Source organism: Oncorhynchus mykiss, chromosome 26 (genome assembly GCF_057628025.1).
Source record: "Oncorhynchus mykiss isolate SJ-2025 chromosome 26, ASM5762802v1, whole genome shotgun sequence".
NCBI lineage: Eukaryota > Metazoa > Chordata > Actinopteri > Salmoniformes > Salmonidae > Oncorhynchus > Oncorhynchus mykiss.
In genome coordinates this window covers 23562719-23671066 of record NC_143047.1, presented here as the reverse complement: position 1 = coordinate 23671066, position 108348 = coordinate 23562719, and the positions used below count along the sequence as shown (strand labels likewise).

The 108348-nt window shown below is 41.4% G+C and overlaps 2 protein-coding genes across 10 annotated transcripts; one reads left to right on the top strand and one right to left on the bottom strand.

Annotated features, from left to right (window-relative positions):
- Positions 1–17718: 17718 nt before the first annotated feature.
- Positions 17719–39867, bottom strand: LOC110506652 (kinesin-like protein KIF18A). Of its 7 annotated transcripts, none has more exons than XM_021586430.3 (18): positions 39669–39867; positions 38941–39276; positions 38517–38674; positions 38238–38342; positions 38000–38110; positions 37675–37872; positions 35076–35255; positions 34765–34839; positions 34546–34655; positions 33530–33692; positions 33209–33373; positions 28639–28760; positions 27562–27815; positions 25171–25230; positions 19390–19795; positions 18864–18953; positions 18646–18743; positions 17719–18096 (listed from the first exon to the last, which is right to left on the bottom strand). In XM_021586430.3, the coding sequence occupies exons 2-18, from the start codon at positions 39251–39253 to the stop codon at positions 17960–17962; spliced, it is 2745 nt and encodes a 914-aa protein (XP_021442105.2). In that variant the 5' UTR covers positions 39254–39276; positions 39669–39867; the 3' UTR covers positions 17719–17959. The 7 variants fall into 7 exon arrangements, with proteins under 7 accessions (XP_021442105.2, XP_021442107.2, XP_021442106.2 ...); XM_021586432.3 differs by having other exon boundaries at positions 35076–35252; XM_021586431.3 differs by having other exon boundaries at positions 39576–39771.
- Positions 39809–97245, top strand: mettl15 (methyltransferase 15, mitochondrial 12S rRNA N4-cytidine). 3 transcript variants are annotated; one of them, XM_021586435.3, is made up of 6 exons: positions 39809–39965; positions 40550–40798; positions 76142–76278; positions 83788–83979; positions 87425–87603; positions 93148–97245. In XM_021586435.3, exons 2-6 carry the CDS (start codon positions 40553–40555, stop codon positions 93579–93581), a joined length of 1188 nt encoding a protein of 395 aa, XP_021442110.2. In that variant the 5' UTR covers positions 39809–39965; positions 40550–40552; the 3' UTR covers positions 93582–97245. The 3 variants fall into 3 exon arrangements, with proteins under 3 accessions (XP_021442110.2, XP_036819190.1, XP_021442109.2); XM_036963295.2 differs by having other exon boundaries at positions 39827–40263; positions 92454–95135; XM_021586434.3 differs by having other exon boundaries at positions 39953–40263.
- The last annotated feature ends 11103 nt before the right edge of the window (positions 97246–108348 follow it).

Genomic DNA, 108348 nt, shown 5'->3' with positions numbered 1-108348 from the left:
TGCTTATAGTCTGTAACACCTTGGTGGCTCTACAGTCAGGACAAACAACAACCAGCCGCGATTTTCACAAAAGCCTGTATAGATAGAAAGACAGATATACGCAATACCCTCCCCCGGACAACGCCATTAGAGGTCTTGCGTGATTGAAATAAGCGAAGGCAGTCAAGTTTATGAGGGACCCTAACTGACCACTCAATGAATACAATCTCAATTATTTAAATTAGGCTATGTTTGCACAATAATGTTCAGCCCCCCTAACAGTTGTACAATATAAGACATATGCACGAAGTAGCCTAGGTTATAGCTTTTGCTGCCTGTCTATTGTTACTACTCAGGCAATATTACGCAAAGCCGGCACAACTTTTAACATTTCGATTTTTTTCAATCAGAGGTGGGATGATACCCGATAAGACAAACAATTCACAATCTTTTATCGCCCCTCTCGCTAGTGAGATGATGTTCTTTGAGAACTTGTTGCTGCTAAAAAAAATTAACTAGCGTTGAGGACGAAACAGAGCCAGACTCATATACTTACATTTGCAATATACTGTTATTTGCTTCGTTTTCAAATGCCTAGAAAAATCTGAAGTGAATCCACGTCTTCAAGTAGCCTAAGCTATGCCCTAAACTTCTAGATATGTTTAGGTATTTTGTTGTAGCCTACACCTCAATGGTTTAAATCCTAAATGTTTCAGTTTACAACCATTAATTCCAAGTTCAAACGCGATATCTGTTTTCAGTAAAATTCCATCAGTTGCACCGCGAACACTGAGCCATCTAATTGTTATGCAGTGACGAAGCGCTATGCTTGGGGTATTCGTCACACCTGTGACACTTCTATATGCGCTACAAATGTACTGGTAAGTAACGTGAGTAATAGGAGATATTTGCCCAACTTTGAACCAGGATTCGAACTATCTAGGGAGTTGTAAAATAAGTGAAACAGAATGGTATTAATAATTCGTCGCTCATGGCAAATACTGTAGGAATGGTAGCCTATGGCTACATTAGATCTCTAGCATATGCACACTGCACGCACCACATAGGATACGTGGACCGTTGGACTAATTAGACAACTAGGTTTAACAATGTAACACATAACTCAATCAGAGGGCTGCACCCGGAAACACGATGCCACTGACACTTGCATGCATAAACCTCATCTAATTCTGATTCTGTACATACTGTATGTCTATTTTAACTTCCAGTCCAAGAGACAACTTCTAGAGTAAAGAGAGATAGCATTCTCCAGGTAAACATACATCAATTCCATCAACCTGTGTGTGTGTGTGTGTTTGTGCATTTGTGTGTTACTGTGTGTGTGTTTGGGGTGGGTTATGGAAGTCAAGAGGGCTGTGCAAGACTATGAAGTCCCTGAAACCAACTTGATACACTCAAAACATCACTTGTGCACAATCAGATAGCCTATTCTTTTTACAGAAAATGTATTTTTTACATAGCTCATCACATGTCAACTAAACGTGGATGTAGTTTCCATACCTGTTCTACAGCAAGGCTATTTATTCCCTAAGACTGTTTTTGTTTGGCAAAAATAACAGCACACAAAAATAAATCCGTCTCCCTCTATGGCAATGGATACTACATTTTCTTTAGTTTAATTCTCACTTATTTTAGACTCCAATCAGCTCCGTGCTAAATTAAGGCAAACTGTGGATGAACCACACATTATTAGATCACTAAGTTGGATTAGTAGTAGCCCTCCCACAACCACATAGCATAGCTTTCTAGAAGGTGGTACTTCACCCGTCACCTCTCCGTCTTCTACCGTCATCCTACTCTGTCCTCCTTAGTCCTCCTCATAACATGGCAACTTGACTTACATCTACTTGTCATGTTGTTAACGCTTCTTCTGCTCCCACAGCTTTCACACACTCTGCCACTGACTCATGCTCGCCCCTTTTCCACTATCCATGCCCTCCCCCGCACTCTGCACCACAATATCTTATGGCTGACTCCGAGGTCACCAATTGATCACTTGATTCCTGGACTACACATTTGTTGGCATGGAATTCTCCCCTATGCCATGTGCCCTACCCTACAATATCAGTCACCTCTTGTCTACAAAACATGCACATGACTTTAAGTGTTGTAGATTAACTGGTTTGTTAGGATTATTCTCTTCTTATCTTTCCAAGCTGTGATTGGACAGATCCAAGACTGATCAACATCAAGACCATTCCAGGAAGTGATTCCTACAATGGGGCCATGTACCAATAACTTAATGTTTAAAGCAAAACAGGTCAGTTAACAGCGGGGACCGTACATATTAGCAATCTTGAAACAAAAGTCCCAAAGGAATGAAAACCAATCCGACAATGTTCCATTACAGCATATTCACTACGCACACAAAAATAACTACATTTCAGTCAGGACAAAAACTCAGTATGAGCAAAAAACATTGTAACAAACATATGAGAATTTGTTACTCCTAGTCAACACATTGATATGATACATTTCCAGTTCCTGAATCCTCAATGAACAGAAACTAGACCTACTCCTGTGAGAACTACTCACAGGTCCCACCATTATGGTGGGGGTCAGGGACGGACTGGGACCTGAAATTGGCCAAGGGATTTCTAATGCACCAGCCCATTTTTCCCTTGAGGCTCATTATTAGCCAAATAATGATACTTCTGTACAAAACCCCCTATTTAGACCTGCCCACTGCTAAAGATTGACCAGACCATATGGCATTTGCCCTAACTGCCCTATGGCCCGTCTGTTTCTGCAGGGAGTGAGCAACTCTTCACCTGCAGCATCATCAACTAACTACCTGTAGGTTCTCTATCCAGGATTCTCTCGTATTATACAATAGTCACGAAGGCTTTAGTTTTTTGTTCATTTTATAGCAACAGTACATAGTTTTGAGTTGCAATATAATTTTTACCCTGATTTGATAATCAAAATCAAATCAATAGATCCACAGTCTGGTAGAATTCAATCACTTTTTTTTCTTAAAAAAAAAAATTGTTTTGTGGGTTTGTAAGATAATTTCCTCAATAGATTCCTCATGCATTATTCCTTATGCATGTAGTGCAGTCCTTAGAGATGTGTGATTACATTGGGTTTCTTTCAGTAGGCTCCAACAGGTGAAATAATGTCAGCATTGCAGTGCTAGCTTGGAAAATGCTAAGCCAAAATACAATCCTTAGCTCGTTTACCTGTAGCTATTTACTTAGAATGTGTGTTTCTTTATAGTTTAACATGTGTTTTAGGTCATCCGGCTTTCTTGTTTACGCCTGTTAATTACATTTGGGCATAGCCTGGTCTCTGAAATCATTACTAAATGTAAAGTGCCCGCCTACATTTTTTTTGTCCATCAGCATTTTCCTTCATTGCCTGTAACGACAACTATTATGGGTGGATGGGTCCTAAGAGGATTGCGTATCATTACTCTGTCTTAATCTTTGTTCCATAAATATTGATAATGAGTGCCTCACGTCACGAGTTACTAGTACCTGCGCTAAAAATAGCGTGCACACTGATGGTGGGATATCTCTAACCCTCAGATCCCAGTCCATCTCTTCAACTTCTCTCCCCATGTCTCTGTTTACAGGATGTTAGGCTCTACAGATGAGCGCATACTGAGCACATGGATTGCACAATTACTAGCATGACAGTGAAACTGTTTCACTCCCTTTTTATTTACCATTAATAATCCAATATGCAGAAAGAGTAAGTATTTTTCTGTCACAAAAGGACAGAGAGAAAAGAGAGAATTGCTTTAAATTATGCTTTTGTAACGCAGACACCCCTCTCGTATTTCGACTGCCCTTTAGGAAGAGAACACTAGCAAAACCTATTTATCTTCTCATCACGGTGTGCTGAACTCTTTGTAGTTCTTCTCTGTCATGCTGCACTGCAACATCAGAATCAATATAGGTTTATCAGATTACATGTCCCCTCCCCAGTCTACTTGCTAGTGTCATACTCGAGTCATATTCTGTTGGTCCAACTTGTGACATAAAGTGACTGGCCTTCATGGCCAAAACCCTGAGGTAACCACAATGATATGGGGTAAAATAAAATCTATCTCGATGAGGAACAGGAATGATCGGCATAGTAATTACAGACTATCAGTCATTTCCTTCATAACAATGTATGTTTTTACTCTTTCTTAACTCTCTTCCTTGTTGTTGTCACATCCCATAGGGCACAGACGTCAGTTCAACTAACATTACCTCAATGTGAAATCAACAAAAAATGTCACCATGACGTTGCATTTAGGTAAAAAGTTGGGTGAAAAAAAGTACTTTTTGCAAATCCAATCAGTTTTCAACGTTGACTCAACATCATCATATTTTTGTTGTTGTTGTTGAAATTATGTGTAAACAATGTTGATTCAACCATTTTTTTCCCAGTGGGGTGATATGTGTTTGTTTATGGCTCTGCTAGGGCCTGTTGCATGCTGACAGCTCTGAGCTTGTCATAAATCATACCCTGTCAGGTTTGCCTGAGCTCATCACTAAATAGCAACATTTCGGAACCAACCATGTACATTTCAAAAGAAATTAAATATGCATGTTGCTATTACTTTTGGGGCTTTTGCAGGTCTGTAGAGCTGCTTGCCCTCTCCCTGAGCTGAGGGTAAGAATGAACACACCCATTTCACTAGGGTAAGAATTGCTCCTCTTAATAAACAACAATATACAGACAGATACAGTGATGGTATTGCTCAGTCCATAAGCAGTAGTTCATTGGCCCATGTATGTGTACAAAGAGGTAGGTGTACATTTGAATAAGTACATTTGCATACTGTTCCTTAGCCAGGCCAAAGGCATTGCAGGCTTCCGAGGAGTGCTGACCTGATCATTTGCATTTATGACTAGCCTGACAACCCACACAGTCCATTACACTAATATAAAAAAAAAAATTACCTGAAGTGTAGTAGATTGGCCCTCAATTCTTACAATATAATGATATTAGTCCAGTAGTCAGAGACACTGTCTTCCATACTCATGAAAGTTTCTGCTGGGGGCCAAGTTCAAAGCTAACTACTCCCATTACAAATAAGTGAGAGAGAAATACTGGTCATACCATCCCCTTTTCAGCACCCAACTTTCACACCCCTAAAAGCTATCTGTTACGCTATCTTAAGCCCTCACTCTATTCACTGGAGTAGGACTCATATCTATACTTTTGTCTATGCTATGGGAAAAGCAGATCGGTTGGGCTCTATTCATAATATTGTTCACAGAAGGCAGCTGAGATGAGAGAACTTTTATTCAAGCATACAGTCAGAACAAAGCTGTCAGTCAACACAAAGTCAACACCCAATTACAGTGTTGGGGCCTTGTGTAAATCTCACACTTCTCTGGCTCCATGCAGATACTTAGCATTTTTATATGATCAACTTATACCTAAGAACATGACCAGACCCATGCAGCTGCTGTGTTTAAATCCATTGGATTTACAAACAAATATTTTTTAACCTATCAACATGTTTCCTTTGTTTCACCGGTGTGAGCAATTTGCTACTGATGTTGAATATAATTGAGGAAGAATGTTTGTCTCAAAACTTGAAGTCCTTTTAAATGCAGGCAGGTGCAAAGATGAATGTCACTATAGGACAGCTAATGAAGCATCAACACAGGGCTAATGTGTTTGTGATGTGATGCTTCTGTAGCATTACTCAACAATTCCTAACATGTCCCTCACTTCAACCGACTATCCACCCCCAACAATAATGTCATACAAAATTCCTCATTACACTTGAGAAACAGACGGTAGGCACAAAGGTTCAAAGTTAAGGTCTTAAAGTGAATAAAGGCTCTCCAGTGAATGGTGAGGAATTGTTAAGGATGATACGAAGGAGTGGGATTTCTCCTGCATTTGTCCACGGGGGATATCACAGCCAAAGTTTCTCTATACATCAAAGGGCCGCGGCAAATAAAAGCACACTTGTCAGGGGCGAACAAACTGCTTCCTTTGTGCATTCTACCAGCCAAATTCAGGGACACAAAGCCTTTGGATGTAATACACTGCAAAGAAGACTTACCATTCAGATGACATGCTTTGCTCTGGCAGTTTGCTGTGTGCTTTTGTCTGCCCTGACCAGGACAGATATATAATATCACTGCATCAGAATCCTTTCAGTCCCTTTTACAACCTGTTAAAGACTCCAATTACATAACTTAAAAAATGTTTTTTTTTTTACATCAAAGTAAACTTGATGCAGCCAGATAAGACAGGGACTGTTAACACTTGCACCTCTAAGGCCTGAGGCCTAAAATGAGTGTCAGGTTCTTACTGGTTTTAGGAATGAGGTACTCTCAGATCTGATCGGATTGGACAAATACACAGTGTTGTGGCAGCTGGCAGGGAAGCTAAGTCCTCTTTTTTGTTGTCCCATCCTGAAAACCTATGTTAGATGCATGCTCACCCACAGTAAACTGACCTGCAGCGCCACACCAATTACCTAATTCACTATATCATAAGAATATGATTTTACTTCAGAGGTTTTACAGATAAACTCGCTATTTTATCTATTCCATACACAACATATTTATGATAGGCCATCATTGTAATTGACTTGCCTAGTTAAATAAAGGTTACATTTAAAATGTAATTATTAAATTATTTCCAGCATGTACTTCTTGGTTGAATTAGTATTATTATGCTATAGCACACCATAATTAACCGTGGTATAACATACAGGTAATTTGACATGAATGACTATTTTAAAGAATGACATACTGTAGAACTGTAACATGCAATATGCTGTGTAGATCATGTGTTTTGCCATGTGGTAATGCCATTGTAGCCACCCCAGTATGAGCTATGTCACCCAAGTATGACACAAGCTTCTGAATGATTTACAAAGCTGTTATGTCATGTTTGTGAAATGACTCATTATTTATGCAGGCTTTATGATTTGCACTTCTATAAACATGACTGATATGTTTGTTGTGCACTAGAACATGAGGGGAGTTTCCAGGGGAATGTACTTGGGAGGGCATTTTTGATAATAACCATGGCCCCATGGTCGCTGTTCACAGCAAAGCTTTACACCATTCTTCTTTCTCAGGGGCGCCTGGGCTTGGAATGAAAGGATTTTTAATGTGCTTTAAAAAAGTCTTTAAGCGAATGGTATGAGTCATCGTTAAGGTCATTTGCCTATCGCTGTAAATGAGTGTGGGTGTCTCACTAACTTGCAGATATAAGCTGGATATTGTTTTTATTATTTAAGAGCTATATTTGTCCAAACAAGAAGGGATTTGCAACGCCAGTAAGATGTTGCAAATGCAGTTGAATGTCAACAATTACAAATGTCTGCTTCTCCTGATGAAGACATGAGCTACCCAGATGTCTATGTAACCAAAGGAACTCCAACTGACATCTTCTCCCTTCACAATTCTAAGTACACATAAAAAGCCTTGCCAATGCAAGGACAAAAAGTACTGGAGAAAATAGTATTCTCTTGTTCTGTCAAACATAAGGACCTTTTAACACCAATAATACTAGTGTAGCCATGGTTTGATAAGGCTGCCATGGCAACACAATAGGTAACTCTACGTTCATCCCCCGACATCGATGAGACTTAAAGTGATAGTTCACTCAAATGTGTAATTGAACTAAGTATTTTCTTACCCTAGAGAGACTATAAGTTTCCATAACGAAAGTCCAAGATGGCTAACATTAGCTTCATTACTAAAATCGTACAGATAGGCTACCTCAATCCAACTTCTATAACGACAAATTATCACTCCTACTAAAGGGAATGTTAGGAACAGTTGCTTTTTTCCATGTGTGAGGGGTCTCAATAAACAGGGAAGTATAAAAGGAAGTATAATACTAAGGGCATAATTGGAGCATACATGCTGTGTATATCATGGAATATTTGATAGGACTGGAAGCGTTGTTCTCGGATCAGCTTTCTGTACTCCAATCATGACCTTAACACGAAGAGTTAATACACAGTGTTGGCACTGCGCCATGTCTTTGAGAGAAACCTTTGGCCTGTGCTGGCCAACATCAGCCACCCCAGTCATAGACTGTTCTCTCTACTACCGCATGGCAAGCGGTACCAGAGTGCCAAGTCTAGAACAAAAGGGCTTCTCAACAGTTTTTACCCCCAATCCATAAGACTCCTGAACAGGTAATCAAATGGCACCCCGGACCACCCGAATTGGGCCGACCAACCAGTGCTCCCGCACATTGGCTAACTGGGCTATCTGCATTGTGTCCCGCCACCCACCACCCACCACCCACCAACCACTCTTTTAAGCTACTGCTACTCTCTGTTCATCATATATGCATAGTCACTTTAACCATATCTACATGTACATACTACCTCAATCAGCCAGACTAACCAGTGTCTGTATGTAGCCTCGCTACTTTTATAGCCTCGCTACTGTATATAGCCTGTCTTTTTACTGTTGTTTTATTTCTTTACTTACCCATTGTTCACCTAATACCTTTTTTGCACTATTGACTAGAGCCTGTAAGTAAGCATTTCACTGTAAGGATGTATTCGGCACACGTGACAAATAAACTTTGATTTGATCAAGGTTAACCTGTTTTGATAGACTGTCCATGCACAACAGCAGTTCATCTTTCCAGATGTGCATGCTTTACGAAAAAATGTTGATTAAATACAAATACGTATTGCCCTGTTACAATACAATTTACTTATCAACCTATTTTGTTCCTTTTGGATATCTAGGTTCTTGGTAACACTTCACATTAAGATACACTTATTCTTGTGTAGTAAAGCAGTAATTAATAGCAACAACATTGTATTACCATGTTGTTGCATGTTAATTTAGTAAATGCTGTGTAATTGGATAGAGAAGGTCAGGTGTTTTTGTTTTTACACTATTTGAATAAGGAAAGGTTGAAGGTTGAGGTTGAGAAACCGACTCTGAACAGTAATCCGTTCGTAATCCCTGTGTCAAACACCCCTTGAGGTAGAAACCATACAATATACTGTGTTTGTGGCACATATACTGTCATTACAGCTACAGATTCTGTTTTCCTTTCACAAAGGGCCTCTTTACCAGGTGAAATAGTTCATTTTCAAATAAAAATGGCCGAATATAGACATCATCTACATAGCATTCAGTCTATTTTGTCTAGCATGTTTTTTTGAAGATCCCTTACTCAAAACCTAAACGCTTATCAATCTGAAAATCCTACTCAGAAGGCACGATTCAGATGGTGAACAACATTGTGGCAAAGCTGGGGTAAAGCTGTAGTGCTGAAATGCAAGGCTACATGCACAATACAACACATTCCCCTGAGGGTGAGTCATCACAAGCTCTATACATTTTGGGTCTGTTTTGGCTGAGTTCCTGAGTAGAGGTAGCAGGGCTGAGCATACTGCTGAGCCATCACAGCTATATAGTGATTTTATGTCACTTTATTTCACAACAGCAGACATTACCTGGTAAAGAGATTATTTGTACCCCCCCACCCCCCCCCCACCCCCCATTCTTCATGAATCATGATGATGTGGCAACAACTTGCTTTTTGAAAAGTTCTATATCTTGAAAACTTGATTGCTGACATGCAACACATTTTGGGACTCTATTTTTTTCATTAGTCCACTGTTGGACTAATGAAAAAAATTTATACTTTTGAGTGGATTATTCCTTTAAGCAATGGTTCCAGGACCAGGATACAGTATATGGGCAAAACACTGAATATATGCATTAGGATTATCCTTCTTATAACCATTCTAACAAAACAACCAACCATTCAGCCAATATATTATATTTGAATACTGGTGTAGTCAATCTCCTAGCTAGACACCCTGCTAAGATCTCTCTGCAAATTAACCACCAATAAATCAAGGCAGATTCATGGTACCTGATGATACCAAATAGGAGTTTCAAATCAAAATCAAAATTAAATGAATTCAATCCAATGAAATGAATCCATTCTAATGAAGTCATGCACCATAATATACATATATAGAGTAGAAACTGACAAGACCTAACAAGCTAATGTACAGCTGTCTGGAATATTGTATATGACCTATCAGACCAATAATGTTACTGATAGCTACAGGAAACCAAAATAATAGAAACACTCCACTTGAGTGAATGAGGGATAGTATATTGAAAGCAGGTGCTTAAACACAGGTGTGGTTCCTGAGTTAATTAAGCAATTAACATTAAGCAGTGCTTAGGGTCATGCATAAAAATGCTGGGCAGGCTGTTATTTTGGCTACCATGGCTATGCCCCCATAGGATGACAATCCCTCCATCCACAGGGCACGAGTGGTCACTGAATGGTTTGGTGAGCATGAAAATGATGTAAACCATATGCCATGTCCATCTCAGTCACCAGATCTAAACCCAATTGAACAATTATGGGAGATTTTGGAGTGGTGCCTGATACAGTGTTTTCCACCACCATCAATAAAACACAAAATGATGGAATTTCTTGTGGAATAATGGTGTCACATCCCTCCAATAGAGTCCTGGACATTGTAGAATCCATGCCAAGGTGCATTGAATCTGTTCTGGCTCATAATGGCCCAACAATCTATTAGGACCCTTTATGTTGGTATTTATCTTGGCAGTTACCTGTATAGCTTGCTTTAGATCACTCACCTTGTTTGACAAAGCAGATCTAAGGTCATCCACATGTACTGTACTTATGAGGCCAGTTGAAAATGAGACACTAACATCTCCATTGAGGTTATCAAGTTTGACAGGAAACCATGGAAAGATTTGAGTCATAAAATATGGTGAAACACGATCCTGTGGTGCTATTCTACCTGTGCAATCCAAGAATAAAGGAATCTGTGCAGCAAAGCTTACCTTATTCTGTAGCTAAAGTAGGTGTCACTTGTCAGGCAACTGCCTATGGACTGCAGTATCTCCTAGTGCAGGCCCAGATCCAGAAAATAATATATCAGAACCCCAAATCAATGTAATGCCAGGGTTCTGTCCTGTTCTGTTGGTAGGGAGTGGGTCCCAGCAACCATCTTCTACTGCCCTGCTTTACATTTCAAATCCAGGGTGCATGACAGAAATTTCCATAAACCCTTTTTAAATATTTAAATTTAGCAACATGGGACAGAGACCAAAGCTACCCTTTATAAAAAGCCAGTTTCACTGGATTGATAATGATAATTAAAACATGGTAATAAAACATCATCATACTGTATTACTCTTCTCCAACTTACTCCAACTTTTGACTTCGGTTTACACCCGCAGCTTCCTCATCATCCTTTCAAATGCATTTATTTATGTCATACAGTTTCCAATGTTGCAAAAATGCAACATTGGGCTTCAATGGTAGCAACAATTTGTGGTCATAAATGATATTAAACTCACATCAAAATGGATCATAAGCATTTACATGTAATGAAAAATATTGTCTAATGGTATATACATTTAAAATGAAGTTATATTTTGTCTGAAATAGCCAAATTGATCAACTTGAACAATCCAAATGTTTATATGTTTTAAAGTACACACTATTTTTTTTTGTTTTCTGTGTGTGGAGAACATATAACTTAATTTGAGTAATATCTTATTGTCCTTTCTATCTTCAATTGTAGAGAACTTTCAATCGAACTTCTCTACCATAAAGTGAATGGTCGTCAACAGCACTATTCTGACCTCATAAACCACATAAAAAAAGACGTACAGTTTTGTTATTTAGATGTGTAGAGAGGGCATCAAAGTTACTCTTGAAGTATTTGGTTGTCCATATTTGCAGAATTTGTAAAATAAACTTGTCTATCAAAATATGATTGTGGCCTTACACTCTTAGAAAAAAGGGTTCCAAAAGGGTTCTTCAGCTGTCCCCATAGGAGAACTCGTTTTGGTTCCATGTAGAACCTTTTTTAGTTCCGGGTAGAGCCCTTTTGGTTTCAAAGTAGAACCCTCTGTGGAAAGGGTTCTACATGGAACCCATAAGGGTTCTTCAAAGGGTTCTCCTATGGATCAGCCGGAAAAAACCTTTAAGCTCTAGAGAGCACCTTTTTTTCTAAGAGTGTTTCTATCAGTGTGTCAACCCTTCAAACCCAATTTAGCTTTTTTTTGCAACACTTACAAAACTGCCTCTCGCTCTGATTCAGAATGTTTGTTTCTAGATTTAAATTTTTTGTACATAATCACTACATCTTATAAAAGACAGGAAAACATATTTCATGTCATGTACATGCATGGATGACCTACAACATATGCTTGTGTAGGGGCCAGTGTGGTGTTAGATGAGTGGACAGTTTTCACATTTTCCAGAGGCTACTGACGCTACAGTAATCATACTGACACTGAACAAATATTATTGTAAGATACATCTACGGAGATGCACTATGCAGTGTTTGACATGATTGCAGGATGCAATTAAGAAAACACTGTAGGCTGCTACCAGCTCTCACGTCTCACATCAGAATTAGATGTTCATCCATGTTTCTCAAAAGTCACATTTCAAAGTTGTTCCAAAAGACAAATTTGTTAAAGGTTAAGTTTAGGCATTAATTCCACATTCTTAAATTTAGGCATTAATTTCGAATGCTTAAGGTAAGGGTTAACTTTCTATTGCTGGATTCAAACTTGCAACCTTAGGAATCAGAGGCAGTTGCTTACACCCATCCACTATCCCCGTCCCCAATACCTTCTTGAAGGTAACAGCGCTCACTGTTGCCCCTAGTGGCCGGTTTCCATGCCGTCTCCCGACATCCTCAGACATGGATGGACGTCAAATACTGACTTGTATCACGGGTGACTTGGCTGGTATTTTTACAATGTTGGGTCACACAGGGTTAATGAGCATCAGAGACCAAATGCCAACTCAGTAGGAAATAGAGAAGCCAGAGTTAAGTGCAGGCAATTGAATTTCAAATGTGAACAGTTCCAATCTCTCTACAGTTGAAGAGATTAACAAAAACCCTGCATCACAGTTGTGTGGGGTTGTTGAGATCGAAAAGGGAGGATGGCAGGCCCCCTACTTGGCAGGGATGGCTCAAAGCTGTTTGCTTGGTGCTGATGCTGGGATAGAGCTAATGCCAGCAGACAGGATTCAGTGTAAAACGTTTATTTAGGCTCAGGAGAAAATAAGTTTACTGATAAAAAAAACCCTGCTCAAAATAGATTTTAAGCTTTCAAGAGAAAAGCTTGATACTATTTTGTCTGTTTTCCCTCCCTGATTACCAAGAACAGAATTCATTCCTACCTTCACAATCACTTTTGAAAAATAGCATTGTTAATTTCTACACTGCCGACACAATGCTATTCTGCAGAGTGATTTACAGTAGCTTGAATGGTAACCAGAGTCTTAATGTATTGAAGTGTATGCAAGCAAAGAGTAATTTAGTATTATATAGTAACATTTATGACTAGATGATGTTTCCACAAGGTGCATTGAAGAACTTGACTTCTATTTGTCTGTTGGTGAGTTTGTGTTCTGTTGACATGCTCTTGTTTTGTGGTTTATAATGATTGTTATTACTTATTTTTATACTTGTACTGGACCCTCCTGAGGATGAAGTGGTGAATCTTAAGAGGTTTTCGCCACCCTTCTTTTTGGTAATATTTTGGGGTGATAATGTCTTTCATACACGTAGTATTATGTCACCTTCCGTGATCTCTACGTTTAATATATCCTTTTTGGATTTGGGTTGAGAAACAGACTTACAGAAACACAGCCACCCACAAAAATAAACCAAACCAAGACACGCCACAGAGAAAAGTGTAGAAAAGTAAAAGCTGAAAATCTACTGGAAGAAAGAAGGGGGGTGACTGAAACAATAAAAAGCAACTCTCCACTCAAGAAGAAGTCTTAAGTCTTCAGTTTCTCTAATTATTCAGGAGACTAAAGGATCACAGCTGTGACGCGCTGCCTTGTGGGAGACGGCAGCATTGTAGGAGGGGAGTGCATATGTTTGTGTGGGAGTCTGTGCTTGTTTTCCTGCTTACCAGTCATGGAAACAGAAAGCTGCAATCTGTCTAAAACTCCAGCATCTTCCCCCCAAACCATGTTCTCTCTCGCGCTCAGCTTTATCAATAGTAGCCTCCCTTAAAAGTCCAGCCAAACTCACCTCAGCTGGAAAATCTTACAAATATACAAGATGCAACCCGACAATAAAAAACATAGGATCTAGGAAAGTATGGGAATAAAGGTTTCATTTTGTCATATCAATGTTTTTTAATAGTACAACTATAACTATAGCAGTTAGCAGTATTCATTTGATAATAGTAGGGCTGCCCCATTATTCTACAGTAGAAAATCTGGCCGTTGATTAAGTACTATAACACATTTATGTCTCAATTAAGGAAGGCATTTTCCAATGGGTTGGCAGTATACACTCAGTATACCAAACATTAGGAACACCTTCTGCTCCCAGAACAGCCTCAATTCGTTGGGGCATGGACTCTACAAGGTTCCACAGGGATGCCAGCCCATGTTGACTCCAATGCTTCCCACAGTTATGTCAAGTTGGCTGGATGTCCTTTGGCTGGTGGACCATTCTTGATACACACAGGAAACTGTTGATCTTTAAAAAAACATCAGAGATGCAGTTCTTGACACAAACAGGTAACACCTAGCACCTACTACCATACCACAGGAGGTTGGTGGCACCTTAATTGGGGAGAACAGTAATGACTGGAGCGGAATCAGTGGAATGGTATCGAGTACATCAAACGCATGGTTTCCAGGTGTTGGGTGCCATTCCATTTTCTCCGTTCCAGCCATTATTATGAGACATTCTCCCCTCAGCAGCCTCCACTGTACCATACCCCGTTCAAAGGAACATGCATATTTTGTCTTGCCCATTCACCCTCTGAATGGCACACATACACAATCCATGTCTCAATTATCTCAGGGCTCAAAAATCCATCTTTAATCTGACTCCTCCCCTTCATCTACAGTGATTGAAGTGGATTTAAGGTGACATCAATAAGGGATCATAGCTTGCACCTGGATTCACCTGGTCAGTTTATTTCATGGAAAGAGCAGGTGTTCATAATGTTTGGTACACTCAGTATAGGCTTTGGGTATTTATTTTATTAAATTAAAAGTGGTCTGACTTAAAGGGACATTGTGCAGTGACGTTATAAAAGGAAATAAGGTTTTAATTGAAGTATAAAAAAATACTTCTAATTATTTTATGCATTTAAACAGATGTCATCTTCAAAAGTCACAACACATAACATGTATTGTCTCTCTGGGAGGTGAGATAAGACAATGATACCAACATGATCCTAGATTCTACCTGCAGTTGCTAAGCAACATCCACCTACAATCTCTCAATCTGTCCCATTGGTCGGTGGGTAAAACGCAGTCGTCACCTCATTGGCTCAGAGGAAGTTAATAAACTTTAGTCAAGACCTGCCTCTCCTGGAGAAAAAAGCAAAATGAAGAGTTTCTTGTGAATGAGAGGTGTCAGTAATTGCGCAGCAGAGTGTCGATATTTGCATTGAGCAGCACATTGCACAGACATTTCAGGGGTGCTCAAAATTAAACGTTTTCAAATAATAACTTAATATATTTATGATCTTCCAACTCATGATATATGGCTGGCAGGCTAGTGGCTCGTGTAGATATTTAAGTGGTGGTGAGCTAGAGTCTAGACTCCCTGTGTTGATGCTGCCCTGACACGTGCAACTTCCAACTGAAGAAGGGATGGAGTCGAGTCAGAGGGTCGTTGATTCAGGCGCTCTTCTTTATTCCTTTCTGCCTCTGTGCTGCGCGTATCAGCCAACCAGACCGAGTATTGATGACGTAAATCAAGTATTATCGTGTGTTAATGAAGTGTTATGCTGCTGTGGTAGCTTGCAACACACACTTGACCAGTGACCGCATCTCAATCAATGCAAGTTTGGATACCCGGCGTGCGCAATCTCCATACAGCGCAGACTTGAAAACAGGCGCAACCCGGGCGCGCCGAGCTCTGTACAGAGCAAACCAACAGGCTATCTTGACGTCGTGACGACTTGCGGGCAGTGGGTTCAGAACAACTTTACAAAACAATATACAGTGCCTTCAGAAAGTATTCACATCCCTTGATTTTGTCCAAAATACATGTTAGAATCACACCTGCATTGTACAATATTTGCCCATTATCCCTTAAAAAAAATATTCAAGCTCTGTCAAGTTGGTTGTTGATATTTGCTAGACAGATATTTTCAAGCCAATTTAAGTCAAAACTAACTAGGCCACTCAGGAACATTCAATGTTGTCTTGGTAAGCAACTTGTGTATATTTGACCTTCTGTTTTATGTAATTGTCCTGCTGAAAGGTTCATTTGTCTCCCAGTATCTGTTGGAAAGTAGATTGAACCAAGTTTTACTCTAGGATTTTGCCTGTACTTAGCTCTATTCTATTTCTTATATCCCCAAAAACTCCTTAGTCTTTGCCGAAGACAAGCATACCCATAACATGATGCAGCCACCATCATAATTGAACATATGGAGTGGTACTCAGTGAGGTGATGGATTTAACCCAAACATAACACTTTGTATTCAGGAGTTAATTACTTTGCAGTATTTTATTGACTTATTGCAAACAGGCTGCAAGTTTCAGAATTTTTGTATTCTATTCATTCTCATTTATGTTAGTATTGTGGAGTAACTGTAATGTTGTTGCGCCATCCATCACAGCAATTAAACTGTTTTAAAATCACCATTGGCCTCATGGTGAAATCTCTCAGCGGTTTCCTTCCTCTCCGGCATCTGAGTTAGGAAGGGTGCATGCATCTTTGTAGTGACTGGGTGTATTGATATACACTCCAAAGTGTAATTAATAACTTCAACATGCTCAAACGGATATTCATGTCAGTTTTATTTTTTTTACTCATCTACCACTAGGTGCCCTTCTTGGTGAACCATTGGAAAACCTCCCTCGTTTTTGTGCTTGAAATTCACTGCTCGACGGAGGGATCTTACAGAGAATTATGTGTGGGTTACAGAGATGTGGTACTCAATTAAAAATGGTAAAAAACACTTATTGCACAGAGTCCATGCAACTTATTGAGCACATTTTTACTCCTGAACTTGTTTCGGCTTACCATAAGCTTTTCATTAATGAATTTGTAAACATAATTCCTTTTTGACATTATGGGGAATTGTGTGTAGACCAGTTACAGAAAAAGCTGTGTGTGTGGGGTGCTCAGCACCTGGCATTGAGCTTCCTGGCTAAAAATAAAGATCAACATTGGATGCTGTGCAACAGAAAGACTGAATTCAAAGTGATGAGTTGGCTTCTTTCCAGACATAATGTAAGTCTGATTTTTTTTCTCTGACGATATATACAGCCATTACAAAAGGGAGCTGGTATCAAAGTGCATGTACAACACCTATTGTTAGAGCTGGTCGAAAACAACATGTATTTACTTTAGAGTGGCAACTAGATGGGGCTCAATACAGCTCTGAGTAGGAATTCTTAACACTGTTCAACATTTTAACAATATTTTATGAGCCTTCATTTCTGTTTATGTGTAGCCTGATATAGAACAGTGAAAAAAGTTCCACAGGTGAATGAGTTTCCCTATACAGATGGGTTACAAGCGGAATGAACGAACATCACAAGTCTCCATGTCAACAGCATTCACATGCAAGGCCACATGACTTGACAGTAAAACAGCATGTCTAATAACTCAATCTACCCCTTCCGTTCAATTTTACATTGAAAGGAAATATATGTACAGTAAACAGGGAAAAGCTCAGAAATGAACCATTCGAGAAAAAAAAAGATTGGAAGAGTTGAATTATTCATGGTAAAAACCATCCACATACATTAGTAGTTAAACATTTTATTACTAAATAACAAATTATTGGTACAACAAATGTTAATGTAGGAAATAATGTAAAAACATTCATTCTACAACCAAAAATAAAACTAAGAACAACTTCAGAATCATACACAATTCAAGCAAAAACGATTCAAGAAATCCATAGGACTTAATTTCTCTCTCCATAGCTACACACAATTCCCCAATATCTATACGACATCAGCAACATCTGGTCAAAAGCAGGTCTCACATCCTCTTTGTCACACTCTTGAATTTCTGGGAGGTTTTATAGAATATGGACTTCTTCCTCTGAACATCCATGAGGTGAAGATTCCCCTCAGAAACACTCCTCATAACTCTTCTGGGCTCGTTCTCCTCTGACCCTAAGGAGAAACACAATGCTTAGATAGAGCCCCCGTCTCTATGGAGAGCTTCAAATTAAACGTTTTTCCTTTGCAGTGTGAAAAATCCCATCATAAAAAAGTTGGTTATTTTAAATTACAAAAATTGAATAATAAAACAAATTGCTGTCTAAAACACATCACATCAAAAGTACGCAATCTGATGAGAAACCAAATTCTGCAGTTGTCCAAAAGCCAAACAAAACCCTTCAACATAAAATACACGCCATACGTAACAGGCAGACAAGCGCCTTCATTGTAGATTAAAAACAGCTTGGTTTTCTAAAAGCTTGTGTCCTTCATAACAGGCATATAAAAAAGCATATTCTGGCCCTGCCCTGAACTTTGTGTTGCAGCTGACAGATGTAGGCATAAGCTCTGCGTGTAAGCACCACTAATTGAAATGAACATGGGGATTTTAGAGGGGGAAAAAGCCACACATGAATATATTTTATAAATAGTGAATGAAAGCAAACTACACTGTTTCCCTTGGTCACTTCAGGGGAGAAACACTGGTATTGTTGCACTCACCAGCAAAACGACGCACTCTTAGTGGTCTGCTTGCTACTACTGTGGGGTCCTGCTTTATGCGCTTGGGTGCTGAAATGATTTCCTGCTCTCTGCTGCTGCTACAGGGGGAGATGGAAACACAAGAGATGAAATACATTAATATCTGAGCAGCACAACACTTCCTTCGCTGATCCTTCACTAAGAAACATTTATTTTGAGTATGTCACAACCACACCTACCAGTTCATTTTGCGTTTGCCCTGCGCAGCCGAAGTCATGGCCATGTAGGTCTTGCCACGTCGGATGTCTAACAGAGATGGTATCTCCAGTCTGCGGGAAACAACAAGTCAGGCAATGTCACTTTCCTTCTCAATATTTGAACAGTCTCTGACATGTGACCAAAACATATAAACAGACTGGAATGAGTACAGCACTCTGATACGTTAGACAATTCTGAGCTCTCCCACTGCCACTTGCTCGTACCTAAAACTTAAAAAGACATGGCAGCTCAACGTTTAGAAATAAGTACTTGGAGGGGCTCGAACCCGAATACAATTTCTGCCAGTCTGTCTCCTGGGACAAAATGTGTCAAATAAAAATGTGAATCGTTGTAATAGTAAGAGGCAAAATAAATATATATATATATACACACACAGAAAGTCTTAATCTATGAATGTATGCATTGTTTTACGTTCAGCAGCTAATATTAAACTGGACTGTGGAAATGCCGGAGTATGATGACCATCTTTGACAATACCACACCCACCTTTTGGGGGGTTTGCTCATGTCATTGGCTCGGGGAGCCTGCTGTTGGCTTGGACTCATGGGGCACAAAGTCTCAGCCTGATGATTGGGGCTACATTGGTAAAGGATGGCGGTAGCGTTGGCAAGAGCTGCTTCATTGTCTCCATCTTCAATGTCAAATGTCATGTTGGGGTCATTGACTGCAGAGTGCTGGAGAGGCAGGAGTGAAGGCCTGTTGAGTGTACTGCTGGCCTCTGGAGTGTAGAGCAGTGGAAACATCCCTTCCTGTTTTAAAACCTCCTGGAGGACCATGGGAACCTGCGCTGAGGCGGAGACAACACTCCCAGGGTTTGGTGGAGACACTGCCAGCTTCCTCCTGGTAGGTTTCTTGGGAATTGGTTCCATCACTGTCACCTGGGCCGCTGGGCCTAGAAAACAACATCAATAGGATTTATTTTTTATGAAGAAGCCAAAGAACCAAACAAATTTAAGCCTATACATGATCAAATAAATTGCTATCAAGTTACACAACACACTTCATCAAGGTCAATTCCATTTCAATACAGTCCAATCCATGTACTGCAAATTGACAAGGGGATTCTTTTCAATTTTGGCCTAGCTCTACAAATCACTTAATGAATTGAGAGGTCAAATGGAATTGAAATTGAAAAAAAATCATAAACATCCTCCACCAAGCACTTTTACATGGAAGTATTCAGTGAGGTAAGACCTTTGGAATGTTGCGGTTATAGAAACGTATAGTAAACGTTTTACTTGACAGTCACATCTGTTCTACACACATTTATATGGGGGCGTTCTATAAGCTTCTTCCTGAACAGGGTTCAGGGTTCATCTTGTTCAGCCAGAACACTTTCTGTTAGTGGTTGGTGAGGTCTTGCTACTTGGTTTACTAGTTTGAGCTCAAGTACAAGATAAGAATGCATTATCCAGTCTAAATCACAGTAGGCTGTCAGCTTCAGCATGTGGGTATTCACGAACAACATGGCAGTAGTTTGACATAGAAATGTCATACATGGACCAGGGATGAAAGTTTATTTTTTAATTTTATATCCCATGACTGGAACTGGAGTCGATCTTAGATTGGCAGGAAAACGTTTTGCCTCGAGGTCCACATTGGGATGTCAAAATTCAGAGTGCTGCACAGATTTTTTTTATGACCGATATGTTTGTCAAAAATAGATTTGCGGTCATGAAAAAGGGCAGTTATTTGAAAACAGATATGTCCATTACAATTTTTCACATATGTTCTATCTAGTCTTTGACATTCAAGTGTGGTCTGGAGTGTTTTTATTTTAACACCCCAAATAATCACCCTCCTGGAGAACTTTAACCCCTGCATGGCCTTACCATCTGTTGAAGCACCATACTCATATTTTAAGAAAATAAATCACATCTGAATAGATCTTAGGTGGCACCGGTATAAAAAGACAATATCACCACCATTGAAAGATGAAGGAATAACATCTCTGTAAAATACTGAAAGGAGAAGTCGATGTCTGCAGTAGGCCTAATATGGGTTCTCATCTTTTGGCAGTTGGAGAAGTGTAGAGGGAGCCAAAGAAAGTGAACCTGGTGACCTTTACACAGTGCAGACATTAATCAGAGGTGTAAGGGAGTAAGGGCCGGGACACATTCATGCTCACAAATTGAGTTTCACCAGTCCCGACAAGCCCTGCTACTGTGACATGGAAGATGGCTAAGTAGGGGAAAGAAAAGGAATCAAATGAGGCAAAATAAAAATATAATTCGATGTTTCAAAGAAACCAAGACTTAAAGCCCTCAGAACTGCCTCAATTAGTCAGGGCACGGACTCCACAAGGTGCTGACTGCGTTCCACAGGGATGCTGGCCCATGTTGACTCCAATGCTTCCCACAGGTGTGTCAAGTTGGCTTGATGTCCTTTGGGTGGTGGACCATTCTTGATACACACGGGAAACTGTTGAGTGTGAAAAACCCAGCAGCGTTGCAGTTCTTGACACAAACCGGTGTGCCTGGCACCTACTAACGTACCCTGTTCAAAGGCACTTAAATCTTGTATCTGGCCTATTCACCCCCAATGGCACAGATACACAAGCCATGTCTCAATTGTCTCATAAATCCTTCTTTAACCGGTCTAATCCCATTCATCTACAGTGATTGAAGTGGATTCAATAAGGGACTATAGCTTTCACCTGGATTCACCTAGTCAGTCTGGTCAGTGTTCATTAATTTTTGTACACTCAGTGTATATTTCCACACCACGAGGTTGGAATAACTGTTTAATAACAGCTGTTTGAAAAGACAAAAATGTAAGCCTGTTTTGGTGGGATGGAGTTTTGGCCTGCCCTGTGACGTCGCCAAGCGGTAAACTAGTTAATGGACCAATAAGAGTTCCAAACCACTCTGCCAATAACAGCTAGTTTTCCCCCTCCCCACTCAGACCACTCCCAGACAGTCCTAGATAAATTCTTGCTTGAGAAATTACTCTTTGCTAAGAAGCTATTTTTGCTTCTTTTTGACATTTATGGAATACAATCACAGTAAGAGGACTTAATTGTTATCCAGAAATTATTTGATACCGAGATAAAATCTGCTGCATTTGAACTTTAACGAAGGAAACATAACAAGGCCACATAAAATCCTTATGGAACACAAAGCAAGGAATGAGGGAAAACAACGTATGGCCGACAAAGCAGGAGTGGACATAGGCCTAACATAGGATAAGTTATTTCATGGTATAAGTGGTTCACAATCACTAGCCATAATGGATGACTCATACGCTTAGCAACCTGTCGTACAAAGGATACAGCTACACTGAATGGATCACCATATTAGTCATCAGTGAGGATGAGTCATACACACTACATACTGTTAATTATTGGTCATTTGATCAAGACTAAGATACAACTAACTTTACATACAACTGAATAAATGGGAATAATTGATATTGGCTACACAATACATTTCTAATATACACCAAAGTCGTTTTAATAGAAAACGTGTCTTCCGTTAACCGGCCAAAATGTTATGAATAGAACTTTGGGATTTCATTCTGTAATAAGAGCTTAAATGTATTAACATGAATAAATATGTTTTACGAGAATAGGAAGACTATGATAAAACCTGGCTGAGATTGACGATTGTCACCTAAAGAACATACGTAAGCAGGGTTGTTCGAGGTTAATGGCTGGTGTGTAAGAGTCAAGTGGAGAGCATCAGAGCACGAGGCAGACTCACTTGTTGCAGTGAGACACTGCGGCTGCATCATTTACATGCTGCTGACCACAGCCCTGTGACACCGCTTCCTACCTACTACATTTTACTGAGGAGGAGGCAATTCCCAGAAATGTGAACTGTGGTGGTGGTGGATTTGACATATTAATTTTCCTACCCACCACCGCACAGACAAAATAGGACAACCAACTAAATTGTTTAATGTAGAAGCTTTTAAGTGACAATGCTCACATTTTTTAACAACATTCTTGTGTATCATAAAAGGGAGGGGGGATATGGAAGATTAATGGACCTATTTATTCATACGAAGAGCAGAAAGCAATATTTAGGAAATTTGAGTCACAGCTCAGATAGCAAGGCAGGATGAGGGGACAGTGATAAATGGTACCGTTTCTGATGGAGATCTGGCCCGGCAATAAATGGCAGCCAAGTTCTTTCAATCACATATTTTTGGCTTGTAGGATTAATACATGCATGAGGTGCTATTTCTGGTGGAGACCGCACCGTATTAGGGTCGCTTGGCTGCTGCCTCCCACTTTATCGCTGACGGGGAAGGGGCGTTTACGCTTGCCTTACCTACCATCTTTTCTTTTCTTTTCTGCAGTGAATTAGCATTTTCATGAATGAGGTTTGAGCAGCCTGGGTTGGGAGGGCTGGAAGCTGGATTGACGGAGTACAAAATATGGAGGAAAGGGGGAGGGGGCAAGGAGGAAGAGAGTGATCGAGCAGGAAAAAGTAAGACTGGCACAGAATGAGGTAGGAGAGAAAGAGAGAGAAGAGTGATTGAAATTGTGTGGGCCATCCTGTGCTGATGGGTACAAGGCATTGGACTGGTGGGGTGCAGAACCCTATTGAGAGGGTCATGTGTGGTGACCTGCCGTCGTATCCACTTAGAGATGGTGCTGTAATGAGAAGGTTGGAAGAGGGAGGATCTCCATACTCAATCATTATCAAGCACTGATGCTAGTTGCACAAACACAGAATAAAACAAGGAGTTCACACTAAACAGGTAACATGACTTGGACAAGATCTTATTTCATATCTAAAGTGTAAACCATAGTCCACAGACACAGAAGCGATAGTCCAGCGTCCCATTGTGACATAGCTACCTGGATCTGAGACAACCATCTGCAGGGGACACAAAGCCAGAACGCGCACCGCTCCACAATTCCCAACCAACTTTCTGGTCTGGTACGCGTCCTCTACTCATTTGAAAGTGTTGACAGTTGGCGAAACTGCTTGAGGTGCTCTCAGAATGAGAAAAGTATGAAAGCCAACGGTCCAATACTCTAGAACACTGCAGTGCGAATGTGTACTGGTTTTGGACTATGATAAACCCTTAAGGCCATTCATGTAATGCACAATCACAAAAAGCCACTCTGAAGTAGATAAGACATGCAAAAGAAATAGGGCTGTGACGGTCATGGAATTATGGATGACGGTTATTGGTCAGCCAAATGACCGTGGTCACCATTATTACAGCTCGAATAGCAAAATAAAATACACACATCTCCTCTGCTCTGCTCCTGACTGTATGTGCTGCTGCCTGTTTGCTACAACACCTTGCTTGTTTCAGCAAGGAGTAAAGTTATTACATTGTTAACAGTCCATGTTACCGTAGAAACAGACTCAACCGTACAAATGCCTGTCTTCAGCCAGCCGTTTCATAAAAAAAGCTAAAACTTACGAGGGTTATTTTATTTTCATGACGGTTAAACAGTAATTGTGCCAGCCCTAGTAAAAAGTGTTTTAAAGCCATTTCCTGTTGCGCTGTGGTCGTCCGGTGTTGTTTTCTTTAAAAATGTAGCCGACGTTTCCCACAATGTGTTTCAATCAAGTGTAGACCATCTGTTCAGCAGAAAATATCATTACAAACAATTTGGACAGCCATATTTCACATACTTCCTTATTGTACTTCCCTAAAGGTTTTCCCAGTCCTTTTCTTTCTCTAAAGGGGTCTCGAGTGTCATTTCATTTTCACAAAATATCTTTAGTTCCAGACCAGAAAGTCTGCAGTGCTGCACAACTGGAAATCAAATTCTATTTCATGTCGGAATACTTTTTGAAGTTTCTGTAACAGTTTGCCTATTTTATTTTTCCTCGTTTAAGAATCAGTTGAAGTGCCAATTGATATCCCATCATCTCCAGGATGGCAGAAGGGAAATTAAGTTGTTACACTAAACACCAGTGATCAGTGGGAATAAAACAAAAAACACTGTTAATCCACAAATCAATATTACTAATTTCTCACTTCAGTTTGAGCACTACAGTGGGGATGTTTAATATTGTCAGTTCAATATTTTAACCATTTCAGTCCTTGTGGTCTTCTGAAACAAGCCTTCTCTGTTAACATCCCAAGTTTATACTAGTGAATCCTGAAACCAGTTTTAGCACAACTGAAATTGCTGATGAACAATTAACAGCTGAAACAGAGCTTTTACCACAGGAGTGATGACTTTGATGGACATATTTGATCCCCTCGGAGTGTCACTATGAAGGATTCCATGTGGCAAGCTGTTAGATTAATGACCAGGTTAGCAGGCCTGAGGGAGAGTAAAGACAGGTTTACCTGTCGATGATGGATTGGGTTGAAGGCGCAGCGAGACTCTCCTCTTATGTTTCTCAGCACCTGAGTGACAGACAACAGTATGTTCAACAACACCGCCTCCTTCATGAATACCATGCCACCCCCGCAGTTATCAGCACAACACACAGCATGACTAGCATCACAGCTCAGCCTGCACAGTTATCAATAGAACAGACACAATCGTGCCTCAGCATTTGGCTGTGGTAAATGTGAATAATCATCATGAACTGTGTAGCAACGTCTGCGATTGTACACTTGCCTGGTTAAAAAAAAATGGGTAGCCCTTTACACTTGTATCTGTATATGGGTTGAAAATGTCAGCTTTGGACATTGATAAGCTCTTAAATTGGAACAGTACAGTGACATGCTATACGTGACGTCAGAACTCAGGCTCTGCACTTCACAGCTCTGTATGGGTTTTGACTGACAGCCGTTCTGAACTTGAGCACCGCACACGACAAGAAGTTGCCCCCATCCCTCCTGCTAATTGGGCAACTTTAGAAAATGTTTTGTCTGAGTGAGGGAAATGCTGTAAATTACAAGGACTCTATGTATTTTGAAAGATGTGACGCTAAGGATTATAATAAATACTGCTTTGATGGCATACAAGCAAGCCTAACACCCATGAGTCCTAATGTGCACTTCACATTTCCATATCATAAAATGTATGTAATATACATTGTCAACGTTTATGATTACTATGTTTGATGTACAGTTACAAGATAACATGGCGTTATACCCCGAGTTGCCCTGAACAGAATGAGCCTGTTTGTTGTATTGTGAAGAAAATTTGCCGCGAACCATGTATTTGGATTTACTCATGAATCCATTCCGTGCGCATCAAAATTACAATCTGTTTCTCTGAATTGCTTTGTGAAAGCCTAACACTAAGATCTTATTTTATCATTTTGCTAGTCATGTTGGCAATAGAACGAGCGCTCAAATTTCACCCACTTGTCCAGGATTGTTAAAAAACAAAACAAATGTGGCGAAAATTACTGTAAATTTAAAAATGCTCATAAAATCAACAGTGTAATGTTTGGATTCAGTCTTGTGTCAGCTGAACGGTTGGCCCCACCTTTAGTCTAAAAATTTCCTCATAATCTCCAAACTGTTCCCTTCTAATTTCTACCATATTTATGCATTTCCATATTTTTTCTTTAAGAAACATTTCAATTTAGCTCTATCCCTATCCAATTCCCACAAGTGTAAGGGGTTAAAGGTTCAATGCAGCCATTTTTAATCAAAATATGAAATCATTTCTGGGTAACAATTAAGTATCTTACTGTGATTGTTTTCAATTAAAAATGGTCAAAAAGAAACAAATATTGCTTCTTAGCAAAGCGCAATTTCTCAAGCAAGAAGTTTTCTAGGACTGTCTGGGAGTGGTCTGAATGGAGAAGGGAAAACTAACTGTTATTGGCAGAGAGGTTTGGAACGTTTTCTAATTAACCACTTGGTGATGTCACCAGGCAGGCCAAAATGCCACCCCACCAAAACAGGCAGACATTTTAGACAGTCTTTTCTTAAACAAAAAATGGGCATCATCATAATCTTTACAATTTCATAGTGTAAATATATATATAAAATGCAGGAAATCAGGTTTTGATTGCACTGGGCATTTAACTAAATGTTGCTTTAAATATATAATAACAGTAGTCTTCAGGATAGTCATTGCAAGGTGAAAACAGAGGGAATAGAACAAACAGACGGGACCTATTGAGATCTGGTATCATACATTTGTGCTCATGGCTTGTGAAAGGAGGGTCAAATTACAGGATATCACTCAACTACAAGCACAAGTGGACAGGGCCAAAAATACAGGTGCAGGGGGACAGGTGCGGGGTGCACCTGCTGACATATGATGGACAGCAACATAGTAATTAAGTATTGCTGGCCAGCTTTGGTTCACGCTCCATTGTCTCCTAGGGGCTGAATGTCATGAAAGGAGGCCTGATGGCGCACTGGTGCTGGGTTATACAGGGTGTGATAGGACCTGGAGAATGGTGGCTCCCGTGTGTAGGCTCCCATGATCAACAGTAAATAGAGCCCAATAGCCCAGGGCCACCAGATATTGCTGTATGGCCACTGGTGGCCTGAAAATAAAGCACTACAGGGGGGTATACTACAAAGCAAGATCAATGGCCAGCTAACTTGCCAAAATATATTTTGATTTTCTAGAAAGAATGGGCATGGTCTAATTAAATCATCAACCAAAAACACATATTGAACTTCAGCTTTCTCGATGAAGCAGAAAGTCAATAGCTTTGTAGTTTACCCCTCAGGGGGAAATTACATGTCATCGTTGTCACTGGGAGTTGAAGCTAAGTCTGCGGTTTAAAAAAAAACATAAGATGTGAAGTCATGACTTACTACTACAGGGACTGTTTTGATGGGGACAGATGAGGTGTGAAAATGACAGGATAGGTACGAGCTCTGGCCTAAGCCTGGAACCCTCAGCCTGGGTCTCGTCGTCCTTCTCCTGATCGGCCCACACCACACCCCTCTCCCTGAGGACCAGGTGCTCCAGGTCCTGGTTCTCAGCCTCGTCGGCAGCTGTGACCAGGCCCGACCCCCTCAGCGTCCAGTACTGTCTGCTGTAGGCAGGCAGCAGCATGTGCACCATTCTGAACAGAAGAAAGCATGAAATTCAGGCTTAAAAGATGTTCTGTTGAGTCAGTATCACAATCTAGAGTGTAAAGTTGCCAAAGTGAATTTTGTTGCACATGTATGCAACACCTAGTATAGTATTATTCAAAAGACTAATAGTCTCTATTCACTAATTCATATAAGTAAGCGATAACGACACTGTACATTCTCTGGAGGTAATGTATGACACAGGTATGGATGGCACACAGCCATTCATACTCACATAGTACAGTGTGAGTCACATGACTCATACTCCATTTTTCATAAATATTATTTCATATCACTCCCATCTTAATATGTCTGTGTCTACCTGACCATATTTACCCCTTCATGTAGGATTGAGGCCTGAAGATTCCTTCTAAAACATGTAGCAATATCTCTACAACAGATGTTGTGGAGTATTGGCTCAGATTGACTTAAGTCTACTTGACAGGTCTGAAAAGTCTGACAAACCCCTTTAAGACTATCTTATAGTAATATCACTGCATTTCCACTCTGTCTTCAGTGGATACAGGTGGATGATTCAACTCTGATACGCAATGCCAGGCTTTTGTTCCAGTCTTGCTGTAGTATACCAGACTCCAGCAATCAGCTGCTCAACAGGAACAAAAGCCTGCACACCCAGTAGCTTCCAGCTGGAGCGTTGGCTTGGCCACATGTTTTACACAGTAAGTGAGGTATTTTTCAACTGTGGTATCACTGGGGTGAAGAGTATCAAATACAACAAAGAATATCGGTATGGAAGTCCAAGTTTTGGTGACAACATTACGTGTTTAATACTGAAAAAGAAAAATGACCTACTTTTTAGTCTGTTTGTTCTCCTGGTCCTGGATGCCGATGAGGTGGGTCATTTGCTCAATGTGCTGCTTGAGGTCCTCTACCTGTAGCTGGAGCCTGTGGCAGCGAAGGTCCTTCTGGAGTACCTGGACGGGAAAGGGGAAAGTGGAAGAGCTGGTGAAATGACCATGAGGGAACATATTGAGTAACCCTGACCACAGTTAGAGAACAAGCTGGCAGGGAGTCATCAGTGACGCACAAGACAATGAGTCTTGAGGGGTTTATTTTGTGCCATGCTTCATCTCTGAGAACCTGTCTTCTGGGTAAAAAAAAAGAAAGAAGCTGTCATCCAACTCTGACGTAAAAGAGTATACGAAACGACAGCAGAGAGAACATTTGACAAGCGGATGAATCATTGTTCTGTGCCACTTCCTAGAAGAGGGATGATAAAGAGAAAATAAACATCTACATGGTTTTAGGTAACTGGCTGTGTGAGGGATGCATAAAGATCATTGATCCATTCACCTCAGTCATCCACCAGTGTACAAGAGCAATAATAAGCACAGTTCTAATTACCTGGAGAACAGATGGAAGAAAATAAACTGTCACAACAAGTTGGGATGTATTTGCAAAAAATAAATATATATACACAGCTCAAAAAAATAAAGGGAACACTAAAATAACACATCCTAGATCTGAATGAATGAAATATTCTTGTTAAATACTTATTTTCTTTACATAGTTGAATGTGCTGACAACAAAATCACACAAAAATTATCAATGGAAATCAAATTTATCAACCCATGGAGGTCTGGATTTGGAGTCACACTCAAAATTAAAAGTGGAAAACCACACTACAGGCTGATCCAACTTTGATGTAATGTCCTTAAAACAAGTCAAAATGAGGCTCAGTAGTGTGTGTGGCCTCCATGTGCCTGTATGACCTCCCTACAATGCTTGGGCATGCTCCTGAGGGATCTCCTCCCAGACCTGGACTAAAGCATCCGCCAACTCCTGGACAGTCTGTGGTGTAACGTGGCGTTGATGGATGGAGCGAGACATGGATGTTCCAGATGTGCTCAATTGGATTCAGGTCTGGGGAACGGGCGGGCCAGTCCATAGCATCAATGCCTTTCTCTTGCAGGAACTGCTGATACACTCCAGCCACATGAGGTCTAGCATTGTCTTGCATTAGGAGGAACCCAGGGCCAACCACACCAGCATATGGTCTCACAAGGGGTCTGAGGATCTCATCTCGGTACCTAATGGCAGTCAGGCTACCTCAGGTGAGCACATGGAGGGCTGTGCGGCCCCCCCCAAATAAATGCCACCCCACACCATGACTGACCCACCGCCAAACCGGTCATGCGGGAGGATGTTGCAGGCAGCAGAACGTTCTCCACGGCATCTCCAGACTGTCACGTCTGTCACATGTGCTCAGTGTGAACCTGCTTTCATCTGTGAAGAGCACAGGGCGCCAGTGGCGAATTTGCCAATCTTGGTGTTCTCTGGCAAATGCCAAACGTCCTGCACGGTGTTGGGCTGTAAGCACAACCCCCACCTGTGGACGTCGGGCCCTCATACCACCCTCATGGAGTCAGTGTCTGCTCAAACGGTCAGAATCATGCACATTTGTGGCCCGCTGGATGTCATTTTGCAAGGCTCTGGCAGTGCTCCTCCTTGCACAAAGGCAGAGGTAGCGATCCTGCTGCTGGGTTGTTGCCCTCCTACAGCCTCCTCCACGTCTCCTGATATACTGGCCTGTCTCCTGGTAGCGCCTCCATGCTCTGGACACTACGCTGACAGACACAGCACACCTTCTTGCCACAGCTCACATTGATGTGCCATCCTGGATGAGCTGCACTACCTGAGCCACTTGTGTGGGTTGTAGACTCAGTCTCATGCTACCACTAGAGTGAAAGCACCGCCAGCATTCAAAAGTGACCAAAACATCAGCCAGGAAGCATAGGAACTGAGAAGTGGTCTGTGGTCACCTCCTGCAGAACCACTCCCTTATTGGGGGTGTCTTGCTAATTGCCTATAATTTCCACCTGTTGTCTATTCCATTTGCACAACAGCATGTGAAATTCATTGTCAATCAGTGTTGCTTCCTAAGTGGACAGTTTGATTTCACAGAAGTGTGATTGACTTGGAGTTACAATGTGTTGTTTAAGTGTTCCCTTTATTTTTTTGAGCAGTGTATATATACTTTTAAAGTAGCATAGAGTTAACTTCCTGTGATGCGTTCACATCCCTTCTATAATTCTCTCTGGGAGATGAAAAAATTACATATTAAAAAGGGATAGTTCACCTTAACTATAAGTAGAACCATTTCTATGTATAATTAGCAATTAGATTATTATATGGATTATATGGATCTTATCCAGAGAGTCAGCAACTAAAAAGAAGGCTTAGTAGCTTAAAATTAAGCTGCATTGTCAATAAATCTTCACAATCCCTCCTGGATTTTGTGAGGATTTTCTGTGATATTTGCGGGAAACAATGCACTGACAAGGGAAAAAAAATTGTGTTGACGTGTGGCTTGATTGAACCATATAAATGTGCATGACTGTTTAAAATTGAAATTCTTTGCGGACTCAAAAGGAACACCTACAGTTGAAGTCGGAAGTTTACATACACTTAGGTTGGAGTCATTAAAAATCGTTTCTCAACCACTCCACAAATTTATTAACAAACTATAGTTTTGGCAAGTCGGTTAGGACATCTACTTTGTGCATGACAAGTAATTTTTCCAACAATTGTTTACAGACAGGTTATTTCACTGTATCACAATTCCAGTGGGTCAGAAGTTTGCATACACTAAGTTGACTCTGCCTTTAAACAGCCTGGAAAATTCCATAAAATGATGTCATGACTTTAGAAGCTTCTGATGGGCTAATTGACAATTGGAGGTGTACCTGTGGATGTATTTCAAGGCCTACCTTCAAACTCAGTGCCTCTTTGCTTGACATCATGGGAAAATTAAAAGAAATCAGCCAAGACCCCAGAAAATAAATTGTAAACCTCCACAAGTCTGGTTCATCCTTGGGAGCAATTTCCAAACGCCTGAAGGTACCACGTTCATCTGTACAAACAATAGTACGCAAGTATAAACACCATGGGAGCACGCAGCCATCATACCACTCAGGAAGGAGACGCGTTCTGTCTCCTAGAGATGAACATGCTTTGGTGCAAAAAGTGCAAATCAATCCCAGAACAGCAAAGGACTTTGTGAAGATGCTGGAGGAAACGGGTACAAAAGTATCTCCATCCACAGTAAAAACAAGTCCTATATCGACATAACCTGAAAGGCCGCTCAGCAAGGAGCACTGCTCCAAAACCGTCATAAAAAAGCCAAACTACGGTTTGCAATTGCACATCGGGAGAAAGATCGTACTTTTTGGAGAAATGTCTTCTGGTCTGATGAAACAAAAATAGAACTGTTTGGCCACAATGACCATGGTTATGTTTGGAGGAAAAAGGGGGAGGCTTGCAAGCCGAAGAACACCATCCAAACCGTGAAACACGGGGGTGGCAGCATCATGCTGTGGGGGTGCTTTTCTGCAGGAGGGACTGGTGCACGTCACAAAATAGATGGCACCATGAGGCAGGGAAATTATGTGGATACATTGAAGCAATATCAGTCAGGAAGTTAAAGCTTGGTCACAAATGGGTCTTTCAAATGGACAATGACCCCAAGCATACTTCCAAAGTTGTGGCAAAACGGCTTAAGGACAACAAAGTCAAGGTATTGGAGTGGCCATCACAAAGCCCTGACCTCAATCCTATAGAACATTTCTGGGCAGAACTGAAAAAGCGCGTGCGAGCAAGGAGGCCTACAAACCCAACTCAGTTACACCGGCTTTGTCAGGAGAAATGGGCCAGAATTCACCCAAAAGACTAAACATCTTCTTCTGCAACTGGATCCTGGACTTCTGAATGGGCCGCCCCCAGGTGGTAAGGGTAGACAACAACACATCTGCCAAGCTGATCCTCAACACGGGGGCCCCTCAGGGGTGCGTGCTTAGTCCCCTCCTGTTAACCCATTTGTACCTTGTCAGCTCAGGGATTTGAACTTCCAACCTTCAGGTTACTAGTCCAACACTCTAACCACTAGGCTACCCTGCCGCCCAGTATATAGCCTATTTAATGTTATTTTATTGTGTTACTTTTTTATTTTATTCAAGAACTCTTTCTTGAACCGCATTGTTGGTTAAGGGCTTGGTAAGCACTTCACAGTAAGGAATACCTGTTGTATTCGGTGCATATGACAAATGCAGTTCAAATCAAATTGTGAGCCCTCTTTAGGTACTGCGGCGATGGGTCAGCTTTGTGATAACATTGCAATGTTTTTACTGTTTTATGCAGAAATAGTGCAGTGATTTGTCAAATTTGTAAGCCCTCACATAATATGCAGGGAATTGTTGATTTAGCAAAAAAAAAAAAAAATACAATCACAGAATCCTGGAGGGACCATCTTCCTCTACATTTCCCCTACCAGTACATGAACAAAATAACCCATATACCACACCACTAATACCACCCCTGGGTCAAGAGCTACCATATCTCCTGACCCCTCCAGCATTTGCCTCACCACTGGTGGCTGGGAGTCCTGTCCCAGTAGCTTCATCTCATTCTCCACGCGGTGCAGCCAGCCGTTGTTCTCAAGGAAGCGCAGCTCAGCCTCCTCCAGCCTCTTGCGGATGTGCTGCTGCTGTGTGAGCAGGGAAGCCAGCTTGCGCTCGTGCTTGCAGGTGGCCTATTCAACAACAGAGCCTGTCAGATTGGGATACGACAAAGGAGTGTATGCACTTTAAAACATCCATCTATCACTGGTACATCATAAAAGACATGCTCCTTCTGGGACCATTTTCTGGCTAAAACAACATGGTGATAAGGAGGACCTTTAACAGACCTTCTCAGTCTTGTCTTTGGCACTGAAGAGCTGGGCCTGCTGGTTGCACTCCTCGCTGTGGCGCTGACGTAACTCATTCTCCTTCAGCTGGCGCTCCAGAACAAGGTGCTCCCTCCTGATCTGAGTACGGCTGGAGAAAATGCTCTGTAGGGACTCTGACACCCTATCCAGAAAAAGGAGCAACCAGCCAGTTATCATTAAATTGAGTCTTTGCTTAATAATGGAGGGCAAATATTTATATAAAAAAAAAAAAAAAGTTTCAGTGTTTGCCCTTCCTCAAGTAAAAATGTAATGTCATGTTATTGTACAACTCAACAGGTTGAACAGTGTTCAAATCAGGCAGCTGCCCTGGATCACCCCCAGCAGCTTTGATCTAATAAGGCAGAGGCCTTGCAACAATGTCTCATTCTAGTAAAGGAAGAGGGGTATGCAGGTAAATAAATAAACAGACAGTGGAGAGCAGCCGCTGAGATGTGACTGCACTCTCCAATGTAACCCCTGTGACGTAGGAGCCGCCGTGGCCTTGCCAGACTGATGAATTTTTTATTGTGTGAGAAGCATGCTGCCTCTCTTCAGAGCCTCACATTGTGCGAGTTGTGAATTCTGATGCCGGTGAATGAAATGCGTGGGAATGAGACTCATTCAGCTTTCCGCCCCCCCCGCCCCCCTTCCCTCTCTCCCTTTTTAAACAGATGCCACTGCAGCCCTTAGAGGGGACTGAAGGAAGGACATTTTTTTAAAGCTAATATCGATATATTGTGTAGCTTTATTTACGTGGCTCACAGCTGCCCCTATCAAAAATGCAGAGCAAACTCTCCACCCACCAGGTCCTTGGGCTTTGTACTTTTCCCTCAACATTATAAATTATCTATGGATTTCAATTAAAGTGTACAAGTTTAAAGAACAACACTCAAGTGTGGTGCATATTATGCATAACAGAACTTGTATTACTATATTAATACAAGTTTTGCCTTTTGGTTGTTGCATGCACATTGGCACAAGAAATAAGTGCTTACTTGTGAATCTCTGTTTGGTTCTGACTGGAGATGGTATTAGAGCCTCCAGGAACAAGAGGGTCCATCTTCCTCTCCTCATATTCTTTCAACTTCTTCTTCAATTGAATGATCTGAAATGGCATAAACCATTGATAAATTGTGAAATCTATGTCCACACCTTTTCTGACCATAAAGGCCTCCAGTCTGTGTAGTAGAGATGGGTGCTTCATCTTATATTACCTCTTCTCGCTGCCTCTCACATATCACTGCATACTGGCCGATGTGACTGTCCAAGCTGACAACATTCCTCTTGAGCTAAAGGACAAGTAGATGCATGTAAAAATACATGGAGGGAGAAAGAGGCATTACAAACAGAAATATTGTAAGAAATGCCATGTAGTACAAGTTTCACTGTCAAAACCACCTCTGAACTTATGTTTGGCTTTTAAAAACAGAGTTTATTACAAGTGAAGGTACACCAAGGAGAGCACGGCCAAAGAGGCCTAAGTAAATCCTATAACATTGCTGGGATGGGTGAGTAGTTTACTGACCGATGATTTGATCTCTTTGGCCCTGTTGGCGTATTTCAGTGTGTTGTGGGTGTCGTCATAAGATTTGGAGGAGGGGCTAATGTTGGCAATCATGACCGTCCTGCAGTTCCCGCCAAGAGAATCTTTAAGGAGTCGTGTTAGCTTGCTGTCCCTGTATGGTATGTGGGCTTTCTTACTCTGCTAAAATAAAGAAAGAAAAAACAACATTAGCCCGAGAAGAGTAAAAGTGCAAAACAGGAAATGGTTAGGCCTACACATTCAGGTTTGAGGTGGGGAAAGGTCTGAAAAACCTCACTGGACATTAATACTTTTTTATTTATATCAATTAATTCCAACTTGCGTGCGTTAAAATGGAATTGACCACAGTCCTATGACCCTTTGGGACTCAAGGCATACAGTAAATGCCCAGTGACAATGGGACAACACACAAATAAGGCTGTATAGGGGGGCATTTTAGAATAGCCAAATACACTGAATGTACAAAACATTAAGAACACCTGCTCTTTCCATGACAGACTGACCAGGTGAATCTAGGTGAAAGCTATGATCCCTTATTGATGTCACTTGTTAAATCCACTTCAAATCAGAGTAGATGAAGGTGAGGAGACAGGTTAAATAATTATTTTTAAGCTTTGAGACAATTGAGAGATGGATTGTGTATGTGTGCCATTCAAAGGGTGACTGGGCAAGGCAAAATATTTAGGTGCCTTTGAACGAGGTATGGTAGTAGGTGCCAGGCACAGAAGTTTGTGTCAAGAATTGCAACACGGCTGGGTTTTACATGCGCAACAGTTTCCAGTGTGTATCAAGAATGATCCACCACCCAAAGAACATCCAGCAACTGTGGGAAGCATTGGAGTCAACATGGGCCAGCATCCCCGTGGAACACTTGACACCTTGTAGAGTCCATGCCCTGACAAATTGAGGTTGTTCTGAGAGCAAAATGGGGGGGTGCAACTCAATATTAGGACGGTATTCTTAATGTTTTGTATATACACATTCTTATTGGCAGACGGTAACTATTTGTTTCCATGAAAACACCCAAGCACATTATCTTCTGCTGGTGTGAATGTGCTATGTCTGAATTCAGCCTGGCTTCACTAATGGCACAGATGCGTCTTGAGTACATTACATCTGTTCAGGTGAGTCACAGTCGCATGGAGATTCAAATGGCAGGAATTACCAGGAACTTGCAGAGGAAAAGTGATCTGCAATGGGCTGGGGGCTGCCCAGCTGTTCTCCCTGGCCGAAACCTACATCTGGAACCAGGAAACCCTTATATTTCCAGCTGATCCTATGGGAGCTCAAAGTTTGCAGCTAAAAGGAGGTTGTCCCAATTAAGCAGAGTGAGTCTTTCGCCGGAGCAGGATTTACAATGTACAGAGTAACAGCCTGAGAGAGAGGAAATGGGCCAATGGAGAAAACCACAAAGGCTAAATATGCAACTGCAATTCATGGCCATGGGACCAGTCCAAGCTGGGACATCAAGGTGTCATTCCCTAAAGCGAACAACGGTGCCATAAAAATAAACAAAACAAAACATTTCAGTACAACGGTGGCATGTTTGTGCAGCATTTCCTAAATGCAAGTGGCCTGCTTGTGGAATCCCCAGGGACAGTGGTAAACCGGGACGACTCAGTGACAGGTTAATGTATGCAACTGGAATGAAATATTACCCAAATACTTGGCTTGCTAACAGACCAAGCAATGCTCCTTGAATCACAGGGAGCTGCTCACTTTTTTCTGGCAACGACTGAGCAGGGGAGTATTGCTGCCAGTAGGATGTAAAATTGCAACCAATTAAACAAAATACAGACAAATTGAAGACAGAATAAATTAGACTAGACCGACCTAAATATCCACAACAAGAAAAAATATTATCTTAAAAAATGCAGTGTGACCACAGAAATCAACTGGCAGAGAAAATGAACGACAGCAAGGGATAACCCTAACACCATTCACTGGCGGGATAAACATAAGAAATCAGTTGTAACGCCAGGGTAGTGGGTTCAATTACCGGGACCACCCACAAATAAAATGTATGCACACGTGACTAAGTTGCTTTGGATAAAAGTGTGTGTGTGGGGGAATGAATTCAATAGTTTAAAATGACTAAACCAAATGGAAACTGTGTAGAAATGATAATGATCCTACATTCATGCGGTTTCTTGACTGTGGTAGCTCGCTTATAATCCCCAAAATGAAAGCCAGAAAATCTGGGAGCATTGAAAATTCCAAAAATGATAGATAGATAGATGGAGCACTATCTTTAGCCAATTTTGATGGCAAGGAAATATAAGTTTCAGTGCATCCCTCTGGACTTCGAACACCGAATGCAGCCCCCAGGGCAAAATGAGTTTGACACACCTGTCATAGTGTTAAATCTAGACAGAAGTTTGTGTATTCTCAGTGGTGAGGAAGCAGCACCAAGGCCTGCTCAACATTGTTTACGAGTCACACAGAAATGCCTCTGGGTTTTATTGTCAAAAGATCAACCAGTATTATGAATTATATTGTATTCTATGAGCAGAAACATTTCCTTTGAATAATTTAAGGTCCTATTCAATCAGAAACATGCATCAAGATGCTTTACACATACCTTAGGGTCAGCCAGAGCGTTGATGACATTTCCCAGGGCAAGGAGTGAACGGTTGATGTTAGCGCCTTCCCGTTGACGTGCTCCCTTTGCATTAGTGGCACTTGCTCGCTCGGAGCCAGCGAGGTCAATCAGACTCATTTTGGCCACACGGACATTTGGATTAAGGCTAGCCGTCCTGTCCTGTTGCTTCAAGTAAATCTAGTGGGACAAGAACACCAACAATTTCATCTTCACCTGTCCAGTGACTGCAGTGGGTAAACCTGACAGACACAACATCTGGTAAAGGAGGAACGTTAGATGACGCCACTCTATTGAAATAGCCTACCTGAAATACAGCATGGGACCGTGACGAGGTGGCATTCATGTCAGTGGGGTGTTGCGTTCTATTCCGATTGCCATAATCCAAAGCTTCAAGGATGTGCTCAGCAGACTTAGGCTACAAAAGAGGTCACATGAATACTTTTAAACAAATAAAACCAGAACACATAAATCAAAAAGAGATGTAAAAAATAAAAACTACAACACACCTGACAGACACAACAAATAACCTGTTGATCACTAACCTGGTGCAGAGTAAGGCCTTGGATAACCACTCCTTTCGAGGGGTCCTCCCTCACTGCAAGAGGGCCCACATTAGCCAAGAGGTCCCGGATCTGCTCATTATAGACCTGCAAACCAGTTATGGCAAAAACTTGACTGATTTCTATTGACAATTTAAATCCTGATTGTTCATGAATAAAATGTGTTTCTTTAATTCCCAGCTTTGATGGAGGAAGATATTTCCTTGATTTCTGTGTAAATGTATTAATTGAAAAATCAGACAGACAAAATCAAAGAGTTACCTCAAGATAAGAAAATGCTACATCAAATATTTTCTCCTCCTTGACTTGATCCATACGGTTGAAGAGCTCCGTCATGGTGCGATACATCACACCCGGGTCATTGCTTGAGCCCAACATGGTGTGTGTCTTGCCTGCTCCTGTTGCGCCATAAGCAAAGACTGCAACATTTCAGAGAAGGATTAGTAATTAAACATGATCAAAACTTCCACTCAAATTAAAATAAATCAGATTTTGGTAGGTTTAAATGTAACACCAAATGTATTGGAATTTAACTGCTAAATGGAGTACAATGTACTATGACATTCATTTAAATTAAGCTATTTGAAACACTGTTTACATAAAGTCCGTCTCAATGTGCACATAGCCTTACTAATCAGATGGTATAGTCCTGTAAAGATTAGTAGGCTTAGGCCTATTTTATTACCTGTACAGTTAAAGCCATTCAACACTCCATCAAGTATCCTTTTAGTGGTGTTCTCAAAGATATCCACCTGAGAAGAATCCTCCCCAAAAACATTATCAAAGACAAATTTCAGGTCCTTATTGGCTCTCTTGTTGACATCTCTGTTTCGAACTCTTGGCCCCCCCCCGAAAGCTGTCATTTGCTGTTCCTTGGGGTCAAATATTAGCATGTGGTTGTCCACAACTTGGACCACATTCCTGAAGTTCTCGCACTTCTCATTGTCGTTAGTTGGCCGCACACGAACAACCACTTTGACATGGCTGCACACGTCCATGACTCTTCTTATTGTGTATTGATCTAGTTGAGAGATCACAAGGAAGATGCTTTAGCTGACTAAACTCCAAGGTGAAAGATGTTTCTGATATACTCCAATGGAATGGCGCAGAGGCCAGGCTTTGTGGAATTGGGCGTGGCCAGATGTAATAACATAGCTAGCTACTTGCATTCGACAACATTACATTTTAAGCAGTGAACATATACAAATATGTTGTTACATAAAGAACAGGGCGACTTGAATGTCTCGTGTATTCGTCGCCCGTAGTGCCTTGTTGTGGCTAGCTAACATTAGCAGTCAACAAAGAGCCATATAAACTCACCTCCGAGCGAAAACAGCAAGTGCTGCGAGTTGTAAAATACATCGTAAACATTACTTTTGCTCTGGAGCGAAGGATAATACACCCACAGCTTACCTTAGACTCTAATTGTCTCACATTTGCGGCTTGTTAGCAAGTAACGTTACAGCCACCGCTACTTTTTCTCACAAGACGAGCGCGTCTTTTCAAAAACAAGCCCCCTCTTCCTTCGCAACAGCTGATTGGCTATGCACCTTGAGTGACGTCGGTGAGCTTGGTGTTGCAGTCATTTGATTGCAGTATTGGTGTAGGAAGTGGTTTAAAAACTCTGTTCGTATGCCAGCTATTATCTAGCTTTTTTTTTTTTTTAATAATGTAATTGAAACCATTATGACACATAGCTAACATAACAAAGTAAGTATAATATTGCGTCAATACCAATGTCCTAAGTACGATTTGCATCGTCCAGTTGCAAGCTATTCAAGGTGTTGTAACCCTAGCTACTACAGCGGAACGGAACTCACATATCCGAACACTTTTCCCCGGGAGTTTTTTTATGAAGATGCACCTGAGAATAGCTAGCTCGTAGCTGTCTTACGCGAGTAGCTTCCAAGTTAGCTACACACATAATTGTTTCGAAGTTCTCCACTTTGGAATTTGACAACTCTTCAACGTGGTTTCTTCTACTGAGTACTGTACTCTACTGTAAAAGGTGCCCTGTAGCCCACTTTGATTTGGTTTACTGTGTAGTTGGCTAAGTAGCTAGCTATTTACTGTAGCTGGATAACTAGATAGAAATAACGGATCAATGCTTTATATTTTCCGATACCTAGCTAGCTTAGGTAGAAATGTTAGCTACATATTGTAGCTCTCTAATACCATTCTTTATGACTTCCATTTATTGCATTAGCCACTAGCTAGAATATTATCTTACAAAGTTGCTGTGTGTTTGTCATGTCACTTTCATCATATGTCTGTCCCCTCCCAATTCTCTTCAGACCATGGCATGCCAGCATGTGTTTGCTTGTCCCACCTTGAGATCATCATGGAGAGTGGCTCTTGATGCTGCTTGTAGAGTCAGCCAGCCATGGAAGGGGAGTAGGTTGTCCTACTCTGGCTTTGCTCCCATGGAGCCTGGTCACCAGGACAGACGTAAAGATGACTCCACCATCTTGGCTGAACAGACACTGCACACACCTGTCATGCTTAAAGAAGTGCTCCGATGTTTAGATATTCAACCTGGCCAGGTAAGTCTTCTCTAATACGCTGTAAGTGTGTGTCAACCCACCTTCTCTTAGTGAGCCCTTGATGGTTAAATATTCTATGGAACAGAAGGTAAGGCTTGTTGTGCATTTTGCCTGTTTTACCCCAATGAAGAATCATATGGAAATCGGCTTTCTTTGAAAGATGGTTCGTAGCCTAACTTCGCTTCTCAGGTCATAAGATGAGCTACTTCTCTTGAGAGGGCACATTAAGTCACCAGGATCCCACTACCTTGGCTTTCCCTTACATACTACCAGGACAGATGGGCATGAGTCAAAGGCCTTCTGTTTCTGGTGGGCAGTGCTGATGAAGACTTTATGGGCCCCCTGGGTGGCCGAGAGATGCTGCACGGACAGGGCAGGTGGGGGCCATGGGTCAACATCTTAGTCAGGCATTGTGCCACCGTAAAGCTGTTGGCAGGACATAGAGTGCTGTCTGCAACACTCCTGCCTGAACTTTAGCGCCTCTTACTGTAACTCCTTCAATGTCCGCCCATTGACCAACTGTCCCAATAAAGCTTGCCAAGAGCTTGCCATTAAAAACAAGTGTTACATGGATTTTTTAAATGTAATTCTAGTCACTGCACATTGACAGGCCCTATCTAGGGTGTAGCCTAGTTGCATATATATTACGGTATTGCTTGATACAGTTTGTGCTTCAACCCCAAATGCTGAAATAAAACATATTAAAAGCTGGAAGACCGGCAACGTAGAACAGTAATTAAAAGCTGTAATACTTTACATTAAAGCAGCAATCTGCTGTTTAAACAATAATACAGTCCACCCTGCCACTGTTTTGGTAAAATGCTGAGGGATGGGGTTTGAGAAATGTAACCACTTTCATATTCATAGACAGAGCTATGTATGGACTGACTATCCACAATGTTTTATAATTACAAACAAGTTTAGCCAATATTTTGGTTTCTGATGGGGTACGACAGTTGAACTAAGCTCTTAAGGAATGTATAAGGTATTCTTCAAGAATCAGTGGGTATACATAATTCATTTAGAAGTCCATGTGGGATGTGGTAGTCACAGATTGCCCCTTTAAGTTGTGCTTACTTGTGTATGATGCTGTAATTACACTCGTAGCAACATTGTCAAACCAGCATTCCAGTATATACACATTGGCATACTCAGTCCCCTCCCCCTTACTCAAATACATTAGCAGAATGTTTTGGGTACTGCACACCCATCTTACCTTCTTCAACTTTCAGACTGAGACACTTGTGTGTGCAGGAAGTAGGCTAGCTGTGTAAATAGAAACTACATAAACACTAAGCCTACTTTGGCATGTTTGATTGAATCCAGCTCTTACTGTAATTTCTCTTTGATGGAGAATTCAAATGCATCATGTTCAGACTGCTTGCTGAAACATTGCAATGACAATGGCAACTATTTATAAACTGTAATATAAGGTCTCACAAACATGCGCCTAATAAATCAAATGTTTTTTCATTCATGTGGTCTATTAGGCTATATGTAATAGCAGCCTTGGTCAATGTATACATGTAAATAAACAGCTACCAGCACATGTAAACACTGAAGCAGTCTTACAGTAGAAATTCTTATGGTAGAGATTCTCCATGTGAAATCCTCCACCATTTCTGTCAATGAACCAGTCAGGCAATCAGGTGTCTGCACTCTGTTTTCATCAGCTGTCCCGTAGAGCAGCTAGGTAGTGTAATCACAGACCCTGTTTGTTTAAGTGAGGGTTTCACTGACAAGTCAATGACTGGGAGGAAACCCACGCTCCATGTTAGCCAAATACTCACTTAAATCACTGAACTGAGTCAGATTAATATTTTGATCTGCTATTGTAAAGCAATCAACCCTGCGTAGTTGCTCCTGTCAGGCTAAGCATAGTGTGTATGAATGGAGCACTTAGGGAGATGATGGGTATTTGAGAGCAAATGCTGTAATTACACCAAAGTGGGTAAATGGCAATGCAGCCTTTCATGCCCTGCCGCCTCCCACGCATGAAGTCCAGCGCAGATATCTACACAGGTGGACTGTGATATTTCCCCACATTTCTCTCACACTGTCAGGGCTAGTAGTGATGCACATGCACAGCCCTTAAAATAACAAGTGATTGTACTACTTACAGACATGACAATAAGGTTGTGGGCTTAGGTCTTAATTGTGCTGATCAGTCTAGAGATAGTTGATAAGTCTAGAGATGGACCTTGTAAAACCTTTTTATACTCCAGAAATGAGCTTTATCTCAAGCAGCCACAGTGTTGCTCTCCTGCTGGCCTTCCTTCCCTGCCCATCAACCATAAATTACCCAAACTAGATTGGCCTCATTAACCACCAAATTAGCTCTCAAAAGATTACAGTTTGTACAATTTATTTTTCTATTCACCTTGAACGTGAATGCGCTTAGCCAGCCGGATAACCATTTTAACCTAATTTTCTTCACCATCTTGATGCAATTTTAGCATTTGGCTAATTGAATAATGGTCAGTGTGAGGCCTAAAGGTAAACCGTGATGTGGGAGACGGCGGCCTGGGGCTTGGAGAAGGATATCCTTTCTCAGGGCAGAATCAGGCTTTTCCTGACCTGGAGGTTATTACTTTACTCAAGACAGGAGGAGCTGGAGGATAGGGTATTTTATTTACATGGAGGAACAGGATTTCTGTCTGCTTATTGCTATGAAAATGACTCCAATAAATCCAATTGAATCAAAGTAAGAAGGTGTCAGAAGATGACTAACACTAACAAAGTGCCACTAAGATTTTGAAATGGATGAATAGGATGGCCATATTTTAAAAGTCCCCTACTCTGTCACTCCTTTTGATACTTGCAAGTCATTAGTTTAATGACTGATCATAATACACTAGAGAAGGTAGTGTCAGTCAGCATCACCACATAATGTCAGGGCTGCCCCGTCAGCTAGGAACATACAGAGAGTATCTCTGTGTTCCTAGCCCATCCGTCAGTAATCATAAATCACTGGTACACCCTGGCTGATGATACAATTCAGCTTTTTTACTCGGGCTAAGTTAATAGCCTTGATGAAACCCCCTGCATCATCCCTGACACTCCCTTTGTTGTAACCTAATTGTTTGAATGAAACAATGAAGAAAACTGTCTTGCACAAGTGTTCTCTGCAAGTGTAGAACATAGCTTTTATACAATATTTAAAAAGAAAGAATAAGTTTGAACTTTTCTCAGCAAGTTGAACCATTTATACAGCCCCCATTCACGACCTCCCCAATCACTCTAAGGAAAAGAGACATCTTTTCAAAATGTATGGACTAAAAGCCTGTCGCCCAGCCCCGGAACTCAATATTGTTGAGTGTTTTGTCTTTGTCAGGTCCACCCACGACCACTGCAATAGATTTTCTCCTCCAGCATCCCTCATTACAAGCCCACAGATGATAGTGGGTGAGTGTTTCTCCGTATGTGTGGTCCCCCCTCACTTTCACACGCCCACTCACAGATGACATCCCGGTGGCTCCACGTGCAGGAAGTGATTTCTTTGTTTTTATGCTGTCAGGAATCCCCCGTCTTGTTGTTGTGGCTCTCGTCCCCTCCTTACCTCGGTGGTTTCACCTTACCCTGGTGCCAGGATTGGGGACCTCCGCCAGGGCAGATTAATGAGCCGTCAACTGGGTGTCCAGGGAAAGATTCACTACTGCTTTAGCAGGGAAAACGAGGTGGCCACTGCAGTCTCACCACACTCCCCCTTGTGGAATTAAAATGGCCTCCCGTGTTACACCTTCTCCTTACCTGAATTTAAATACATAACAAGTACAATGTCCTTTTACAAGAGTGTTTTAGTTCCAATGATATTTGTTAGACAAATAACAAAATGACTTTTAGGAAATCAAAGCACCTTTATACTTTCTGCTGTCTGTAAAACAGGGAGACAGGAAAGTGTATGTGCTGAACTGCAGAGATTCAACTTACTCAGCATAAATAGTTTTTAAAAATGTATAGTTCAATCTGTTAAATAAAAAAATAAATAAGTGAAGAAATGGATGACCTAACTGGCTCTTATCCAGAGACTTTTGCAACTGTTTGTGGTTGCCTATGCATTTACATAAATAGCTCCATTTACATAAAGGCTACCGCTGCTAAATCGTTGCCTCCACTCCAAAAAATATGATAAGACATACATATTTGTTTACATGTTTCAGTGTAAACTTAAACGACTAAACCATATATAAAGTATGTAGAAAAGATAACGGCGCTATACAGTGGGGCAAAAAAGTATTTAGTCAGCCACCAATTGTGCAAGTTCTCCCACTTAAAAAGATGAGAGAGGCCTGTAATTTTCATCATAGGTACACTTCAACTATGACAGACAAAATGAGAGAAAAAAATCCAGAAAATCACATTTGTAGGATTTTTAATGAATTTATTTGCAAATTATGGTGGAGAATCATGTAGAATCAAAAAATGTCATGGCATGAGGCCCACATTGATTTTGTTATAATGTTTGAGTCACTCAGATGGCTTATGCTGTGTACTCATGCTATGGCAAGATATGTAAAATTGCAGGAAACTAGATTTAAAACTGACTTTGAAAAACATCCTAGGGAAAAATAGAAAACCATGCCAATGACAGTTTTGGAAGTGGGTCATTTCATGACACGACACCTACCATCTTGGATTGTTCTGAAATAGTTTCCGTAGTTAGAAACAGATAATACATTCCTGCAACATTATTTTGTTGAAATATAATTTCATCTCTGATAAATTAAGCTAATTAAATTGCTCCCAAATTGGCAATTTTTCATTTATAGGATTCATATACTATTCAATAACTATCTAACATCTGATTTGAACCAAACTTTTTTCTAACAGGGAGTAAGACATGAGGAATCCAAATAAATAGTCAAAAGCCACCCACGGACCCCTTGCACCCCACGCCAATCCCACCCTAACAACCAGTATACAGAATCTTATTAGTTTCTAACAACAGAAACTATTTCAGAACAATCTGAGATGTTGGGAGTCGAAATCTTCTTTCTTGTGCTTTTTGAAGTAGAAGGACCTCAATATTAGGAACACCTTTCCCTTAGAACAGCCTCAATTTGTTAATGTTTTGTACAAGGTGTCAAAAGCGTTCCAATGCTTCCCATAGACAAAGGATGTCCTTTGGGTGGTGGACCATTCTTGACACACCGGAAACTGAGTGTGAAAAATCCAGCAGCGTTGCAGTTCTTGACACAAACCAATGCGCCTGGCATCTACTACCATACCCCGTTCAAAAGTACTTCCATATTTTGTCTTGCTCATTCACCCTCTCTATGGCGCACACACCCAATCCATCTCTCAATTATCTCAAGGATTAAAAATCATTCTTTAACCTGTCTCCTCCCCTTCATCTACACCGATTGAAGTGGATTTAACAGGTGACATCAATAAGGGATCATAGCTTTCAGCTGGATTCCCCTGATCAGTTAGTCGATGTCATGGAAAGAGCAGGTGTTCATAATGTTTTGCACACTCTGTGTATGTACAAGAGCAGGGGGTTAACTGTCCCCCAAGGGTAAAATTGGGGCCCCCTGTGGGCCACGGCCAATGTTTTTTTTTTCTCACTCCTCCATTGTTTTTCGGAGCACAGTGTAGTGAAAGAGGAGGCTGGTGAATAATTTATCCTTGTAATTAAACACTCCAGCTAGGGACGCCGGGGCTGATTGACGGCCAGATATTAAGCCCTTGTCTCGTAAGGTTGCAAGTTTAGTCTGAGGTTATCAGTGGCCAGCAGAGTCTCTCTCCCTCCCTGGCTCATTACTTTCATGAGTAGACCATTTCATAGTGGTGATGGGGGCGTGGTGTGAAAGAGAGTCTGGGACTTCATTAGTGAAATGGGGTGCCTGAGTCTATAGAGCAGCAGGTGGTTCAGCATTGCTGAGCAGACAACCCCCTTGTGGGTGCTCCACCGGACTGTCATGTTGAGCTACTTTAACCCTTTCATCTTACAGTCTGTGGCTCTAGTTTCTTTTAAATACATGTACATCAATGTACTCTACATGCAAACTATTAGTGGCACAAGTCCATAATGTGTGAATATAGCCGTTTTTATCGTATCACACCCAAACGTATCCTTGTGCCAGTTTGTTTAGTTGCTTACATTACACATGAGAACATTACTGTGTGCAGAATTTGCTTGTTTTGTCAACAGGTTCCATGAATTTTACTTCAGTTATTGATATCTTGAGATCAAAATGAACAGTTGAATATCTGCCTCGATGGTTACCCATGTTGTCAATAATGAGGATGATATTTATACTAATGATAAAAATGGCAGGAGAGAGAGCATAAGGAACAGAATAGAGAGGAGGCTGCCTGTAGAAGGATCTCAGAAAGCTGCACCTGAAATCCAGTTTTAATAACTATTATTTGCGTACTTGCTCACAGTCATACAATACTGCTGAAAGTGGGAAAAATAAACAAAGCAAAGCCTTTCCAAGACACGAGAGCAATGTTATTACGGAGGGTTTTATTACAATATTTACATTTGCGCCTGGTGTGTGAGCGTGGGTATGCTAATCAGATGTATGCCCCGTGGACAGCTGGATTGAGATGATGACTCATCCCTGCAACATGTCCTTGATTGGGGTTTGAATGAGGGCTCAAAAACTGCATTATTTGAATGAGGATTTCTCTTAAATGTATTACAGTAGATCTCCATAATGAAACCGTTTCCTGAAAAAGTACATCTCCAGCTATGTTTGTGAATTTAATGTTATCATTATGTCCACTAATATTTCCTTTATTAGTTATTATTATCTTTGGGGTGAGGGGGAGTATGGGGTTCAGTGTTCCCCTATATTTATTTAGCAGTGGTGCACGATCGCTGCCAAATCATTGCCCAACTGCGCATTAAAAAACATATATAAATCTATTTATTATAATAAAAAAATTCTGCCGAGATGTGCTTTTAAGATCAGATTGACAAGTTATAAGAAGTTACATATCTTCCTCATATTCTCATCAGAACCTTCAATGTTTCTCAGATGATCTGATGCTAGCTAGCTTGTAATCCTGGAAGTGTAGCCAACCCATAGAGATGGATAGAGGACTCTAGTACCCAAAAGCATGTTTTAGATTAGGCAGTGCCATTGAGGACTTTCACTATTCTGAAGTAGTCAATTGGTTGGGACTTCCTATGGGTTAAGGAAGGATCACATAATTCCATCCAGGTCACCAGGAGTGATCAGCCAATGAATTATACACGTGAGCAAACATTCCATAACTGCAGGTGGCAGTAAATTGCCAACCTTGGCTTCATACCTGTACAAATAACACACTGCAGGTGGCCGTATGGACCCTTTCAGTTGGTTTACCAACTCATAAAGTAGTAGTAGAAGAAGAAAATGTACTACTTCAAAATGGTGATGGCCTCAATTCATCTGACCATGCTCTCACAGATGCCATAATGGGACATATACAATGTTTCGTCCTCTATCTATCTCTGAGCCATCCCTATGAATAGATGTATGTATCACTTGTTAGCTAGGATACAGTAAAGTTACGGCAGATGAATTATTTTTGGGGTTAATATTAGGGATGTAACTATTTACCGATACGCATCGGTCCCCAATTCAAATGTTTAAGATAGAAGTGCATCGGTCTGCGGACCCCAAACCGATCCAAATGTAGCATGCATCAGTCAGACTATCTATTTAAATTGCCGAATTGTCGGTTCACAAAAATAGTTTCTTTCTACCTTCCGAAATACCTCTCATCTTTTGTGATAACTGATGCGTCTACTTCAGTGTCGAACTGCATGTAACTGTCATTGAGCTACAAGTATTTTTGCATGCCCAACAACCCCAGGCAATATCAGTAACAGAGACACAACTTTCATCTGGCTATACCTGCTGAACGGGGCTTACAATAGACTTTATTTGGATTGTTCAGGTTTTGCTTTAAACAATCAGTGTATATATTAATTTTAACTAATGGGAAACAGCCTCAGATTTAATTGAAGTGCAGTTGTTAGCCCATCACCTGATTTGACAAGTCCTCAAAGTATGTACCCCTATTTATTTATTTATTGTTGCAAGTATGCTCATGCCACCATGGATCCCCCCTAGTGGTTTTGTGTTTATTTTTGACAGCCGGGGGGGGGGGGGGGGGGGGGGGCAGCTAACAATGCATCGATCCAATAAATGCATTCATGAGTAATGGGGCCTGTGTATAGTGCATACACAGGTCATAGAGGTTTGGTAGGCATATGGAACAATTTTAGTGCTTTGTAATACAGCGCTGGAAATTAAACTAGCTCTCTTGTCTGAGGCAAGTTCAGAGGGGGCGAGTTGAAAAGCCTGTCATTTTGTCTTGTTTCGTTTTGTGACCCTCCCTAACACTGCTGTCATTTTCCTATCATACAGGACATGTCAAACATTGTGGCACTGTAATCATCATTGGTTATTGATGTACAATTCAACATTTTAAACTCATCACTGATGTAAAACATTTCCTGAATTTGACAGCAAATCCAGTTTAACTGATTGTTGACTGATTGTTGACATCATTTTGGCATGACCTTCAGTCTACAGTGTTATGTATAGCATACTTTAGACCAGACTGACTTTGTCTCATTTACACAGGTAGCCCAATTCAAATATTTTATTTTGTTCCTTTGACCAATCACATCAGATTTTTTCACAGCAGATCCTTTTCAGAGCTGATTTGATTGGTTCAAAGACCAATTTAGTGAAACAAAATATCACAATTGAGCTACCTGTCTAAATGCAGCCCATGCCATCTAAATCAGTGTTTGCCAACTCTGGTCTTCAAGCACCCCAACAGTACACATTTTTGTTTTAGCCCGGACAAACGCACCTCTTTCAGCTCATCTGGGGCTTGATGATTAGTTGACCAGTTGTATCGGTGTGCTTGTCCAGGGCTACAATAAAAATGTGTTGTGTTATGGGTACTGGAGGACTGGAGTTGGGAAACACTTCTCTACGTGAATGTCTATTGAGTTAATGGATAGTACTTGAATGATGGTTGAGTGTTTGATAAACATACATCACTTTTGCCTATTTATCAGAAGTTTCCTGTACTTGTGTCTTGTTAGTTCTCTAAGCATCAGCCATCAGCAGCCACACAGCTTACTATCTCATGGGAATTAACTAATTGATTAATTGAATACATGACTAATTTATTTATGTAAAATATAGCTAAAAATAGGGTCCGGGAAATATAAGGAATCACTCCACTGTTAGTGATTTAAGATTTTTTTTTAACATTTCATGATGATCAGGGAGACCATTTCCTGAGAGAAAAGACTTAGCAATGTTAAAAAGTACTGATGAAGGTGAATTTTTATAAACATTAATGTTTCACATTCAATAAAACCCCTGAAAAGATTATAGCAGGGATTTGGTCAATCTGCATTGGGCTTTAATATACCAATATGTTAACAATGTTTTATCTGCAATACAAACACAATTTTTCTGATACAAATTCAATATCAAGTAGGAGCTCAATCCAAGGCTTTTAAACCTCATGGCCACACAACGATACAGTATTTATACTAACGGCAACAATTTCATATGTTGAATTTATCTAAGAACTCATAAGGTCATATGCATTCACTATGCACATGATTGTGTAAAGTTACATAATGGTTTTCCAGTGCTGTAAATGTTCTACACTGAGCCCATTGAAAGTAGGATTATACTGCGGTGTTGGTTCCTGCTCAGGCTGCTTAGTGGCCCAGGGTTCAGGTGGGGTAGGATGCATTACTCCTTGTGGTGCTGAATTACACCTGCAACTAGTCAGCTGTGGAAAAAAAATCAAATATATATATATATTCTCACCCTGGCAAAACCAGAATGAAAGGATATGTGGTTAAGCAGTCTTCACCAGCAGATGTTAGTCCTTATAAATGATGTCCCACAAACCCAAATGGTTGCGTCATGAAAGATGTGAGATTTGATATGCAGATATAGCTGCAAGGGGCCACCAAAACTAAATCTAGGACTGCCAAAGCCAAAGTAGAACATGTTGGGTTTCCAACATTGTAAATGTTCAATGCTCAAAGTGACAAACGAGTAATCTCTCAGTTAGCATATATTGTTGTCTAACAGAAATTGGGGCAACCAGACTAGTACCAGTTATGAATGGTGTACTCTACACACATATTGCCTTAGCTTGTACGAAACAGGCTCATAGAGCTCCCTGTATGCACTGTGATTGTTGCTTATTGTTAGTTGGGTAGGTCATCTGTTTGCATTGTATCTGTGTCATAGTACAAGCACACTCAATGCAGCTCAAACAGCCCCAGAATAAACACTGGGCTAGTGAAGGGAAGTGAAGTGCCACATATTTGGCTTGCAGGTAGGGTTGAGTTGGCTCTGTCATTCCCAGGATGATGCTGCTGTTATTGTTATTGGGGAAACATTGGTATGGGGTAGTGAAGGGTAGTCTGATTTCATGCATAGTCACTTTATCCCTACCTACATGTACAAATGACCTTGATTACCTGTACCCCCCGCACATTGACTCAGTACCGGTACCCCCTGTATATAGCCTCATTATTATTTTATTGTTACTTTTTATTACATTTTTTACTTGAGTTTATTTAGTAAATATTTTCTTAACTCTATGTCTTGAACTGCATTATTGGTTAAGGTTGTAAGTAAGCATTTCACGGTAAGGTTTTTGTAGTGTATTCTGAGCATGTGAAAAATAACATTTGATTTGATGTGCCTGCTAGCTAAGTATTAGAAATCTACATTTGTACTATAATTGTAATATGGTTTGATATGTTTTGACAACTTCAAGTCTGTTTCAAAGGAAGTTCATATTCAAACATGCCTGTAAGCTGGAATACCCAGAATCTGTCACAATAATATTTTCTGAGACGTTTTTGTATTTTTAGTTGTCCGATAACCCTTAAAGCACTAGCCTTGAAGGGAGGCAGGTAGTGTAGCGGTTAAGGCCAGTAACCAACTGCTCCCCGGGCGCCAATGACGTCAATTAAGGCATCCTCCTCCTCCTCTCTGATTCAAAGGGGTTGGGTTTAATGTGAAAGACACATGCCGGTTGAATGCATTCGGTTGTGCAACTGACTAGGTATCCCCCTTTCTGTTTCCTTAATTGGAGCTAGACCAATTCACTGCTCCCACACAAACAAACAAATAAGAGCCTTGGAGGGGAAGACCAGGTATCTGAACACATGCACTCTCCCCCACTGTTCAACTCCTACCCTGTGCACATAGCTTAGACCTAAACCTGCTTCTTGATTGGGTCTTGAACAGTTTCTCCCTTAATAATACGGATACTAAGTAGTATAATCTTGATGATAAGTTGCCTACTTTTTTCAGATTTATTTTTCACATTTTCATTCATACCTTTACACCGTGTCTTCTATTTTTATGGCAGCATAGGCATATATTTTGTTTGTAATTTATCAAACTCCGATATAAACAGCCTCATTAATATTTGTTTACTAATGAGATTACTCAGCTTTTCCAATGGTTTTCTTTGGTACAACTTTTGAAAGCGTATTTAGTACACCTAGACTACAGCTTGTTTTCCTTGCAAAGTAATTATACTACAGTTATATTGGGGTTAGTGCTTGCTCCAGAAACTATACTGAACAAAAATATAAATGCAACATGTTAACTGTTGTTCCCATGTTTCATGAGCTGAAATAAGTTCCCAGACATTTTCCAGACGCCCAAAAAGCTTATTTCAAATCTAATCAAAGTTTATTTGTCACGTGCTCCGAATACAACAGGTATTCTTACAGTGAAATGCTTTCTTACAAGCCCTAACCAACAGTGCAATTTTTAAGTTAAAAAATAGGTATTAGGCCTCCCGGGTGGCGCAGTGGTTAAGGGCACTGTACTGCAGCGCCAGCTGTGCCATCAGAGTCCCTGGGTTCGCGCCCAGGCTCTGTCGTAACCGGCCGCGACCGGGAGGTCCATGGGGCGACGCACAATTGGCCTAGCGTCGCCCGGGTTAGGGAGGGCTTGGTCGGTAGGGGTGTCCTTGTCTCATCGCGCACCAGCGACTCCTGTGGCGGGCTGGGCGCAGTGTGCGCTAACCAAGGTGGCCAGGTGCACGGTGTTTCCTCCGGCGCATTGGTGCGGCTGGCTTCCGGGTTGGATGCGTGCTGTGTTAAGAAGCAGTGCGGCTTGGTTGGGTTGTGTATCGGAGGACGCATGACTTTCAACCTTCGTCTCTCCCGAGCCTGTACGGGAGTTGTAGCGATGAGACAAGATAGTAGCTACTACAACAATTGGATACTACGAAAAAGGGGTCAAATTAAAAAACAAAACAAAAAAAAACAAAAAAATAGGTATTAGATAAGTAAAGAAATACAAAATAAAAAGAAAACAGTGAAAACAACAGTAGCAAGGCTATATACAGGTGGCACTGGTACAGAGTTAATATGTACAGGTAGGTAGGTATAAACAGAGAGTAGCAGCAGCGTAAAAGAGGAGGTTGGCAGGTGGGGGGTGGCGGGACACAATGCGATAAGTCCAGATAGCCAATGAGCGGGGGCACCGGTTAGTCGGGCTAATTGAGGTAATATGTACGTGAATGTATAGTTAAAGTGACTATGCGTAGATGGTAAACAGAGAGCAGCAGCAGCGTAAAATTCTTTGCACAAATTGGTTTACATGCTCCCTGTTAGTGAGCATTTCTCCTTTGCCAAAATAATCCATTCACCTGACCGGTTTAGCATATCAGCTGATTAAAACAGCATGATCATTACACAGCTGCACCTTGTGCAGGGGACAATAAAATGCCACTCTAAAATGTGCAGTTTTGTCACACAACACAATGCCACAGATGTCTCAGGTTTTGAGGGAGCATGCAATTGGTATGCTGACTGCAGGAATGTCCACTAGAACTGTTGCCAGAGACTTTTATGTTAATTTCTCAACCATAACCTGCCTCCAAAGTCGGTTTAGAGAATTTGGCAGTCTGTCCAACCGGCCTCACAACCACAGACCACTGGTATGGCGTTGTGTGGGCGAGCGGTTTGCTGATGTCAATGTTGTGAACAGAGTGCTCCATGGTGGTGGTGGGGTTATGGTATGGGCAGGCATAAACTACAGACAATGAACGCAATTGCATTTTATCTATGACAATTTGAACGCACAGAGATACCGCAATGATATCCTGAGGCCCATTTCCAGCCCATTAATCCTCCGCCATCACCATGTTTCAGTATGATATTGCACGGCTCCATGTCGCAAGGATGTGTACACAATTTCTGGAAGCTGAAAGTGTCCCAGCTCTTCCATGGCCTGCATACTCACCAGACATGTCACACATTGAGCATGTTTGGGGTGTACTGGATCGACATGTACGACAGCATGTTCCAGTTCCTGCCAATATCCAGAAACTTTAAACAGCCGTTGAAGTGAGTGGGACAACGCAGGTATCTGTGAGCAATCTGTATTCCAAGTAATGTGAAATCCATAGATGAGGGCCTAATTCATTTATTTTGATTTGACTGATTTCCTTATATAAACTGTAACTCAGTAAAATCTTTGAAGTTGTTGTTTGTTGCGTTTTTATTTTATTTTTCAGTGTAAGTGCGCTGATAAATTGTCAAGCTCAACTGCACATCTATTGTTCAAAGGAGCTTCACTACGAAGGCTGTTTACTGTGGATCAATGCTTGCTTTGTGGCTTTAACAGATCAGGCCCACAACACTCTTTTCCGTCCTACTCCTCATCCTTGATTATTCTGCCCAGTCCCATAGCACGTCCAGGAATGCCAACCTCTGCATATTATTGCCAACATTGAATTATGTGTCATTTACAGCTGTACCATACAAAACATATAAAATGCAAAACAAAGATAATATATTAAAATCTGAGGAAGTGTTGGTGCTTAAATGACTTTCAGGGGTTTCTAAGGCTTAAAAAGTGAAAATTCTCTTGTATTTCAATAGTGTCTGAGAGGTTGAACTAGAAAAGCTGTGCACTTAGTAGGCTACACACCACCCCCTTTCTAACAGCTAGATGTATACAAAATAGCTAGCTTTGGACTGATGATAATTCCTGTCTTCAAACTGCCTGGGGCATCCACTTTATCAGGAAATCTTTAAACCGTTGCAGTACATGATGAAGGATGGCACAGTCTCTCAACCCACCCAACACTCCCTGCCCCCAATTCTATTTCTTTCATCGGTTATTGTGAAAGCAGCCTTCAACTACCAGAAGCATCTCTTCATATGCCTCTAGATTTTTTCTTCTTCTTTGAGTACTCTTTCACTGGGAGGTCTTCATTTAGCTTGATGCCACACTTGACACATACTAATGGACATGACCCTGTTCTTCTTTTGTCTTCCTTTAGTACCATGAAATTCACCTTCGGGAGGGAAGCCATTTCTCCTTCTGCTTCTTTACATTTTGTGAATATACAGGAGTTAGATGATTCTACCCCTGAACCCCCTCCTTTCAATTTGGTTTAATTTGGGCTAAAAATAGTTTGCATTGTTTCCTTTGCACGCCGTGTTGACAATACTGTTACACTCTCTCATCCATTTGACAAAGTGGAGTCTTTTAAAATGGGCACCAACTGACCGCATAGTCATTTTGAAAGGATCCGCTGTATCATGTTAGACCCTGTTTTTGTTTTGTTCTTGTTGAAATGAATTAAGAAGAGCTTTTTGGCATTGCCATTTCTTTTAAATCCTTCCCCTCATCCCCCAACCTCTGGAGCTTTTCTCATCTCGATAGTGGGAAGAAATATTTCAAATGAATGGCAATCAAAATATTTTGGTGCAATATTAAGCTACGCCTCTAGTTCAAGCTTTCTAATATTTGTTTTGTTATTCTCAGTTCCACCCCCTCCCAGAGACAGCAGGCATGACTAACATCCTTTCTGTACCTCAAAGCTATGGCTTGGATTCAGCCTACCCATCAAATTTCACTCCCGTTAGACTTTCTTTTTTTTTCTTCAAATCAACACTTCCTTCAGTCGAGTGATGTCTGCGTACATCTGTCAACACTTCCTTCAGTCGAGTGATGTCTGCGTACATCTGTCAACACTTTTTCACAAGCCTTTTTATTTTAAATGGTTTATCTTAAATGTTTTTTCTATCTGCATATTATTTGATGGTGATGATATAAATGAGTAAGTCCAAATTTATTTGGAAATAAGAGGTGCTGGTGAATAACTAACCTACAGGGCAAAATCTGTCTAGAATTCTGGGTATGGGGTGATGACTCATGCACACACTTAGAAGAGTTTGTTCCTTCTCCTTAACCTGGAACATTCAAATAACTCATTACCTGCTGCCATTCATTGCCTCCAGACTAGATTGCCACCATATTGGACTTTTACCTGTGAAACATTTTGGCTTGTATTTGACAGAGGAAAAAAGTACTCTTCACATCAGATACAGCTCAGACATTTGTCTAGCAATGTATTTTGCTGACAAGTTCAGTATGTGATTCATTGCAGTCTATTTTAACGGTAGAATTAAGGGCTTCATATACAGGCTCCTCCTTACTTTTCCATCCACCACTGTATCTGTTAAGGCAGTCTCAGGGCACCTACCGTGGGAGGCAGGGTTGACAGGGGCTTTATGAAGAGGAGGCTCGGACAGGAGTTGTCGATGGCATTTGTAACATCTAGAAACATCTTTGGGGGCGTTGATGGAGCGAGAAGATTTATCTCCCAATTCCCTCTGTCCTCCTCCACTCTGTGGCTTGGGGACACGACGTGGTAGCCTCATGATCTGTAAAACAGCAAGTGATTGTAGGATAATTAAAGAGTTGATCACCCGAATGAGACAATTAATAAGCCATGAATTTATGACAGAATTGGTTGCCATAAAAAAAACGGAATCCGTTGTTTGTTCTCATCCAATGTCCTGTGATTCAGAGAATGATGATGTAGGCCAATGTGGTTTGACGTTAGGCTAGATTTAAGGGCAATGCAAATTAGTTTAAAATACACTAGATCCCTCACCCTAAGCCCTAAAGGAATTCATATGGATTTATTTGATTATGTTGAGTCCATCTAATAATGAGAAAATTATTATTATATTTGCACTTAATAATTTATATATATATATATATTTTAATGCAGCTTGAATAGCCTATGTGGTGTAGTAAAATGTAGCTATTTTCCTTGCTAGCAAAGGGCGAAAGAAGGTAGAGCTCGTCCACTGACTGTGTGTGCTAGGTAGAACTGACTGAAACATTGGACAGCTAATTTCACCTCTGGGTCCCGGGGACAGTTCCTCTTGCACACTAAGTCCATTTCTTTCTTCCAATTAATTGCAGCATTGCCACAAAAATGGGAGAGGCAAGTAGAAGGGGAAACAAGTAAGGAACTTGTATGTCGGCTCTGTATTAAAGAACATAAATGTTTTAAGAAAAGTATGGTAAATAAAAACATATACCAATTTCATTTAAGGAACAAAAAACTGACAGCTGTGCCATATAGATTGCAAAGTAGTTGGAAAGAGATTTTCGATGTACCCATTCCATGGCACATAGTTTATGAATTCATACGCAAAACAACGCAGGATACAAAACTTCTAATTTTTCAATTTAAATTACTATACAAAATTCTTGCTACCAATAGAATGTCATACAGTGGGGCAAAAAAGTATTTAGTCAGCCACCAATTGTGCAAGTTCTCCCACATAGAATTTTTTTTCCAGAAAATCACATTGTAGGATTTTTTATGAATTTATTTGCAAATTATGGTGGAAAATAAGTATTTGGTCAATAACAAAAGTTTATCTCAATACTTTGTTATATAGCCTTTGTTGGCAATGACGGAGGTCAAACGTTTTCTGTCTTCACAAGGTTTTCACACACTGTTGCTGGTATTTTGGCCCATTCCTCCATGTAGATCTCCTCTAGAACAGTGATGTTTTGGGGCTGTTGCTGGGCAACATGGACTTTCAACTCCCTCCAAAGATTTTCTATGGGGGTTGAGATCTGGAGACTGGCTAGGCCACTCCAGGACCTTGAAATGCTTCTTACGAAGCCACTCCTTCGTTGCCTGAGTGGTGTGTTTGGGATCATTGTCATGCTGAAAGACCCAGCCACGTTTCATCTTCAATGCCCTTGCTGATGGAAGAAGGTTTTCACTCAAAATCTCATGATACATGGCCCCATTCATTCTTTCCTTTACACGGATCAGTCGTCCTGGTCCCTTTGCAGAAAAACTGCCCCAAAGCATGATGTATCCAACCCCATGCTTCACAGTAGGTATGGTGTTCTTTGGATGCAACTCAGCATTCTTTGTCCTCCAAACACGACGAGTTGAGTTTTTACCAAAAAGTTATATTTTGGTTTCATCTGACCATATGACATTCTCCCAATCTTCTTCTGGATCATCCAAATGCTCTCTAGCAAACTTCAGACGGGCCTGGACATGTACTGGCTTAAGCAGGGGGACACGTCTGGCACTGCAGGATTTGAGTCCCTGGCGGCGTAGTGTGTTACTGATGGTAGGCTTTGTTTCTTTGGTCCCAGCTCTCTGCAGGTCATTCACTAGGTCCCCCCGTGTGGTTCTGGGATTTTTGTGATCATTTTGACCCCATGGGGTGAGATCTTGCATGGAGCCCCAGATCGAGGGAGATTATCAGTGGTCTTGTATGTCTTCCATTTCCTAATAATTGCTCCCACAGTTGATTTCTTCAAACCAAGCTGCTTACCTATTGCAGATGCAGTCTTTCCAGCCTGGTGCAGGTCTACAATTTTGTTTCTGGTGTCCTTTGACAGCTCTTTGGTCTTGGCCATAGTGGAGTTTGGAGTGTGACTGTTTGAGGTTGTGGACAGGTGTCTTTTATACTGCTAACAAGTTCAAACAGGTGCCATTAATACAGGTAACGAGTGGAGGACAGAGGAGCCTCTTAAAGAAGAAGTTACAGGTCTGTGAGAGCCAGAAATCTTGCTTGTTTGTAGGTGACCAAATACTTATTTTCCACCATAATTTGCAATAAATTCATAAAAAATCCTACAATGTGATTTTTCCTCATTTTGTCTGTCATAGTTGAAGTGTACCTATGATGAAAATTACAGGCCTCTCTCATCTTTTTAAGTGGGAGAACTTGCACAATTGGTGGCTGACTAAATACTTTTTTGCCCCACTGTATATATGGGGGATACAATCTTCCCAGCTCTGCAGATTCTGCTGTGATTAGGCATAGTCATTAGATAATTTAGTTGGCTATTGTCCATATGTAGCTCGTTTTTGGTCACAGGTCCAGGAATGGCTGAAGAATTGCAACATTTGCCTAGAACTAACGCTGCAGATAGCAATCCTGGGTGATTTGAAAAGCCATAATCAATCAATAATATAATCATTATTTTAGCAAAATAATTTACAATCTGTAGAAGCTATGCAAATAGAAAGGTTCAATACTTTTGTGAAGCATCACAGCACAGTTGAAAAATATCTGGCAAATAGAAAATGGATGATGTTGAGAGATAGATGGGAGAGGTTGAATGGAGCTGAAGGGTGGGACTAATAGCAAGATAAAACATGTAAAACATACGGGGTCTGTTAAATGTATATAGGTTCAGAACTTTTGTAAAATAGCACAGTTACAAATAGAAACTGGATGGACATCAGAAATAGAGGAAGGAGTAAAAACAAACTAAATATAACTATTGTAAAATAGATTGTCTGTAAAATGTGTATAAGATGTATAAACTGAAGGTAGAAGCCTAAGTGATTATTGGTTTAAGTACATTTCTGAAAAATCACAAAAAAATCAAACTGCTGACTTGTTGGACTGAAAAATCTGTCTTGGTCTACAAAAGGCAGTTACGATTTTGTGAACCTCGTGATGAGACATTCATATAAATATGAAGATAGAGTTAGCTAGCTACCTGGTGAGAGATGTGCTAATGGGGTCCGAGGTTAGGATGGGTCAGATCTCTAGTATGGCAGCCATTGGTCGGACTCTCCACAGAGGGGTTATGGTAGGGTCCTAAAGACTGTGTGCTCTGGGCCTCTGAATCTTTTTCCTGATGGAATTCAGCTGCTAATGTTTTCATTTGTTTAGGAAATATTCCCTAAACCTACTCAGACAGTGTGGTTATAGTAACAAATGTTTTGGCTCATGCAGTTCTGTCTTGTCCTTGCTAGCTTAAAAGCTTTCTCCAAAATAAATCTTTACTTAAAATCTCTAGAGGTTTGAATGGACAAAGAATATTTGTATTTGTTGTAACTCTACTGCATTCCATTAACAAAAGGGAGATTACCTCTACATACAGCAAGGTAGTCGAAGACGGCCCTCTTGCCATCTCATTTTTTTGTCAGGTGACACACACACACAGACAGAGAGGGAAGTTTTTCAGGTAAGTCTATTCAAAGCCTGTAGAGACAGTTGAGGCAAGAGACCACATGTGTCTTGGCCACGAACAGCAATGAAGCCGATCAACATAATAACCTCAGTCTTGACAGAGTAATTGCTAGAAATGTTCTTGTCCGTGAGATATTCACCTCTCATTTGCCTTTTGTGTTGCTGCTGTTCAAGCCTTGGTGTATGATGCCTAGACAATTATTATTTTCTGATGTAGCTTGCTATTTCTTTTCTGTAACATTTTAAACTTCCACTTGGTTTGCATTGGATTCCGTTAAGAGTTTCTGTGACATGTCTGTATATAGTAAGTTATCCTAGTGGGAATGAGTCTGACCTTGATTAATAATGTGAAATACTGATACATCTTGTGCTACAAAGGTCCATACTGTATATTAGTGCAAGTTCTTCAGCGTGGCTCTGGCTTGCCTGTTCTGAAGCAGACCTATTGTAAATGAAGTGTGAACTATGTTTCACTGTGCTAAGTTGTAAATGATATGTGCACTTGGAGCAACAGAACTTGGTTTAAAGTAAAGGGAAAGTGGGATACCTAGTCAGTTGTACAACTGAATGCATTCAACTGAAATGTGTCTTCTGCATTTAACCCAGCCCTCCTGTATCAGAGAGGTACAGCGTGCTGCCTTAATCAGCATCCACATCATTGCTGCCCAGGGAGCAGTTGTTGTTGGGGGTTAACTGCCTTGCACAGGGGCAAAACAACCGATTTTTACCTTGTTGGTTCTTGGATTCAATCCAGCAACCTTTTGATTACTGGCCCATACCTGCCAGGCTACCTGCCAATTGGTTTGTCCAGATACTGTACATCTTTGTTTCAGTATGATGTTTTATTCCCTCCCTGTGTTCGGCCCAGACTTATTATAATTCCTGAACAGGTGTGCAGCGAGAAATACTGATTTAGCACGAAGATGTTTTTTCTTTTGTGAGATCTGCACGTGTCTGTGATGAGAGGGAAATGTTGACCCTAATAAACAAAACATCTTCTTCTGTAAAGCACATTGACCTTATTCCAATATTTTATCACCAGTCTTCAAGATTCAGTGTAAATGTAGATGTTTAACAGTTCTTTACAGCTTTTTAATAGCCTTAACCAGTAAGTGCCAGTTGGCCGCCTGCCTTCCGTGCAATTGAGTGAATCCATGGGCAATGGCTATACAGGAGACACTTCTGCTTCTCAACCATAAAGCCATCCAGTCGATGACAACTGCCCTCACCCCCATCACATTCTGCACCTTTATTAGGCATTGAAGACACTGAGTGCCCTACATAAAATACACACACTCCATCACAAGATTGACAAATTTATGTATACTTAATCTTGCTCTGAACTTTGAGTGACGGGGGAAATGCAAACCCACTCCCCCATCCCTGTCATGGCAACAGATGCGACAAGGAAAGCGATCCTGTACCAGTGGATCGGTCTCCCTAATGGTCTGTCTGTTAGTGTAACAAGATATTTAAAAACTCCCCTCAATGACATTTTAGATCCCTCACTGTAACTGACCCGGGCTGGGGAGTCACAAGTAGGATTTTCGTGAGTCCTCTGCCATCTCTCAGGTTCCTGTCCCCCTTTCCTAATGAACTGAAGAGGGAGATTATCGAGATGTGGCCTTTTTTTCCATATAGCCAGACTGTCATATGTCTGCATGAACTAAATCACTAATGAACTCAATATGTAAAACCATTTTATAAAATGCAAGGGCATCCCTGAAGGATTTTCATATAGGCTATTGTGTAACTTTACCCTTAAGCAGTATCTAACTTTTCTCCCCTGTTTCTGTTAGGATGTTGAGCATAGAATGTGTTTAGAGGAATGCAGTGAGGTGACTGTGCCCAACTGCCCTGCAAGCTACAGTACCACTGCCTTGTAGTTTCAATGCCCAACTGCTCTGCAAGCTACAGTACCACTGCCTTGTAGTTTCAATTCCCAACTACCCTACAAACTACCACTGCCTTGTAGTTTCAATGCCCAACTGCCCAGCAAACTACCACTGCCTTGTAGTTTCTATGCCCAACTGCCCTGCAAACTACCACTGCCTTGTAGTTTCAATGCCCAACTGCCTTGCAAACTGCCACTGCCTTGTAGGTTCAATGCCCTGCAAGCTACCACTGCCTTGTAGGTTCAATGCCCAACTGCGACACTTGGTGCGCTCCTGACTCTCCTGTTCCCTCTGCTGGAAAAGGCAAATATTACATCCCTTAATTAGTGGACATGCATGCAACTGTATATTGATGATCATTCACAAGGCTAAGGTTCAAGATGTATGTCTCACCTGTTATGATTGCTTTACCTTTCCTCCTGCCTTGTCAAATCAGATTACAACCTCATCATTAACATATGTTCATCTAAGACAGGGGTGTCAAACTCATTTTGTCTCGGTGGCCGTCTTCAATCTTTAACCGGGGTCTTTGGGGGTGCCGCACTGAATATTGGTTATATTTCCTCGCCGTCAAAACTTGCATGGTTTTTGAACATTTCTATACTCTTCGACTGTGCAGCTTTAATTTCGGTGATTATTAGTGAGCTGGACAGTCAAGAAACTGTATAAATGTAGGTCCATTATCATTTCTACACATTTTGATTTGGTTTTAGTCATTTTAAAGTATACTGAACAAAAATATAAACTCACAACAATTTCAAAAATGTTACTGAGTTGCAGTTCATATAAGGAAATCAGTCATTAGGCCTTTATCTATGGATTTCACATGACTAGGAATACAGATATGCATCTGTTGGTCACAGATACCTTTAAAAAAGGTAGGGGCATGGATCAGAAAAACAGTCAGTATCTGATCTGTGACCACCATTTGCCTCATGCAGTTTGACACGTCTCCTTCGCATAGAGTTGATCAGGCTGTTGCTTGTGGCCTGTGGAACGGTGTCCCACTCCTCTTCAATGGCTGTGCGAAGTTGCTGGATATTGGCGGCAACTGGAACACGTTGTCGTACATGTCGATCCAGTGCATCCCAAACATGCTCAAAGGGGGACATGTCTGGTGAGTATGCAGGCCATGGAAGAATTGGGACATTTTCAGCTTCGCAGAATTGTCAGATCCTTGCAACATGGGGTTGTGCATTATCATGCTGAATGAATGGCATGACAATGGGCCTCAGGATCTTGTCACGATATCTCTGTGCATTCAAATTGCCATCAATAAAATGCAATTGTGTTGTCTGTAGATTATGCTTGCCTATACTATAACCCCACCACCACCATAGGGAACTCTGTTCACAATGTTGACATCAGCAATCCGCTCACTCACACTATGCCACGCACGTGGTGTGTGTTTGTGAGGCCGGTTGGACAGACTGCCAATTTCCCTAAAACGACATTGAAAGCAGCTTATGGTAGAGAAAAGAACATAAAATTATCTGGCAACAGCTCTGGTAGACATTCCTGCAGTCAGCATGCCAATTGCACGCTCCCTCAAAACTTGAGACATCTGTGGCATTGTGTTGTGTGACAAAACTGCACATTTTAGAGTGGCCTTTTATGGGCCCCATCACTAGGTGCAGCTGTGTAATGATCATGCAGTTTAATCAGCTTTATATCTTTCCCCTCCTGCCTGATCCAGGATGTCTTGGTCCAGGCAGACTTGGCTAGAGCACTACAGACACCCCTCTATATGTATGCGAATGATTTGATCCAACTTCAGTGTGAATCGTCATTGCAAATGCCAAGCCCATTATAGCCAAATCCTTCAGGGAGTTGTTTGGTCCGTCTGGTTGCCGAGATGGCAGGTTGTTTAAAGGGGAAGGATCACATAAAATGATGGCCTCTGTAGATGTTACACAAGGCATTCTTATTTGAGGCTTTTTCTCTTTTTCTTTTTCAAAACAGACGTCGTGCTCTAAAAATACATCACAGGAGGAGAGTTGTGGGTAAACAAATGAAAATACCCTCCAATGACACTGCTGGATCTGGTAGACTTGTTGCATTGCGTGCTCCTTCCCGTAGTAGGATATATTTCCATTTGTCACATGAGGTTTAACACATAGGCAGGGTTTTTTTCTGGATCAAAGTGGGGCTTAGGTATGTGGGGGGTGACAGTGGGCGTGGCCATTGGTGCGCCGCCGACCAGAATTTTTTGCGGCACTTCTCCTGGCCACAGAGACAAAATGTTGCTTTTTTTAAGCCAATGTTTTGAAATTCTACAAATTTTGCAATGGAGCATGGAGAAATAATTGCAGTTTTAAAATCCAGTTTCCTGAAATTCTACACATTTTGGCATGGCTTATGCTATCTGAGAAACTCAAACATAACCAAATCCTGCCATGATAAAAATACTCCTGAATGTATACATTTTTGATTCTCCTTGACTGTGCCTTTTTTGTTGTTGGTGGTCGATAGTTCTCAAAGATGATCTTATTAAAAAATATCTAGGTCAATTTTATTTTCTACGTAGTGTATATCTGGTTTTAGTCGATGTAATGTACACTGAAAAAACGTTTTACCAGTCCAAAATTGGACTGTGGGGTGTATTTGGTGCCTGAAGCTTGAAAGGTCCCATGTGTTCACACGCCTAATCCTCAATGAGCAGTCATGGTGGTGGTGATCTTCCCCATCATACATCTAAAGCATGGATTAAAAATGTAATAGATTATCTGTTCATGCCCAGAGGCAGTCCTTGTTATCATAGACTGGGCTAGGAGACATCATGAGGATTGTCTAGACTGGAGTGGGTTGTGCTGTGATTACATTAACAGGTTTACTAGCTTCAGGTTAGTACTGTATTAGAAGGAATTTAAAAAAATAATATTAGTTGATGCTCATAGGTGGATTCCTCCTTATCTACCTCTGATTCCAATACTGCCACATAGCCTAGTAAGCCTACACTGTTTATTTTCACATTCGACTTACTACTTTAGCAATCCACATCACCTAGGCAGGATCAGCATTGTTGCTTCTATGGCCACAGTTCTAAAGATTTAGGAGGCTTGAGCTGAGGTAGAGTTAATGAGATTGGATCCCCTGCTTGCCTCAATAGAAGACTAGTTTTCCATTTTTTTTTTGGTACGATTTTATTTTTAACAATACAAAACATCAATTTACAAACGACAACATACAAACTCACACAAACATCCACAACATCACCCTGCCCAGACCCACCTGCTCACGCGCCTGTATCAGTCTCCGCCACATGGCCTCAAACGGCACCATTTTGTTTCTCTCCGTCGCCCACACACTTACAAAATGTAGATAATAGAGCATTTGACCTTTCCATTGTGTTAATGATGCAGGATTTGCTGATTTCAGTTTTTAAGTACATGTTTTTTCAAGATGATTGATGAAAGTATTGCCCAACCCATTGGGTATCTTACTGCACCCTCAAATGCCATGTCTTGACATATGTTAGCAAACAGATTAAAAGTACATTTACATTGTAATACTTCTGACAGACAACTTTCTAACTCCGCCCATAACTTTTGGATTTTAGAGCATTCCCTGTGTCATTTAAGCAATAAGGCCTGAGGGGGTGTGGTATTTGACCAATATACCACAGCCAAGAGCTGTTGTTAAGCACGACGCAACGCAGAGTGCCTGGATACAGCACTTAGCTGTGGTATATTGTCCATATACCACAAATCCCTGAGGTGCCTTACTGCTATTATAAACTGGTTACCAATGTAATTAGAGCAGTGAAAAAAAAAATGTTTTGTCATACCCGTGGTATACTGTTTGGCTGACAGCCGTGGTATATCAATCAGCATTCAGGGCTCGAACCACAGTTTATAGTGTTAGTTTTACACTTAAGACATGACTCTGGCGTTGTGCTGTAGAATTTGTGAATTTTTGTTTAGGCTAGTAACTAGTTTGAATTTTAGTAGCATATACTTACACTTTTGGTTTTGAAACGTTTGGTTTATTCGGATCCCCATTAGCTTTTGCCGAAGCAGCAACTATTCTTCCTGGGGTCCACACAAAAACAAACCAAAACACGACGAGAACAGTCACACAAATGTTAAATACAACAATATACAAATAATACAACTAAAGAAGGCATGTGTATGATAGTGTTTGTGTGTGTCATTTCACAGTTCCTATAAGATGTTGTCTTATTTAACATGTTGGTTAAAGGCCAGCAGACTTTGCATTTTTGTTGTTTTTCTTTTTTTTGTATTGAATGGCACAACAGGCGAGTTCATTATGCGTGTGACTCATCCCACTAGCCCACACCTCCTCCCCATCTGCTGCTGTGCTTTAGATGGGAGATGGGAGAGGGAAATGCCATTGATCACCTCTTCTCTCACATGCACGCACACACCCCACCTCCGACGTCACTATCGATCGGCAAGTTTAATGTTTCTGTGCGGAACGGAAGACATTTCCCATTGTCATTTTCCATCTGTTGGCCACCAAAAAGCCCTTTTTGTTGATGTAATGTGACAAAAGGCAGAAGTCATAAGCCACAGACAACTTGACTGCAATGTTTTCCTTTCACTTTCTTAAAAAATGCAATGGTTAGGGAGCATCCACTGTTAAGAGACGCTGAGAACAATTTCCCTTCGAACCCAAAATAAATAGGCATATGGTTGTAAAGGCACAGAAAGAGAAAAAAAAAGATATTGAAAGTACAGTATGGCTAAACTTTGTGGTTACTGAATACTTATGGTTATGTACATGTGACCGACTGAGTTCGAACCCGGGTTTCCTGCACACCACAAGACTGTGTTAGCTCACTGAGCTGAATCGTAGTCATTAGCTCGGGATGTATCACAAGTCCTCAACTCTCAGGCAATGCACAAGCATGTCTTACCAAACCATCTTTATTCAACTTTACCCACTTTTGAAGATCTTCTTGCAAAGACCGATCTGAGGCATGGCACCAATGTCAACAAATAGGTTCAAACCCGGCTGTCTCGCATGCCACAAGACTGTTATCCCGCTGAGCTAAAGCCTAGCCATACACTCTGGGAGCTAACACAAGTCTTCAGGCAATGTTACTCTTCACAAAACCACCATGAACCACCTCATCCAGATGAGCTGAATACGTTGGTAAGAATCTACACAAACTGTTATCAAAACCGATTCTATTCCAAATGATTTGTGGTCTAATCAAAAAATGTGATGCTTGCCGTTTTCTTTCTTCCGTCATATATTGTTTCCAAAGCCATGCCCCATTACACTGGGAGCATAACAATGAGCATAACAATGACCACAGCTGCTGTAATTGGATGCAAGTGCAATGTAGATAATTGTACTGTAGGCCGCTCTGTAATTGGGCATTTGTGCACTACATCAATCATTTTTACATAACATTCTTTATAGTAGAAAAAGAAAATGAATGGAAAGGCAGTAAAGTAACATTTTGTCACAGAATCTGTGTAGATAACTTGTTCCCCACCTTCTGTTTGACAGCCACACAAAAAGCATGTCCTGACAGGGGAAGCTCTGTCTCTGTGACAGGATCAAATAAAAAAACATACCTAGTGACATTTAACCCCCTGGTCAACCCCTGCCCCCCTGTTCTTCCTTATGGCAATGGAGTGGATCATGTCTGAAACAGTTAGAGGTGACAAGACTAGAATTTTATGGTCGCTCACCCAGACTTTGCCGACAACCTTAGTCTTCTGTCCCAAATAAGACACAAAAGTTGGCAAATTGTTTCCTTTCCAAAATGTAGAGAGAGATTTTTGAGGGATGTAAAACATATACAATCCCAGTCAAAAGTTTGGACACCAACTCACTCCTACTTATTCTTTATTTTGACTATTTTCTACATTGTAAAATAATAGTGAAGACATCAAAACTATGAAATAACACATATGGAACCATGTAGTAACCAAACAAGTGTTAAACAAATCAAAATATATTTTTCAAAGTAGCCACCCATTGCCTTGATGACAGCTTTGCACACTCTTGGCATTCTCTCCTTCACTCTGCGGTCCAACTCATCCCAAACCATCTCAATTGGGTTGAGGTCGGGTGATTGTGGAGCCCAGGTCATCAGATGCAGCACTCCATCACTCTCCTTAACTAGCCATGCTGGTTAAGTGTGCCTTAAATTCTAAATAAATCAGACACTGTCACAAGCAAAGCACTATTACACCTCCTCCTTCATGCATCACGGTGGGAATCGCACTTGCGGAGATCATCCGTTCACCTACTCTGTCGGGATTTCATACCCAGCTGGCTTGTCCAGCGCCCGTTCTTCGGCCGGCCCATCAGGCTTGTGGTGGGGGGGTGGGTACTGTAACGCCTGTGCCTGCTCCCCCTTCCTGGAGCTCGATGATGCCACGCTCCCCAGCATTATGCACTCCTGCCACCATCAGTACACACACCTGCCTTTCCCCGTCACTCGCATCAGCGTATTATTGGACTCACCGGGACTCAATCACCGGTTTTATTACCTCCCTTATATTTGTCAGTTCCCCATCTCTGTTACCTGCTGCTGCATTGATTGTTGACTGTAATTGTGTACCCGTGTGCTGACGCTGTTCCTGTCTTGTTCTTTGTCAGTTCCTCATTTAAATGTTCTACTCCCCATACCTGCTTCTCGACTCCAGCGTCGGTTCTTTCACTGTATACCAACCCTACCTTGTTACAACACAACTGATTGGCTCAAAAGCATTAAGAAAGAAAGAAATTCCACAAATAAACTTTTAACAAGGCACACCTGTTAATTGAAATTCATTGCAGGTGACTACTTCATGAAGCTGGTTGAGAGAATGCCAAGAGTGTGCAAAGCTGTCATCAAGGCAAAGGGTGGCTACTTTAAAGAATCTAAAATCTAAAATATATTTTGATTTGTGTAACAATTTTGTGCTTACTACATGATTACTACATGACTCTTGAATGAGTAGGTTTCCAAACTTTTGACTTGTACCGTATATTTACTATAAACTTCATAAATTACATCCTGTAAGAGTTCAGCTGCCTTTTTACTGTAATAATTAATCATATAACTAGTGGGTTGGAAAATGTATCCTTATTTCTTGCAGTACTGCCTTGATTCATTCTTTCCTCCCCTCCTGTACATCTCAAAGAGTTGGTTAGTGACTACGAATTTAAGATCTCAGCTTTCGTCTCCTATAAATGTTCTCCTGCTGTAATGAAGTAGCTGTAATGAAGTATGAATTATGACTGTCTAATATATCATTTATAAAACTATTTGTTTATCGTAGAACAACTAGTTGCTATCTATATGGAAGGTTCTTAGTTTTCCAACTCTGCTGCATAAGAGGGTGCGACCTATCCTTCCACCGACAGTCCGACCAGCGAATTAAAGTTTAGGCGGGACTTCCCAGCCTCCAATGGATGTGGATATGTAACCCGATACCCGAGAGTCTTCAATTCAAGCTGGAAACCGTAGCTGTGAGCCAAAACAGTCGGGAAGTGAATAGACTTTACATAGACTGATCTATAAGCAAATTACCTTGATAAACAAGTTATATCTTAACTGGTTTATGCTCATTGTGTTTTGTTCACTGGAAGAGAACAACTCTGTAGGTGTTTTAAAGAGATGTCTGGATGACTCAATTATTTTACAAACCACTGAAGTAAAAGAGAGAGACGGCTAGGTAGTGGAGAAACAGCTATGTAGTGATTTTCTCCGAAAATAATCAATGGGTATTTTCTACAAAACTATGTAAAAACTATTTTCTCAGACAAATACTTTTGACAAATGTCATCAATATTATTTGCTATGTTCAACCATTTTACCATTTGTTTATTTGAATGCTCATTCACAGACAGCCATTTTCCACAATCCCCATTCACAGTGATGATGCAGAGAGTGATCGACCAATCAATCAATCAAATGTATTTATAAAGCCCTTCTTAGATCAGCTGATGTCACAAAGTTCTGTACAGAAACCCAGCCGAAAACCTCAAACAGCAAGCAATGCAGGTGTAGAAGCACGATGGCTAGGAAAAACTCCCAGAAAGGCCAAAACCTAGGAAGAAACCTAGAGAGGAACCAGGCTATGAGGAGTGGCCAGTCCTCTTCTGGCTGTGCCGAGTGGAGATTATAACAGAACATGGCCAAAATGAGTCTTCAATAAAGACTTAAATGTTGAGACCGTGTTTGCGCCTCTCACATGGATAGGCAGATCATTCCATAAAAATGGAGCTCTATAGGAGAAAGCCCTGCCTCCAGCTGTTTGCTTAGAAATTCTAGGGACAGTAAGGAGGCCTGTGTCTTGTGACCGTTGTTGTGGAAATGTCCTGTATTACCAAATCCTGAGAGAGCAAACCACACATAAGTCAGAGTTATCATAAAGTCCATTTTTTATTATTTGGTCTCCTAAAGGAAAGCTCTTATCTCGGTCTTGGAACCAAAAACATTACCTCACCCAATGGCATATATCAAATACACCCCCTCCTGGACAAGCTTACAGAGAGACATGACTGGCACACAGACATTGTGGACCCACCTAACTGGTTCCCCATTAATCCCACCATCCCTTCACATGGTTTAGGAATAGTTTACAGACACATTCACAGATACGACTAACCCGACCTCTCCCCTCTCTGGGCCCCAAGTAACTTACCCACATAAGCATGCTCTTAAATATTAAGAAAACATCTTATTTATAAATGTTACCTAAATAATTCTGATTCTGCCACGACACCGTAGCATACGTGTAGGTATGTACGGCAGGACCAAATCAGAAAGGTAGGTAGAAGCAAGCCCATGTAATGCTTTGTAGGTTAGCAGTAAAACCTTGAAATCAGCCCAGGCCTTAACCGGAAGCCAGTGTAGAGGCTAGCACTGGAGTAATATGATCACATTTTTTGGTTCTTGTCAAGATTCTAGGAGCCGTGTTTAGCACTAACTGAAGTTTATTTAGTGCTTTAGCCAGAAAGTAGAGCATTGCAGTAGTCTAACCTAAAAGTGACAAAAGAATGGATACATTTTTCTGCATCATTTTTGGACAGAAAGTATCTGATTTTTGCAATGTTACGTAGATGGAAAAAAGCGGTCCTTGAAGTAGTCTAGATATGTTCTTCAAAAGAGAGATCAGGGTCCAGAGTAACGCCAAGGTTTATTTGAGACGACTGTACAACAATCAAGATGAATTGTCCGATTCAACAGAATATCTCTTTGTTTCTTGGGATCTAGAACAAGCATCTCTGCTTTGTCCGAGTTTAAAAGTAGAACATTTGCCGCCATCCACTTCCTTATGTCTGAAACACAGCCTTCCAGGGAGAGCAATTTTGGGGCTTCACCATGTTTCATCGAAATGTACAGCTGTGTGTCATCCGCACAGCAGTGAAAGTTTACATTGTGTTCCGAATGACATCATTCAGTAAAATATATAGTGAAAACAATAGTGGTCCTAAAACGGAGCCTTGAGGAACACCGACATTTACAGTTGATTTGTCAGAGGACAAAGCATTCACAGAGACAAACATATCTTTCTGACAGAGAAGATCTAAACCAGGCCAGAACTTGTCCGTGTAGACCAATTTGGGTTTCCAATCTCTCCAAAAGAATGTGGTTATCGATGGTATCAAAAGCAGCACTAAGGTCTAGGAGCACGAGGACAGATGCAGTGCCTCGGTCTGACGCCATTAAAAGGTAATTTACCACCTTCACAAGTGCAGTCTCAGTGCTATGATGGGGTCTGAAACCAGACTGAAACGTTTTGTATACATTGTTTGTCTTCAACAGCTTTTTCTTAAAATGTTGAGAGGAATGGGAGACTTGATATAGGCCAATAGTTTTTTATATTTTCTGGGTCATGGTTTGGCTTTTTCAAGAGAGGCTTTATTACTGCCACTTTTAGTGAGTTTAGTACACACCCGGTGGCTAGAGAGCCGTTTATTATGTTCAACATAGGAGGGCCAAGCACAGTAAGCAGCTCTCTCAGTAGTTTAGTTGGAATAGGGTCCAGTATGCAGCTTGAAGGTTTAGAGGCCATGATTATTTCCTTTAATGTGTTGAGATAAAATACTAAAAAATGGGATTGTCTCCCTTGATCCTAGGTCCTGGTAGAGTTGTGCAGACTCAGGACAACTGAGCTTTAGAGGAATACGCAGATTTAAAGAAGAGTCCAAAATGTATATTTATATTATATTTTCCTCAAAGAATTTCATGAATTTATCACTGCTTAAGTGAAAGCCATCCTCTCTTGGGGAATGCTGCTTTTTAGTTAGCTTTGCGACAGTATCAAAACAATTTTTGGGATTGTTCTTATTTTCCTCAATTAAGTTGGAAAAATAGGATGATGGAGCAGCAGTGAGGGCTCTTCGATACTGCACGGTACTGTCTTTCCAAGCTAGTCGGAAGACTTCCAGTTTGGTGGAGCAGCAGTAAGGGCACTTCGATACTGCACGGTACTGTCTTTCCAAGCTAGTCGGAAGACTTCCAGTTTGGTGGAGCAACAGTAAGGGCACTTCGATACTGCACGGTACTGTCTTTCCAAGCTAGTCGGAAGACTTCCAGTTTGGTGGAGCGCCATTTCTGTTCCAATTTTCTGGAAGCTTGCTTCAGTGCTCGGGTATTTTCTGTATACCAGGGAGCTAGTTTCTTATGACAAATGTTTTTAGTTTTTAGGGTTTTGACTGCATCTAGGGTATTGCACAAGGTTAAATTGAGTTCCTTGGTTAACTGAGTTTTGTACTCTGACGTCCTTGGGTAGGTGGAGGGAGTCTGGAAGGGCATCTAGGATTCTTTGGGTTGTCCGAGAATTTACAGCACGACTTTTGATGATCCTTGGTTGGGGGTCTGAGCAGATTATTTGTTGCAAATGTAATAAAATGGTGATCCGATAGTCCAGGATTATGAGGGAAAACATTAAGATCCACAACATTTATTCCACGGGACAAAACTAGGTCCAGAGTATGACTGTGGCAGTGAGTAGGTCCGGAGACATTTTGGACAAAACCCACTGAGTCGATGATGGCTCTGAAAGCCTTTTGGAGTGAGTCCATGTGAATATTAAAGTCACCAAAAATTAGAATATTATCTGCCATGAATACAAGGTCCTATAGGAATTCAGGGAACTCAGTGAGATATGCTGTATATGGCCCATGAGGCCTGTAAACAGTAGCTATAAAAAGTGATTGAGTAGGCTGCATAGTAGACTATAAGCTCAAAAGATAACTTTTTTTGTCAATTGAAATGTGCTATTGTAAACGTTAGCAACACCTTTGCCTTTGCGGGATGCGCGGGGGATATGGTCACTAGTGTAACCAGGAGGGGAGGCCTCATTTAACACAGTGAATTCATCAGGCTTAAGCCATGTTTCAGTCAGGCCAATCACATCAAGATTATGATCAGTGATTAGTTCATTGACTATAACTGCCTTGGAAGTGAGGGATCTAACATTAAGTAGCCCTATTTTGAGATGTATCACAATCTCTTTCAATAATGGCAGGAATGGAGGAGGTCTTTATTCCAGTGAGATTGCTAAGGCGAACACTGCCATTTTAGTTTTGCCCAACCTTGGTCGAGGCACCGACACGGTCTCAATGGGGATAGCTGAGCTCACTACACTGACTGTGCTAGTGGCAGACTCCATTAAGCCGGCAGGCTGGCTAACAGTCTGCTGCCTGGCCTGCACCCTATCTCATTGTGGAGCTAGGGGAGTTGGAGCCCTGTCTATGTTCGTAGATAAGATGAGAGCACCCCACCTGCTAGGATGGAGTCAGTCACTCCTCAACAGGCCAGGATTCAATCTTGCAACCTTACAGTTAACTAGTCCAACTAACCACCTGCCTCTCATTGCACTCCACGTGGAGCCTGCCTGTTACGCGAATGCAGTACAAGCCAAGTTAAGTTGCTAGCTAGCATTAAACTTATCTTTATAATATAACAATCAATCATATTCACTAGTTAACTACACATGGTTGATGGTATTACTAGTTTATCTAGCGTGTCCTGCGTTGCATATAATCGATGCAACACAGGGGGATGATTTAACAAAAGCGCATTTGCGAAAAAAGCACAATCGTTGCACGGCTGTACCTAACCATAAACACCAATGCCTTTCTTAAAATCAATACACAGAAGTATATATTTTTAAACCTGCATATTTAGCTAAAAGAAATCCAGTTTCGCAGGCAATATTAACCAGGTGAAATTGTGTCACTTCTCTTGCGTTCATTGCACGCAGAGTCAGGGTATATGCAACAGTTTAGGCCGCCTAGCTCATTGCGAACTAATTTGCCAGAATTTTACGTAATTATGACATAACATTGAAGGTTTGTGCAATGTAACAGGAATATTTAGACTTATAGATGCCATCCATTAGATAAAATACAGAACGGTTCCGTATTTCACTGAAATAATAAACGTTTTGTTTTCGAGATGATAGTTTCCGGATTCGACCATATTAATGACCTAAGGCTCATATTTCTGTGTGTTATTATGTTATAATTAAGTCTATGATTTGATAGAGCAGTCTGACTGAGCGATGGTAGGCACCAGCAGGCTCGTAAGCATTCATTCAAACGGCACTTTCGTGCGTTTTGCCAGCAGCTCGTCACTGTGCTTCAAGCATTGAGCTGTTTATTACTTTAAGCCTATCAACTGGCTGGTGTAACCGATGTGAAATGGCTAGCTAGTTAGCGGGGTGTGCGCTAATAGCATTTCAAATGTCACTCGCTTTGAGATTTTGAGTGGTTGTTCCCCTTGCTCTGCATGGGCCGCGGATTTTGTGGAGCGATGGGTAACGATGCTTCGAGGGTGGCTGTTGTCGATGTGTTCCTGGTTCGAGCCCAGGTAGGGGCGAGGAGAGGGACGGAAGCTATACTGTTACACTGGCAATACTAAAGTGCCTATAAAAACATCCAATAGCCAAAGGTATATGAAATACAAAGTCCTATAAATACTATATTAACTACAACCTAAATCCTCTTACCTGGGAATATTGAAGTCTCATGTTAAAAGGAACCACCAACTTTCATATGTTCTCATGTTCTGAGCAAGGAACTTAAACGTTAGCTTTTTTACATGGCACATATTGCACTATTACTTTCTTCTCCAACACTTTGTTTTTGCATTATTTAAACCAAATTGAACATGTTTCATTATTTATTTGAGGCTAAATAGATTTTTATTTATGTATTATATTAAGTTAAAATAAGTGTTCATTCAGTATTGTTGTAATTGTCATTATTACAAATACATTTAAAAAATCGTCCGATTAATCGGTATCGGCATTTTTGGTCCTCCAATAATCGGTATCGGCGTTGAAAAATCATAATCGGTCGACCTCTACTCTCTACACTCGACAGTTTTAGCTTTAGCCAGCACCTTCTTCAGATTAGCCTTAACGTCGGTAGCCCTGCCCCCTGGTAAACAGTCTATGATCGCTGGATGATTCATTTGAAGTCTAATACTGCGGGTAATGGAGTCGCCAATGACTAGGGTTTTCAATTTGTCAGAGCTAATGGTGAGAGGCTTCGGCGTCTCAGACCCCGTAACGGGAGGTAGAGACCCGAGAAGGCTCATGATAAAGTATGTGCAGGGTCTGAGCTTATAACTCCAGAAAGAGATTGGCAGTCAAACTAATTGTACATTTTTCACAAGGCGCTATTGGGGGTAAGTCTTTATTTTTCAGTGGCATTTTTATTTTTCAGGACACATTGTGTGATGTGTGGGTGTAGCTTAGATCGTCCAGGGAATTTGGGGCTGGGGTGTAGCTTGGACGGCAGGCTGAGTTGACAAAGATCTTTCAAGAGGGGCAAGGATGACTAAACAATTGACTTTTTGATGCGAATGGAGAACTGTTTATCTAGATAGCTGTTGTGTGTTTTGTGACAACTAAAAGAGACTCAAACAGTACGGTTGGTTAAAAGGTTCTTCAAATGTTCAGAACTATGTTTAAGTGCATGATAGCTATTAATACAATGGCAATAATATATAATATAATTTCAATTATATGATTGGACATTTCATGATTATTTAGTCTTTCATAGTGTAATAGTGCATTAGGAATTGAGGTATGCTAACTAATCATTCTCTGAGCAATCACCTTAGAAATGAGGACTATGTATAGGCTAATTGATAGAGGGTTGTCATTGTAAGGCTTCTGAAAGAACTGTCCTTGACATCAGACTACCTATTGTCTGTGTCCATAGGTTGTTCTGGACATGACTTTTGGAGGTGGAGGTCACACCAAAGCCATCCTGAGGGCATCTCCTGAGGTGACAGTCGTGGCCCTAGACCGAGACCCCACAGCATTCAGCTTAGCTCAACAGCTGGCCAAGGAACACAGGTGATTGATTGCCTTTTTTATAATAATTACAGTGGTATGTATAATATTGGTATACATTGTACTTAAGTCACATATTTCACAGATTTGCAAGTCAAAATACATTTGTTTACAAATGTAATCTGCATGTAGAAATGTCAATGAACATCAAGGGATCCTTTGGGATTTTGGTAACTAGGCCCTTTCTTCTTCCCTAGGGTCAGATGAACTTATGGATACCATTTTTATGTCTCTGCGTGCAGTATGAAGGAAGTTGCTAACTAGTTACAAATTGTGCTAAAGTTAGACACAAATAAATAAAAATGGTATACACAACTTCATCTGACTGGGAAAGTAGATAAAGGGTCTCATTGCCAAAATCCCAAAGGATCCCTTTAACACATCCTAATATGCAGTAACATAAAAGTCATTGTAAATTGTGTAGGCTACATACAATGCAATTAATTTCACTGTACCTGCTTACATTATGATTAATATATACATGCTTTAGAGACAGTTATTTGAAGTGAGACTACAAAACAGAATAGACACTCTAATGATGTATGATTCACAATATCTCTACTGCCGAATGTGATTGGTATGTGCTTGCATTGTTAATGCTGTTATGTGGGTTATTTTCCCTCAAAGTTATACAGTCAACAATTTATGGATCATAGTTTAGATTGAAGGTTAGCTAGATCATGATACAGCCTTTTGCATCCCAGCTCCCAACCCTCTCCACCTCCCTGCCAACCTTCAAACCCTGAAAGAAAATGAATCACTGAGTAACTGCTGCTAAAGCCCCTCGTTTCACAAACCATCCACATCCATTGTGTCAGGGAGACTTAAACCCAGTCCCCCCACGCTTAGCTGGTGGGCCTGGCGTCTCATTTGTCAGAACAGAGGCCCACGGCCCCAGTGTGAGGGAGATGCTGCCTCCCACTGAGGTTCCGTCAGTGGTGAGTGGGAGGTAAAGAGAGAGGAGAGCCCAGCAAACTTCGAAGAGAGAGGAGGGAGACACCGGGCCACAGTGTTTAATAATGAGGGAGAGAGTGTGTGCGAGAGCAAGCGAGAGTGCATGAGGGAGGATGAAAATTAGATGTTCCTAAGACCATGGCGTGGGTAGGAATCCTTTTACGTAGATTCCGGGGAAACCTCTCTCGGGGGGGAATGTCTGCTACACCAACGTGCCTATGAGAGGGGGATGTGACGGAAGAGAGAAAATCAGAGTACGCCATTCTGTCAGCAGCAATATACCCCAGCTATAAACCCTTCCACACCCACTCACGATTTGAGAGAAGCCAGAGAAATCTAGCAATTAGCTAATATTATTGGAAGCCTGTATAAAAGACCCTTGCAGCCCACGTAATGCCTCCACACAACAGGGCTGGAGAGCGTTCTCTTCTCTCTCTCTCTCGTATTTCTATCCTCACTGATTTCGCTTCTCTTTTGCCTTGCAAAAAGTACAGCCTTGATGCAAACTATTGAAGAGCGATGTGAATCTGCACTTATGTAATTGCTTAGATTAGTGCCCAGAGGAAGAGTTCGATTTTCTAGCATAGTAGACGCCCTGACAACTTTCACATTGGTTGCAGTGGTCTGAGGGGTATCCTACGAAGGAAGCTGGATCTACTCAGCGTTTTCTAAAGCTAACCAGCTTCAATTAGCTTCAGATTCCAACTCAGGCTTCATCTGTATTACTACGGTATGAAGCCTGCCGCAAACTCTATCAGGCTTGTAACTGCGCGTACATGTCACACATGGCTAGTCGAACGCTGAACTCTTCATTGAGACAATGCTGAAACATCAAGCAATGGGCAAATCAGTTGCACATTTTCATTTCTGCCAAAATCAAAATGAAAGAAGGCCTGAGACGATACCAGTATCGCAATATTTTTTTCCTTGCCAAAAATGGAAAAGCGAAGCAGATCAGTGTTTGGTCCTTTATAAACCTGCTGTATGTAAAATAGTGTGTGCTTGAGCTTGAAAAATCAATACATGTAACTCTGAATGACATCATGTTTGTTTCCAAAGTTAGGGCGGTTTTCCTAAAGAAGGTAAATCCGCTTTGTGTTTTGTTTCCTTGCCACGACACTGAGTATTGCGATACTGTTATTGTCCAGGCCCTAATGTTGAGACTTAATTCTCTATTCTGAGTGTGACAATATTGTGGAGATTCTCCGCACTAGTCTATTACCAGCGATATCTTTCTTATTGCTATTACTTATGTACAGGGGGCTTTATGTGTGTGCAACTTTTAGGTGGAAAATTGACAAAAGCCACATCTGGGGGGAAAAAGAGAGAAGTAAATTACTAGTGATTGGTGTCTGCATGTCATTGATTTGCATGTGGTGATTAGCATTTAGTAAGTAACCTGATATATCATGTTTACTTTAGACACCATTCCACTCTCCTAGGGTGAAATCTAGTGAACAGGCCTACCAGGGAGAAGAAAGGGGAAACGACATTAGTTGTGGCGCTCTACTGAGAATCTACGTAGCTCTAACTCTCTTTAGTCTTAGGCTTACATCTTAAACACTTCATGCTAAATGTGTTTATTTTTAAGTTTAGTTTAAACTTCTAGAGTTGAGGTTGCTTAAGTTCACATTCCAAACCAAACACAAGCATCTTTCGCCGGTGGTACTTTGTGTGTGTTCTTTTTTCATGTCCTGTAGATATTTTCATCACTGCTCCCCTGCTGAAAGCAATCAATCAGCATCTTGTCTTAGGCCTTAGTGACGCAGGTAGAGGAGCTGAGCAGGTCAGCACTGGGGAATATTTCAGACTTGATTTGTGGAGAAGCAGCGCGTCACGTTGGGTACACACACACACACACACGCTTAGCACTCAACGGTGAGGACTCCTGGCACTTTTACCTCAAGATGGGGCGTTGGGAGGGGAATGGCATCTGCGGATGTGTGTTTTCAAGTGCTGCTGAAAATAGTGCATTTTTGTGTAATGTGTTCAGGTTACAGTCATGAAAATGGAAAACAAAGGACACAATCTTTACACAGTACATCCGTACTGTACATCTGTGTCATCCGTCAGAGGAAGTGCTTAAAAGATTAAACAAACCAACAGAAGAATTGTATTTTTTATTATTTTTTAATTGAACCTTTATTTAACTAGGCAAGTCAGTAAATAACAAATTCTTATTTACAATGACAGAATGTGTAGGCAAACCCTTATCTGCTCTACTTCACACCCAGATAACCAGGTGACAGACACTAATATGAAGAAGACTGCAGCAGCTCAAAGCTCTGTTCCTTTATTAATGTCCTGCTCCAGGGCACCAATACTACCAGCAATACTACCACCAATACTTACTTCCAGGATGGCCCTACAGTACACAGACAGGGGAAGGGATTTCTTTATAACATTTGTGGACAACTGGGGACATTTTCTGGGGCAAGTAGCAAAAATAGATGCAGGCTGAGCACTTGTGGAGAACCTTGACAGAAATTGGAACAGAGTGTTGATTAAGAAAGACAGAAGTTTTGCCCTTTTATTGGCCAATCTTCACACGTCCTGAAGACCCTAATGGAACTTAAATGGAAGCAGTTCCCAAAACACCTTTTAATGTGATATGTGACATGGAAGTTGTAGTGACTACAGACAGTCAGAGCCTCAGTGTTAACATCTCATCTGACGAATGTGCAGGACAGTAACCCCAATCACCACCCTGGGGCATTGGGGTCTACATTGAGTGTCCCTACTGGCCATAGTTTGACACATGCACGTGAAGGAGAGTGGTTGTAACAATAACCAGTTCATCATTATTTTTTAAAACAAGGTTGCCCTGTTACCTCACTCAGCAGGGCAGGGCATCGTCCAGCATTACTTAAGGTCATTCAATCCACCATATGCCCCAATGTGGCCTTCTCTTCAATGATTTAACATGTTGTAGGTGGGCCAGGGGAGATGGCATTTAAAACAACAACAACAACCTTTTATTCAGTTATAAGTTAAGAATGATGTCAATGTTGTGGGTTGCACAATTACATATAGATCAGTTCTCTAAAGCAATTATAAGCCTATACTTGGACCACACACACACACACACACACACACACACACACACACACACACACACACACTTCCGAAACTGGGCATGTTTAATAATGTAACACCTTACATAAGGCATCTATATATCCAACCATGTGTCTAAGCCACATAAAGAAGTGAATCAATAAAAAACGTTATAACTGTTTTGCATATTCTTAAATCCTCCTGTGACTCACAGAAACAGAGCATCGGAGCCTCCTCAGCGTGTTGGGGAGTTCAACCGGCATAGCTGAGGTTGTGTAGAAAAAAATAACCAGGATCTTAAATATAGTAACTGAAAATGGTTACTAATGATAAGGAAATTGCCCACTTGGTCAGTGGCGCATCTCTTGCAATTATCAATGAATAAAGCCCATAGATTAAAATCCCTTACTAAGAAAGCTCCATCATAATCTTTTGTAGTTCAACACGTTTTAGCCATAACTACTATGAGAACAGTTTGTTAGGGTCTTTGTCTCTTCATTACTTAATCCACCTCCTCTCCTTCCCTGCCTGCCTTATTGCTGAAGACAATGTACGATTTGTGGAGGAGGCTAGAAAAGTTGACACGACACCATCTGTACCAAACCAAGTTTATGATTAAACCTTACGATGCATTTAAACTAGTCAACTACCTGGATGAAATGAAATGTACAGTGCCTTGCGAAAGTATTCGGCCCCCTTGAACTTTGCAACCTTTTGCCACATTTCAGGCTTCAAACATAAAGATATAAAACTGTATTTTTTTGTGAAGAATCAACAACAAGTGGGACACAATCATGAAGTGGAACGACATTTATTGGATATTTCAAACTTTTTTAACAAATCAAAAACTGAAAAATTGGGCGTGCAAAATTATTCAGCTCCCTTAAGTTAATACTTTGTAGCGCCACCTTTTGCTGCGATTACAGCTGTAAGTCGCTTGGGGTATGTCTCTATCAGTTTTGCACATCGAGAGACTGAAATTTTTTCCCATTCCTCCTTGCAAAACAGCTCGAGCTCAGTGAAGTTGGATGGAGAGCATTTGTGAACAGCAGTTTTCAGTTCTTTCCCCAGATTCTCGATTGGATTCAGGTCTGGACTTTGACTTGGCCATTCTAACACCTGGATATGTTTATTTTTGAACCATTCCATTGTAGATTTTGCTTTATGTTTTGGATCATTGTCTTGTTGGAAGACAAATCTCCGTCCCAGTCTCAGGTCTTTTGCAGACTCCATCAGGTTTTCTTCCAGAATGGTCCTGTATTTGGCTCCATCCATCTTCCCATCAATTTTAACCATCTTCCCTGTACCTGCTGAAGAAAAGCAGGCCCAAACCATGATGCTGCCACCACCATGTTTGACAGTGGGGATGGTGTGTTCAGCTGTGTTGCTTTTACGCCAAACATAACGTTTTGCATTGTTGCCAAAAAGTTCAATTTTGGTTTCATCTGACCAGAGCACCTTCTTCCACATGTTTGGTGTGTCTCCCAGGTGGCTTGTGGCAAACTTTAAACAACACTTTTTATGTATATCTTTAAGAAATGGCTTTCTTCTTGCCACTCTTCCATAAAGGCCAGATTTGTGCAATATACGACTGATTGTTGTCCTATGGACAGAGTCTCCCACCTCAGCTGTAGATCTCTGCAGTTCATCCAGAGTGATCATTGGCCTCTTGGCTGCATCTCTGATTATCTGGCTGCATCTCTATTATCGCTTGCACAGGGCTCCTTGGGATGTTTAAAGCTTGGGAACTATTTTTTATCCAAATCCGGCTTTAAACTTCTTCACAACAGTATCTCGGACCTGCCTGGTGTGTTCCTTGTTCTTCATGATGCTCTCTGCGCTTTTAACGGACCTCTGAGACTATCACAGTGCAGGTGTATTTATACAGAGACTTGATTACACACAGGTGGATTGTATTTATCCTCATTAGTCATTTAGGTCAACATTGGATCATTCAGAGATCCTCACTGAACTTCTGGAGAGAGTTTGCTTGCTGTACTGAAAGTAAAGGGGCTGAATAATTTTGCACGCCCAATTTTTCAGTTTTTGATTTGTTAAAAAAGTTTGAAATATCCAATAAATGTCGTTCCACTTCATGATTGTGTCCCACTTGTTGTTGATTCTTCACAAAAAAATACAGTTTTATATCTTTATGTTTGAAGCCTGAAATGTGGCAAAAGGTCGCAAAGTTCAAGGGGGCCGAATACTTTCGCAAGGCACTGTATCTCCACACACTGTGTTGTTTACCATGGTAACCAAGTTTAATTGAATTAGGGGATTACAAAGGTTTGTACATTTTAGATTTTATGTCCATGAAACAATGTATGGATAATATGATATCCCTTCAGTTTTCCTACACTTTATTACATTTTATACTCAATGTAACTTTTTAGGGGACTTCAGTCTCTGAAGGGAGTGAAATGCATCAAGAGTCTTGATTGATAAAAACGGTCTCAAACCAATGAGCTGCAGAAGCCATAAATTCTCAGCATATTGACATACGGTCTTACTGTATACTGCGTTGGTACACAGTAGGCATGGTTGCTCTGTCTGGGGGCACTGCTCTGTTGAGATGGGACCGGGAGGGGGTGGACGGGTCTGTGAAGCACGTGGGTGTGGAGAATGCCTTGCTATAGATTTTACAGCATATTAATGACTGCAGCGAAGAATGGAAAACTTCTAGAGCATGATAAGGAAAAGCCCTGGCCTGACAGCGCGGGCGAGATGCTCCACTCAACCTTTGGTCTCTCAAGCGTCAGTGGGTGTATAAACACAAGGACCCCAAGGGCTGCTTGGTAACACCCCTTGCTAAGCCGTTAGTGGGAGAGACCTTATCGAGATGGCCACTGCTATTATATCTTTATTGCCGCAATGGGGGTCTTTTATTTTATTTCAACAAGACTATTGAGAGGAGACTAGTGGATGTTAGATGCGGAGGAATCGCAATTGTCTGCGGTGCTGAGATGTGGAAGACGTTATATGTCAGGTTGGTGTGGTGTCGTAAGACCTCGCCTCTGTCTCTCCCTTTCTGTCTGCCAGTGTTGGGTGACCCCTCAGGCTGATTTATGGCTGCCTCACACCAGCCAACATCTCTGCTGACTATCTGAAAAGGTCACATGAAAAATGCATGATCGTGATTGGAAGATCCCACTACCTGTGTGTGAGGCAGGAGGCTGTGTCTTGTACAGGGCTGTGTGTTGTACAGGAAGGATTTGCATGGGGATGGGGTCCAGAGGAGACGGGTGTTGAACAGCAAGGAAAGGGTGACTTTTTCTGTCAACCACTTTTGCTTTAAAGGTTTTTATAGTGCTTTTTATTTGTCTCATTAGCATTCATAACAAACAGGAAGAGTAAACAGGAGTTTTTGTACAAATTCTTGTACAGTATTTCTGATATGTGTTGAATGTGTTTACATAATCTGTACCCATTTCTCCATGTCTCTTTCCTGACATTTAATTATCTGATGAAAGGTTTCCCCCTCCCCTCCCTCCCTGCCTCCCCCAGTGGCCGGGTGCACCCGTTACTGGGGCGCTTCAGTGAGCTGGGAGCCCTGCTGTCTAGACTGAGGTTGCAGTCAGGTAGTGTGGATGCTGTTCTTCTGGATGCTGGCTGCTCTTCCATGCAGATGGACTGTCCCGAGAGAGGCTTCTCCCTCAGTAAGGATGGCCCTCTGGACATGAGGATGGATGCAGACAGGTGGGACCACGCATAATCACCCCTACACTGCTGATGCGCTCTTAAAGTGGCAGTGCACGATTTCGCCACAAGTTGTGCAAAGCATTATTGTCATTTTATGTCCATCACTATGTATTATAGGGTAGTATCAGTGATTATTAATGATATAGGCCTATGTGTCTGGAGGATACATTGAACTACCTTCAGCCCAGGTTACTCTAACATAGTATGTGTTCCTCAACACACATACGGCATCTCCTTCCTACACCATGCTGGGAAATGTTATAATCTTTGGAGGCAATTTTATTTCCCTGCTTCTGTCACAGGCATGATGAAAGTCATTTGGGTCAACAATTTATTCCCATAGGGGTGTGTGTGTGTGTGTGTATATCTCTCTATATCTATATATATATATATATATATTTATTTATTTTTATATATATATTTATTTTTATATATACTGTGGGGCAAAAAAGTATTTAGTCAGCCACCAATTGTGCAAGTTCTCCCACTTAAAAAGATGATAGGCCTGTAATTTTCATCATAGGTACACTTCAACTATGACAGACAAAATGAGAAAAAAAATCCCAAAAATCACATTGTAGGATTTTTTATGAATATATTTGCAAATTATGGTGGAAAATAAGTATTGGGAAAGTATTTTTTGCCCCACTATATATATATATATATATATATATAAATATAAATGCATGCACATTGGAATTTGTAGTCTATCAATCTATCCTGGCCTCCGAGGACTTTGACAGTGATTTGACATGAGCTTTTCAAATTGACAGGTATTATGTTTCTGCGGAGAGGAACGGCAATTGTTATTGTATAATCAGTAGGATTCCGCCGCATCAGCCAACCCTTACAGCAGCAAAATGAGAATGATCGATACATCTCACAGTAGCAAAGCAGAGTGGTTCATGAACTAGTATATCATGTTAGTGTTCGATGAATGAATGAGTCACTCTTGCTGTTGGAGATGAACAATATATTAGGGCTTGCATCTGTTCTTTATCTTTACCACCCATTTACACTGTAAAAACCCATCTCGGTCAATTATGTGGTTTATTTTTGCCCCATTTGAGGAACCTCAAAGGCAATATATTTTAAACACTATTTGAAGCTACATGTTTTTGTCTCTTATGATAGTATAAACAGACAGGGAGCAAAATATCCTTTGTTTTTAGGTTATGATAAGGTATGACAATTATACTAAGTTCATTAAAGCATTTTATTGTAATTCATATTCCTTTAAAAAAAGATGTATTATATTACCCTTGTTCTGTTACCCTAATTGAAATGACCAATGAACCTCTTTCAATAATTGTTCATATGGCAGATCTCAAGTTTATACAGTTGAAGTCGGAAGTTTACATACACTTAGGTTGGAGTCATTAAAACTCGTTTTTCAACCATTCCACACGTCTTGTTAACAAACTATAGTTTTGGCAAGTTGGTTAGGACATCTACTTTGTGCATGACACAAGTAATTTTTCCAACAATTGTTTACAGACAGATTATTTCACTTAATTCACTGTATCACAATTCTAGTGGGTCAGAAGTTTACATAAACTCAGTTGACTGTGCCTTCAAACAGCTTGGAAAATTCCATAAAATGATTTTATGGCTTTAGAAACTTCTGATTGCCTAATTGACAACATTTGAGTCAATTGGAGGTGTACCTGTGGATGTATTTCAAGGCCTACCTTCAAACGCAGTGCCTCTTTGCTTGACATCATGGAAAAATTTAATGAAATCAGCCAAGACTTGGAGACCTCCACAAGTCTGGTTCATCCTTGGGAGCAATTTCCAAACGCCTGAAGGTACCACATTCATCTGTACAAACAATAGTACCCAAGTATAAACACCATGGGACCACGCAGCCGTCATACCTCTCAGGAAGGAGACGCGTTCTGTCTCCTAGAGATGAACGTACTTTGGTGCGAAAAGTGCAAATCAATTCCAGAACAACAGCGAAGGACCTTGTGAAGATGCTGGAGGAAACGGGTACAAAAGTATCTATATCCACAGTAAAATGAGTCCTATATCGACATAACCTGAAAGGCCACTCAGCATGGAAAAAGCCACTGCTCCAAAACTGCCATTAAAAAGCCAGACTACAGTTTGCAACTGCACATGGGGCAAAGATTGTACTTTTTGGAGAAATGTCCTCTGGTCGGATGAAACTGAAATAGAACCGTTTGGCCATAATGACCATCGTTATGTTTGGAGGAAAAAGGGGGATGCTTGCAAGCCGAAGAACACCATTCCAACTGTGAAGCACGGGGGTGGCAGCATCATGTTGTGGGTGTGCTTTGCAGCAGGTGGGACTGGTGCACTTCCCAAAATAGATGGCATCATGAGCGAGAGAAATTATGTGGATATATTGACACAACATCTCAAGACATCAGTCAGGAAGTTCAAGCTTGGTTGCAAAATGGGTCTTCCAAATGGACAATGACCCCAAGCATACTTCCAAAGTTGTGGCAAAATGGCTTAAGGACAACAAAGTCTAGGTATTGGAGTGGCCATCACAAAGTCCTGACTTCAATCCTATAGAAAATCTGTGTGCAGAACTGAAAAAGCTTGTGCGAGCAAGGAGACCTATAAACCTGACTCAGGTACAATAGCTTTGTCAGGTGGAATGGGCAAAATTCACCCAACTTATTGTGGGAAGCTTGTGGAAGGCTACATGAAACGTTTGACCCAAGTTAAACAATTTCAAGGCAATGCTACCAAATACTAATTGAGTGTATGTAAACTTCTGACCCACTGGAAATGTGATGACAGAAATAAAAGCTGAAATAAATCTTTCTCTCTGCTATTATTCTGACATTTAACATTCTTAAAATAAAGTGGTGATCCTAACTGACATAAGACATGGAATTTTTACTAGGATAAAATGTCAGGAATTGTGAAACTGAGTTTAAATGTATTTGGCGAAGGTCTATGTAAACTTCCGACTTCAACTGTAGATAGTCGTCTACACTGTCTATTTCAAGGTCTACTGTACAGGTGATGTTTGTGTGCCTGCTCCTTTTCTATGCATTCAAATCTGTTGAGGCGTATGTGGAGTTTTAATATGCAGAGGTCAGCGTTGATTTTTCCTCTGGCATAACCTTTTGCATTTGTTTTCCAGCACAAACTAAAACGACACATGACATGTATGATCATTGGCACGTTATTAATCTAAAGCTTTAAATGTCTTTCCCTCCAAACACTTTGTTGTATTTTTATCCACATTAATTATGTTTCTCTAACGAGATGTACCGAGAACCTGTCGATGAGTAAATGGAGACAAATGAACTGGCAAATACAGACATATGGCTCTGCCACTGGCTACATCTCCCTTGTTAGCCACAGAGGTTTTCAGCTGTGTCTGAGATATGTCGGACTTCGCCGCTGTCAGCAAGGACGTGACGTCAAGCAGCCTAATTGGGCTCTTCTTTGTGCGTAGGTACCCCGACATGCCCTGCGCCGCTGACGTTGTGAACGCCTTAGATCAACAGGCGCTTGCGTCCATCCTCACTGCCTATGGGGAGGAGAGGCATGCCAGGAAAATAGCCTCGGCCATGGTGGAGGCACGCAGTGTCTACCCCATCACCCGGACACAGCAGCTGGCCAGCGTGGTGGCAGGTACCCTCATTAATTCCCTACATTGTCTTAGAGGCTCAGTGCAGAAACGGTAAGGAAATATTAAGCCCCTGTCTCCCTGTGGGACCTATTTGTCTAGGGAAAAATCACGATGGCTCTAATCTCAAGCATCATCCTCTCCTGTCTGGATTTTGGATGCCTCTCGCACCCCTTTCCTGATGAGATTACTAGTAATAAGGACGAGAGATGCGTAGGGTGCGGCTGCCGCTCTGACAAGAGAGAGTGACTACCTCTCTTTTTCACACGAGCCCCCATTCTCCCTTCCCTTACTCCCGTCTTCCTCCTCCCCTTTGTTGCTTTTGATTTCGTTTCCCACCCTATCTTATTGTATGCCCATCCCCGCAGCCCGTCTCGTTCACACACATGCACACACACTCATGCACACATTGAGGATGGATCATCATTTTTAATGCATTTAAAAAATATAGTTTTTGCTTCCCTCTGAGAGCTAGAAAGAGAGGTCTTCTCAATGGCTGTTACGGAGCTAGGCGCTACGTGCGTCACACAGGGAGAACAGGTGTGAGGGAGGACAGCTGTTTGATCTCTTGAAGAGCAGAGCGAGTCACCAGCAATCTTTATTCCAATCAATCCAAGAGGTCCTGACTCGTGCGGGTCCCAGGGGGTCAGCTAGGCTGCTGGTGACACCGTTGCCTAGGGAAGAATGCCATGTGGGCGGAGGGGAAGGGAGGTTGTATTTGTGTAAGGGGGCACACTTTGTAGCGCAATGGTTGGGGGTGTTCAGGACCGAAATGATAGTGTGCTATAGGTTTATTGGATGGGTCTTTCTTTTTCTCTCTCCATGTCTCTACCTTTTTGCAGGCACACTTAGATCAGAAGGCAGATCTCTTAAGCCTCATAGACTATAGTGACAGGAAGCCTTCCAGACTGTTTGGCCATGTTGGGGTGAAGAGCTTGTTTTGAGCCAGGGCTCAGCACTGTGTTGCAGCTCTTCTGTAAGGAGTAGTAGCCCTGCAGCTCTTCTATAAGGAGTAGTAGCCCTGCAGCCCTTCTATAAGGAGTAGTAGCCCTGCAGCTCTTCTGTAAGGAGTAGTAGCCCTGCAGCTCTTCTGTAAGGAGTAGTAGCCCTGCAGCTCTTCTATAAGGAGTAGTAGCCCCGCTGCTCTTCTATAAGGAGTAGTAGCCCCGCTGCTCTTCTATAAGGTGTAGTAGCCCCGCTGCTCTTCTATAAGGAGTAGTAGCCCCGCAGCTCTTCTATAAGGAGTAGTAGACCTGCAGCTCTGCTATAAGGAGTAGTAGCCCCGCTGCTCTTCTATAAGGAGTAGTAGCCCCGCTGCTCTTCTATAAGGAGTAGTAGCCCCGCAGCTCTTCTATAAGGAGTAGTAGCCCCGCTGCTCTTCTATAAGGAGTAGTAGCCCTGCAGCTCTTCTATAAGGAGTAGTAGCCCTGCAGCTCTTCTATAAGGAGTAGTAGCCCTGCAGCTCTTCTATAAGGAGTAGTAGCCCTGCAGCTCTTCTGTAAGGAGTAGTAGCCCTGCAGCCCTTCTGTAAGGAGTAGTAGCCCTGCAGCCCTTCTGTAAGGAGTAGTAGCCCTGCAGCTCTTCTGTAAGGAGTAGTAGCCCTGCAGCTCTTCTGTAAGGAGTAGTAGCCCCGCAGCTCTTCTATAAGGAGTAGTAGCCCCGCTGCTCTTCTATAAGGAGTAGTAGCCCCGCAGCTCTTCTATAAGGAGTAGTAGCCCTGCAGCTCTTCTATAAGGAGTAGTAGGCCCGCAGCTCTTCTATAAGGAGTAGTAGCCCTGCAGCTCTTCTGTAAGGAGTAGTAGCCCTGCAGCCCTTCTGTAAGGAGTAGTAGCCCTGCAGCCCTTCTGTAAGGAGTAGTAGCCCTGCAGCTCTTCTGTAAGGAGTAGTAGCCCTGCAGCTCTTCTGTAAGGAGTAGTAGCCCTGCAGCTCTTCTGTAAGGAGTAGTAGCCCTGCAGCTCTTCTGTAAGGAGTAGTAGCCCCGCAGCTCTTCTATAAGGAGTAGTAGCCCCGCTGCTCTTCTATAAGGAGTAGTAGCCCTGCAGCTCTTCTATAAGGAGTAGTAGGCCCGCAGCTCTGCTATAAGGAGTAGTAGCCCCGCAGCTCTTCTATAAGGAGTAGTAGCCCTGCAGCTTCTATAAGGAGTAGTAGCCCTGCCTTCTACATTTCCTTTCCATTCACCTGTATTATGAAAATGTAGTGACGTACTAATTCAAATAGTTCCTGCCTCAATAGAGCCATTCAGAGTTAATTGTACTGAACGTAATTCCGAAATTTGAATTTGTTATCTGTTTATTAACCTCTTTAGCAGAGCTAGCTGAAGCACATGGATCTGATTTCATGAGGAGAAAAACACCACAGAAATAGACAAACCAGTCAAATAAATATGACTTAACCAACCCATAGGTTATAAAAATGGATATGAATACAACTAAACATTTTCGGGGTATGATGAACTAAATCTACAATCTACTAACAAATCAAATATTAGACTATTAGAATTAATTTTGTGTGTTTAGCTTACATACATTTGCATAACACAATCATGCAGTTTTGCTTCAGTCATGGCTCCAATATATTAATTCTAAGCCGATTGTCGCCCAACCCCTTCCCTGCCAGAGTCAACAGTAATGCCTAATGAGTCCTCCCTACCCCCTCTCGCTTGCACCCCAGCATTTATTTTGTTACAAATTAAGCAGTGGTGGTTGGGTTGTTGAAGGTGTTGAGACACCATAATGACAGGTACCTTGAGAGCCTTTTACTCCCCCCACTCACTCCCTCCCTCCATACATCCCCTTGTCTCTCTCTTCCTTCCTTTGTGTAAACCCACACAGCTGTGGCTGACTGAGGCCCCTAAAATGTTTTCAGATATACATATATATTTTTTAAGAACTCCTAACATATTATTATGGAGTGCAATCCATTTAGCCCATATAGCAGGGGTCAGCAACTCGTTATTTTGTCAAATAAGACTAATATCCAGGAATTCAGCTTAAAATGTGTTTAATTCTCAACAACAACAAAAAGTTTGATATATATATATATATGTCATGGCTCAATGTAATCAAGGTATGAAATGATTGTATTTGAAAATAACACTCTTTTTAGGCTAAGATGTGGTCAATTTGCAGTGTAAAATTATTCTAATTATGTTCCGGCCCCCTGACCATCCGTTCCGACAAAAATAGGCCCGCGGATGAATCTAGTTGTCTACCCCTGCCATATAGGCCCTGTTATTCACTGGGTCAGAGTGGTGCATCCAACCACTAATGCATCTCAAATGGACTCAAGGTGTTGAGAGTTAACGCAGCAGAGTGAACAGGCACATCCTTGATATGGTGATGGACACAGCTAGTGAGGATAACGGAACTGGTTGTAGGAGTCTGGCCTTTCAACTCAACATTCACTCACGTGACGGATGCGGTTAGTAATGGCTGTTTGCCTCGCAATAAATGCATTGTGTCAGTGTGAAGTTTGCCCAGCTAAATGGACACCCTAGTTTTCTTCAATTACAAATGAACAGCCCTTAGAATTGCAACGCTGTGTTGATTTTTAAATCACACTTTTCCAGGGTTAAACAACCTCAAAAGAATGACATTCTAATGTGAATTCTAAGTCAAGTTGAGAGAATGTTTTCTATCCTCGTCATGGTGTCTGCAACTTGGTGACATTTGGCGGTGGTGTTTCACTAACCACAGACTGTGAATGAGGCGGTGGTTTCAGCTCACAGAAACAAATCATCACCACGGCATAAGCCCAAGCTCCATTGAGAGTTCACGAGCAGTCCGTTGCACTCATGCCTCAAGCCCTGACAATACTAATGATGTAATACATCCTCAAGTGCCTCACTGCTTTATAGAACACAGGATTTATGAACTAATAATCAAGCATCAGTCTGAAATACTCTGGTGCATAAACAGGCAGCGTATGGCTGCCTAGGAATGGTTCTTCCAGGACTCCAAATGAAGCCATGTACTTTGGATCCCTTATCTTTAGTGGTGTGTTGTTCCACAGTGCAGTACTGTCCTTATTGAGAAGTAATTGCTGTAATATGATTGTGAAGTGAATGCCTTTCCCTGACCCTCTTTATAGAAACAAATGAGATGGAAAATAACATATACAGTTCAGCGATACCCTTTCATTTCATAGCAAGACAGAGTCCATCACGTCAGCCTTCGGACCAGACAATCACCAGGGGTAACATCACCTGGAGAAGAAATTTATTTAAACAAGGGCATTCATATGTTTCTTAGACTAAATTCTTCGTTAATAATTAAGCTTTTTTGTCATTCTTCCAGATTTTATGTCGGGGTTGTAGCAAATAACATTAGACAAACTTATTTTTAGATGATTATTTATCCATTAGCGATGAAGACAAAGTGATTAGTCTTATAAAACGGGATTAACCACCACATCCCAGAGGGGTTTCAGAACTCCGCTGCCTCCAACAGGTCTGGAGGATTTGGTGTCTGTTTGGCAATGCTATTTGTTCAGCCTGTTCAGTTGATCAATGAGATTGTTTGGATATAGCTAGATTTGTGTTAGCTTTCCCAGTCTGCCAGTTTGTGGTATCTTTGCTTTTTTCCCTCATGCACTCTAGCTGTGGGACCCTTGAAAGATGAATTAGAGAGAGAACAACTTGGTGAGGCTGGGCCACGGCCGCAGCGCAGGTTTTCTATTGATTGCTGGGTGACTCACAGTCAGTGCTGTCTAACGCAGGAGGAGAGAAATGCCACACTGCTCTCTCTCCCCCTCTCTCTCTCTTGCTTTCTCTCTTGCTCTCTCTCCTCTTCTCTTCTCCTCTTCTCTTCCCTTCTCCCCCCCCCCCCCCTCTTGCGCTCTCTCTCCCGCCCTCCAGGTCTTCTCCTCTCACGTACACACATGGGCTGGGTCCTACGTCAATGCTGGCATTACTCTGGACAGGGGACACCAAAGCTCCAGATAGGAAACAGAGCAGCGCTTCAGCAGCCAGGAAGGCACTGCAGTCTGGACCCCTTGCCTGTCAATCAGTGCCAGGGAGCAGGGAGGAGTGTTCGTGCTCTTCACCCAGCACAGATTGTTTTGTGGCACTTCAAACAGTACCAAATGCAAACATGACCATCTGAGCTTACTTGAACACAGTCTGTCTGAACATGGCGTCATCAAACCACACAAGCAAAGGCAACCATTATAGGCTATTTGCTAGAAATGGGGGGGATGAAAAGAGAGTAATCTGTGTGAGAACCACAACTTTATTTTCAAGCACCTGTTTATTTACAGGTTTTACTTACTGTCATTGTCAATCACATATTAAAGCTGCAGCCTGGACAGGATATGGGAAAATGTGGCTATGATTGGGGCTTATTCAGACTGGGAGTTAGGTTAAAAACTAAGCGTCATTAGAGAGCTGAGAGACTTTTGGTCTGTTGCTGAGAACCACGTGTCTCCTGGATAGAATGTGAAACATTTCAGGTATGCTGCTCTCCAAGTGAATAACATGCTTCCTGCGCTATATAAATGCTTCATGTCATTTGTTTGATTTATTTAAAATAAAAGCATTTCTTTGTCTCTAGGATCTTTTGCTGCCAGCGCTCTCTATGCCCGCAAAGATCGGCTTCAGCGACCCTCACACGTTGCCACCAAGACATTTCAGGCGCTGCGTATGTTTGTCAATGATGAGCTGAATGAACTGCATGCTGGACTCTGCACTGCTCAGACAGTGCTTAAACCTGGCGGCCGCCTCTGTGTGCTGACCTTCCATTCACTAGAGGACCGCTTGGTAAAGCGTTTTCTCCATGGAGAGGATGTAGGTGCCCCACCCCGTCGGAGTGTCCGTCAGAGAGTCCAGCGATGGGAGGAAGAGGAGGAGGAAGAAGAGAAGGGTGGGGAAAAGGACAGTGGTCACTGGGTTGACCTGCAGAGAGGGGTGCTGATGCCACAGGCAGAAGACGTACTGGAGAATCCACGGGGACGCTCGGCCAAACTCAGGGCAGCATTCAAACAATAACCCTCTGGAACTTGGCCTCAACCTGCACCAATTAAATCCTCCTTGTTTTTAACTAGACTACAGAACCACCAGGCTGGTCTTCGTCAGACACGACCATACGGATCATATCCAGGCACAGTCTCACTGGTGTCTGTCGGGTGATATACAGAACAAGTGCCTTGTTAATGGTGGAACGCTGAGGCTGACTGGTATTTAACTGCCATGCACTAACAGTCAACAATCCATGTAGGCATGTGCTCTTTAGTTCGTAGTACTGTGTGTTGGCACAGAGTTTTTATTTAATTTAGTTTAAGTGATTTGTGTACCATTTTTGAAGTATAGGAAATACAATTGTGCTGAAGCCTAAGTTGAAGATAACAAAGGTTAAGACAAGGATTCTAATATCCCATAACTCTTTGCATAAATGAGAAATAATTAGAAAACAAAGGGGCCAGCTATGCTAGTTAGCAACGGCGCTGGTCCCATGAATCTGTTTATTTTTCGAAATATTCTAATCTGGGTATCTTCAACCTAGGCTGAAGCCAGAGATACAGAAGACAAAAAGTCTCTCACTCACTCACTTTGTACTGCATTACTTTATGGCTGAGCTGACAAAGTTGCATACAGTAACAGTTCTGTCTTGAATTCTGAGTTTCCTCAGTTCTCCCCATTGGCTGAACCCATAATGTCTTTGCTCTCTTGACTGATTAATTCATCAGAACAATGTTGCCTCCAACCGACTGATGAGTATCCAGATCAACGGATGTAGGCACTAACCTCCCTAACTGATGTCTGTATACTCCAGCAATGAGAGAACAACTTCCTAGGTAGTTTTGGCCGAATGTGTACTGCACTGCATGAATCAGTAATGTCTTTAAATACCAAGTGACTCAAGTGTCACAAGTGGTGGTGAATGAGCGGATGACTGTTTCGTTCATGAGCCTTCTCCTCCAACTGTTAACAGATGAGGTGTTTTGATCTGTGCTATTGGACTTTGTCTATTTGTAATTGCTCCATCAAGAGGATCAACACTTTTCTTCCCCTCTGCCTCGTTCTGTACACTCTAAATATACACTTCTTGTTACCTTGGAAACTAAACAGCACAAGTAACATTTAACTGTGTTTAAATGTGTTTTCTGTTTTAATCTTCTGCGAAACGATGCCGTATGTAGAATTTTGACGCCCCTCTTTGAGGTCAGTCGACGTCACACAGTCGTCATGGTTATTTGAATTCAATTTGAAATAGAATGGTAATCCTGTTTGATCTGGTCTTTAATGGATGGGCAAAGGGTTCTAAGCCCCTTACTCTGTAGACCCCCATTTCTCCCCTCTAATCAGGAATGATTCAGACATGGAACACCTGGTGTTTGGAATCTGAATTCAAAACTAAAAATGTGACTCTCCCTTTTGATGACCACTATATAACTGTGACACATAATCGTGCAACTGGTGACAATTCCAACCATAAATTATTCTATAGATATCCGCCAGCACCTGTACACATCATCTGCCTTTTCCTTCCTGTACACCCTCTCTGCCACCTGACCAAATTAAAGCTTTCTTCAGTTCTCCCAAGTTTGTCTAACTTTAACCAATTTAACAAATTTTGCTTTGTTTCTACCCACTTCTCATAACCTGTCAACTTTTGTCTTTTGCTAGTTAGGAATGAACCCTCAACACGTAGCAAATTCCACATTCTTCTTTACACTCAAATCTATCAAGTCTTTTGTATTAACTAAAGCTGTCGCTCTTGTTCATGGATCCTGATTTGGCAATATTAAGACTTGTTATTAAGACTTGTTATTAAGACTTGTAACGTACAGTTGTGGCCAAAAGTTTTGAGAATGACACAAATATAAATTTTCACAAAGTTTGCTGCTTCAGTGTCTTTTAGATATTTTTGTCAGATGCTACTATGTAATACTGAAGTATAATTACAGGCATTTCATAAGTGTCAAAGGCTTTTATTGACAATTAGATGAAGTTGATGGAAAGAGTCAATATTTGCAGTGTTGACCCTTCTTTTTCAAGACCTCTGCAATCCGCCCTGGCATGCTGTCAATTAACTTCTTGGAGTTTGTCAGAATGTGTGGGTTTTTGTTTGTCCACCCGTCTCTTGAGGATTGACCACAAGTTCTCAATGGGATTAAGGTCTGGGGAGTTTCCTGGCCATGGACCCAAAATATCTATGTTTTGTTCCCCGAGCCACATAGTTTTCACTTTTGCCTTATGGCAAGGTGCTCCATCATGCTGGAAAAGGCATTGTTCGTCACCAAACTGTTCCTGGATGGTTGGGAGAAGTTGCTCTCAGAGGATGTGTTGGTACCATTCTTTATTCATGGCTATGTTCTTAGGCAAAAGTGGGCCCAGTCCCTTGGCTGAGAAGCAACCCCACACATGAATGGTCTCAGGATGCTTTACTGTTGGCATGACACAGGACTGATGGTAGCGCTCACCTTGTCTTCTCCGGACAAGCTTTTTTCCGGATGCCCCAACAAATCAGAAATGGGATTCATCAGAGAAAATGACTTTACCCCAGTCCTCAGCAGTCCAATCCCTGTACCTTTTGCAGAATATCAGTCTGTCCCAATGTTTTTCCTGGACAGAAGTGGCTTCTTTGCTGCCCTACTTGACACCAGGCCATGCTCCAAAAATATGCACTCACACCTGCCTGAATCAACTTTAGGAGACAGTCCTGGCTCTTGCTGGACTTTCTTGGGCGCCCTGAAGCCTTCTTCGCAACAATTGAACCGCTCTCCTTGAACTTCTTGATGATCTGATAAATGGTTGATTTAGGTGCAATCTTAATGGCAACAATATCCTTGCCTGTGAAGCCCTTTTTGTGCAAAGCAATGACGACGGCACGTGTTTCCTTGCAGGTAACCATAGTTGGCAGAGGAAGAACAATGATTCCAAGCACCACCCTCCTTTTCAAGCTTCCAGTCTGTTATTCGAACTCGATCAGTATGACAGAGTAATCTCCAGCCTTGTCCTCGTCAACACTTACACCTGTGTTAATGAGAGAATCACTGACATGATATCAGCTCGTCCTTTTGTGGCAGGGCTGAAATGCAGTGTTTTTTGTGTGGATTCAGTTCATTTGCATGGCAAATAGGGACTTGGCAATTCATTGCAATTCATCTGATCACTCTTCATAACATTCTGGAGTATATGCAAATTACCATCATACAAACTGAAGCAGCAGACTTTGTGAAAATTAATATTTTTGTCATTCTCAACTTTTGGCCACGACTGTACATTGTGAACATCAATTGAATTAATCTTGAGCATAAAGCAGATATGTCAGTGGTTGTAAATGAGACTGACCTGTGCTTGTATGTTCTCAATTACCATGGAAACAGTGGCATAAGTGAACAGTCGTTGGGATAACTTGCTCTGTTATTAACAGCCATGAATCAATCCTTGGATTGAATTACTACCAAGTAATAAGTAATACCTACCAGGAAGATGTTAATCAGTTCTCAGAAGCCTGTTTCTGGTTAAGTCTTTCAATGTGCAGACAAGAGTTACACACGTCCGTCCCCATGTACTAACAAAAGGTGTGTATTGGGTCAGTTGCCATAGGAACAAACTCACAAAACCGATTTCTTAACTCACCTCAGTTTTCTGAGAAAGGATTTACAGAGGAAAATTGTAACTGAATGCAAATAAAAAATGAAATCCAGTCCTTTTCTCTGTGTATGCTTCGGTTGTTTGCTATACGTCACAAAAAGGAATAGATTTGACCATATTGGAATACGCCTTTCTGTCAGGAGACAAAGGATAAAGCTATGAATGGATCTGCTTTCTTCATTAACGATTTGACACTTTTCCAGATGTTTCCACAAGTTTGGCTATATTTACAATGGGAGGGGCAATGAAAGAATGTTTAACACTTCCTGTTACCTGCTCTGTGCATTAGCTTTGGGCTGTTCATTCTAGACCAAAATGAATACATCTCCTAACTCCACCCTGACTTTGCATACTGTTTCTTTTAATGTACCAATTAAAAATGTGAGTCAACAGAATATCTGGGCAAGTAATGAGATACCTGCTTGCATTCATTCTAATTAGCCATAATTAGACACATTTTGTCCATTATGTGAAATCCTGAGTGGGCTGAGTGGAGATGGTATGGTGGTGGGGGGTAGGCTATTTGTGGAGGTTGGGCGTGCACGCTGGATCCCCGCTGTCGAGTCACCTTGGAAAAGGGAAATTATATTTATGATAAGACACTATCCATAGCTTTGAAAAAGGAAGTATAGAATGAAGAATATAAAAGAAAGATAATATATGAAATATGCATTTAATGAAAAAAGTGGGTAGAATCATGTTAAGATTCAATTAGTATGGCTGAAAAAATGACATCCTCTTGAAATTGGGAAAACGTCAATGATTGAAGACATGTCCATGACCCAACCAATGGAATCGGAGCTTTACATGCGTGTGTAGGCTGTGTGTGTGCTGTGCATTCTTGCTAAACTGGGAGATGAACAAAGGAGCTGAAGTATTTTTGCCTGTTTCCAAGACTAGCTCACTGTTTCACTCAAACCTGTCTGCACTGCTGTAGTTTGAGCCAAAAGCCTTCTCTAGCCAATCCCTAATCAGAGGGCTATTCCAGCCAATGGTTTACTGTTCAATAGTTGCACAGTCTGACTGTTGCTTGCTCCAGCCAATTTTTCACTATCCGAAGCAGAAGAGATATGTATCTTGGCCAGTAGCTCGTCACACGAGATGAAACAGACACATGTGCCGGCCAATGGCTCCCCCTCTGAGAGATGGAGAGGAGCAGAAGCAGTGGCTCAGAGTACATTGCTAGTCAGGTAAGGACAGCACAGTCTGCGAACCCCCTCCCTCCACAACTCCCACCCTCCTGCTCTCACTCACTCCCGCCTGTCTCTGCTGCTCCTGCTATAAAAAGATTTCTCAATGAAAAAGGCTTTGAGGTCAAAGCCATTTGAATGATTTTTGTGAATGACGCAGGGGCTGTGGGAGAAGACCAACATTGAAGCGGAGCCGGGGAGCACAGCTACTGTAGCGGGGGCTTCAGCTGCATTTAGCTGACTTTCAATTAAAACTTGGATATGGAAAATAAAATATTAAATTAAAATAGTATTTATGAAGTCCTCCCCCTCCTGAGAATGCATAGCTAATGCCTTGAACCCAACCATAAATATCCACCCTCTGACTCAGTCTGTTCTCAAAATAATCTATTTTATTCTCACCTGTAATAGAATGCACCCCTCTGCGTTGTCAGATGACATAGTAACCTGAGGTAGAGTGGTCTCGTCTCAGGAGAGTAGATACCCTGGAGACAGGTCACCGACTCCCCAGTGGACTGTATGAATGGACTGAATTCCACATCACTCTGCTCATATAATAATGATCAACATACTGGACAGGCTGAGAAGTCCCAGAGCTAGAGGAATACCTTGTGTTGAGTCTGTAATGTAATTTACACAGGGCACAGACATTACTATAGGATTTGGGGCCAGGAGTTTTTCCTCATCAGTAAATTCTCCAGGCCTGAGGTTAGATGTGCTCTAGCTTGTAAGCACAGAATGGCTATTGGAAAAAGTATGTTGGTTAAGGCTTCACCAAAGTCCATTTATGCATTTTGAAAAATGCAATTTATTTTCGTACATGGGAATAGATGAATTGAGATGGGTTATTTTTTACCAATCTCTTTTTATTGGTCGTTTGTTAAAAGAACAAAATTGTCAGGTGCTTTAAAGGAAATCATACTGACAGGAGGATTCTTTGGCACAGTGGGGAATGACGAAGCCCAGAAACCAGGAGCTATCAGTAATCAACACCAATGAGGCAACGTATTGAATAGTGGCGGCAGAATAAAATCATCTTCCTCACAGTGGGGGGCCCTGACTCAGTTCAGCGGCCCTTCCACTTTGGCTGCATTACCCTTCTCTAGGAAAATCACGTTTGCACTGCAACCTGTAATATTCCCAGTGGTTGTCCATGGGCTCTCACCGTGGCACCTATTTTAAGAGGACAGTGAATTGGATGTTGCAGACATAACAATCACCCTTAGGTAATAGCAGGGTTTGTTGCAGGTGTCAATTACTCCATACAAAGCAGCACATCCTCCTGTATGGCCCAAATGGAGTCCTCCTCAGCCTGGTCTCTCCTGGCAGCTTATCAGCAGCTACCCTGTTGGTGTGTCAGATTGCTGGAGCAGTGTACCAATAGGAGTCCTGTGGTCTGTCTATAATGGTCACGGCATCTGTCTCTCATCATTAGTGAACTCTAATGCAGTTAGCGGGGAGGGTGATTCCTTTTTTAATCAGGGCCAAAGAGACTGTTAATGATCCCTGGTGTTGGATTTGTGAGCTGTGATGGAGCATTTAATTAGATGATGAGAGGGAAGGTTCCTATGATTCCTCCTCTCCTCTGTTAAACCTTTTCATGTCTTTATGACTCCTCCCTCATTTTACACTGTCACCTTGTCTGTTTGATCATAGTGTTACCAGAATCAATCTGGTCCCAGGTGAATTGAAACACTTGTGAGCAGTCCTATATTATTCCACTGTGCTGCATGTTGTAGCTGAAATGATTTATGGAACAGCATGATCAAGTGTCAAATAATAAAAAAAATAAAAAAATGTGTTTGCTATGGGTCAAATCACATGAGGTTGGAGGCACCTTAATTGAGAGGATGAGCTTGTGGTAATGGCTGGAGTGGAATAGTATCAAACACATGGTTTCCATGTTTCATGCCATCCCATTCGCCCCATTCCAGCCATTATTGTGAGCCGTCCTTCCCTCAACAGCCTCCACTGGTCAAAATATGGAGGATAAATAAACATGACCAATGAGGACCCTCTTGGCCAGATGGTCATCGGCTCCTTGGCCACCACAGGCCTGAGTCACAGCACAGACCTACAGCTGCCCCACATGAAATTAAGCTCCACTTTAACAGCGCTCTGCTTTGTAACCGACACAGAGAAATGGGTGATCCTAATTGGTCAAGAAATAAGGATCTCCAGTGGAGTCAGGAACATAAAATTATTGTAACAATATATTTTATCCTTAACCGACTATATTTTTGTAGTTTTGAATGGCCTTGTTGAACTGCAGCTCTGTCAATATCTTTGGATACTAATGGTTCATTGAGGGGCTACTGTCTTTGATGCATTTGAAGTACAGTACAGTATGTACAACACAAAAATGGAATCCAGCGGAGGCTGGTGGGAAGAGCTATAGGAGGTTGGGCTCATTGTAATGGCTGGAATGGAATAAATGGAATAGTATAAACACATCAAACATATGGAAACGCCATTTTATTCCATTTCAGCCATCACAATGAGCATATCCTCCTATAGCTCCTCCCACCAGCCTCCTCTGACTGAATCACATCACATGCACACACTCGAACACACACACAGCTACAACTACTGTATCTTCCATCTCAGTTTTAACACAATGATTTTTAGTCTAATATTCCACATCAAAACATTCCCTCTTGCAGCCCAGCAGCATGACTAAGACTGTCCTTATTCATTATTAACAGATACAATTACCATTGAATCAGGCAGTTGTTTTTTTTACCGCATGCTTGACATTTTACCAGAGAGAAAGAAAGGGAGCTAGAGGAGGCAGGGCAAAAAAAGAGACCGGAATAGTCGTTGGTATTTCTGGTTTCTACCAGGCAAATTATATGATTATTGCTGATTACAAGTAATTGATCAAAACAAGTCGTAAGTGCCACAGCAATTACCACTGATGCATTATTTGCCAGGCGAGATAATAACGTACAATTTCCACATTTGAGAAGGCCCACTTATGATTTAATTGCAACGTACCCCTGCCTCTTACTGTTCTATGCTATGTTAACTTGTGGTGTTTGTGTGTGTTGTTCTCTTGCATAGTTTTCATTCAAAAGGAGAGGCCACCAATGTACACAAACCTGCAGCATCATGGTCCTTTAATGCAGAGTACATACATTTTTCCCTGAGTAGTAAAACCAGTGACGTTCTCCCCAACTTAACAAAAGGTTTAAACCAAAATGGTCAGCCCAAACCCCATTGAATAATGTGATGCAACTATTGCATCATGAGACCTGTGGCAAACAGACTAAAAGTGTCACTTTTCTGGAGAAAACAGTTGGTGATCTAGTCCAGTGTGATTGTTTTTCATTTCATTTGATATTGTAGACATGATAAAATAGTATACCCAGCCATTCACATCTGTTTCCAGCACTAAGTAGCCAGAAGGTTTTGGCTGAGGGTTAAGAGGGAATCATTAGTTAGACAAGTGTTGACATGAGCAGCAATAAACAGCAATATGCCAGAAAAGAGGCTGTGAGTGAATGAGACTGCAGGAGGGAGTGTACACATTTGTTAGTCTTTTAGAGGAGAGGGTTCGAGTGCGCCTGCCTGCAATTGAAGTTGAAGCAGAGAAATGCCACAGCCCGCCGAGTGACGTCAGCCAGGAGGCCTCGTGGGGATGAGGTGAGTCAGAGCCAGGGCCGCGGCCTCGCCAGCTCTCCGCAGCCATGAGCGCGTCATCACCAGTCTCACTGACACCCTCTCACATTTCTCTGCATCTGCTTCAATGTGCCGCCTCCTCCTCACGAGGATCACTTCATCTGTGGCGCACGCCAGTCCTCTCTCTCCGTATCCTCCTCACAGGCAGGCATGCTCACAGGGGAGAGAGGTGCACATCAGCCTCCCCATCCTTATTATTCTTCAAAGCCAGCACATAAGATGTTAAGTTTCTGTTTGTGAGCTCAAATAGTGAGGAGCCTGATAAAAACAAAAGAGAATATCTGGAGCTGGACAGGATGTTTCATTGTTTTCAGGTGTTGGGTAATAACGAGTTGTATCACACTCGAATATAGGTGTGTACTGTACCCTTTTGCTTAAAACACTAAATGTATTGTACAAGGGCAAGCAGTGGGAGTTGACAGGTGTGGTGTGGAGGTGCTTTCCATATTGATATTTATTTTACATTTATTCTTTGTAAAGAACCTGTTTTGCAGCCCAAAGTGCATACTGAGACATTACTATCATCCATTATTGTTGTTCTGCTGTTGTCTTGAGATTCATATGGCTTCTGATGATTACAGCTAGCTTTCAATCATAGGAGGGATTATTGTTCAGAATATTAGGCCACTACACCTTGATTAGGCTGATATCAATCCTTATTTTGTTTTATGATTTTCAATTTGAGTGTCATTTCTGTATGTCCGACACTTTCTCATTCTGAACTAACGCGGGTGGGATATAAGGATGGGTGTGGTTTCGTCACAATGACCCCAACAGCAGCCACTCACCAATTTGACAGCACCAATGCAGTTACACCTCCGACATCGCCTAAACAAAAACAATGATATGTTATGCCTTTGTCGGTTATTGCGGGTTAACTTTAATCTGATTGAATCCTGGCCTTAAAGAGTAACTTTCATAAAAAATTAAAATAAATGTTTTAGTCTTAGTTATAGTGAAACACGTCAATTCTGGTCTTCATTTTGACAGTTTGTTGCAAAAGTGATATAAACTCAGCAAAAAAGAAACGTCCCTTTTTCAGGACCCTGTCTTTAAAAGATAATTCGTAAAAATCAAAATAACTTCCCAGATCTTCATTGTAAAGGGTTTAAACACTGTTTCCCATGCTTGTTCAATGAACCATAAACAATTAATGAACATGCACCTTTGGAACGATCGTTAAGACACTAACAGCTTACAGACGATAGGCAATTAAGATCACAGTTACGAGAACTTAGGACACTAAAGAGGCCTTTCTACTGACTCTGAGAACACCAAAAGAAAGTTGCCCAGCATCCCTGCTCATGTGTGTGAACGTGCCTTAGGCATGCTGCAAGGAGGCATGAGGACTGCAGATGTGGCCAGGGCAATAAATTGCAATGTCCGTACTGTGAGCGGCCTAAGACAGAGCTACAGGGAGACAGGACGGACAGCTGATCGTCCTCGCAGTGGCAGACCACGTGTAACAACAACTACACAGGATTGGTACATCCGAACATCACACCTGCAGGACAGGTACAGCATGGCAACAACAACTGCCCGAGTTACACCAGGAACGCACAATACCTCCATCAGTGCTCAGACTGTCCACAATAGGCTGAGAGAGGCTGGACACAGGGCTTGTAGGACTGTTGTAAGGCAGGTCCTCACCAGACATCACTGGCAACATCGTCGCCTATGGGCACAAACCCACCGTCGCTGGACCAGACAGGACTGGCAAAAAGTGCTCTTTACTGATGAGTCGCGGTTTTGTATCACCCGGAGTGATGGTCGGATTCGCGTTTATCGTCGAAGGAATGAGCGTTACACCGAGTTTTTTTTCAAGTCAAGTTAAAAAAAATCTATACATGCAATGACTTGTTCAACTACAAATCTTTGTTTATTTATTGAGGCTACCAGACAGCCCTTTTGATTATTTTGTCTACAGCACATTTTGATTATGTCATTGTAAAATAGGGACCTTGTAGCAGTGGGAAATGAATGACATCAGCAGAAGGCAAGGCAGGTTGACTATACTAATTATACTAACCTGCTATGCATTTTAGCTAAGCCTAACCCCTTTCTTAACCTTAACCTCACTCTCCTAACCTGCCACGTTAATGATCCTAACCTGCTACGTTCATTCTCCTAACCTGCTACGTTCATTCTCCTAATCTGCTACGTTCATTCTCCTAATCTGCTACATAAATTCTCTTAACCTGCAACGTAAACATTAAGCTGACCAGCGGTGATCCTGACTATGGCCGGACTGACCAATAATGAAGCTCTGACTTTACACCCATCACTGTTGAGCCACCCACTTCTTTTGCAACGCCCACTTTCAGAAACAGTCCAAGTATGCAGTTATCCATAGTTGGAGCCTCCCCTTGAGAAACCAAATCGAATATGTGTAATAGGAGCTCAAACAGGTTCAGTACATAAGCACTTGGCCCCTCCCAGGATCATACAATTACAACATTGGCAATTACAACCAACATTGTAAAATACAATTTCCACATCCATTGTTACATTGGTACATTCATCTTTATCAGAGTGAATGATTATTAATGATATTCCATCCCCATTCATACATGGGACAATAATTGTATCTTGTTCAATGTACTGATTCCAAAGCATAGTCCGCAGGCAACGTAGCCTATTTCTGTTTGTACGTTCCTATTACGCACAACCAGAATAACAGAGACAGGACACAGCCACACGGAGACAGGACACAGCCACACGGAGACAGGACACAGACACACGGAGACAGGACACAGACACACGGAGACAGGACACAGACACACAGAGACAGGACACAAACACACGGAACTCTAACATAACCTGGTAAATATGAACAAAGGAAATCGTACATTGAATTATACTGAACAAAAATATAAACGCAACTTGCAACTATTTCAAAGATTTAAGTTACAGTTCATCTGAGGAAATCAGTCAATTGAAATAAATTCATTACGCCCTAATCTATGGATTTCACATGACTGGGAATACAGATATGCATCTGTTGGTCACAGATACCTTAACAAAATGGCCCTCGGGATCTCGTCATGAAATTTCTGTGCATTCAAATTGCCATCGATCAAATACAATTGTGTTCGTTGTCCATAGCTTATGCCTGCCCATACCATAACCCCACCGCCACCATGGGGGCACTCTTTTCACAATGTTGACATCAGCAAACCACTCGCCCACACAATGCCATACACGTGGTCTGCTGTTGTGAGGCCAGTTAAACATACTGCCAAATTCTCTAAAATGATGTTGGAGGTGGCTTATTGTTTAGAAATGCACATTAAATTCACTGGCAACAGCTCTGGTGGACATCCCTGCAGTCGGCAAGCCAGTTGCATGCTCCCTCCAAAACATGAGACATTTGTGGCATTGTGTTGTGTGACAACATTTTAGAGTGGCCTTTTATTGTCCCCAGCACAAGGTGCACCTGTGTAATGACCATGCTGTTTAATTAGCTTCTTGATATGCCACACCTGTCAGGTGGATGGATTATCTTGTTAATGGAGAAATGCACACTAACAGGGATGTAAGGAAATTTGTGCACAACATTTGTGAGAAATAAGCTTTTAGTGCGTACGGAACATTTCTGGGATCTTTTATTTCAGCTCATGGAACATGGGACCAACACCTTACATGTTGCGTTTATATTTTTGTTCAGTGTAAATAAACAACTTTTACCTCATGAGTCTTGCGAATATTTATGTGCACAATAAACATCCCACCCACTCAGGGTAAGAAATGGTAAATGAAAATGTATTGTATCAAACTTGAAACAGAAATGTCGAAGTGTTGCAATAAACAGTATGGGGATGAATGATGAAACGCTAGCACTTATTGTAGTATTGGATGGACTAAAGATTTACCACATATGCATTTAAACATGTGAAAGCAACAGCAAACATTTCAACAAGAGAACAAAGTGCTCTCCACTGGCGGGAGTTTGGAGAGCACAAGTGGAGCAACACCTACAGTAGTGTGCTTCTTCACCACAGTTCAATTCATTGTAACAACAAATTCCATATGCAAACTTTAAAGTAAATTGTCACTTTCAACCAATTTTGACTTTTCAAAAAACCAGTAGGTAATGCTGAGCGATTAACCCGAAATGTCCGTTATTTTTTGTTTGACCAAAGTCGATTCAATTATTTGAATTGCATTTCCTTCAGGTTTTCTTTCTGGGAGCTCAAAGTGCACATACAGTGCCTTGCAAAAGTATTCGGCCCCCTTGAACTTTGCGACCTTTTGCCACATTTCAGGCTTCAAACATAAAGATATAAAACTGTATTTTTTTGTGAAGAATCAACAACAAGTGGGACACTTGAAGTGTCATGAAGTGGAACGACATTTATTGGATATTTCAAACTTTTTTTAACAAATCAAAAACTGAAAAATTGGGCGTGCAAAATTATTCAGCCCCTTTACTTTCAGTGCAGCAAACTCTCTCCAGAAGTTCAGTGAGGATCTCTGAATGATCCAATGTTGACCTAAATGACTAATGATGATAAATACAATCCACCTGTGTGTAATCAAGTCTCCGTATAAATGCACCTGCACTGTGATAGTCTCAGAGGTCCGTTAAAAGCGCAGAGAGCATCATGAAGAACAAGGAACACACCAGGCAGGTCCGAGATACTGTTGTGAAGAAGTTTAAAGCCGGATTTGGATACAAAAAGATTTCCCAAGCTTTAAACATCCCAAGGAGCCCTGTGCAAGCGATAATATTGAAATGGAAGGAGTATCAGACCACTGCAAATCTACCAAGACCTGCCGTCCCTCTAAACTTTCAGCTCATACAAGGAGAAGACTGATCAGAGATGCAGCCAAGAGGCCCATGATCACTCTGGATGAACTGCAGAGATCTACAGCTGAGGTGGGAGACTCTGTCCATAGGACAACAATCAGTCGTATATTGCACAAATCTGGCCTTTATGGAAGAGTGGCAAGAAGAAAGCCATTTCTTAAAGATATACATAAAAAGTGTCGTTTAAAGTTTGCCACAAGCCACCTGGGAGACACACCAAACATGTGGAAGAAGGTGCTCTGGTCAGATGAAACCAAAATTGAACTTTTTGGCAACAATGCAAAACGTTATGTTTGGCGTAAAAGCAACACAGCTCATCAGCCTGAACACACCATCCCCACTGTCAAACATGTTGGTGGCAGCATCATGGTTTGGGCCTGCTTTTCTTCAGCAGGGACAGGGAAGATGGTTAAAATTGATGGGAAGATGGATGGAGCCAAATACAGGACCATTCTGGAAGAAAACCTGATGGAGTCTGCAAAAGACCTGAGACTGGGACGGAGAATTGTCTTCCAACAAGACAATGATCCAAAACATAAAGCAAAATCTACAATGGAATGGTTCAAAAATAAACATATCCAGGTGTTAGAATGGCCAAGTCAAAGTCCAGACCTGAATCCAATCGAGAATCTGTGGAAAGAACTGAAAACTGCTGTTCACAAATGCTCTCCATCCAACCTCACTGAGCTCGAGCTGTTTTGCAAGGAGGAATGGGAAAAAATTTCAGTCTCTCGATGTGCAAAACTGATAGAGACATACTTACAGCTGTAATCACAGCAAAAGGTGGCGCTACAAAGTATTAACTTAAAGGGGCTGAATAATTTTGCACGCCCAATTTTTCAGTTTTTGATTTGTTAAAAAAGTTTGAAATATCCAATAAATGTCGTTCCACTTCATGATTGTGTCCCACTTGTTGTTGATTCTTCACAAAAAAATACAGTTTTATATCTTTATGTTTGAAGCCTGAAATGTGGCAAAAGGTCGCAAAGTTCAAGGGGGCCGAATACTTTCGCAAGGCACTGTAGCAGTTTCTCTAGAGATAAATCAGATCTAGCCTGAACTGTGCGATGTAGTATGGAGTTTCCAACAGGCCAATATTCTACATAGTTTAGCGCATAAAATGTGATAACAACCTACAATGACCATAATCCACCTTCTTGTCTTGGTCTGTGTTCTTTAAAACTGTTAAGGAAGAGAGAAGAATGTGCGATCTTGAGGTGATATAGAGAGCAGTTTTTGATTTGCCAGGTATCTCTACCTGAAAATACATGGTCTACGTGATTGATAGTTGGTATTCAGCAGTCATAAAAGAACTACAAAATAGGGATTTTGTCAGACAGCATAGGCAGCAAATCTATAGATATGAGCTGATGATTTGTAATGAAATAAAGTAATGAAATAAAACATGTAATATACACAACAAATGAAATATTGATTTTGTTAAAGTAATAGTGATAAAAGTGATAAGCAGTAA

What these genes read in the sequence shown, in the direction of transcription:
- mettl15 (XM_021586435.3), top strand. Translation starts at nt 40,553, where the DNA reads ATGGCATGCCAGCATGTGTTTGCTTGTCCCACCTTGAGATCATCATGG. An exon ending in TAGATATTCAACCTGGCCAG is followed by an intron (nt 40,799 to 76,141) that starts GTAAGTCTTCTC and finishes CTGTGTCCATAG; the next exon opens with GTTGTTCTGGACATGACTTT. An exon ending in CAGCTGGCCAAGGAACACAG is followed by an intron (nt 76,279 to 83,787) that starts GTGATTGATTGC and finishes TGCCTCCCCCAG; the next exon opens with TGGCCGGGTGCACCCGTTAC.
- LOC110506652 (XM_021586430.3), bottom strand. Translation starts at nt 39,253, where the DNA reads ATGGACGTGTGCAGCCATGTCAAAGTGGTTGTTCGTGTGCGGCCAACT. An exon ending in ACGCTCTGGCTGACCCTAAG is followed by an intron (nt 35,256 to 37,674) that starts GTATGTGTAAAG and finishes TCTTTATTTTAG; the next exon opens with CAGAGTAAGAAAGCCCACAT. An exon ending in AACCAAACAGAGATTCACAA is followed by an intron (nt 33,693 to 34,545) that starts GTAAGCACTTAT and finishes TTTTCTGGATAG; the next exon opens with GGTGTCAGAGTCCCTACAGA.